The 144,179-nt window shown below is 30.2% G+C and overlaps 1 protein-coding gene and 1 long non-coding RNA gene across 23 annotated transcripts; both read left to right on the plus strand.

Annotated features, from left to right (window-relative positions):
- The first annotated feature begins 4,684 nt into the window (after positions 1–4,684).
- LOC147806775 (uncharacterized) lies at positions 4,685–28,758 on the plus strand. Of its 14 annotated transcripts, none has more exons than XR_015435176.1 (8): positions 4,685–4,870; positions 7,781–7,894; positions 10,552–10,740; positions 11,197–11,509; positions 12,256–12,435; positions 12,529–12,647; positions 16,819–16,926; positions 20,289–21,659. It is a non-coding gene; the product is annotated as an uncharacterized LOC147806775 (long non-coding RNA). The 14 variants fall into 14 exon arrangements; XR_015435174.1 differs by lacking the exons at positions 4,685–4,870; positions 7,781–7,894 and adding an exon at positions 9,107–9,345 and having other exon boundaries at positions 11,197–11,251; positions 11,369–11,509; positions 20,289–21,610; XR_015435169.1 differs by lacking the exons at positions 4,685–4,870; positions 7,781–7,894; positions 20,289–21,659 and adding exons at positions 9,095–9,345; positions 28,398–28,758.
- An 8,569-nt stretch (positions 28,759–37,327) lies between these two features.
- Positions 37,328–102,485, plus strand: LOC147806776 (transcription-associated protein 1-like). Of its 9 annotated transcripts, XM_087167196.1 has the most exons (16): positions 37,329–37,630; positions 41,749–41,879; positions 43,459–43,764; positions 50,475–50,558; positions 53,963–54,081; positions 70,985–71,149; positions 71,739–71,788; positions 74,019–74,118; positions 75,996–76,069; positions 79,795–79,996; positions 80,687–80,787; positions 82,880–83,075; positions 85,181–85,319; positions 86,579–86,686; positions 93,655–93,769; positions 96,910–102,485. In XM_087167196.1, exons 12-13 carry the CDS (start codon positions 82,904–82,906, stop codon positions 85,192–85,194), a joined length of 186 nt encoding a protein of 61 aa, XP_087023322.1. In that variant the 5' UTR covers positions 37,329–37,630; positions 41,749–41,879; positions 43,459–43,764; positions 50,475–50,558; positions 53,963–54,081; positions 70,985–71,149; positions 71,739–71,788; positions 74,019–74,118; positions 75,996–76,069; positions 79,795–79,996; positions 80,687–80,787; positions 82,880–82,903; the 3' UTR covers positions 85,195–85,319; positions 86,579–86,686; positions 93,655–93,769; positions 96,910–102,485. The 9 variants fall into 9 exon arrangements, with proteins under 9 accessions (XP_087023318.1, XP_087023322.1, XP_087023319.1 ...); XM_087167192.1 differs by lacking the exon at positions 80,687–80,787 and having other exon boundaries at positions 37,328–37,630; XM_087167194.1 differs by lacking the exon at positions 80,687–80,787 and having other exon boundaries at positions 37,333–37,630.
- Positions 102,486–144,179: the final 41,694 nt, after the last annotated feature.

A 144,179-nucleotide genomic window follows, 5' to 3' on the forward strand; every position in this document is an offset into this window, starting at 1 on the left:
CATAAGGGGGAAAAAACTGAAATTATTTTGTCATTTAGGGAATTAATTCTATTGTCATTTTAATTTAACTGTCAAAATACTCACGGGTGAAAAAAAAAGAATGCTGATTTTCTATTAAAATCATTTTGCCAAATATATATAAAAAAAAAACTTTGAAATGCAATAAACAAAAAAAGTACGCTACATTAGAAACATGCATAAGTTAAACATTCAGTTAATTTTTTAAATTTCATGAATTTATCTGTAAATCATACCACGTTTAATCTTTTCGAAAGCTTATTTCATCTAAAGCGTGACGTCAATAAACTACTACGAAAATATGCATATAGTAAGGTTCCTTATAGTTATGTAGTTTTTTCCCCTCCCGATTTTAAAATGGTAATTGTGTTCTCCCTAATAGCCTGTAATGTTACGTAATTTATCCTCAGTGGTAGATGGATCATGGGTTGGAGTCAGGCTAACCATGGGACGTTTTCGTGGTTTTCCTCCCCCTGTAACGCAGATGCGGGGTAGTTTTATCAAAAAGATCTCCACGAAAGCAAATTTCTCCCATTACTGTATTCAGGAGTTTCCTTGTCTTCTGGATTGAGTTCTAAATTGCAAGGCTAAGGAGTTGAACATTGGTAGCCGTAAAATCAAATTTGGGTCTGCTGTTCAACGACGGCTATAAAGTATAAAATAACCTGCAATGAGCTTTGGGGGCTCAAGGGATAGAGTATTCGCCTTTCAATGAGGGTGAACTGGGTGCGAATATCAGAGATGGCTGGTGGATACGAATACCGCACCCGGTTCGCACCGACCACAATGCTGATGTAAAATATCCTTAGTGGTAGACGTATCATAGGTTTGAGTTCCCTTGCTGTCAGGCAAACCGTGGTCAGACACCACTTGTACAATACATCTGAGCAGTCTTAAGAATCTCTATAAGTTGGTGTTGCTAAGTCTCGAATGTTGGAGCTCCAGTCAATATGTCATCCATGTATAGGTCATTACACAAAACTTATGCGGCCAATGCAAAATTTTTACCCTCGTGGATGGAAATTCGTTTATGACTTCCCATTGCTAAATATGGAGCATTAACAGTTCCGTATGAGACGGTGTTTAGCTGCTACACCTTAACGGGTTTGTCAATCTCCTCTTTCCCCAAATTTCTTTTTTATTTTCTGTGATTGTCAATGATTGTGTCAATGTCAATAAGGCGGTGCATACGACGAATGTCTGCCGTGAACGCACATCTGTGCTTTCTAAATCTCACTAGCGACGAAAAAAGATCTCATCCTGAATAACTCCACTATTATATCGAGTGGAGCTAAGAGAATTTCGATCAGGTAGTTAAGGTCGATGCATTATATACCATTCGTAGTTTTGTTGTGCTCTTTTGAGCCTTATAAATGTCATAATGGGGCATATAATATGAAACTTTGGGTTCATTACTCTGGCTTACTTCAGTCATATGTCCTCATTCTTCATATTCATTCAAAAAGTCTAAATACAATTTTAGGTAGTTTTGTGGTCACGAGACAAACGAATCCACAGCGATTCAAGTCTCTTAAGAGCTATGTACCTCGAATCTCACAAAAACTGACCAATGCTTCCGAAATGGTATGGAAGCTATATATTTTTTCGTCTTATCTCTCTTACGCGTTAACACGTAATGTTCTTCGCATGTAGAATTTTCCTTACTTTTAAGTAATTCATTTCAAATCTCATCGATCTTCCAAAATTTTTTCAAATTCGAATTTAATTCATCTGACCCTTATATTAGAACGCTATAACTAGAATTAAGTTAATAGAATCTGGAGACACTATATGTAAACTAACACAGAGTTTATAATAGTTTTTTTTTTCACTTTCAGCTTTTATTTTCGCTGGTTTTATCACGTCATTAAAATACTCTGATGAAAAGAATAATGTCGACTGTTCCTGGGATATTGAAATTAGGATCCGCAAGATTAAATGACTCTGGAATTCGCAAACGCGTATCCATAATTTTTTTTGGAACTAAATCCACTATTTTTTGTACTACTAACATGGAAATACGCCTGGTAAACTTTTATTTTTATTCACAAGAGTCCGGGCGCGTAGCCAGATTTTTCAACAAAAAATAAGCACTTTTTAAACTATATATTCGGGGTAGCAACGTGTGAGTCGTGGTGTGGTTGTTAGCTCCATGGGTAAAGAATTTTGTAGACCCGATGGTCAGGGGTTCGGTGCTGGTCACGGGTTAATTTTTAATTTTTTTCCTATTTATTTTATTTTATTTTTTTGAAACTTATTTTTCGACATTTCAGCATGAATAAAGTGTTCTATATATAAAAAGAACTATACTTTTTTGGGAAGGAGAGAATAATAGCTACAAACGGAAAAATTTCGTCTCCGGAACTGCGCACACGACTCACTTCGTAACTTCCTTTAATATTAACTTATAATTTTCAAACTTTGCCAGAAATTAGAGTTTTATATACCAAGCAATCGTACCAAAGGGAATCTTTATAGACTAATAAGGGAGCACATAATGAGCCATCATAGATTTTGTTAATTAACCGGAAGGAAGTTCTTTAGGCTATATATTCGTAGAAGCAACGCGTGAGCCGTGGTGTGGTTGTTAGCGCCGCCGGTGAAGAAGTTTGTTGACCCGGTGGTCAGGGGTTCGGTCCTGGTCTCGGATTATTTTTTTATTTTTTTTTCTATTTCTTTATTTTATTTTTTTGAAACTTATTTTTCGACATTTCAGCATGAATAAAGTGTTCTATATGTAAAAATAATTATTTTTCTTTGGGAAAGAGGGAATATTAGCTGAAAAACGGATAAATTTCGACTCCGGAGCTACGCACACGACTCACTCTGTAACTCCTTTTAATATTAACTTATAATTTTCAAACTCTGCCAGAAATTAGACTTTTATATACCAAACAATCGAGCCAAAGGGAATTTTTATACACTGATTAGGGGGCACGTAATGGGCAAAAATAGATTTTTTTAATTAACCGGAAGGAAGCTCTTTAAGCTATATATTCGTGGAAGCAACGTGTGAGTCGAGGTGTGGTTGTTAGCGCCACCGGTGAAGAAGATTGTTGACCCGGTGGTCAGGGGTTCGGTCCTGGTCTCGGATTATTATTTTTTTTTTCTATATCTTTATTTTACTTTTTTGAAACTTATTTTTCGACATTTCAGCATGAATAAAGTGTTCTATATGTAAAAATAATTATTTTTCTTTGGGAAAGAGGGAATATTAGCTGAAAAACGGATAAATTTCGACTCCGGAGCTACGCACACGACTCACTCTGTAACTCCTTTTAATATTAACTTATAATTTTCAAACTCTGCCAGAAATTAGACTTTTATATACCAAACAATCGAGCCAAAGGGAATTTTTATACACTGATTAGGGGGCACGTAATGGGCCAAAATAGATTTTTTTAATTAACCGGAAGGAAGCTCTTTAAGCTATATATTCGTGGAAGCAACGTGTGAGTCGAGGTGCGGTTGTTAGAGCCATGGGTAAAGAAGATTGTAGACTCGGTGGTCAGGGGTTCGGTTCTGGGCACTGCTTAAATTTTAATTTTTTTTTCTATTTATTTTATTTTATTTTTTAAATTTATTTTTCGACATTTCAACATGAATAACGTCTTCTAAAAATAAAAATAACTATTCTTCTTTTGGGAAAGAGCGAATAATAGCCAAAAATCGGATGCATTTCGACTCCGGAGCTACGCACACGACTCACTCCGTAACTTTCTTTAATATTAACTTATAATTTTTGAACTCTGCCAGAAATTAGAGTTTTATATACCAAACTATCGTAGCAAAGGGAATTTTTATACACTGATTAGGGAACACATAATGAGCCAAAATAGATTTTGTTAATTAACCGAAAGGAAGTTCTTTAGGCTATATATTCGTAGAAGCAACGCGTGAGCCGTGGTGTGGTTGTTAGCGCCGCCGGTGAAGAAGTTTGTTGACCCGGTGGTCAGGGGTTCGGTGCTGGTCACGGATTAATTTTTTATTTTTTTTTTCTATTTCTTTATTTTACTTTTTTGAAACTTATTTTTCGACATTTCAGCATGAATAAAGTGTTCTATATGTAAAAATAATTATTTTTCTTTGGGAAAGAGGGAATATTAGCTTCAAAACGGATAAATTTCGACTCCGGAGCTACGCACACGACTCACTCCGTAACTTTCTTTAATATTAACTTATAATTTTTGAACTCTGCCAGAAATTAGAGTTTTATATACCAAACTATCGTACCAAAGGGAATTTTTATACACTGGTTAGGGAACACATAATGAGCCAAAATAGATTTTGTTAATTAACCGGAAGGAAGTTCTTTAGGCTATATATTCGTAGAAGCAACGCGTGAGCCGTGGTGTGGTTGTTAGCGCCGCCGGTGAAGAAGTTTGTTGACTCGGTGGTCAGGGGTTCGGTGCTGGTCTCGGATTAATTTTTTTTTCTATTTATTTTATTTATTTTTTTGAAACCTTTTTTTTTTGTTGACATTTCAGCATGAATAAAGTGTTCTATATATAAAAATAACTATTCTTTTTGGGAAAGAGGGAATATTATCTTCAGAACGGATAAATTTCGACTCAAATTTTCAGATTTTTGAAATATAGAATTCGGAAAATCAATCTTAAATTTAATTTCTGATAAAAATATTAACTCAGCACTATTTTAAACTTTGTCCCTAGTGTTTCGCGTCATTCCCTCACAACAATGTTCTTATCACCTGCTATCTTCTTAGAATAAAAATATTTTAATAAAAACTTTAGCAGTTAACAACTGGCATCATAGAACAAAATTGCAGTATGTTTCCATCTTCAACTTAAAGAAGCTTTGCTGTGGAATAAATTTGAATGAATCAAACCAGGTAAAATTTTTTACATTTGTCATTCCCTCATGTCGTTTTTTAGAGTAAAATAAAATACAACTTCATCGAGAAAGTGGATAATTATAGGTTGCTTTCTTGTATCAATATAACGGTATGTGATTGATTTCAGAAATTAATTAGCCCTAACTGTTATTTTTAAATTTTATTAAATTTGTCATTCCCTCACTAGTGTATAAAGTGAGGGAATGATGCTGAAGTGAGGGAATGATTCAAGATGAGTATATTATTAAAAAAAAATTTTGTTCAATCGTGCCAGCCAATTTTATTTCCCAAACCTTTAAAAACTATTAAGTATATAAAACTAAATTATAATAAATGTTAGATATACTTAGTATGTTATCATTTTCCAACTTGAGGTAGCTGTAACTTAGAGAAAAACATGTATTAAAATAAAATATCATTAAACAGTAAAATTAAACAGTGAAATTAAACTTTTTAAACAGTGAAATTAATTAATTTATTTAAACATTAAGTATAATTTTTAGGATATATACTTTCTTTATAACGCCATTACATATTTCTATTAATATAAAAAGTTTCAGAGCTTTTTATTCACTTTACTTTATTGGGATTTTATGAACTGAAAAATGTAAGTTTTCGTGAGAATGACCCATATATTAACCGCTTCTCCTACCAATATTTGTTGAAACAAATGCATAAAATAGCCATATTTTTTATTTTATTAATAAATGCAAGGAACTGAAACAAAACATAATAAACAAGTTTTAAGTTAAAATTTTATTTTTTTTATTTGTAAAAAAATATTTAATTCACTATTAGTTTGCTATCCCGTGTTATCTCGGGCAAATGAAGAAAATTAAACAGTCTTTGTATGATTGTTTATAAAAGTGATAACACAAATTGATATTTTACACCAGCCAGTGAAGTGATGTCCCATTTGTTTTACGCTTTTTTTTTCCATCTTCAGCAACCATCATATAAACAATTGCACAAAACACGTTTGCAGTCCCACAATCTAAAAGCAAAACTTCTGATCACAGCAGATTTTTTTTTCTTTTTTTTTTGCTTTCGGCCGAGTAAAAACGTAAGAAAACCTGGCACACCCGCTTCGGTAGCCCGACGACCTGCACGCGACGTCGAGCACTTTACGATAGAACAGTTTAACGAAGAACCATACCGCCCACCCTCGGTTCCTACGCAGGCTGATCCAAGTGGTCACCCGCCCGCACACTGACCGTAGCCAGTGATGCTTGACATCGGTGATCTGCTGGGAACCGTGTCTTAACGATCATTCCACTGAGGGACTGCAATACATGGATACGGAAGCTGCAAATCACCTGAATGACGGCTATTTTTAAAAGTAACGATTTAAAAGAAAAAAAAGCAAATAAATTTAACTTTTTGCACTCGAGGTCCTTTCATCTGTTAAACACAATTCACACGCAAAACTGAGGAGGATATTATTGAATTAATTTAAATAATTATTAAAAATTATTTTTTATGTTGAATTATCTTCGGATAAAGGAATTTTATAATCGTGTGCATAAATTTTACGATTTGCTTAAAAAGTTTTTAAGTAATAGCGAAATACGCACAAAGTGACTAACAATTAGGGTCCCAAACTTTCAATCGCTCACCTGCCTAAATATTTGGAACCCGTGTTTTATAGATTACGGGCAACAACCTTCCATGTTTTTATGATAAGGAATCGAAATCCTTCGGGAAAAAATTGCATTTACTTCAAGGAAAATACGGGTTTGTGCTTGAGTTTAGTTGAGTTATATTTTATAAAAACTGTGAAAAATATAAAGAAATAAAAACTGAGGAGGATAAAAAAAAGAATTAAATGTATAAAATGAGAAACTAAGTAAAATATTTAAATTACGGCTGCAAAAATTCTTCTGATTACTTATTAATTGTTTAAAAAGTGACTTTCGCCCTCTCCCTTCCCTTCCCTTCTGATCCATTTGTGTTTTTCAATCTTTTCTTTTTAAGAGAAAAGATCTCTTTTTAAGAGAGGAATTCTAATTTTTTTTTGCATGGTTACCATATTTAAACCATTATCTTTTTTATAGCTTCCTTTCAAACTTGCTAATTCAATAAAAAAAAATTTAATTTTTAATTAAATAATTTTTATAACTAGTTTTTGTACTGTTTATATATTTTTCATCAAAATAAGTACACATGTTATTATGCTTACAAATGTCATTACAAGCATGCAGTTAAAATTTAAAAATAAAATGTGATATGCGATGCGCGTTTTGTTTCTAAAATTGTTAATATGTTTATGTATTGTAGCGTGAATGCCTTTTTTAATATATTAAGTTTTAACGGAGCGTTTAAAATAACTCATTTCCTAACTAAAATGCTTGCACATAATGCTAACTAACATGCATGTTTCTGTTTGTCCCAACGAATAACGTGTGATAAATAACAATCAACTAGTCAAAAAATAACATGCTAATTGTTTTTCTTTCTCGATAATTAAACGTAATTGTTTTTCCTGTGACATGTGTATTACTTTAGAATATTATCCTTCCGAGGTGTTATTCCGTATATAAATAGTATTTTTATTTTGAATATGAATAACAAAAATCAAATAATGTTGAATTATATTTAAACTAATGTAAAATAAATGTAAAAGAAATATTTTAAAAAAAGAAACTTTTTTATTGCTCTGCTCAAAAAATAAATATTAGGTATAACTTGTAAGAATCGAGTTGAGTCTCCCTTAATTTTTCTGATATTATGTTTATTTTATAGAAAAGTTTATCTTAAAATGTGGCGGAAAGAATTTCTTTTTAAAAAATGTTTTTAAAGAAAGCAGATGAAAAGAATATGGTAAATTTGATGTTATTTTATTTCATAACCACCGTTGAACGGGTAACACTTTTCTGAGTTTACACATATCAATGTTCAATTCTGTAGCCTTAAAATCTGAACCCAACCCAGAAAACAAGGAAACTCCTGGGACAAGCATTGCGAAAATCTATCCTTCGTGCAGGACTTTTTGAAGAAACTAATCACACTTACGATAAGTAGGTATGTATATACCCTTTCCTTTTGGATATAAATAGTAGAAATGCATGACAAATTAGTAGTACAATGTGTATGTTTGAGTAGTTTGAAAGTTATGGTAGTGATTTTTTTTATATTTTATTACCGTCTTTGAACAGCCGACCCACTTTTGTGTTTACGACTACTAATGTTCAACTCCTTAGACTTGTAATTTTGAACCAATCGAGAAGACAAGGTAACTCCTGGATCAGTACCCTCAGCGGTATGATTTGTTATGGGAACATGAGGGATTCTGTGACTAGACAGATTTAACGTGCATCAGTCACCATTTGCTACACGGGGAGTCTTTGGCCGGCGGGGTTCGAACCCGTGTCCTCTCGGACATGGGCATAGTCAGGCTATCACAGCACTTCTGTAGTGATTTGTGTTAAATAATTTAACTTATTATTATAGTCAATTAGCTAACTAGAGAAAAATAAACAAGCCTATTTTTTATATTATCGCATTAACCTAAATAAATAGAGAATTTAATGCTACAAAATATAGGTTGTTCCGTAAGAACTGCCTCGATGTACATTTTTAGTACCCATGTAAAAAATAGAAATCATAAAAGTATGTGTAGTGGGAGTCGTAAATTTAATAGAGAGGAAAGGAAAACGCTATCAATCGCCTCCTGGGGGGGTCGGTCTGAAAACATCAAAACTTGGTTCACTGACGGAGGAAATATGGAGAGTTATAAGCAATTATTAGAAATATCAAGTTTAATACCGATTTGAGACTTCTAATGGTGATATATATATATATTTTTTTTTAAAGGATTCTGAAAGTTTACAATAAAAACTTTTTTACGAAACACACTGCATGTTCTGGATGTTTTAAATCCTCGGATTTCGAATTCATAACAAACTTAAAATAATAATAATAAATCTAGCTCGACCTCTTCGTATTTCACTCAAGGAAAAAAGAAAAAGTAGAATCCTTGAATATTAATAAATAAAGTTTTTAATGTTATTTTAAATCATATAAGAAATGTTTTCAACTCGAAAAATTAACATATTTTAGTCTGTTTTTTTATTCGTTTTTATGCGATAAGGTAAAATGAAATTTAATTCATCGCCGTTAAAACCAGCATACAAACATTTTTTTTCCCCACTACCATATAAAAAAAAATTTCAAGTATTTCTCTTTATTTCAAAAGAAGAATACATCGCAAAAAAACACTCTTATTATGGCACATCATATAATCATATCTTGAAAAATGGGTTTTCAAAACAAAAAGATTAAAATCAAAGTCGTTAACTAGAATTTTTAAAAAGATACTATGATCATCATCGTCGTAACCCTCTAAGTTCTGAGGTGCAAATTTCTACGCGCATCGTTAAATTTGATTGGTTAAAGAATCCAAGCGCTGTTATTGGAAATATTAAATTTGTAGTCGCTCTGTCTGTACATCTGCCTTTATTTCAGTATTCCAGGTAGATATATTATAATTTTATATTTGTAAATAAAGTAGAACATCACTTCCGTTATTTTAAATTGATTAATTCCCAGGAGTACTTATTGACAATTTTATGCATTTACAATTAGTATTTCTCAGTTTCTACTGCCATAAAGAAATAATTCATGAAATCTTTAAGTTAAAAAGCTCTCTTTTTATTGCTTTTTATATAGATTTGACCATTATATGAGTAACAAATTGACTTTTTGTTATTTGATGACGTTAGTTCTTTGGCATAACTTAGCAAATCTACTGTTTGAAATATTTCTTGTTTCTTGTGTTTTATTTATTTTCCTACTATAATGGTCTAAATTGAGTTTTACAACTGTTTATATTTTAAAATTTATTAATCTTATTTTAATATTATTTTACGACACTCAAATTGACAAATTAAAAAGGATACTTTTATAGTTTAACTGCTTAGAATTGACCATTTAATTGGAGTAACAAATAAGCATTTTATTAGTTGTTTTGATTTTACATAGCATATCTGCAATTTGTAATTTTTGTTACTTCTTTAGTTTTTTATTCTTCCTATCTACTAATTTGCTGACCCCTGGCCTAAATTAAGTTTCAATATGGGTTACATTGTGAAATATATTAAAATGCAATGGGTACTTCATGATTTAATTTTAAGGTTATTTATTTTTGAGCTCAGTTTAACTGTTTATTATATAGTAAATATTCTATACATTTCTATATTGATTTCTTAAAAGATAAAATGTAATAATTTTTATTTTTAAATTTTTCTAAAATGTAGGTGTAATATCAGTATATTATATTTAAAATTTGGTTTAAGTATTCATACTTAACATTATATGAATATAAAAATTCCTATGCTATTAGTAGTTGTGAATTAAATTTGTGATTTGTAGTTGTGTACCTGTTATATTTAGTTGTATATTAATTAAAATTCATTATATTTTAATAATTCTTTACATCATAATTGTTTTTCAAAAAAAGGTTTTATATTACTTGTTTATGTAAAATATTGAAGGATTACAGCTGTTTTAAACCCTTAAATTTGTTAAATTTATTTTTCTTGCTTATTGTTTTTTAGTTATCACATGTTTGAAAAAGATTTATTATAGCTTGAAAATCTTTATTACAATATATATTATCAATTAGATTGTAATTATAAAATGCTTTAAAAAAGTTATTTGAATGTTTGATATTTCTCCAGGAAAAAGTTTTACTCGGGAGAAGAAAAAAAACATATATATTCTTGGGCAATGAGAAGATTTCCCTATCATGATCTGTGACTGAATAATCTCCAAATATTTGCAACTTCCGGGCAGTGGTTTACAAGGTACTGGACACATTACAGACGAGGACCAACTTGAAGAATATATATATCATAACCACCAATCAAGTCTGTATATCTTTTTTTTTTAAATTGAGATTTTAAAATCCATAAATGCCTTGGTGATTGCAGTTTGCACGACAGGTTCTTGTGATATGGAAAAATTCCTGGAGAGGTTTCATTTACTATCCAGGGTTTTACTTTTTGCATCAAAAGCTGGTTTTGACACGAAACGTCAGAAACCTGTCGAAAAGTATAATAAACTGTTTGTCGAAATGTGGCAAAAACCAGTGACAAGTTTCTTTTTTGTCATTGAAGATATTTTATTAAACATCCATCTACATAATTATTTCAATCATGTATAATATTGCATTGTAATTACTAATATAATTATTATTCATATTATACATCATATATTAAAAATGTGTCTAAAATAATTTATTCCCTTTCTTAATGACTAATGTACTATTTATATTTTAAGGTTATTATGTTTAATATATTATAACTATTAAGTTTATATTACAGATAATTACTATTGTTCTAATTGTTGAGTTGGTAGTTCTCCATCTGAATATTGATGGTACAATTTAAGCATATTTCTTAGCTTTATTAAAACTAAAGTTGTCACTAGTAATTTTCTAATCTCAACCTGTGAAATTTTTTTTTAATTCACAATATTTTTTGTTCATGCTCATAGTGTGCAGTGTGAAAGAAATAAACAGACCACACAGGTTGATTTTTGATCTAATGATCGGATCTTCACATTCTGACTCAGTCCTAATGGCTCGAAAGGGTAACCTCAAATATGGCAATCAATTAATGCAGATGACATTTTAAGGTACAAAATCAGACGGATTAAGATATGTCTCTATATGTCTAATTTAGTAATATGTCTAATTTAGTAATAGTTCAACTAAGAATTTTAACAAGAAGCACTTTGCTAAGCATAAGATAAAACTAAATCTGTCCATTGCTTGTATGCAAAATAATTTAAAAATGAGTGTATAATATTTGGTAGCTTCAGCATAACGTAATATTAAAATATTGTATTCACACAAATTTAATCAAATAGATTATTTACAATAAATTTTGGTTATCATATAGGTAATTCAAATGAAATATACTACTAATAAACTGCAATAGATTTGAAGTGAAAATTGAAAAATTTAACTGTAGCAACTGTTACATCTGTTAAACTCTGACTTATTTTATTAGATCTGGGGCGAAGAAACAAAATTTACTTATATTTTTTTTAAATTTCATAACTTCATTTATTAGACTTTGTTTTTTTTCAGTGACTGCACTCTGTGCTGAAAAAAAAATCATAATTTTTCTAGTTGTAAATTAGATAAATTTCAATTTTACAAATTCTTAGTCATAATTATTCAATATTTATTATTGATAATCAATCATTCTCTTCACCAAAACTTATGATTTTCGACAGTGATTGTCAAAACTAAAAGGGGGTTAATGTCAGAACGATTGAACATTCTAGTTGGTCACTTGTTATTTTCTATGTATATTTATTTATAATTACTTCACATTTATATTAGCTAATAATTATTTAATTATCTAAAATTTTAGGTATCTGATATGACTGTTAAAAACTATGGTTAAATCTGGATAAAACAGTCAATTGTCAAATGTGTGCCAACTTTGACTTTAGTGGTTTGTCAGTTTTCTCCACTGTGAATAAACCTTGTCCTCTTTTCTTCAATTTTGATTTTTTTTCCCAGGCATGAAAATTTACTTCATTTCGATGAAGTAAGTTGTCATGCCTTTACTCGAAAACATTGTTAAATACTCTTCTATGGATATTTAGTTGAAATTTCATAAAATTTTTCTATTCTCTTTCAGAGCATATTCTCAGTTAAATAGTTTGAAATGACTTTTTTCCAAGTACACTGGATGATGAACACAGGTTCTGGATGTATTTATCCTAGTGGTATCGGTGCAAAAGAGGGTTCGAAAACAAGGTATTTTTCAGTTAGCTTGGCACAATAAATTTAATTACATATTTTACTTAATTTTTATGTGTTTTTATAAGTTGGAGGTCTACATTTTTCACCAAAAATATTTGTTTATGCAGGTGTAATTATTTATCTTTTTTTGCTGTTTACTTATGTTTTGAGGCTTTTTTTTAAATGTGATATTTACTTTGTAAGAGGAAGATATAATAATTTGAATTTATTAAACATTTCTATGTTTAAAATTTTTGTTTTTCTTTTAAATTGTAGTTTTTGACTATGTATTGTAAAATAATAGACATTTCATTCAAAATATTTGTTGATAAAATTATTTTATTTAAAGTCTATTTATTTTTACAGATTAGTTTTTAGTTTTCACATACAATTTATTTAATGTTTCTTTTGCCTTTGTTACATTGCTTCAGCTAAAAAATTTTAAATTTTTGCAAAAATTAATGATTAATTTAATAATTTATGCTCGCCATTTTAGAGTTTTTATAATATTTTTCTCAATGTTTTCTGCCCATTAAGTAAATAATTCTATTGTGCATTAAGTGCAAAATTTTCATGAAATACGAAATATTTTCAAGTCAAAATCTACCATCCTTTTTTTTAAACTCTTAATTATTAAAGATTGTTACTAATTGAAGATAATCTTAATTCACATTTCAATTTTATAGCTGATTTCTTTTATAGCCAAGCATGAGATTAATCTGACTTGTCTCTGGACAAAATTTCAAACTTTTTAAACTTTAGAAAAAAATTCTTGAATTAAAAAAAAATTCTCTAATATCTATTTTTCTTAATATTTCTTTTTCTACATTATTTTGTTTTACTTTACTATGTAATCCTATTTAATCATGATAATCTTTAGTTTGTTAGACTGTTAATGTGCACAAATTAAAGATAACTTTAAATAAATATGTAAATAACGAAAATTAGTTTTACATTTTTTAAAATAATTTTTTCACGAGTAGATATGTGTATTTTAGCTTTTTTTTATTCTTTTCCCACTCTTATAACAAGCCTAGTTAGTGACTATAATAAGCTATCTGATTGGAGGAAATAGTCACCCCTGGGTCGGGGAAGCCTGTTTCAGATACTTCAGACTTTTCTGTTGTCTAGTAGAACTTGGTCAGGCATAAATTATAGTGTTGTAAGTTTTTAGTGTCACACCAAACGAGAAAAATTTAGTAGACCAATGGGACTACTATTCTTTTAGTCTTCCGAAAACTTAATGTGGCTGGAGGGAAAAAATAGAACTTTTCATTTGCATAATTCATGTTATGGTACACATGCTATGAAATAAGAGACAGTTGCGTAGAATAAAAAAAACAGAAATTGGGACGCATATAATAATGAAACTTCACTAGAATTTATTTGCATGAATAAATATTATTTAAAAATTGAATTTAAAGTTCTCTGTGTTTTGTTTCATTGACTTCTATCGACATAGAAAATTAAAACCATACACATCAATAGCATTGCACTGCAATGCATTTTATACATAAATCGGAATTTCAGTTTTTATTTTTTATTTTGTTAACAAATACATTGTCTAAAATAGTAAATATCATGTAAAGTAATTTTTATCAACAACATTAAGAATAATTATTATTAACATTAAGTATGCTTTTACCAGTGTTATAATATAAGCTATGTAAAATGATTTTTCCTCAATATCCTGTTCTTCACTATCTATAACACTTAAAAGCTATTACCCCATAAAGATTTAGGAGTACTATTTATCAAAAATTCCGTAAAAAAAAGCAATAACATTTGTAAATAAATTCAACATACTGAGTGAAATGTTGAGTTTAGATAATAAGGAAAACTTGTGAAATTAACAAAATATATTAAAAATTATTTATCTAAAAAATCCTAAATAAAATTCTCAAAGCCCAAAAGATATTTCTTTTAGCTGGTGGGCAAATCAGTCCACAGAAAGCACATAAATTTAAAATTTCAACATTTAGATTTAAAATGCTTCATCTCATGGGGGAAAGGGGAGTGGATGGAGAAACCTCTCAAGTGTAGCCGTTTTCCGGAAAAATTAAAAAGCTGTTTGCAATTGTCATCCAAAAATATTTGTAAATTTATGTTACAGCTGACAAATTGCATTCCTAAAATGTTCCTAAAATTAAAGCCTTAATTGGCCCTTCTTTTAAAATTTTTCCAGACTGTGGCCACCCTGCAACTCATGGAAGAACTTCTGTACTTATTTATTTCTATAATATTCGTTACAGAAGCCTTCAGTTTAGAATAATAAATTTCGAACAATTTTTTTAAACGCATGGAATTCAGTATAAAAAAATTTTTTTCATTACTATTTTCTTAATTTCAAACATTTCGACAAATTTGGCACCCATGCATATCATTTGGGTGACACTTGTAGAACATTTAACGAAGATTGTTGCTATATTGGCATAAACCTTATAAATCAAGTTCGTTGCAGTATCTAGTTCTTATGATGCCGACCTATTTAACCAATCCAAAAAGTTAGAAATTTCAAACTGTTAATAATTTCCTACAACATGTATCTCTAATATATTTTATTTTATTTTTAGGATTAAATGAGCATGGTCTTAATAGACTTCATCCTAATGGCTGCGATAACACATCTTTTTCTTTTTTAAGTTCTGTTTAATGTGTAGTAATTTGTTTAATATGTTTTATTAGTATTCATTTATAGAAGTTTTCATTATACGTACAAAACTTTTTGTTGCTTAAGGAGTCACAGTACTCTTGCAACATTTTTTTTAAAAATAGAAGTATTATCATTCCTTTTGTGGATGCTTTACATGCTCATTTAACTTATAATCAATAATTTATCTTCAAAAAATAGTTAAACTGTTTAATTTTTTTTAAATTTAAAAGAAAAAATTGCATTTATAAATCCTTAAAGCTTTTATGTTAACATATTTTCCCTTTTTTTTTTTTTTTAGTTCTTACAATATTTATCTTAACAGTTTTATGCATTCATTTGTTGATATATCAATTAAAACATTTTTTACACATTATTTTGTAAAAAAGTAGAAAAAAAGATTAAAAATTTCTGATAGGTATATATAACATGCTGTAAAAATTGTAATACCTCATAAAATGCTTATCCCACACGCAGTTTAAATAAGTGTTTTACACTTAAAATAAAAAAGTTTATTTCAAAGCTTCATCTTAAATAGAAAAAATTAGCTAGGGATTTAATTAAGATTAAAACACAAAATTGTCATCTATGAGATAAAGCACTTTAAAGTCTGTCTGCTGATCAAGTTTCTGTTTTAGGGCAATCTTTTCTTTTTCCTTCATAAAAACAGTTGTGTTTTTATTTTTTATTTTTATTTTAAACGAAAGGTTAAATAGTATTTAATATCTAAATGTTATTTTAGTAATGTGTGAATAGGTATGCACATTGTGACGAATTTTAATATAAAGGAGAATGAGATATTTAAGAAAATGCTTTTTTTTCAATTATAAGATGTATTTATAAAGCTATATTTAATAACAGAATGATGAAAAGAAATAAAATTGATAAATGTGTTGCATAAATATACGCACACATATAATAATTAATTTAGGTTGGGAAAAACAAAAAACTATTTACTTTTAGGTCTTTTATTTTATCATAATTTAGCTTTAAATATAATGTTCTTATTGACATAGTGCAAAATTAAGAAACATTTGCTTAAAAAATATTTTAAATGTATTTTACAATAATTAATGTAAAGCATAAAATTCAAATGTGTATACAATTCAAATTTGCTTATCTAAGTAGCAGAAAACAAATCTGAAATTGAACTGAAAAAATAAAATTTCGAAAAGCACTTTTTTCATGAAGAGAAATGGGACAAATGATTGTTAAGTGATTAAGAGTTTTCATTGAAAAACTGTGATAATTTTAATTTCCAAACAATGAATCTTGGGCATTGTTTGATAAACATAGTCTTCAGACATTTGCTTAAAAATTTATAAAATAGTTGATATCTAACGAAGTCCAAAATTAAATTAAGGAAATGAAAATACTAATGTATAAAATAACTTTTTTACTCTATGAATTATTCTTAATTATTTCTTTTAAATTAAATTTAGTAATATTAAGCTTTATTTGTAAAAAAAATAAAAAACTTCATTCTTTTTGTAATGTCTTTAATTGGATCTCATTTTATCAATTTTTCACTTTTAGCCTGAGCAAGTCAAAAAGTGTCCTGTAGTAACAGCTCATCAAATAAAGTCTTGGCCAAGTGCTCAATTGGTGTTATTTCTTGACAAGATTGGAAATTAAAAACAATGAGTATGTTCATTTTAATTATGTCATAAATTTGTTGTATTATTTTAATATACAATTTTTCAAATGTAGTCTTAAACAAAATCCCTTTATTGAATTACACTTGTTTCAGATTTGATAAAATAGAATAATTATGAGTGTAATTTAAATAATTTGGTTTTAAAGCTCTAAAGGTTTTTGAAATTTTTTTTGAAGTTATACAGTTGTATACTGTCTATTATATTTAATAACTGTTATACAATTATCTTTGCTATTCATCTAGTTTTAACTTCTAATTGATCTTGCTTTTTTGAACAGTAAATAGAAAAAAAGACTTTTATAATTTATGGTCAACAGAGAAACAGGTTTAAGTTACAGCTTGTTAAAGAAAATGATACATGAAATAAATATTTTTGTTTCTATTTTGAAAGTGATGATATCCAATATTTCTGCGATAGTCAATCAAATGTCTAAGTAGGCCAGACCCACTATAGCCCTTTGAATAAATGTACTACATGTTTAAATTCCTTTTTGTGTGTAAATAAGAGCAAGAATTTACACTTATGATTTTTATCTTCATGTATTTTATCCTTACTACATACTCCATAAAGCATTTATTAGTTTTATTGATCTTTCTTTTCATGATAATTCCTCAAAATACGCTAATACAAAATGCTTTTTAATAAAGTAGTGTTTTGGCAGTAAAAGTATTATTTTTTCAAACATTTATTATTGTATGAAATGAAGCTTCAATGGTCATACTAACCTATAGGTTGTAAAACTGAAACATATTAGATTTTGATGAAATTTAAAGGAAATGGAAATTTTGCAAACTTATATGAAAATGACTTAAAGAATTGTGATAATATCAATCTTAAGCTCAAAATTTATTTTTGTAAATCAGAAAATTAACATTGATAGAAAATATTAGTACAAAAAAAAGTAAGAAGTTGTAAAATATCTTTTTGTAATTTTTTATAAAAATATTATTTTTAGATAATTTCTATTTATACCCATTTTTGTATTGCCAACAAAGTTTATCTAAAAAATTTGTATTGCAGGTTGCATGATGTAAAAGAAAAATAAATTATGTTTTTTTACTTTGTGAATAATTTATTCTTCATTGGGATTTTTTTTTTGTTGCTGCCAGAAATAGAAAATTTTATACTAAAACTATGATACATAGATGAGTTTCTGTTCACTGTCATATATGTGACTTATTACAGATATCCACGAGATATCTGAGGGACTTCTTTTATATATCAATTGTATGTATTACCTGGATATCTCAGAGATATTCTTATTGGATATTCGAGCGATATCTGAATCGTTCAAAAACTTGATTCTATTAAATTTAATGATCTTATATAACTAGTAAATTTAAGTTTTATGTTCCATAATTTTAGGAGTAAAACTGATGTTAGATCATTTAATTTTGCAGAATAAGTTCACTAAATTTAAAGTTTTGCAAATTATTCATGATTTTTAAATAATAAAGGTGTGGGTGAGATGTGTAAAATAAAAAGTGTTTGCGATGAAAATTTTTTTAGTCTATTGTGAAAACTATTGCATATAAAGAAAGCATCAAAGTAGTAATTTTTTTTTATTTACGGAGAAATGTTTTATCATAAAATCAAACAAAATTATGTAAGCAATTCAGGACTGTTTATTCATGATCATAATAGTTTTATTTATTGTATTACAAATTTATAATTGCAATATCTTTTTTTATAATGAATGACTATAAAGCATTAGGAATAGATTGTAAATCTGTATCTTTTTAACATTTGACTTTGTGAGTTTGGTAACAGAAATTTTTTTTCCAGATAAATCTGTTACAGCGAATTCTGTTATATGAAATTGTATCTTCAACAAGATAAAATACATTTTAATTGAATAATATTTATAGTAACTTAGCACTAATATTTTAAATAGAAGTACAGACTGAATAAGATTTTCCGTACAAGTGCAACAAAGTAATTAAAGTCTATAATTCTTAAACTAGATGAGAGAAGTTAATGATGATACTTTTTCATTCAAGAAAATTCTTAATTTTAATCTAAATACTTTAAAATTATCTGAATCCATTTGTTTTTACTTTGTTTTGGCAATTTTGTAAATGAACAAATTTCAATTATATTTCCATTCTTAATTATTATTAGGTAATCATTTGTAATAAATCTTTTTTAATTCTAAAATTCATTTAAATGGACTATGAAAATCATAATGTGTTTTAACCACCAATATTATGGTATAAGTGTTTTTCATCTAATTTAGACTATTACAATTGTTGCAATCGTGTCCAATTTAAGATGCTTAATTTTAACACTTACCTGTTTCATAAATCTGAAAGAAGAAAAAAACGTAAAATAAAATATACTTATCTTTTTCATGGGTGGAGCATAAAACAAAATATTATTGATGCCAGGGATACTTTTTCAATGGTGTTATTAGTTTGCTACAGGTTTTGTGTTAATAGACACTGTTATAAAAGGTACCCAAGTTACTCTTATAGAGACCTGATGTAGCTAATGTTTTAATATACTTCTTGTATTATGTGTAAAAGCATAAAAGATCAAAAATGCTTTTAAAAAAGAATTGACCCAATAAATATTTAGTGTTTAAATTTTTTTTATCCATACTTTATATACTGCTGTAGTAATAGGCTGCAAATTAATTATATAATTAGCAATTTTTTTTACATATTATATAAATCACAATCTTGTAAACAGAGCAAGATTAGTTCTGTTGATATTATATTTAATGTTTCTTTGTTCTAATTGTTTTTATATTTCGAATGTTTTAATGTTTTTAAATTTAAAAAAAAAAAAATCATTCCTTATGGGCCAGTGTGGAGTGTTTTTACATTCCAGTGAATGATGTACACATCAAGTGCTGCTGCTAGAAATAATAAAAAAATGTTTAAAATTTCGGGTTAGTTTTACTATATAGTTATATAATTAGTTTTACTTTACAATTATATAATTAGTTTTACTTCACAATTATGTAGTTAATTTTACTTAACAGTAGTATGAAATAAATAAAAACCAAAATGTTTACAATTTTTTTAATATTTTATTTTGCCACATTGTCTTTTACCACAGGATTGTCATTTGACACAGGACATTTTATTTTAATTTTTTTTATGAATTTAATGTTTCAAAACTTGTTTTTCTTTTTCATTGATAAGTTAAAACAAACTTAATGTTTCTAAATTTAAAAGGAAATATCTTTTTTTTATTTAAGTTATTTATAGTGTATCCATTTTTTTTGTAATATCCCTTTGTCATTATTCGCTACAAAATATGAAATTTTGAATATGTTTTTGGTTTTCATATAACCCCTAGTTTTTCTACTTAAAATTTGAATAAATATTCAAATTTTTGCAGCTGAAAGATGGATCCTACTTGCCATGGTTTAGACTGCCCGAAGTATGAACGATTTGTTTAAAATAAAGAAAACTAAGTTTTCTGTTTGGGAACATTTCAGTCAACTAGCCAATGAAAAAGGCCAGTTAGTGTCAACCAACATTGCTATTTGTATTATGTGCAAGGCTACCGTTTCTTCAAAAGGTGGAAGTACAACAAAATTAACCGTACTCCTTAAGGTTAACCATCCAATTATTTTTTTCACAAACTTCTCTTGATAATCAATGCATGCAGGTTGCAGTAATTGCTGAAGAGGAATATGATGGTCTTGTACCCGTTATTTCTGACTGAAAATGACCTCAAAGTCTGGTCATATTGGTGAATTGCCCCTGAAAAAGAAGCATAAAACGACACATGATTTTTAACCACTTGATAGAAAATCTGTAAAAGAGTGCACTGAATCTGTAGAACAATGCATTGTTGGCAGCTTGCAACCATATAACATTGTTCAATATCAGTCATTCATAAATATGATTAAAACGTTGAATCCACGGCATAATATTCCTAGCCGAATTTTTTTTTCACTAATTGTTTGACATCAGTTGCCGATGCCCCTTATATTGCTATCGCTGCACATATGATTAAACATGTGTCATAGGCCATGTTTTACTCATACAATGAATATAGGAATCAATGAAGCTAAGTTAAATAAGCTGTGGAAAGACTAAGAAAGCTCAACAGCACATAGCTGTGGCAAGGGATTTTAAAGAAGCCTAAGAGTTTCTTCAAATGTAAGTCGTTTCTTTGCCCAGCTCATGCATAACTAGGTGGTGGAGCATTATGAAGCTTTGTAGATTTTTGGATGACCAATTTGCCACCATGCAAGCTCCTTCAAACTCATTCAGATAAAAAGCATCTAATGCTTAATAATAAGGAAGCTAAAACTACAGAAAGTCGTCAACAGCAAATCTACCATAGGCGTTACAACCTTTCTAGCGAACACTACCCTACCGTGTCATCGATTCTTCTCTTCCTCTTTAAATACATAAAATTTAACCTATCACACAATTTATTTAACATTTTCTTTTTTTTAAGTGTAGCTAAATTAGCATTAATAAAATTACGAAATGAGCTTTTGCTATTTAGATAATATTTTTTACTTTAATTTTTTTTTATTTAAAATAATGTTTTCTTGCTTTCATTAGACTAAAAAAATAGTCATTGTGAATACTTTAGACTAATATTTAATCTATTATATACATATATATTTATATAGACATACTTTTTTTGCATTGAAAATTTTCATTATACAATAATAAAACCCTTTTTTCAATAATAAATGTTTCTGAAAAATTGTTTTTATTATTATTATAATTATTTTTTTAAAAGTTCAAATTTTAAATACTGCCTTTATTTTAATGAAGTCAAATGCAAAATTCTGTACCTGTACTGCATATGATTTTAGTTACTACTTTATTTATAACTTAGTTTTATTTGTTACATTATTAAAGTGACTGTTTTTACTGATAGTTAAATAAATATGTTCGCATGAAATAACATTAATTTACAGATCTATGTAAAAAAAAATTCTTGTGATTTGTAAAATCATTATACGCATAAAATACTCATAAAAGTATAAATATTAAAAAAAATTCTTGTGATTTGTAAAATCATTATAAGCATAAAATACCTATAAAAGTATAAATATTAAAAAAAATTCTTGTGATTTGTAAAATCATTATACGCATAAAATACTTATAAAAGTATAGTTCAATGAGCTACTTTCACAGCTTTTATATTATGCATCTTAATGGAAGAATGAGAATAAAAATTTTTAAAATTAGGAAAAAAAGAAATAAATATTTATTTCCTAAATAGTTTTCGAAACCACTTTATTTTTATCATTTTTCTTGTCATTGTTACTCGCATCTTCGGGGAATATATCGTGTAACCAGTGGTGTAACTAGCCTATTGAGCCCTTAAAAAAAATAATACCGCCCTTTATATATTATTAATATTATCCTCTCGTAGGTTGTCAATATTTAGAATCTATGTATTTATAGTTTCATTTTATTATATAAGTGAGAAAGGAAAACAAGCACTCGTTACCAAAATCAGACAAATCAATCTCGAGAACCATCTAAGCGTAGGTTCCAGTAAGATAATTAAACCTAATTAATTGGACTGATTAAACTCGAAATGACCGCCACCATTTAATTTTTTCCAACAAATAAACTGGTTTTGACTATCTAAATTTTGCATTTACGATTGCTGACTTCTTTTATGGTTTGAAAGATTTTGATAACTTCGTTGTTTTTTTTCCCTCCCTCAATCATTAGTTTGCAATCTATAAAATATTTTTTTTACGAAGATTATTTAGATTAGAGTGCGTGAAATAAAAAAAGGAGAGAGCTGTAAGTACTGTAACAATACAATATTTATGGTTCGAGAATCTAACTTCAAATATGTTAAGTGGGAGCCGCTCAGGGAATAGAGCGTTCACCTTCCAATGGGGTGAACCGGGGTTTGATCCCATCGATGGCTGGTCGATACGAATGCCGGCTTGCACTGACCACAGAGTTGACGTGAAATATCCTCAGTGGTAGATGGATCATGGGTTAGATTTCCCTTGCCATCAGGCTAACCGTTGGAGGTTCTCGTGGTCTTCCTCTCCATGTAACGCAAGTGAGGGTTAGCTGCATCAAAAAAAGTCCTCCGCGAAGGCAAATTTTTCCCAATACTTGAACAAGGAGTTCCCTTGCCTTCTGGATTGGGTTCAAAATGACAAGGCTACGGAGTTGAATATTAGTAGTCGTAAACCCATAAAATTGGGTTGGCTGTTCAACGACGGTTATATTATAAAATAAAACTATTAAGTGGTGGCTCAGGGGATAGAGTTCTACCCTAAAGATGAGATGACCCAGGCTGTAAAAAAGTATGGGAGTAACCACGATCTGGAAAATATAATCCCAGAAATTAATCTGGTGCGTGGTTGATCCAATTTTCAAGACTATAATCGAGTAGTTCTACTTAAAGAAGAAGATCACAGCTGATCGTTCATAAGCAAAATGGTGGGTTAAAGTCAAGTTTCTCTTCATAAGTTAGAATTTTAATTAACGTGCTATAAATGTTTTGTTTCATTAGTAGGTGTGAACGAAAAAATACTTATAGAGTTAGCTGAGAAATAACGAAATATAAATTATACTTATTATATGATTATTGTTAGAGATAAGATTATGTGATAAGAATAACGGGAAAAGTAATTAGAATAAAATGGTTTCGAAAAATATATGTGAAAAATATATTTATTTCCTTTACTAATTTAAAATTTTTTTAAATCTTATTCATCCATTAATATCTATAATATGATTTCACGATCAAGCATAGAGCAGCGTAGCGTTGGATTCACCAGCGTAGCTCACCAATTTGTCGCTGCAAGCGTTGATGACCGTTTCCGATTGTTTCTTACAATTCAGATTTCGTTTATTACAGTAAATGGCCTTTACTCGATATTCCTTGCACTCAAATTTTTCTTAATCAATTAATGGAGAGCACCAGCCACAGTGTTGACTTAAAATATCCTCAATATTAGACTGATGATGGATCAGAGTCCCCTTCCCGTCAGGCTAACCATGAGATGTTTTCGTTGCTTTCCTCACCATGAAACGCGAATACGGGTTTGTTCCATCGAAAACATCTCCAAAGCGCTAATTTAATTTCTCCAATAATTGATTCAGGAACTTCGTTGTTTTCTGGATTGGGTTCAAAATTACAAGACTACGGAGTTGAACAATGGTAGTCGAAGACTTAATTAGGGTCGGCTGCTCAGCGATAGTCATAAAATCTATTCATGGATAGAAATTCGTAACCACCACTAAGCGAAAAAAAATGTTCAAAATTCTCAAATGGAAAATAAATTATGTCTGTTGCGACGGACTTAGGGAAAATGCAGATATGCATTCCCTAGCTTATTTCAAATATATATATATATAAATAAATTTAAAAAAAAAAACAGATACAAAGAAACAGAAGTTGTGATCGCCTTTTTATGATCACTGGATACCCATGGGTCAAATCCTTTTTTCTTTCTGTATTGACTCCGTTAAACATTTCAAATCATGGGTTGCTGTCATCAATTGATGTTTGTCATCGGATTGGTTTTCATATCCTGCCCATGCACGTGTTCATCACAAAATACTTTTCCTTCTTCAGCATACATATTTATATTGGAATCACCGTCAAGACAGTAACTATAAGTTAATAACAAAAAGAATATAAAAATACTTTTAATTATTATTATGTATAAATACATTAAAAATGCCGGTAGAAATATATTAGAGGGTGCCTCCTTGACGAAATTGGCAATTCTTTTTTTATTTAGCGCCATTCCTGTTTACGTGGAACACCGTGCAAACAGAAATGACGGCAAAAACATAATGAAATTTCATTAAAACATTTTATTTTATTTTGTAACCGTCGTTGAACAGCCGACCCAATTTAATGGATTTATAACTACCAATGTTCAACTCCGTAGCCTTGCAATTTTGAACCCAATCCAGAAGACAAGGGAACTCCTGTATCGAGTATTGGGAAAATTTGCCTTCGTGGAGGACTTTTTGATGGAGCTAACTCGCAGTTGCTTTACATGGAGAGGAAGACCACGAGAACCTCCCACGGTTAGTCTACCCGCAAGGGGACTCTAACCAGGGCCGCCTCGAAAGAAGGAGGAGTTACAGTTCAGGGGGCCACGGCACTCGTTTTATGACATCACGCATTACGATCCAAATACGTTTCTTCACTTTCTCTTTAGTAGTTTGAATGTTGTCAAAAAGAGATAGCTTTATTCATAAAATTTCTATAAGTTATCAGTTAAGTTGACTTAAAACGAATTTCAAGTAATTTTAAAAAATTTCTCTTCTGCCTAAATTACGTGACATTATTTGGAATTTTATTTATTCTAATTAAACATAATATATTTTATACATGTATTCCAGCTTCTCTTGCATCTTAAATTACCAAACTTTTAACCTCATAAAATTTAGTGCAAATGAAATTATCATCCATAAGAAAAGTTGAATCTGAATGTATAGAGAGATAACTAGTCAATTTAATAAATGTTATGAGTTCCGTTAAAACATTTTAGTTACAGATGGTAAATATTTCTTCTCCAAATTACCTTTTTTTCAAATTCAACAAAATAAAAATGTGATTTAGCTATGATGTTGCTTAACAATTATTTATTGCAAATTATATTTTAAATCCACATAAGTTGAACAACCAACAACACTTTTTATGATTCAACTAAATCCTATTCAATCTATTGATATTTACTAGTAAGAAGTTTTGAGCCAAATAGTTGGAATACTTTCAGATAGGAGACTAGTCACATAAAAAAAAAATTTATAAGAATTAATTCTTATATTGTAAAAATATTTCGTGTTGAACTTTTAACAAAACAGGACTATTAAAATAGTGTTTAAAATGCATAAGATTCATATTTTATAAGATACTAAAGAATGAATTTAAGAGGATAAAAAAATGTATATAACGAAATTAAAACTTCAAAAAAATTTTTTTTAATTAATATAGGAAAAAAAGCAGACAAATTTCGTCAAATGTGTAGGTGAATTTAAATGAGTTATATAAACTTTGCAGGTACAGAATACCATAAAAAAAATTTATTCATTCTTTATACAAGCAATACTTTTGCATGAATAACATTAATATAATTATTTTTACATTTACATTATGTATCAAGATATAAATACAAGAGATTGTCACCTTAATCTAAGTTATAGAAATGTAGAGGGGAAATGTTAACATTGTTACTAAAATCTAAAATTGTTTTCTTAATGCAATCATACAAAAAATAAATAAATAAAAATACAGACAAGATATTAAAAATCAAAATAACTAGCGGTGAAGCATTTGTTCTTACAAATACTATCTTGCAATAATCTTTGTTTAACTAGCAAAACAAAAGAAACTCTTCAAAAGAAAACTTAAACCAGTCATGGTTAAAAACAAATATATAGAATAACAAAAGAAAAGTATTAGAAACATATTTTAAGTATTGTACTATTAATAAAATGTGCAAAATTATTATGTACTAGTATTATGTAACCAATTTCATGGGTAACTACAATATATAAAAATATTTTTTTCTCCCCTAATTGTATAAAAAATACATTGAATTCTCCTACCAAAAGTTGAAAAACTATTTACCAATAGCATTGCATTTTTGACAATTTTGTACAATTTGCATTATACAAAAAAATAAATAGATAAATAAAAATTACCTTTTGAAATGTGTTTCACTAAAATAGTCAAACAGAAGAAATCATTCAAAAGGAAGTTTTTAAGCCTGACAGTGTTGTTAGATGCTTTAACCAAGTAAAACAAAATATAATTTGTTTTTTCATCACCATTCGTAAAATAACAAATTTTAAATAAGCCTTAGAAGAAATTCCTTAGAATTTTAATGAAAATGCTTAAAATTCCAAAAGCTAATATTTCTTTAATGCAATCATATAACAAAGAATAAGAACAAAACACGGACAATTAAAATAATAACTAGTAGTGCATTCATTATTTTCTAAGAAAAGACACGAAAAAAAAACAATTTTGTTATGTAATCAACACAGCATGCAACACAAACCAGCTGAAACATGGATCGTGATGCATGACGTCAGAGCTGAAGATCATTTTCAGTACCGAGGCCCCGTATTCAACTGTAACTCCTCCTTCTTTCGAGGCGGCCCTGCTCTAACCCATGATCCGGATGTGGAACGCTCTATCCCCTTAGTGAAGCATCGGGATAGCCGGGTTGGTAGGTCACTGGGCCCATGTCCAAGAGATCGTGGATTCGATCCCCGCCCGCCGAAGACTCCCCGTGTAGTAAATGGTGACTGATGCATGTTAAATCTGACGAGACACAAAGTCTTCCATATTTGGTACTGATACAGAAGTTCCCCTGTCTTCTGTATTTCTTCAAAATTACAAGGCTACGGATTTGAACATTAGTCGTCGTAAACCCAAAAACTGGGTCGGCTGTTCAACGACAGATATAAGAAACAAAACATCGGGAGCCGCGATGGCTCAGGAGAGCGTTCGCCTTCCAATGAGTGCTGACGTGAAATATCTTCATTGGTGGATGGATCACGGGTTAGAGTCCTCTTGCCGTCAGGCTATTCGAGGGAGGTTCTCGTGGTCTTCCTCTCCATGCAACGCAAATGCTGGTTTGTTTCATCAAGTCTTCTGGATTGGTTTCAAAATGACAAGGCTACGGAGTTGAACATTTGTAGTCATAAACCCATGAAAATGGAGGACTGTTCAAAAATAAAATAAAACTATAGCTAAAACTTAATAAAATTGCAATGAACACAATGTAAGCGAAATTAATAGACCCAATAAAATGCATTTCGAATCGAAATAAGAATTAATGGAGTAAACACAGATAAAAAAAGGAAAAAAACTCGACTCACTTTATTTAGCTTGAATATCCTTATTTTCTGGTACACATTTAATTCCGGACCTGAAGCAAAATTTACCTTACCTGTCACATCCAACGTAGAACCAGTGACCTCTGAAATTACATATACCGTTGACAAAACCAATCAGAATCACGAAGCTTGAATCGACGATCTTGGCTAAATTTCAATTTCTTGACGTGATGACGTGGCTCTCGATATAAGAACGTGGATGCGACCAAATAGTCTTCTTTTGTCCTTGTGTTAAGCTGGATGATGGTGGATCATATGTAATCAATAGTTTTATTTTAAAGTAAAATAGTTTCAACAATTGGTTGCTATTAGCAACCACTAATTGAATGATTAATAAAAGTTCGTTTAGCTTCGGGATTGGGCATCTCTATAAGTTGTGAACATTTGATAAGAGTACATTTGGATAACTACAAAACAATATTTGATTGTAACCGTTAACGGGAATAACATCAGTTCTTAATCCAGTCCATCCTCGAAAATTTTTTTTGCAAATTCCCTCACTCAAAATTCAGTAATTTAACAAGCAGGAAATAAATTTTAACACGATTTTTTTTCTCTTTTCTATCCGCTGAGTTGAATTTAATTTATTTTTAATTCAATTCTTATTTTTCGATCTTTGAAATGTCAGATCCCTTTGATGAATATCCAGATCCTGGTCAAAATCCAAAGAAACCTGAAAAATTTCCTGAAAGAAAAGATCCTCCTATTCCTGGTCAAGATCCTAATAAACCTGAAAAGCCTCAAGGAAAACCTGGTGAGAAACCACTGTAAATAAAGAGTAAAAATTTCAATATCGATTTTAACAAAAATGTAGAAAATTGCTTTCCTTTATTCAAATAATAATTCAAAAGATGTAGAATATTTATGAAGACTAGTTGCTGATATAGAAGCATTTGGCTGAAACCATATCTATCTATTCGAAATAATTCATTATGCATTGGAATTCGAAATCTTTATTTGACTTTAATTGTGTAATGTAGGTGAATTAAAAAAAGATCTAATAAATATAAAAGTAACATTTTAAATTATTATTTTAAAAAAAATATTTATGTTTCGTCAACGTTATTTTAATGATCATTTGCATTCTTAGATATTTCATTTGGCGAAAATACTGAATGCTATATACGAGGGTTGCTATTTATATTTCTGGCCTTGGCAACACTAAGTGTTGCTAGGCGACCGCAGAAGATTGTAATCGAAAGTTTGATATTTTTAAACATAAATTCTGCAGACGATTTACCATTATAGCTTCATTTGTGTTGTTGACAGTAAATTGAAAAGTTCTTCTCTTTCAAAAAGTGGAATTGAATCGTGAACATTTTCGGGCCATTATTTTTCATAACTTTCGACGTGGATTGTCAAGACAAGAGTGCTTCGATTAACTTAATTCTTTATTCAGCGATAAAGCGCCATCCTACAGCGCCGTAAAAAATTGGTATAACGAATTTATACCAATAACGAATAACGAATTAACGTCGATGTTCCATCTAGGACGAATCCCGTACAGGTCGTCCAAAATCCGTTGTTGTGCCAGAAGAGATCGATGCTGTGCGTGAACTGATAAAGCAAGATCGTCATGTGACATACCGTGAGATAGAGGCGTCTTTAGACATTAGTATGACTAGCATCAATAAAATATTACATGAACATTTGAGAGTAAAAAAAATTTGTTCGCGTTGGATCTCGCATAATCTGACAGAGCAACGCAGGACGGTCAGTTCTGAATGGTACACGACCATTTGTTTGCCAGAAGTCATCGGAGAAATTCTAAAAAAGCAGAAGAACAGGCGAATCATTCTTCATCATGACAATGCGAGCTCTCACACATCGACTCAAACTAAGGCATTTCTGACGGAGCGAAAAATCGAACTGATGGGTCATCCGCCATACAGATCCGATTTGGCACCCAATGACTTCTTCTTATTCCCACACATCAAAAATAAATTACGTGGAGAACGATTTTCAACCCCCAAAGAAGCGGTTGATGCATTCAAAACGCATGTTTTGGAGTTACCTCAATCGGACTGGAAAAAGTGCTTTGAAAATTGGTTCAAACGCATGCAAAAGTGTATTGATCATCATGGAGAATATTTTGAAAACCAATAAAACCAATTTCGATCCTACATATTTGTTTTTTCATTATTAGGCCAGAAATATAAATAGCAACCCTCGTATGAGGCGAAAATACTGAACACTGTATATTTAACGAAAAACAGAACACTAATACTAATCAGAAAGATAAGTCATGAAACACTAGAATCACTGTTATAATCAGGTATATGGCGATGAATTTTAAATTGCTCAGGTGGATAGAGCGCTCGCCTCCCAATGAGGTGAACTGGATTTGAATCCCAACGATGGCCAGTCAATGCGAATTCCACACCCGGCTCGAACCGACCACAGTGCTCACGTACAATATTCTCAATGGTAGACTGATTGTGGTTTGGAGTCAGGCTAACCGTGGAAGGTTTTCCTCTCCATGTAACGCAAATGTGGGTTAGTTCCATCAAAACATCCTCCACGAAGGCTAGTTTGTCCCTATGCCTGTTCCAGGATTTCCCTTGTCTTCAAGATTGGGTTTCAAAATTACAAGGCTGCGGAGTTGAGCATTGGTAGTCGTAAACCTAAAACGACGGTTATAAAATAAAATGAATTTTGCATGCAGCAAACAGATTTGGCATACGCTGAAGTTCAGGCAGTATTTAAATTTTCAGACTATATCGTAATTAATAAAACATACATGAATAAATAAATAAATTTCCGGTGGATACAAAATGGTTGTTGTTGTTGTTAATTTACGTCGCACTAGAGCTGCACAATGGGCTATTGGCGACGGTCTGGGAAACATCCCGGAGGATGATCCGAAGACATGCCATCACAATTTTGATCCTCTGCGGAGGGGATGGCACCCCCGCTTCGGTAGCCCGACGACCTGCGCGCGAAGTCGAGCACTTTACGGTAGCACAGTTTAACGAGGACCCATACCGCACACCCTCGGTCCCTACGCAGACTGATCCAAGTGGTCACCCACCCACACACTGACCGTAGCCAGTGATGCTTGACTTCGGTGATCTGCTGGGAACCGTGTCTTAACGATCAATCCACTGCGGGACGGATACAAAATGGAATAACGCTATAATGATGGTATTTTTTGATCAGTCAGACGCACGTGAGTTTAACTATGTATTATTACTTTTTTTATTTTTATAACATAAAAGAAAATGGCCGTCACGACCGCTATTTATTTATTTCTTTTTTTAAGTATTTCATGAACTTCATTGGATTTACGTGGCGCTAGATATTTAATTTTGCGAAATTATTTGTGTTTTGTTGAAAATCAAAAAAGGTAAATACTACAACAATAAGTAGAATTGTAGGGATAATTACCTTCATAAAATTAACATCTCTGTAGTAAATCGATTTGCTAGTACTGAATTTTCTCGTAGCATTCAAATTTGTCAAAAATCACAATATGAAAGAAATTTGAAATATGAAAGAAATTTCAAACGAATACATATTACAATAAAGGTCTAAATAATAATTAAAGAAGTATTTTTCTTTAAATATTTTTTAATCTTAAATTCGCCAATTATGACATCAGTAGTAAAATGGGAACGAGATTCCAGGGACAACAAGGTTTTAAATTAGCGATTCCCAAAAGGTGTTCTGCAAAATTCCAGAGTTCCGTTGAAGGATCACCGTGGTTCCGAGAGTTAAGCATTCTTTAAAATCATTAACAAATTTGAAGTCCGTAATTATATTTATATCAAATTATTTATTATTTTTTATTTAATATCTCGGTTAATAAAGCAAAATGGCAGTTAGAAATATTTCAGTTTTCAAAAAATAACAATATAATTGCACTAGAATTTTCCATCAAACTTTTTTAATACAAAGGAAATAATCATATTCAATTGTAAAGAAATGTGTCTTTCTGATAGCCATTTTAAATGTTGGTAACAGTTCAGTTTCATTTCAATAAAACCATAGTTTAACTTATTTTATTCAGTTCAGTACAGTTTATGCCTACAGTAAATATAAATTCGCAACTAGACAAGAAACCTGGGAATTCAACTATTTGAAATACTTTTATCGTTAACCGTTTACAGTGCAGTGTTGCCATTCTGGCAACACTTGTTCAAAAAAAAAAAATTTATTAATAAAATAACAACAAAAAAATACTATAAGCCACTAAAAATTTAAAACTATTTGCTTCTAAACGTCCGCCGTTTTTTAGCAACCAATTTTTTTTAAACAGGATCAAGCTTAAATATGTTTCTTTACTTAAAAATCACTGTTGCTACCGATTTAAGATTTTAACTCAAAATCTGCTGTGCTGAAAAGGTTAAAACGATGGGAAAAAAATTTTTTAATTCCTCACCTCATATAGTTTCAATATTATTGGTAGTCTTTCTTCGGCAAATACGTTTACAATTGGGTACTTGCACTTCGAGAAGAAGATGATCAAACATACCCACACTAGAGCCCCTGAATTAGACAGGCCGACTTATCATTTATTTTTGGAGCAAAGAGCTAACATAAGCACATAACATAACTAATACTAACATAACGTTAACTTGCTAACTTGTTTGCTCCAATATTGCTTGATAGGTCAGCTCTGATAGTATAGGAGCCTTATACTAGACTAGTGTGGAATATGACGTCAGCTCCAGCCGATTGCCATTTAACAAAATGGCGTGACAAAGTTGAGCTAAGTTTTTTCACGTAAGTTAGAATGTTAATTAACAATAAGTTAATTACACACAGAACCGTATCGCACATCGAATTAGTTGAAATATAATTCTTTTTCGTCTACCTCTTTAACTTAACTTAGATTTATTATCTGTTTATGTATTTTATTGTAACTGTGATATATTTTTTGTTTTGTGGCAACTTCGATGCATAATTAGTTTGTTTATGCTCCACGTGCCTGTCTTTGTGTTAAGTCTCTGTGTAAATATAGAGTGAACGAATTGAAATCCTTGAGAAAGAATATTTGCGAAAAAATTTAGACAGTGTCGATTAAGAGAATTGATCCTTGTCAGGCTTGGCTTACTCGGAATAGAAGGAGAAGAGCAGTTGCTAACGTAAACAAATGCCACATTTAAACAAACAATCAGGATCGAGGCACCTACACTACGTCATTTGCCGGTATTGCTAAAGAACTTTTAAAAAAAGGTCAATCATTTAGGGTTCCGTAGACGGAAAAAAATTGAGAACCGCTGTTCTCAATAATAATTAAATAATAATTTTTTTAAAAAAATATTACGTTAACGTTATTCTAATGAAAGTGGCGTTACTTTAAAAAAAAACTGTGAAGCGAAATAGTGTTCCTCAATTGAAATTTTCAAAAGTTTAACAAATTAGTTGTGTTGCTTTTTACTTAATAGGTATGTGAGTATACCTTTCATACTCAAAAAAGAAGAAAGTACAAGAACAAAGTTAAGAAGATGTTGGTTGTGAAGAAAACATTCTGTTCATTATTGCTGTCTACGTAATACATAGTTTAATAAAAATTTATTAAATGTGTTAGTCAACTTTTTCTTATTTGCCTAACATTATCCAAGTTTTAAATTTTTTTTAATTTGCCAAAGATTTTAATTTTATGGCTAAAATAGATGTTAAGCGTGTGGTTTTAAGTTTTCGTGACATTATAAGGACATGGCATTTTATTAAAGATTCCACTTGCCAATTCCAGAAACTGCTGTCCACTAATCAGAGGTACGGATTAATTGAGCGGTAACTTTTTGTTGATACATACTGATATTCGTTAGAAAGAGCACAAATTTATAATTTAAATACATCAAAACTGATCAGAAATGTAGACAAAGACATAAGGCCAGGATAGCCTGGCTGGTCGGGCCCTGGACCCATGTTCAAGAGGTCGTGATTTCGATCTCCACAGGGCATCTCGCGGTGACTCCCCGCGTAGTAAATGGTGACTGGTGCATGTTAAATCTGTCTAGTCACAAAGTCCTCCATGTTCCGATAACAAATCAAACCTCTGGGGGTACTGATCCAGGAGTTTCCTTGTCCTCTGGATTGGGTTCAAAATAACAAGGCTACGGTGTTGAACGTCAGTAGCCGTAACCCCAAAACTGGGTCTGATGTTTGACGACGGTTATGAAATAAAAAACAAACACATAGTTCATTCGCATTCATAAGAAATCAAAAGATCAGAATTTCATTAGAAAATCCATCAGATGTAATACTTTTCACTAAACTAATTATGCGACGCAAACAATATTGCACTTTGACTTAAAATAACTCATTTTATGTTATATACGTTAGCTACGTTTAATACTCGTTGTCGATAGCGAACCCTCAGAAGTGCTTTTCAGATAGTTTTGCTATCTGAGCTTGCTCATTGCACCTGTCCTGAAATTAAAATAGCATTCCACTTGCCTAAAAATTCAAACTATAGTATTTGGAAACCAAATTCATATTGATAAAGCGTTTATTTTCGATTTTTTTTCTATTATTCCCTTTTTTTTTAATTTTTTTTTCTCCCTTAATTGCATTAATTTTTTATAAATAATAGTGGAAATCAACCTGAATATGGGTGTAGTTGATGGGAAAAATGGCAAATATAAATAAATAAAAAACATTGATGAACTCCTACATTTTCGTGAAAATTTACTCCCTTAATTCTAATAATCTATTGTGCATATGTTACAATTAAAGTAATAAATCAGGTTATTATTAATACTAACAGGTCAATTTTAATAATAACCGCTTTTTTGGTCAAAGTGAGAAATATCTCAAATTATTCACTTTAATCGGTTATTAACAATAATAACCAGTGAAATTTGGTCAATGTTATTAAACGGTTTATATTGCATTAGGCCTCATTGTATATGTGTTACGGCTAAAGTGGTAGATACGGTTAATATTAATACTAACCGGTCAATATTAAAAATTGCTTCTTTTGGTCAAAGGGAAAAATAGAAAGGAGAGATTTCCGTATCGTGATCTACTGTAGAATAATCGCCAAGTCTTGCCATCTTCTGGGCAGCAGCCAGCGAGAAACTAAAAAAAAAAAATTTAAAAAAACACAGGAAGAGACCAAATCGACGGGAATAACTCGTGGCTATCCCCGGCAAATATCTACATGCTTTTTTTCCCTTCTTTTTATAAAAAAAAAAAATCAATTTGACACTGTGGAGATTGTAGTTGGCCTGGCAGATCACGACACGGAAGTATCCCCAATAAAAACGGCAGATCTCAAGGCCTGACGGACACTGAAAAATACTTGTAATACTTCTCTAAAGATCAACAAGCAAATACTTAAATTAAAGCAATCCCTCCTTCACCCCCCCCCCCCCAAAAAAAAAAACTAGCCTTATGTAGATATGAGCCCTGACAGTTGGAGAGAAGACAGTAGATTTTCAACATAAAACTAATTCAACTTTTACTCTTTCTTAGTGGTTTTTTACTTAAAATTTGTTTTATATTAAATATAATGTATTCTTCTATATGTATTATAATTTAATTCAGCAAATGCTTATTAGCATTTTGTTTTTGTTGACATTAAATTTGAAGTGGAATTTACCTCTATGAATCCCTTACACGCTGTTCAATTGTAAGCGCGAAACACAATGAGTGTGAGCGGTTTTGAAGGCGGAACCGGTGACTTTCGGGGCCTCCCTGGCCTAGCGGTATTGCCCGCCGAAAGCAGTGTGAAGCGTGGAGGTGGCGGGTCCGAATCCCACCATAACCCTGGATGTATTCTTTGTGATGTCCTTCTCTGTATTGTGCTATCTGTCTTTCTACTTGACATTGGTTTAGAAGCCTAAATTAAGAAAACAAGCCTGCAAATATGTGTAATTTCAATAAAGTAATAAAACCGGTGACTTTCTTTCTCATTTATACCTCCAAGTAGTGGACTGATCGTTAAGACACGGTTCCCAGCAGATTACCGAAGTCAAGCATCACTGGCTGCGGTCAGTGTGCGGGTGGGTGACCACTTGGATCAGACTGTGCAGGGACCGAGGGTGTGCGGTATGTTTCCTCGTTAAACTGTTCTACCGTAAAGTGCTCGACTTTGCCTGCAGGTCGTCGGGCTACCGATTCGGGGATGCCATCCCCTCTGCAGAGGATCAAAATTGTGAAGGCATGTCTTCGGATCATCCTCAGGGATGTTTCCCAGACCGTCGCCAATAGCCCATTGTGCAGCTCTAGTGCGACGTAAATGAACTACAACAATATCTCCAAGTACTTTTTTTGGGGTTTTTTATTTACGTCGCTCTAGAGCTGCACAATGGGGCACGGTCTGGGAAACATCCCTGAGGATGATCCAACACACACTTTTTTTGGTCAATGGCTGGCACTTGGATCTATTTCCCAATGGCCTCAGAAATGCCAGAATTGCTACTCTCTTATCGTTACCCTGTGAGCACCTATGGCTAAGCCACGGCGTTGGAGTAGCGTCGCCCACGTCATACAACCACAAACCCGTTTATAGGGCGGGCTACAATCACACAGAAGAAAGGACATAAAACACAGAGAGAAAGAAACATCCATGCCCTGAGCGGGATTCAAATTCGCAACTATCGGCTCCGCAGTCAGGCACGCTAACTAGTCGGCAGATGATCCAAACATATAGCATTGCAATTTTTGATCCATTGCAGAGGTGACCGCTCCCCTGCTTTGGAAGCACGAAATCGAGCACTTTACTGTAGAACAGTTTAACGAGGACCGATACCGTGCTCCATGGTCCCTACGCAGGATGATCAAAGTGGTCACCCACCCGCTTACTGACCGAGATCCATCAGTGATGCTTGACTTCGGTGATCTGCTGGAAACCGTAGTCCTTACGATCATTTCACTGCGGGACCCAAGTTGCGACAGAGAATGCTGTTGGTTTAAATTGCTCATCACGAAGAACCTTAGTTACAAACTAATATCCTATAAATCATGTAAAGAATAAAGTAATATGTAAATTATATAGTGCTTATGAAAGTTTGTCTACTACAAAACACTTAAGCGTGGAATTTTGTAGGTTCGATTCCAATCGTAACCATGTTACATTAGGTTTTCATGTCCACCTGCATTTTGAATAACTTTACTTTCGAAATTAGAGGCACATTGCCCGTTCTTTGATTTAATTGTACTAGCCTATTAATTTATCTATGATTGATTTTTCTTCAGTTATACTTTATTCCATATTCAGTTATTCAAATATTTGAGTCCCGCAGTGGATTGTTCGTAAAGACACGGTTCCCAGGAGAAGTCAAGCATCACTGACTGCGATCAGTAAGCGGGTGGGTGACCACTTTGATCAATACTCGTAGGGCCGAAGATGCGAGATATCGGTCCCCGTTAAACTACTGCCGTACAGAGAGTGCTCGACTTGGCACGATGGTTATAGGGCCACCAAAGCGAGAGTGCCATCGGCAGAGAATCAAAATGGTGATGGCATGACCTCGGATCATCCTCAGAGATGTTTCAAAGACAGTTGTTAATAACGCATGGTGGAGCTCTAGTGTGACGTAAATAATGCACTTACCTACCACATCATCAACTCAACTAAACTGTGGCAGAAAATAATCGTTATCTACATTAAGGGATATAAAATAAGAGGCACGGCCGGTATCGAATGAGCTCTTCCTGTCTCCGAACTGTAAGGGCCGTACGCCCAGTTCCACTACAACGACCGAAAGTCTCCGAACTGTGTCATTTGTAAATTGTAGTCTTGTGGGTTTAGTCTAATTATTAATACTAAGATGGATACCTTTATCCCTGAAATTTTCTTCAAGGCCTTCATCCAAAGACTTAGTTTCGTTCTAAAGATCTTCAAGCGATAAGTTTATTACCAATATGCTCGTTTATATATGACTTTTCTCTTGATGTTTTTTTAAAGTAAGTTTTTCTAATTTTTATACTTTTTGCATTTAAGTTTTTCGTGATTATTAGTGGTACGCTTTAATTCTCCATAATTTGTGATTACTTTTTCAAAAAGATTAGTATGCCTGTTTTAATAATTGACTCACTTGGATAATTTTAAAAAATATTTTTCTTAGTATTTTTTGAGCATGATTAAAATAAAACTAACAAATACTAAGCGAAAATTTTAAAATTTTGTGTTCTCCAATATTGAATTTTCGAAGCTCGTTTTTGTTTAAAACTGTAATTCCCTCTCAATATTAAGAAATATCGTATATTTATAAATTTGTATACGTATGTATATTTCATACAACGGTATTAACTCGCTATGTTAAACTGAGTTGCATAACTTTTTTTTTTACTCTAAATATTTTTAATCCCACTAATTTGAACTATTTATGATTAACAGTTTAATAAAGATTAATGTATACCAACATTTCTTAAACGAATTTAACTTGCATAAGCTTTAGTTTGGTAAAAGAAAATGTCTTTTGCAATCAAGTTAGGTTTTTAGGTCTCTCATATTTTATATTTCACAACTCCCATACTACTTAGTGTCTTTTGACCACTTCTGTTCTTTTCTTTGACCAGGTAACACAGTTTAATTTAGTTATTCAGTTAATTAGTTTGCTTGCTGCAGTTGAGGAAATGGTTTCAACTTTTAGCCGGCGGTGTTTTTGCTTCAAACTGTTGTCCGGTACACCAGCTAAAATGTAAAGATGTAATATTGAAAATGATTTTTTTTTGAGAGTGTCAGTTTATAATTTGAAATCAAAATTAAATTCCGGGAATTAAACTAAAACGCTTAGCGTTCGCTTCTCAGACAAACCATATTTAGATCAATAGAACTTAATATCAAATTTTATTTTGGTATTTTCCTAATTAAATATTCGTTAAGTCTTCACCAATTTTCGGATGCGTGATTGTTATCTCAATATTTGAGAATCTGTTTAAGTAAATGTGCTAGTTTCAAAATATAGTCTACGATTAAAATGCACTTTTACATAAATACATAAAAGTTTAGGCCAAACCTTAAAACAAATGATCCAATAAAATTTATATCTAATTTATAAAATTTTTGCTCATATCTCAATTTTGTCTGCTATTATTAAAATTTACTAAATAAAGTCTTGAACTTGTTTTATTGTAAAATTCAAGCGTGCAATGAAATACAATTTATTGAATTCACATTCTTTAAAATTAGAAGACTATTTCAGGTATCTAGATGTCTGGAAACCAAAAACTAGAACATAAAATATGGCATATTTAGTGTTATTTAAATAAAACACATGGTATTAATAAAATAACAGTTTTTAATAAATCCCGCCTCGTCAGTAATGTACTGTTATTTCAGAACAAATTTTAATATTTAAGGTAACGCATTCTGTTCCAAATTAAAATTTTTATCAGACAACTCAGAATCTGTCTGTAATTACCGCTTACATTATTTAAAACCCTTAAAGCTTAAGACTCGCTGTCACGTGACATAGCACAGCATTTTTTAAGTTTTATTTTCCCCTTCCAGTCAACCTAAATAGAAAACATTTAATTGCACAGAATTTTTATTGTTTCATAACCCTTGTAAATCTTGGTATCTTTCCTCCCCTTCTGTTTTCCAGACTTTGGACCAGATAACACCGTTTAATTTCGTTATTCAGCTAAGTAGTTTGTTTGTAGTTGTGCAAATGATCTCAACTTTCAGCAATAAATTCAAATGAATGTCTCTTAATTGAAAGTAAATCAATACGAAATGCAGGATTGCTGTAAAATAAGTTTTTCCTTTAATTATTATTTTGTCGGAAAACTTCGTTCCTAATTCAATTGTGCAATTCCTGAGGTGAATAACTAATATATTTGTTGAGAGATTCTAACTGTAGTAACTTTCTTTGAAATTTATGAAAATTAGAAAGTTGATCTATTAGTATAGAAAACGTTAAAGGGTTGCGCAACTTTCAGATTAAAAATCTCTTTATAAGGAGATTCTACTCTATTTTAATAGAGCATTTACCCCAAGGCATTGAAATCTAAAAACTATTTGTTAATTTCGGTTAAATATGTTAAATATCATCACACTGAAACATAAAATCAGATTGTTGTATATAATTTACTGGATGTGTACTAAAGGTTTTGCAATCATTGTTGGCTAATTTTAATTTCATTTGTTTTTCGTGATATTTAAATGCGTACAGCATTGCAAATTTGTAAAAGGTATTTCTAATCGGGAGGTTATAGCTTACTTCAAGTTTCCATCGCAGCCCAATTTAGCTAAGCTGCGAACACCAATATGGAATTGTGTTCGATAACTATCTGTATCAAGCCATTTTTCAGGATTTCTGTAGTATACTGATTTAAAATTCTAAACAGTGAACAGAAAATTTGAACTAAAGTGAGAATTGTCTTAAAATGAACAAAAATATTAAGTCTTTAAATTCTTTCTTTTCAGAACTTGAGTTTAATATTAGTGATACACTAGTCATAAGTATGCAGTATTAAGCAGCAAATTTAAAATAATTAATTAAAATATTTCTATTTGTTTTAGTTAGGATTGTTCTTATGTTTTCTACAAATCGAAAATTTAAATATCTGATGTTCATTGTACTGGAACATTTGTTTAAAAGTTCACGATGGCTTTTGCTTAGGCGCATCGATATTGACCTAATTATAATCATTGGTTTAACTTTTATAATTAAAAGTTTAATTTTTTTAGGGGAAATTTACATATTTGGTTTATAAAAACTTTAATATTCAACTTCAGGTTTTGATATAAATGTTGCTATAATTTTGGGATAGTCATGTGTTATATTAAGTTAATGTTTTGTAGGGATCATATTTTGATTGGTCATTTAATCATACCAACAAGCCTCTCAGTGAAAGGTTAGTGCGAAATGTTTGATAAATGGTAAACTTACGAATACGAAGTGTCTGCAGCTTGAAAATGTCTGCAGATTTACAGTACGGTACATTATTTACGTTGCACTAGAGCTGCACAATGGGCAATTAGCTACGGTCTGAGAAACATCCCTGAGGATGATCCGAAGACATGCAATCGCAATTTTGATCCTCTGCTGAGGGGATGACTCTCTTGCTTTGGTAGCCAGACGACCACCACGCGAAGTCTAGCACTTTACGGTAGAACAGCTGAACTGGGACCCATACCGCACATCCCCGGTCCCTACAAAGGCTTTTCAAAGTGGTCACCCACCCGCTTACTGACAGCAGCTAGTGATCCTTGACTTCGGTTTTTCTACTGGAAACCATGTTATTACGATCAAACCACTGCGTGGGACTGGTCAAATTTTGCAAAGAAATGAAACATTACTTCATTAACTTTACTTCAGGTACAATTTTTTGTTTTCAACAAATGTTTTGTATGCCCAAAACGTTTAGAGTGGCCCTTGGGTATAAAACCAAGGACATCCACTCTACCACCAAGGCTACCAAAACCTAAACTAACAGCTACTATATTTAATGGGCACAGGTTTTTTTGAGGAAAATATTCGGTCAAAAATAGTGTTATTCAAACAAAACTTAGCTATAAGTTTTAGGTCATTTTAAATTTATGAAATTTAAAAATATTACACTAAGTTATAATTAAACAATATATTTGCATTTAAGAAAAGGTAGATTTAAATTATTACCTGTTTTTTTTTTTTTTTTTTTTTTTAGTGCGATACCTTTTCAGGGGGGTTAAAATAGTTTTGCCGTTGTTCTTACGACTCTGTGCGCACAGCATTATTAACACTAGAGAAACTGAAACTTAGTATATACCTACATTGCCCAAAAGCAGTCTGGTTATTCTTGCACAATGCAGTCATTTAATGTGTAAAGAAATTTGTTTTAAAATTAATTTTTATTATTTCTATACTATTTACAGTTGTATAACAAGTTATAAGTAAATATGAACAAGAAGAGAAAAATTATGTTGTACTAAAAGTTACAAAATTCTAAGAAATTGTGTGATCATTGTTTTTCTAATTGAAATTAAAAAGCAGTCAAAATGACTTCCTTGGGCAATTTAGATTAGTTAAATATTTGACTAATAAAACATAACCATATTAAACGGTTATATTTTAATTAAATTGTCTTTGTTGCAGAATCCAAGAAGCTACCGTGATTTCCTTGAAATTGATGTTTGATACTCTAACAGAGGAAGTAAATTATGCTAGTTTGAAAGAATATACCCTAGAGCAGAATATTGATTATTTACCTGGAAGTTTAGTGATTGGTAAGAATTATTTTGATCTGATCGAGTAATTGTTTAATATAAAATTTATTTAATGTATTTAAACTCAAATACAGCATTTGATTAGAAATTGAATTATAAAATATTTTACACATTGAACTATTTCAAAAATCAAATTACTCGGGTATCAAACTGGATAAAAAGGAGAAATTTCGACGAAAATTTTAATTTTTCATTAATGTTTGAACATGGTTTAATTGGCCAAAACATAACTTTTTGTCAGATTCTTAGAATTAAGTTATAGTAGTTTTTTCGTGTGCTGACAAATGGAGTCGGAAGTAGATTCTTAAAAACGAAACTTTATTTGTAACGTTTAGAGTATTTTAACCTTTCCATTTCATTAAATTATATTTTAGATTTATTCAGAGGACGAAAATGAATTTTATGAACGTTAAAGTACTCATTTTCTAAGCGTCTATATTAAGATTTTTTATCAGTTTATTATAGAATTTGAGATTATTTGTAGATTTGTATGTTGTCAATTATTTGCACTAAAAGCTAGGGTTTGAGTGAATTTCTTAGTGTATTCAAAATTTTTCTTGAAGATTCAATATTCCTAAATATTTTTTTAAAGATTTCAGTTCAAAACACACGTAATTACACTAATCTAGAGAAATTATATTGAATTTTATGAATTATAATTTGTTGTCGAGGATTTAGTATGGCAAGGAAAATTTGGTTTTTGAACTAATTTGTTTTGAAATATACTTTTTAATTTTCGGATTCTTGCTAACAAATTAAATTTAGCCTTTGTAAAAATATGTTGAAACTAGTCTCATACCTTAAGGGAATTTCATTTTTATGAAAACTTGGCTTCCTCTAATTAGTTAAGAATGTTTTGGGGTTTCTCGTATATGTTACCAAGGTGAAGAGAGAGGGGTGTGGACTGGACAGTGTGTAAGCATCGTTGAGGTAAGCATCATTTTAAATAAACTAGGTAAGTTTTTCAAATGTATTAATTTTTTAACTCGTTAGGACAGAAGTTAATTGCGTTAACATTGTTCCTTACGTTTAAAGCTTATTTCACCTTTTTAGTTTCTTAGTGGGGGGGGGTAGGATTTTAACGTCTACTGATTTAATCTATTGGGAGGCTAATGAATTCGGCCCAATGTCATTCACCAAATAATTTCAACTCTAATTACCTTTCAAATGCAATATTCCCCATGCATACATGAAAGCTGTTTCACTTACTTTCGTGGTGATTTTAAAATTTTTAGTAATTTAAAATTTCGACTGCACCGTTAGACTCGGGGATTTTCATTTTAACTTAGTCTGCGTTTGTTAATAAATGCTTGTGTTTTTACTCCAGTGATTTGGAAAGTACGCACATAGTGCAGAGGACTTGTGAGTAGGAATTGAATGTTTGTACTAATGTGATCATTATGGCCATTTCACAAAAATATCAATTTCAAAAGCTTACAAACGAAGGGGTTGGAACGAATCATTAGCTTGGTAAATGATTATAAAACTTGATTCGACGCACTGATATCGAACACTCTTACTATAAGACTTGTCTAATTTTACCGTGAAAGTAAGGACATTTTTATTTTTTTTTAACTAGGCTTTGTACTGGATACCTCAACGACGTATAGTAACTCTTAAGGACCCTATTTGCCGAGATCTCCATTTCGGACCTAGTTGCCATAGGAAACATGTGTGCCAAGATGCCCTCGATTACTTAGTGTGATAACTATGTGTGCCAAGATGACCTCAATTACTGACCTAGTTGTCATGAGAACAATGTGTACCAAGAGCAGCTTGATTACCGACCTAGTTACCATGATAAACATGTGTGCCAAAATGAATGACTTTTGTTGCCATGACCGAACTGAAGAGTTAAACCTACCTTATTTCCTCGACTCAAAAGGTTTATTTTTTATATTCTCTAATATGGAAATTCCACACTTGTATTATATGAATATTTAAATATAATTTTTTTAATAAGAATTAAGCTACATATTGTCTTTTGCGAAATCTAAATCCATATTTTCAATTCCGTGCATGCAATTTAAGAGTACTCAGTAATAAAGTAAATTTATTTCTAAGAATTTTCTTAAATATAATTATTCGAATTGATTTAAAGTTTATTATATCCAAAATTTTGTTCATGAATTATTTTAATAGTAAATTGTTTATCCATTAAATATCATAAATTAAATTTAAAGTCTTAGAGAATGTGCGTCGAATTTGCGGACACTAAGTATTTCATTTATCCTGCGAAGTGTATGTATACGTACACTTAAGTATCAAAACGTTTTAAGACAAGCTTATTGTTAGCTAGTGCTCTTAATAAATTATGACTTAATGTCTTAAAAATAAACCTAGAATATTTATGAGAATTAACTTTCAACGAATAAAATTTAATTTCGATTTATTTGTTTTTTCTTCAAACTGTTGTCCAGTACAAGAGCTAAAATGTAAAGTTGTAATTTTAAAAATTGATTCCTTGAGAGTGCCAGTTTAAATTTGAAATGAAAATTAAATTACGGCAATTAAACTAAATTACTTGGCTTTCGATTCTCAAACAAAACATATTTAAAATTAAGAAAGCTTAATATAAAATTTTATTATGGTATAATACTAATTATATATTTTTCAATAAATCTCCACCAAATTTTCAGATGCGTGATTGTTATCGCATTATTTGAGAATCAGTTGAAGTAAATATACTAATTTTAAAATGATATCTACGACTTAGAATACACGTAATATAAGAGTTTAGGCCAAACTTTTAAACAAATGATTTAATAAAATTTATATCTAATCTATAAAATTGATCGCTCAACTGGCGGCTATTAAAATATACTAAATAAACTCTTAAACTTATTTCAATGTAAAATTCAAGAGTACAAGGAAAAACCGGAATAGTTTATTAAATACACAATCTTTAAAATTAGAAAGCTGAAAAGTATTTGAGGTATCGAGATGCTTGGAAACCAAAGAACTAGAACATACAATATCGCATATTTAGGCTCACCTAAATAAAACGCATTGTATTAATAAAATACTTTTTAATAAATCCCGTCTCGTCAGTAGTGTACTGTTACTCAGTCCAAATTTTAATACTTGAGGTAACACATTCTGTTCCAAATAGAAACAAATTTATCTGACAATTCAGAATCTGTTTGTGTAATTACCGCTTACATTATTTAAAACACTTAAAGCTCACGGCTAGCTATCACGTGTCATAGCACTACATTTTAACGTTTCTTTTCGCCTTATAGTGAACTTTAATAAAAACATTAAATGCTGTATATTTGACATGTTAATACTTCACAATTTAGTCTGTCGTCGTATTTTTATGTACGTATTTATAAATATAAATTCCTCTAAACAAAGAAATTAGTAATTTGTCAAGCATTTATGTAGTATATATGGGCAATAACAATTATACGTATTCTATTAAAAAAATTAATGTACTCTATATCAAATAGAAGTCTAAGAACGAAACTGTTAAAAAAAATTTAAAAATAAAAAACTAAACAATAAAGTTATTGTTCAGAAGTATACATTTCGGCAAAAAAACTTTCGCATTTCGTAACTCTTGGGGGAAAAACTGCTAGATTTTGGTAGAGCTGAAATTTTTTGAATATCTATAGTTAAAATCTGATGTTTTCTCACCTAATATGAATTGAGGAAGAAATTTGGTAGGAACAAATATTTCAACTTCGTCAGGTAATTCTTTAAGATAAACTGGAATTATATTTCTAATTAAATACGTTCGATATATTTTTATAAATAGACTTGTGGGTTTATGCAAAACTAGTTTCGTTTTTAATCTTATTTCTCAGCAGAGTCTTATTTTGTATAACGAAATTCCTTAAATAGATATGCCTCGATTTGCTTTTCATCTAAATATTTATAGTGGTATTCATTCAGTGTTCAAAAGTAACTCGAGTAAAATCTGTTCGATTAGAAGTTTCAACACTAAATAATATTTATTTACGGATGATTTGGTCAATTTAGTTATGCCTAGCCAGCTATAAACACCGCGCGTGATAAAATGATGTTTTAAATTTTTGAAAAGCTTCAATGCTGAAGCTCTATATCTAGTCGTAGTTTCAAAAAGTAAACAAATTTGGAAGATTAAAATTGAAATTTAGTTCCCTTTTTTTAATGCAATTATGCCTGGATGAGCAAATTTAAAGCAGTTTATGTTTAAGGAATTTCGTTATGCATTCATATTGTTCACTTCATTCATATTCACGTTCACGTCATTCATATTATTCATTCATCACGTTATTTCATTATTTCACTTAATTCTAGCTAATTACTAACATACGACTAACTATAACATATATTTTAACCATAAAACATTAATTCATGGACTCTGCTGCTAAGTAAGTTTAAATAACGGGGCATAATTACGCAGTATAAGTTATTGAAGTTTTTCTTAATTACGAGATAGCATTTCGTACAACTGAAGTTGTGCAATAGTAAAATGATGCAGAAAATATGTAGAGATTTTTAAAAGAAAGTGTAAATTTTACTAAAATCCTGTCTTGTTTCAATGCATAAAATTTTTGAAATTTGCATAAATTAAACAAATTATTTGTAAACGGGACATTATTAGAGAAATCGACAGAGGAGTTTTAAAAACGTGTATCTATTTTAAATTGAGTGAAAATAGTACTTTTTAAACTAAAAACAAATTAAATCTGTAGACATTCTACAATAACTAGTGAATTTTACTAAGACTGAAATGCCTGTACCAGTTATTCTAAAGGAAACTGAAATTAAAAAAATACAAAAACTTATAAAAATTAAACTTGCCAGCTTTGTTTTTGTAGGTCTCTCCTATTAAACAAACCCACAGAAAGTGGGTATAATTGAAGCGAATGGTTCCGTAACGTCCGGTCAAGTATGAAACCCTGCGAGGAGGTGGTAGACTGCCTTTCTGCTTTTTGTTTCACATTCGTTCTGCCGTTTCGGAACTCCTCGGGTCACTTGTACGCATTGCTGTAAGAAAATATTCTTATATTGCGTATTAAGCCTCTGCCCATTTAATTTCTGACTTTTACTGTTCGGTTACTACCGCTGCTGAACTTAACGATGTAAATTGGTAAACTTCGGGTTAGTTACGGAGAATACTCATTTTAGCAAATTACAGTCTAATTTTAATTCTCGCTATGACAACCACTATGTATATACGGCTTATTTTTGTCATAAATGTTTATAGAAAATCCTAAATTTCTTTAATGCAGTCCAGCTAATCATAGGGGATATTAATTCTCGCGATTATAAAAGCAAGATTGTTCTTAATTCCAACCCGTATTTGAAACTAGTTTCATTATAAATTCGTTTCGACTAAATATGAATCAAAATTGTAGGTTAGCGACGTTTTACATGTGGAGTCATCTATCCGCATCATAAATCGTTGTTCGCCCAGGTTTTAAACATCGTGGAAAGTACTCGGATCTTTTTTAACTTGTATAGCTATTAAAGGATAATGCACGATAGCTGCTAGGCATTAAGCAATGAGGAATTTCATAAAAAAATAGTACATATCCAATAGAGAATTGACTTAAGCTACTCTAAAATTGGGAAAGTGGGTATTGATTGGAAAAAAAATAGTTTTCGAAGTAAGCATGGTGGAGCTTAATTGAAAAATAAATTAACAATCATTACAGAACAGATATCCCTTAATCTGATAATAAAAAATAGTTTTCATAATTTCGAAAATAGGTACATAATTCATAACGTCCTTCGAGATCCAAATCAAATTTTAGAATTTACTTTATGACAAATTTAAAATAAAAGTTAGACAACAAAATTTGAACATTTTAATATCGCATCAAAAGTCTAAATCTGTTCGAAAATGTGAAAGAATGTGCCAAGAGATTTATCCAACTTATCCGAATTTAAAAATTAACTATGTTAAAATATGTTAAGAAATAAAATAAATCTTTCAACGTGTATATGCTTCTAATAAAATGCAAAAGATATTTTGTATATGTGTATTTACCTACGTGTCTTAAACATTATAACCAACGTATTTAGTAGAATTTTTAAATGTTAAAGATTTCAAAAATCTGATTTTGATGCAGTGTAAAGTGAATATGTAATGAATCAAGTTATTATTTCAAAATCTCTCGAACGCATATTTTTTAAACTAAGCTAGTTATTGCAAATAAATCGATTTGATAAAAAAAACTAATTACTGTGCGATAGAATACTAAAAATATAGGTTCTTCGTCAGAGAAAGAAAGTTTCCGCTATAGACATGAATCGACAATTTGAAGAAAAAATCCACGAGGTAAAGTATAAACTAATTTTCTAAATCTATTCATTTTTAAATCCTTTTTACAGTAAAATTTTGAAAAATTTTCTTATTCTCGTGGTATGTTTATGCGTTTAATACTTCTATAAGAATAAATGACACAGATAACAATAAGCTTGTCAAAGAGTTAAAACGTGTAAATTGAATGCAGATTTGCAAATTCCTAAAATTTCATCTCAAAATTTTTATTCATTTACGTTTCAACCTAAGCTAAACATTGTTATAAGGCTAGAAATTTTTACACCAATTTAAAATTCAATCATGTTAGAACACCAGGGTTATATTTTACAAAATGTTACCTTTCGGAATCTGAACTGTTTTCAAGTCTAACTTTCTAAAAAGTAAAATTTATATGAAATTCTCATCTACTTTTAGGTATTAAACTTTAAAAAATAGTACCACTTAACTCAACACAAACAAACATGGTAACGCCATTGTTAGTAGAGTGCCATAAAAAATTTGATACACCAAAATAAATCTTGAAATACTATATCGAAATTGCAACTGTATCATTTTTATAATTGCAGAGAACCAAATTTAAACCTGATAGCACGTAAATATTAAGACATCGATTATAAGACAGCTGAATGAAGTGCAGCCTATTAAGCGCGGTTTATAGTTGATGATATAGTAGGTCGACGCAATTTGGGGACATCGATCTGCAGCATAACTGTGAATCGGTATGTTCTAGACTAGAGCCCCTGAATTAGACAGGCTGACTTATTTATTTTTGGAGCAAAGAGCTAACATAAGCACATAACATAACTAATACTAACATAACGTTAACTTGCTAACTTGTTTGCTCCAATATTGCTTGATAGGTCAGCTCTGATAGTATAGGAGCCTTATTCTAGACTAGTGTGGAATATGACGTGAAAGTGGTAGACGGCCGCTCTGCTTTCTCGTCATGCTTCACACTCGTCTAGCCGTTTCGGAACTTCTCTATTCACACATGCACTCTTTAATAGTGGATCAGTATCCTCGTGCTGTGAAGAGACCTTAAATCTTTAACGGAAGTATCTATTGATTAAAGAACATGAAACTAGTTAATTTTTAATATGTACTCAGTTTTTACTCTTAATATGATACTGCAATGACTTTTGCGAAAGCGAGAGTTCCCAGCTTTCTTCAATCGTTATATTGATCATATGTTCAACAAAAAATTAGATAAGTAGCACTAAGCCCTCGGGAGTTTAATAAACGCCAGCCGAAAGGGAAAAATTCCGTTCTTAAAAAAAAGTCTAAATTTTTGGAAATATTTTTTCTCTAACTATGCCATTTCTTGAAATTGGTAATTTAAGAGCTGGGAAAAATTTAAACTGATAACTTGGAACCTCAAGCGAAAGTAGTGTCTGTTTTATCTAAAAATGCAGTCTAGAAATTAAACTAAATGCGCAAATCTGCTTTTCATATATAAAAGTTTAAACATTTTTTTAAATTTATCAAACTAATGGAATAGTTTTAGTTGAAGGAGAAAATTTGAAGTAAAATCATTAGTGTTAACTTTCTGATTTCTTTTGCGTAATATACTATTTAGAAAGAAATAAAATTAATGTAAATTAAAAATTTAAATGTATATAGGTTAATTTTTGTGATGAATGATACATATTTTTGATTTGAGAATTTTCAATAAAGGATCATAAATATTTTTGACTCTGTATTGTGTAACTAAATGGCAAAGTTAACTCACTGCTCATTTCTTACTTAAAGTCCATGTCAATATAAATGTTTTGTTGTAAATGAGTAAGTTGTGTAAAATTTTTCTATTTATGAAAAATGTTCTGTAAATAGGACAAAAGCTTAATGTAGTTCATGTAAATTTTTAATGAGACTTCATTGTAAATGTTATTAGAGCTCCATGTAAATTAAGGAAGATGTTGTTTGAAACTAATTTGTAAGATAGAGTAACATGTAATGTCCAGAGGCAGTCTTAAATAAAGATGTGTATTATAAAATGTTCTTTTGAATAAAAATATTTGATAGACAAAGTGGTTTTAATTTTTTATGTATATAAATTCTAGTTTATTTCTCACCGAAATAAGTTATTCAGTTTTAAATTACCCCTTTACAGATAATGAAGATACATTTATCGTGATTTTTATTTAAAATTCGCAATAAGGAATTATTAGGATGTTAGTTGGACTTTTCTGTAAATAATTGTGCTTTACGGATGGTTATTAAAGTGAATGTCGTCAGAACTAAATTCAGTTTAACATTAAGTCACTAGTTTTAAAAGAATTTGATGCATTTTTATACCAGTCAGTATCTGCTCTTTTTAAAAGGAATGTTTTTTCTAGTTAAAGTGGAGAATCTAATTCAAGCAAGTAAATATCGAAAGTAAAATTATCCTCTCCAGCAAGAATGAAAGAGCTTTTTAACAGGTACGAAAATATTTTTAGAGTATTGTTTTCTAAATATCTGAGGAAAATTAAGTGTGGAGAATTATCCTAAATTTCTTAATATGGCTTACCTCTTCCGTAACCCGTTTAACCTCAAAAGTGTTAACTCTTTGACGCATTATTTTTATTAAATATTTTGTACTTTTCAATATATTGTATAAAAGTCAAAATAAAACAAAATATTTAGCTTATTTATTAGTTGTGCCATCTATTATTTCATAACCATACCAGTTTTTTTTCCTGATAAATTAAAATTCTAACGCGGCTCACTTCTAAACAATTTACACTTATTTGCAGTTAATCAGATCGAAATAGTTATTCATCATAGAAATTTCATCAATTTACAAAATCAATAACCAAGTTTCTGACTATAAAAAAGAACTATTTGGATTATATATTTCAGTATAGATTTCAGATAATTTAACAGACTTTTAGTAACTATAAGATTGCTTTCATGATTAAATGTACCAAACATATTTTTACTTGTAATTAAAGTGTCAAAAATGTGAAAGGGAAATTGTCTAATCTGCATCAAAGGTTAGGGTTATCATTATAGATTAGTAGGTTAACAAACTAAATTCCGTTATTTTATCTAATTCTTTTTATTCATTGAAAGCTCTTTTGTACTTAGTTACCAAAGTTAAAAAGTTTTGTATTTACTGGATAAACTACAAGTTTCTTAAATTTTAAGGCATTTTTAAAACTTACGAATTCAAAAACTTCAAAACTTTTTTGTAAAATTCTGTGACTAGGTTCAATAGACCAAATTTAATTAACCTGGACAAATAGTTTCTAGTTTCTTCAGAATTTTCTAAATGCTGAAGAGCAGGGAAAAGACCTTTTCAAAATCATTAAATCTCAATCTTACTTTTCCATTATTGCACGAACGTAATATTCCATTCTCCAGATTGATAATCTCGACAGAGAAAATTTTCTTCTGGCGAAAGTGCGCATACTTCAGATGAAGTTTTCTCAACTGTTTTTCATCTTCATAATACAAGATGGTTTTATTACAACAGCAAATACTTTCCGTTGCGCCTGAGTTTTTTATTAGCTTTCAAAGTCTTTTATTATTCGAAAAAAGTCTGATCCATATAAAAGTACAAATTCCTTATTCAAATTCGCATTTCCTTAAAGCTATCAAAAAAATTCATAAAATGTAACTGAAAATATCCTACCAATTTATACGAAGATGTTATAACTCTACACTTCTGCTACCAGAGCTTTAAATAACAGTAAATTCAATTTTTACATAGAAATATATAACGATGAAACTCCAAGACATTTGAGTTTAATTTATATAGATCATATTTAAAGAACACTTATTAGCTAATCTGATAAGGCAGGATAAAAAATGAAGACTCCAAAAATTTTGTAGAACAGAGCTGCTCCGTCCCTTGAAATTGGAGCATTGAATAGTACCTGTTACGTTAAACAAGTGGTTCCCAAACTTTTTTTTGATCCCTTTTTATAGTCAAAACTTGCCCACGAATCCCCAGTGCATATATGAACGGCATAAAAATTACAAATTAAAAAAAAAACATTTTGTTGAAAAACTATTTATTGAAATCATTTATCTTTTATTACTATTTATTATCTTTTGGTTAAAATAAAAATTAAAGACTTGGATGAATGTGATGAGATTTGATTATGTCCAACTCAATGTTTGTGAGCACTAATTTCTAATCGTTTATATATTTATTTTTTTATGATGAGGTTCCCTACGGCACTGAAACTAAGAGAACAATATTTTCTTCCCAAGTTTTGTTTATACAGAAAAAGTTTTGCAACAAGCGCAGTTTTACGATTTTAGTTTTGATTAAATTTAATTATTCATCTTGTAGTTTCAAATTACTTTCGCTAAGTTTGGCAAATGTACTGAAAATACATTCGCTGCAGCTTGTTTTAAGTTAACCAGAAAACCTTGGTATCTTCGTACCATTGCCGGAGCACCAGCAGTAGCTACAGAAATGATATTAGTCAAGGGTGTATCTTTTAATTCAATCAATAGCGTTTCACCTTTCGTATAGCTTTCCAAACATTCAGCAAGTAACAATTCTTGGTAAAATTTTCATTCTTTTACAAATCTTACATAAGCTAAAAGTAAGAGCTTCGTTTCCTGGATAAGTAGATTCGTCAAGCTGTATAGAAATTCAGATATTTTTAAGTACTCGCGTAAAGAATTTTCTACGCACTGAGATATATTATCAATCTTTCATTGCACATTATTATTACTCCGTGGAATTATTTTTACAATGTTAAAAGCTGGTTTGTGCAACCCGGTGAGTATTACCTCACTTACAGCTAGTAAAATAAGTTCTTCAATAGTGTGGAGGCTTTCCGAACTTTGCAATCATGTAATATATAGAAAAATGCGAAACTATGAGAAGCATGCAATCCATCGTCACCTCTCTTAGATGTTGTTGCAGTGACGGTGTTTTCAGATATTTTTCTTTGTTTGAATAATAGTTAAATCTTTATCTTTTTTATCACTATGGACTTTTATCAATTATTCGTTAAGCTTGGAATGTTTCATTGAATCACTTGTTATAGTTTTATTACATAGGAGGCACTTAAGTAAAGTACAATTTCCTGGTGAAGAAATAAAGACATATTTTAAATACTCAACATTGTATTTTCGGCGTTTTTTCTTCGACTCATTCATACTGTTATCTCTTAAAAAGGGAGCAAAAGATATAAGAAAATTTGTAAATCAACTGTTTAATTTGTAACAAACCACTGCTAATAATTATAAGCACCCACCTTTATTTATACTTTACTTAGGATGTAAAAATCGCTACGATTTTATTTATCTCAATTTCCTTCGTAATAAAAACCAATAACAATTTTATTATTTTATATTAAACCTCACGCAGACTCCCTGACGTTGTTCAGGGACCCCTAGACCAGTTTTTATTTATCATGGACCCCTGGTGGTCCATATGGACCACTTTGGGAAACACTATGTTAAACCATCCCTACAAAGTTCAACGAAGAATGTGAGGAAGTTTCCTCATTTCTAATCGGAATTTTTTTTTAATTACCTAAAAAAATACTAGATTGGTAACTAAGATATCAGCTTTTTTTTTTTTTAATTAAACGAATCATGTGTTTTTCTAAAAATGCCTTCATTTCCAGCCACGTCGATGGTCTATCCCTTAAACTATTCCAAGCATATCCTGTTTTTTTCCCTCCAACTTGAGCTATCTGCTCCTTAAATTAACAAAGGGTTATTAAGCTGTACTTTGAGCTCACAAAGCCTGCATACATATAATAAAGATATTTAACAGCTTCAGCCAAGTAAATTTGTCAGACGATATGTCTGGTCCTGAGTGGATACTCCCCCCTCTATACCATACTAACGAGAGGATTTTCATCCATGACAGATTTAACGTGCATCATGTTGGGCGACTGTGAAGATGAACGCCAGTATCGAACCCTGAACCGATGCTCTCGACTAGCTATGTTAGAACCGACTGCACCACCAGGGAGTTTACATCTAAAGGTTTGTGGTTTCTAAATCCTTGTCAAAAATAAGGTAGGCACTTTATTAAAGTCGCCAATAGCACGATGAGCTATTGGCGACGGTCCCGAAAACATCCCATAGGATTATCCGAAGACATGCTATCGCAATTTTAATCCTCTGCAGAGGAGATGGCACCACTGCTTAGGTAGCCCAACGATCTGCACCCAAAGTCGAGCACTTTACGGTAGAACAGTTTAACGAGAACTGATACCGCGCGCCCTCGGTCGCTATGCAGGCTGATCAAATTTGTCACCCACCCGCTTACTGACTGCAGCCAGTGATGCTTGACTTCGGTGTTCTACTGCGAACCATGTCTTTACGGTACACAGCTGGACTTTTCAAAGTTAAAGAACGGGTATTACGAGCTACAAACGTGATTTATGTTTTTAAAAAAATGAAGAAAAAAATATAGTTTCCAAAGAGCAAAACCGTTAAGAATTTTTTTATTTTTTTAAAATTTATATTGAATCAGTGGGCATGATCTATAGCACGAATGTGGAAGGGGTCTCTAGTTTCGAATTTAAGATTTCTCGTGCTTTTTTTTAAAATTATTTTTATGTACTGCGGAAAAAATTATTTTAGGCCACCCTCCCTTTTAGATGATTTTTAAGATGCTTGTAATAATTAGCATGTAAATAACAGTATGTAGTAGGAAATTATATTTCGAGTTCAAAATATCTCAATATGCGAAAAATTCATTTAGGTTCGAAAATTAGGTTCATTTTTTCCCATCAGAATTTTTTTTTTTTTAAATTATAACAAAGACTACCTACATCAGAATGGTGAATTTGGGCATTTGAATGTTTTTTTTTACTTATTATTTTCAAATTATTTAAAAGAGTGATTTATTTCCTATAATTTGCATGAAAAACAAATTTTCTCATAATAGCCTCAAATTTTGACCTATTTACGTATGATAAAAGGGGTTTTTTTTGAGGGAGGGAGAGGGACGACTAACGTTTTATTTATTTTAGAAATTAGTTTATTCCAACTTTGATGGTATATCATACATTATATGATGTATATTTATTTATATTAAGAGAAGTAAATGCAACATAATTTATAATTTAACCATGAAATTTTTAGATTGAATGATTTATAAGATGACTTTAAAATCAAAAATTATAAAATTTTTATTATGTGTAACAGTATGCCACTTTTTGATATTTTGCACATTTGGGAATCCAGTATAATTTCGAACACGTTCGCTAGAAACATACCGAAATATGTTATATTTAAAATTAATTAGTAATTAAAAAAAGATTTTTTGTAAGAAAAAGAATTTATTGGTTTTTAATCACAAGATTATTATATGAAGCTATTTAACAAAACTTCTACCCAAAACATTTATGTTTTAAGTCAATCAGAATATAAATTTTGAATAGTTTTAACACAATGTTAAGTTTCTTTGCTGCTATGAAACGAAAATGAATTAAAACGATTCTAGAAAACTTTTAACACTCAGGAAAAGTATCGTCACAGATTATTACACTGTGATTATATTGAAGATAATTTTAAAAAATTATATTGTGCTTAAATAAAACCAAATAAACTACTAACTATGATTTTAAACTTACAATGATAATACTTTTGCTTCATTGAAATCGTTGATTTCGAATTTAAATAAAATTAATAAAAATTAAATGGTTTTAAAAATATCACTTACATCATAGAGAGAAATTATTTTGTTACATTATATTTTATTTTATAACCGTTGTTGAACTACCGAAACAATTTTTGGGTTTACTACTGCTAATGTTCAACCACGTAGCCTTGTCATTTTGAACCAAACCCAGAAGACAAGGTAACTTCCGGATCAAGTATTAAGAGAAATGCGCCTTCATGGAGGATTTTTGATAGAACTAACCAGCATTTGCGTTACATGGAGAGGAAGACCACTAGAACCACCCTCGGTTAGCCTGACGGCAAGAGGACTCTAACCCGTGATCCATCCACCAATGAGGATATTTCACGTCAGCACTCATTGGAAGGCGGACGCTCTCCTGAGCCATCGCGGCTCCCGATGTTTTATTTCTCATATCTGACGTTGAACAGCCGACCCAGTTTTTGGGTTTACGACGACTAAGGTTCAAATTCGTATCCTTGTCATTTTGAAGAAATACAGAAGACAAGGGAACTCCTGTATCAGTACTCCCCAGAGGCATAATTTGTTATGCAAATATGGAGGACTTTGTGTCTCGTCAAATTTAACATGCATCAGTCACCATTTACTACACGGGTAGTCTTCGGTGGGCGGGGATCGAATCCACGATCTCTTGGACATGGTCCCATTGACCTACCAATCCGGCTATCCCGATGTTTCACTGAGGGGATAGAGCGTTCGCCTTCCAGTGAGGCGAACTGAGTTCGAATCCCAGTCGATGCGAATTCCCGCCCCACCAGGATTTCCCTTTGGTACGATTGTTTAGTAGTTGTTTGGTAGTTGTTAAGAGAATAATAAAAAAAATTCTTAAATGTCTTAAGGTAATTTCTAAAAGTAAAAACCAAGTGATGGCAGATTTGCCTAGTGCAAGCAGGGCTAAAGAGACAATAGAAGGGCTAGGTCACTCATTTGAAGAGACTCGTGCCGCTGCGAGCTTCTGATTTCAATCAGTGACGTCACGGCGCACAGCATCTCTCTTTAAAAATAATTTGCTTCCCATATAACTAGCATTTTTTTGAAACTTATTTCAATGCATTCATTGTTTTCTATAGTTTTTGTTTAATTTGAGGTGATTTTCTTCTCATCTGATTGCAAAAACTTTACAGTAGTTGTCAAATATGAGCTTGCGCGATAGCAACCGGCAAGAATTGTTTATGAAACACAAAATGAGTAAACGCGATTTTCCATGTCTTATTTCAGAAAATATAAAGGTGACGTCAAAAGAATAATAAAATGTGCTGGAAGAATTTATAATGCGGTGAATTAAAGCATTATGTTTCGTGTTTTTTGTTGAGACGCTTAAGAACTTTTAATTTTGTCATTGAAATCGATACCGCCTTGTAGCTTTAAGCAGAAAAGAAAAAAAATGTACAAGGCCGAAAAAAAAGAAAAAAAGAAATGAAGTTCTGAACTTCAGAAGTAAAAGTTATTAATGCTTAAAAATTCGTCCAATTTAATAATATATTTTTTAATGTCATTATTCAAAATATTTATGTTTTAATTATAACGCCTTAACCTTAAGTATTTATGATTGAGTGTAATATTTCCATTATTATATGCTCGAAGATTAATTTTTTAGTAATTAGCATTTAAGATTTTTGTTTCCTAGTGATAATATATACAAAAAAAATTACTATTACAATTATAAATAAGAAACTATATTAAAATTAGACATTCCAATTAATAAAATAGAAGGACACTTTTATAGTTCAGATTAATATTGGACAAAATGATACTATAAACGTTTTCTTATATGCTTTCATTTATTTAACAGTAAAAGTTGAAAACTAAAATTAGAAAATGATGACGGCAACCATTGAGATATTTTTCTAACTTTAAAATATTTAAAAAAAAAACTATAAGGAATACCCAGAAAATATATGAATACTATATTTTTGAACAGAAATAATTTGTTAGCAGAGTAAAGTTTGATAGCTATTATCAGAAAAGGGTCGAACATTCAACTCATTTCTTCAACAGATTATTTAAATCGTCTGCAGACTAGACCTAAATGGAGTAAGGGAAGCGAAGAGTTTAAAGAAAATGAAGTGGTTTTAGTGAAAGGTGAGGATATTTCAAGGGTACTGAATTGGGTACTGAATTCAAGGGTATTGAAATCTTGCTAAAATAATTAAGGTTCACCCAGGCGATGATAATATAATTAGAGTGGTGACATCAAAAACAAATAAAGGTATCGATAAAAGACCTGTAAATTGTGAAATTATACATTTAATTCTAACCAACTTTAAGTGATTTTTGTATTATATATTGCACTGTAGTTTATGTCTGTCGTTTGTATCTGTTGAATATTGTTTATTTTTGTGAAATTGTCAAGGCGGGTGGCATGTTGTGCCTAGCCACTGTAAAAGCGGCGCTGTAATCGCAAGAAAGAAAGTAAGAGAGACCGAGAGTGTTAATTGTGGAGGAGAGAGTGAAATAAAAATGTGAAAGAAATTCAGTCCATCTGTGGTTTCACAATTTGAGATGTATTTAAAGATTGAGAGCTATCGAGAGACAAAACACCGAGGTTGTTAAATTTTTATGATCTGCTGGACAAATTGTTTGTCACCGCGTGATTCATTTGGTTTCATAAGAAGGAATAGACACCCCCTTTTTATGAAAAACAACTCGGTCTGCAATAAATTGTTGTTTTAAAGGCGAAACGATGATAAATTCTGCTTGCTAGCATTATCAACAGGAAAGGATTTCTTGTAAATATTTATGTCTCTTTGCTAGTCCTAAATAGTTTGAATGCAAAATTCTATCCTCGAAGACAGGAAAATGAATTAATAGTAACGAAGACAATTATAGGTTATTTTATATTATTGCCCATTGTTGAACTGCCGACCCAATTTTTGTCTTTACGACTACCGTGTTCAACTCCGTAGCCTTATAATTTTATCCCGAGCATCTCTTTGGGAGGCGAATGTTCTATTCCCTTAGCCACCATTGCTCTAACTACAGATTATTTTTATTTTATAACCGTCGTTGAACAGCCGGCACAATTTTTGGGTTTACGACTACTAATGTTCAACTTCGCAGCCTTGTAATTTTGATTCTAATCCGGAAGACAAGGGAACTCTTCGATCAAATATTGGGAGAAATTTGCCTTCGTGGAGGACTTTTTGATGAAACCAACCCGCATTTGCGTTACATGGTGAGAAAAACCTCCCACGGTTAGCCTGACAGTAGGGGGACTCTAACCTCTGATCCGTCTACCACTGTCTATTGTCAGCCCTATGGTCGGTGCGAACAGGGTGCGGAATTTGCTCCCGGTTCACTTCATTGGAAGGTGAACGTTCTCTTCCCTGAGCCACCACGACTCATTGCATGTTATTTTACTTTATAGCCGTTGGTGAACAGTCGATCTGAAGATACGGCTACTAATCTTCAATTTCGTAATTTGAAATTTAGAGCTCAACCTAGAAGACAAGGAAACTCCTGGATCTAGCATTAGGAGAAATTTGGTTTCGAAGAGGACTTTTTGATGCAACTAACCGCATTTGCGTTGCATGCAGAGGAAACCTTCCCATAGTTAGCCTGACGGTAAGAGGACTCTACGCCATTATCCATCTACCACTGAGGATAAATTAAGTAACAATACAGGTTATTAGGGAGTTACCATTATAAAATCGGGAGGGGGAAAAACCTTACTATATAGTTATTTTTATGGTAGTTAACGTGCAGATTTTTTTAAGGATTATTTTTCTTAGCTTTCACATTGTTATTTTCAATTTTCGATTACATTCGAGTGTGAAAAATTATAGCAGCATAAAATACAAAGCCTCTCGAATTATCGGGAGTGTGCACAGTTTGGCCTGTTTAGCGCACTCGAATTAACACGAGCGGACAAGTTAAGGGGTTGATTGACGACCCGTTTTACATGAAATAAGCTTTCTAAAACGATTTATTGATAAATTCATGAAATTCAACAGAATGCATGTTTCTAATGTAGCGTACTTGCATTTAAAGTTTTAGCTTACCACGCGGAATAATGCATTGTTATTCCATTACCCATCAGTATTTTGACAGTCCTAAAAGACAAAATAATTTTCGTATCCCTCCCCCCTTATGATAGACCAGTCAGATTGCCAAACTAAGTTTGGTTCATCCGTTGATAGTCTAGATAACTTCAGTTTAAAATTTAATGATATTAAATGAATTTTAAAACTAATATATTTTTAAAATTACCACATTATAAATTTAATCTTTAAGTGTTTTTTGTAATTCAAAATTCATAAATGGCATGCGTTGGAATTTCATACTTTTAATGGTTCAGGGTCTCCCTAACTTTTGAATACTTTAAATCTTATTGCTAAGTATGAGAAATCGCATGAACTAAACAATAATTAAATATTCTATTAAGTATTTCTTAAGGAATTAAGGAAATGCCGGAAAGCGTCACTTTTATTTTGTTAGGGTTAATGTATATGGCCCATAATAATTTCTATTGAACCATAGCTTTTCCTCGGTCAAGAGTTATGTTATAACATACCACATACACAACTTGTTCTAAATCAGACTGTCAGATACGACTGGTAGGGTTAAGTGGTGCGAAGCCACAAACTGCTAGTTCCGTGGGTCCTGAGTTCACAATTAAAAAACTATATTTAGTAAAAAAAAAATTGTGTATTTATTTTTATGAATTGAAACGTATACCTAAAAGTATTATTTTTTCTTTTTCTAACTGTATTAATTACAAAAAACGTTAAAATAAAGATATTGTTGCTTAGATACTATATATATATATATATATATATATATATATATATATATATATATATATATATATATATATATATATATATATATATATATATGGTTCTATATCTTCCCTTACGATTATTTTGCAATTTTCAAACAAGGTCAAGTGTTAAATTATAATATAGCATACCAAAGGAAATAATTACAAACCAATTGGGGGGGGGGGCAGAATATGGGGTAATATGTAAGAATGTATGTGTACATTTCTTAATGCATCAAATGGAAAAATTGTTGCTCATACATTGTATATATATAATGCCTTAAATCTCCCCTTAATATTAACCTAGAACTGGGTGTTATATAACAATAGACCATAGATTATCAACCTTTTTAACGTTGTCACCTCCTTAAGGAGGAAAAGTCTTTTCAACACCCTCCTTTGTGAAAATCCAGTCTTTTAAGGTTTAAATTTGTTTAGTTTTCTTTTTTTTTTAAATTAATGTGTACGTTAACTCGATACTTTCATCCCGGAGGGTAATCGCAGTCTATTTGTCAAAATCAAAATAAATACGGTAACGGAAATTAAATTTAATAGTAATTTACTCTTAATGAAATAATTAAAAAAGCACCCAAAAATAATTTTTTACGTTAAAAAGTAGTATCAACGAAACAATCAAGTAACTATATCAGTATAATGTTCGGTTCGATATTTTTAGTGAGGTGAAGACGCAAGTCCCTTAAAAAGGTAGAAATAGCTGATTTTGTAGGGACGTGTTTGACGTGTCGCCCTTGACCATTAGCGCAGGTGTCACTAAAATCGATAATGACGCAAATATGATATGAGAAGGGTTTGGAATATTCTTTTTGGCCTACTTTTTAAGTGTTCCGCAGTGGACTGATCGTTACGACACGGTTCCCAGCAGATCACCGAAGTCAAGCATTACTGGCTGAGGTCAGTGTGCGGGTGGGAGACCACTTGGATCAGTCTGCGTAGGGACCGAGGGTGTGTGGTATTGGTCCTCGTTAAACTGTTCCACCGTAAAGTGCTCGAATTCGCGTGCAAATCGTCGGGCTGCCGAAGCGAGGGTGCCATCCCCTCTGCAGAGGATCGAAATTGTGATGGCATGTCTTGGGATCGTACTCAGGGATGTTTCCCTGACAGTCGCCAATAGCCCATTGGGCATCTCTAGTGTGACGTAAATGAACTACTTTTTACAACTACAGCAACTACTTTTTAAATACACTATTGTCTATTTGAGATAGAGACATTTTTCTCCCTTGCTTTCTAATTAATATCAAATACTGCATTTTAGGGGTCATTTGGCGGACACTTTAATGATTTTTTATATTTTTTTGGTACTCATGAGAACTTTCGTATTAGTTTTAAATCGTTGCATATGTGCCAAAATTTCTAATAATATATACATATGCTGAAGAATGTATATTAAACATCTTTAAAAAAAGTTTTATTTTGTCCGCGTCAGCCTAGATTATTAGCACAGGTGTCGCTAAAATCTATTCTTAATCTATCTTGTTAATTAATCTACATTGTTCTATTTTTATGTTATATACGTCGGCTGTTTTGCAAATAATTGCAGTGTTTATGTTTATAATATTTCCATTTGGAATTTATATGTATATCATGTGATTCTGAATAAATTCTTTAGAACCTATTTTAAAGTAGCTGATTTGATTTGATTTGTTCATTTACGTCGCACTAGAGCTGCACAATGGGCTATTTATTTTATTTTACTTTATAACCGTCGTTGAACAGCCGACCCAATTTAATGGGTTTACGACTACTAATGTTCAACTCCGTAGCCTTGTAATTTTGAACCAATCCAGAAGACAAGGAAACTCCTGGATCAGTACCCCCAGAGGTTTTGATTTGTTATGGGAACATGGAGGACTTTGAGACTCGACAGATTTAACGTGCATCAGTCACCATTTACTACACGGGGAGTCTTCGGCCGGCGAGGATCGAACCCACGACCTCTTGGACTTGGACCCAGCGCCCTACCGACCAGGCTATCCCGGCCTACAATGGGCTATTGGCGACAGTCTAGGAAACATCCCTGAGGATGATCCGAAGACATGCCATCACAATTTTGATCCTCTGCAGAGGGGGTGGCACTCCCGCTCCGGTAGCCCGACGACGTACACGCGAAGTCGAGCACTTTACGGTAGAACAGCTTAACGAGGACCAATACCGCACACCCTCTGTCCCTACGCAGACAGATCCAAATGGTCACCCACCCGCATATTTTTTTTTTAAAGTAGCAGTTTTATAAATAGACCAATAGAATTATAATTTCTTTATTTGCATCTTTTTGCCATGATAAAACATATTTTTATTTGTCTCGTATTCCCTTCCGTATTAAAATGTATCATACATTACTGCTTAAATGTCGTCGGGAAAACCCTGAAAAGAAATATAATATTACATTATTAAAAAAAATCCAGCTTTTTTATTTAATTTTTATTTGTTATTTTTTTTGTAGATGAGAATAAATTAAAGACGAAAATGTGTTCTTTTTACTTGCACATTACCACCAACTTCCTGTTCTCTTTTCCTCAGAAAATTCTGAGAGACAAGTCTTTCGTTTGTTTTCATATAGAAAGTTATCCAACTTCCCTGAGAGATGGGGGGAGACAAGAAGACTGTCCTAGCTCCTACCCCATCATATCAACACCTACTAGAAAGCTATTCTAGGTGATTATGATCGTATTCATGTTGCCACACTTTTTCAGACTGACTATAATAATGCATGCACTTTCTCCGCATTCAATAAAAAAAAAGTATTTTGTTAAGCGTCACACCGTTTAATGTAAAGAATTTTATTTTTAAATTACTTGGAAGTAGTGAAGAACTAAGTTTGATCTGTCAATCTTTTTTCTTTTTTTAATTTGCTCTTAAATAGCGTATATACTTATATATGCTAATAAAGTCAATTATAATAGCTCATATACGAATTAAAATATTAAAATGGACTTGTAATATCTACCAAGTTGTCTTATGAACTTCAATAAGGAGGACCTCATTCATTCTGCAGTTAAAGCGCAAGTGCTATTTCCATCAGAAATAGTTTTTCTAATCATGAAAAGACACAATTTTTTTTTTAATATAATAAAGAAAATTAGGATCAACAAAATGGACATACAAATCAGGACTTTAATCTCTGCTCTCGTCCGAAACGTTCGTCTTCCTGTCGAGGAAATTTTTTTAAAAAAACGCGACAAAAATAAGAATTTATTCTATTACGCCGAATTTTATTTACTTGTTAGTTTTTTTGTATCGTTATAGACGCCGCTATCTCCAAAATTGTGCGATGGAGGAATGGCAAAACTGCACAGCAACTTCTTTAATCGACATATAGCGCGTTTACATTATAACGAAATTTATAATACTGCATATTCAATTTTCTGTTGTTTTTTACAACTTAAATAATAAATGTTCTAGAGCCGATATGGCTTCTTTGATAATTGATTCCTACTGATGAGACTTGGGTTCGAATTCCCATGTTAATTCATATACTGTTTTTGGTTTGCACAGTTCCGACATACAATACTTGCATTAGTAAAGATAATAATCTTGCCCTCGAGCTAACCATTTTCATGTTTTTTTTTTCTTTTCTTTCTTCAAATGTAAAGCAAATGTGAGCTTCTTTCAATTCTGATGTCCTCCATGAAAGTGAATTTGTCGTAAAACTTTACAAAAAGTTCTCTTGTACTCTAAGTTTGGTTCAAAATAGCAAAACTGCTGGTTTTAGTGTTAAGAGCAAAATTCATATGTATGAATTAACACCAGTACTAAAATAAAAGTTAACACCTTAAATCTTGCAATAAATTAATCTTAATCAATTTTTTTTTGTTAATATTTATTCACTTATTTTTGGTAAAAGTTAATTCTTTTTTATTTATTTAACAAGAATTTTGTATGAAATGAAAAATATTCTCATTTAATCATTTAGAATTAACTTATTTTTGTTTTGTAAATGTACATACATTGCATTCCCCTTCCCTTCCTTTTTCATTAGTAGTCAATAATACACATTAAATTTAATATGTTTTAAAATTTAAAAAAAAACAGTTAAAAAATTCTTAATTTAAATAAAATATAAATATAGTAACTTTTTTCTTGGAAATTTTTAGCAACATATATCAAAACTAGTTTAGTATAATTTTAATACACTTTCCATTGGTACAAATATTTATTCTTTAAACCAAAATTTCCTTTCGTATTTTTGCAAATTAAAGTACAGTGAAAGTTTGATATTTTTTTATTTCCAATGAGCTCCACAATCGGTCTTGCCGATGAGCAGACCTAGTGTGTTCTCCAGGGGTGGCATCCACTCTTTCAGGACCACCACAATGGGTGAGATACCGTTGGTCATGGTAATTTGGACGTCTAGTTTCTGCCACACTAGATGGCAGCACCGAGACTCTATTTGGATGCTAAAGTGCACTAGGAATTTAATTTTGCCGGAAATGCCAAGAGCCAATAAGGCACTCCAGGGATCTTTTACATACCGCATAATCATACGACTTGGCCGCTGAGGATTTTCTGCATCCCGAAAATCCGGTGTCTGGGCCGGGGATCGAACCCGCAGATTTGGGCTCAGAAGGCCGGCGGCACCCATCCACTGAAAGTTTGATATATCGAGATTCATATTGCGAGATGTCCGATATTACGATACCTTCAAAACATTAATATTTAAGGTACAGAAATTCTTTGTTTATAACGAGTTTAAAAAAAATTAGCTTTCCGCAATAGCGGCTTTGGGGAAAATGCATTTTTCTTTTATTAAAATTAACGAAAAATGACAAAATAGAAGACGCTTTTATTTACTTATTTCCGATATTAATATAGAAAGTGAACATCATTTAACATTATTTTCCTCTTCCAATCATAATCCTTAAAGTTTTCAAAGCATATATATATGAGGATAACCACCAGCTAAATTACCTTTCTATATAAAAATGAAAAAATCTTTTACTATTATCAGCAATATTGACATATACTTCAAATAAATCTACAGTGCGCAAAAATTAAATGAACCCACTGGAATAACTTTTGATCTAAAGTTCGGATCTTCATGTTCTAGGACTCGTTCTTAATGGTTCGAGAGGGTGACGTCAAATATACTAATTAATTTGTGCAAACGATATTTTAAGCTAGGAAATAAGGCATAAGGACGTACTTGTACTTTCTCTGATTAAACATACCTTTTTTCGACGAACTAGGATTTCTGGCCCTTAAAATATAGTAGCTTCAATCAGGAAATATTGTTTTAACAGTTTTTTCAGGAGCGCGTTTGAAAGTTTGGACCCTTTAATGTTAACTTTAGTTTTTTCGTAGTTCATTATATTTCCAATTTTTTTTAAGCGAATTGAAAAAGTTTTACATTAAATTCCAATCACATCAACCAATTCCAATTCGTTTTTCTAAAGTTAATTTCATGTAAAAATATAACTTTTAGTAAACGTTTATTATTATTTTATTTAATGAAAGTCGAAAAACTTTAGAAATGCAAGGTATAAAATTTATTCATCATTTGAAAGAATGCAGTTTTAAATGTCAAAATACAAAATTTAAGCAAAATCGGTCAAATAAATCCTGAGAAATAAAATAAAAACTCATACTTTTCGAAATTTGGTCTCCTAACTCATTAATTATTATTATTATTTTGTCTATTTTTGCGACTTAAAATTCTGAACTATAAAAGCAAAAGCAAATTTAAATGGTAGAAGAAAAAGGTGTTTCTCATTGATATGTGGTAAACAATAATTAATTAATTGTGTGAAAGGTTATTCGGTGCAGGCGTATGCCAATATGTAATAAGCTTCTACAGGGCGAAACGGAAATTTTGGTGAAAAGTCTGCTTTCAGCTCTGCAGAGAAACGAAAACATAGGCAGACAAACAGCAGCCATATGTGGCATTTATTTTTAAAATGTAAGTTAGTTAATATTCGTTTCTCGGACTCAAATTTAAAATTTGTGAATTGAAAAATCATTACAAATTTCAACTATATTTGTTTGAATTTTATTTTTTAAGCCGATGGAACTCACTCTTTTTCTCAAATGGAGAAATTAGCATTTTACCAAACATAGATGTTCACTTTGAAAGCATCTTCGAAGCGAAATGGGAATCATAAGGATAAATTTTAAAACTCTCTTTGTATTTATTTGCAATATATATTAACATAAAGTCCCCTGATTAGAATAGTCCTTTTATTGTTCCTAAAATTATATTCTGTAACAATTTAAAAAAATTCGAATTTTACAATTTAGCGGGCATAACCATTTCGAAGTTCTCGCAAAGCGGGGCATCATATCCTTAGATAGAATACGTGGATGCAAAAAATGTACTTATAACTTTATTTTCAAAACATTTAAATGATTCAAAACCCAATCGATGCATATAAAAATAACATTTTCATATCAAAATGTTCCTTAAATGCTTTGTTAAATGTGCATGAAAGTCCATTTTTTTATTATCGAATAATTTTTACTTTATGAGAGTCAAAAACGTGGAAATTGTTTGAAATGACGGTGACTGCTGCAACTATTTTTCTTTATCGCAGAAGTAATTTTTAAGCTTACAATGTGTGGTAAATTGCACCATACAGTACAAAATACATCGATAACAGAAAAAAATGCGATTTAAATTGACATTAAAATGAATCTGCGCATAATGGTATCAATATTAGTGATTTTAGATTCTTAGAAACACATTTGAAAAATATGTGAGAAAAAAATGTAAAGTATAAAATTCGTTTTAATTTAAATATTTTGAATTAATTTGTTTGCGGCCCCCTTTCGGAGGGAGGGGGGCTTGACCCCTTGTTGGACCTTCTACGACAGACGACTACAAACGAATACTGGTCATTCTTTACGAAAGAGCCATTCATTTCCATTAACCTTCCCTCACTTGGCGATTATCATGGCTCATACTGAACTGCCAATCTAGTCTATGGTTTGGTCGATAGTATGGTGACGTCCATAAGAAGGGGGAATCAGAGGGATTTGGGGAAACGACCCTGACACGTAAATTAATAACCAATAATTATTAAAAATTGAATTTTTTTTCGTGGAATTATCTTAGCAAAAGCGAATTTTACGATTGTATGTGAAAAAATTTTGATTCGTTAAAAAAAAGTTTTTCTGATAGGGAGAAATACGCAAAAGCAAAGTTAACATTAATCCAAGCTTTCGGTAGCTCTCCTGGCATATTTTCCAGATTGCTACTATACGGTATAGTCTAACTATACCGTATAGTAGCATATAGTATATATATTACGGTATAGTATAACAACTAAAATCAAGTCTTACCATGTGAAAATTCAATCATTGAATCAAAAGTTATTCTTGGTGTTCCGTTTTTTCTTTTCTTTTATAGCGCAATGTACATATAATGTACATGTGTATGTATAGCGTGTTTGTACATAGCGCAGAAAAAGCAAATGCTTTGAATAATTCAAATTGCAATCGTGGTATTATTTAAACATCGCATATACATTTCAATCAAATTTTGTATTTTCTTTTCCGAAATAACATTTTATAATGATGTGAAAATCCATATACATGATGTATAATGCATGATATGTAATACCGAATGTTATAATATCGGTATATAATAAAATGCTCTTCCTCCTTCATCCTTAATTTTCTCACATCGCGGGAAGTTAGGAAGTTAAAATTTAGGGTAAACAGAAAAATTTTAAAAGTTTAAATTCGATATTTTGTATTTAAGGGGTGATTATGAGACAGAGGAAAAAATATAATATACACAAGTTGGTAATTGGTATTAATTATTATTTTTATGAGTTATCAAAATTATGACTAATGCGAAATAAATACTCAAATTTGGACCACGTGTTCTTTATGGGAGAATAAGAAAAGCTAAAAGAAGGTTACTTTCAGGTTTTTATAATTATCCCAATTACCCCATTAATGCTAAATAACACGTTTTTACCAAGATAGATATAGATTATGTGCTTCTTATGAGACAAAGGGAAAAAAATAAAAAAGGTACAATTTTGATATTTTATAACCATCAGGGTAATTAAACTGTTCAACAGTTATGCTAGATAACATGTTTCTTCAAATTATACCCTTGTACTTAGCGCAGCATAGCCATTTCCGGCTTTTATTCCATTAAACCGTAAAGAGGTGATTCATGGTAGTGGACGACTATGTAGAACCTTGAATCGATGAGTTTCGTTTGGCAGATGAACTCGCCATCGCAAGCAGGTCTGAAAAAAATTTTAACCCTTCGACTTGAATTTAAAATTCTAGTGCTGAGAATTCAAAGGAAGCGTTGAACTATGATGCAAAGCTGGTCACCGCAGATGGCTCTAAAATTTGGACCATTCACATATTCGAATTTTTCGTATTTAGTGTGAATAATCTTTCGCAGCAATGCTGCCGAAAGCAACCCGAACCAACAAGGAGTCAAGAAGCTGTAAGTTCCTGCAGATAAATGGTGAGGAACAATGTGGAACCGCGAAGCTCGGAGTTCGTGTAGGTAGGTCAGTGTTTTCCAAACTTATGACTTTTGTGTACCCTTTCTAAATTTTTCGTAACGCTGTGTACCACTAATACAAAAATGAATGCATTTTTTACTATAAAAAAATTTCACAAAAGTTAAAAAGCACAACTGGCAGTTGATACCACTAATTATTAACTGTCAACTCTGTTTGATTGATTTGATTTGTTCATTTACGTCGCACTAGAGCTGCACAATGGGCTATTGGCGACGGTCTGGGAAACATCCCTGAGGATTATCCGAAGACATGCCATCACAATTCTGATCCGCTGCAGAGGGGATGGCACCCCCGCTTCGGTAGCCCGACGACCTGCACGCGAAGTCGAGCACTTTACGGTAGCACAGTTTAACGAGGACCAATACCGCACACCCTCGGTCCCTACACAGACTGATCCAAGTGGTCACCCACCCGCACACTGACCGCAGTCAGTGATGCTTGACTTCGGTGATCTGCTGGGAACCGTGTCTTAACGATCAGTCCACTGCGGGACCTGTCAACTATGCAAAAATAGCCATTAGAAAAATACGTAATCGTAAATTTTCATGGCTAGTTTTATTTTTAGATAAATTTTTTTAAAATTTTCGTTTGTTGCAAGATATTTCGCATAAGAACGCGTACCCCAGCTAAACCGTTCCCGTAGTCCTGGGAGTACGCGTACCACACTTTGGGAAACACTGGTGTAGGTGGTCCAGTTGTTCGCCGAATCAGACTTTCTTTTTCATATTGGTGAAAATTATGAGCGAATATACACTAGTGAAGAACAGTTGCTTTATCTTCATAATTATACAAGTTCAATGAGCCTAAGTTGCTGTAATGACCGATCTTTTTAATACCTTTCCCCTGTAAAGGGGAAAGGTATTGCTGTAAAGACCGTTTTTCTATAATCTTTTTAATTCCCTTTTCTCTCCCTTTTTAAAATTGGTTAAACGCAACGCATTGGTTTTTCGCAACCCTATTAAACTTTTATTACTTCAATCACTTATTGCAGTAAGTTTATTATACCTTACTGTAGCTCATTATGGGAAGATTTCTGTATCCTGATCTATAGCTAAATAAGTTTTCAGGCAGTGGCCCTCTAAAAAAAATAACATAAAAGGGGGCCTACTGAAAGGATATTACTCATAGCCATCCTCAGACAAACTTCTACTTGTCTTATTTATTTATTTTAGTTTGCAAATTTGAAATAAATTTATAACTTTGATGATTATACGAACTAAGGTAGACAACGTTAAAGAGCACAAAACTATTATTTAAAGCAGACAGCTGTTTCGGATGCTCAAAGGGCAACCTTCATCAGTGCAACAGTCTGTTGCACTGAACTGTATTTTTTTTTTTCACTACAGCGCGAGAACGCGAGAATCTCGCTTATTTTTTTCTTTTCTCGCATTAAAAAATTATTAACGCGAGAAGATCGCACACTCTATTAATCAATTTCAAAGCACTCAAAACCGAATTAAGACAAAGTATCTTATACAAATGACTGATAAACATTTGAGCAACTTAATGAGAAAAGCTGATGAAAAAGTAGATATAAAACGTTTTCCATATGATGATGCAGCAAAAATATTCAATGCTTTAAAAATTAGAAGATGTTAAAAGTGTATTATAATTAAAGAAAAAAAAAATTTCCAAGTCTATTCGCGTTTTTTTTAATTTTTAGAAATCTCACTTAACTTTTTGAGATCTCACCCTGTTTTTGAGAAAGGGTGAGAAATTCTCTCTCATTTTTTTTCTGTAATGAAAACACTGATATTTTATACCATATAACTCAGCTAGAGACTGAAGCTTTAAGTGGTGTTAAGTGAAAACTCTAATATAACATTTCTTGTTCTTATAAAACAGAATAATGTCTGTTTTTTTTTAAATTTCTAATACATGGTCACTGATTTTGCCTGTGAATAATTGCAGTCCTTACAATTTATGCAAATTCTTAAAAATATTTATTTATTATTATTTTTTTTATAGAATTGTTAAAATTGGAGGTGAGTTTTATCATTGAATAGCTTTTTCTGGAGTCCTTACGCATGGCAGGGATATCCGTAATGAGTGTATCAGCACCCATTAATGATCATGTTGCCGTTATGAATTCTTACAGCTCATATGTATCAATGCTCCAAGATCCTGTTGCAAGTAAGTTTAATACCTAATTAGTCATTGGGAATTGAAAAATCAGAATTTATTTTCACTTAAAAATTTCTCATTGCAATTTAGTAATAGAGATTACCTAGATATATTTAGCACTGAAGATGTACTTAATGAATAACTATATATTTATGGCTCATGTTTTTTTTTTATTTTGATAATGTTTACAATTCTCATTCATTGATATTCATAAAAATAAAATAACCTAAGTAATATACTTATCAGTAAATCTTGCTTATCTGCATCAAATACAAAATTATTCTTCAATATTTTTTTGTCTCTTTTTAAACATAACTATATACCAATAAATAAATCATTGTATTTATCTGCACTTGATCAAAAAGCATACTTAAATATTCTTACTTCTCATTTTTAATTTAATCCTATCCACATTTCTTTTTAAAGCAAAACCTTGATCAAATATATTTTATGTATCTATTGTAGTAACCTGCAATTATAGCTTATTTTTTATTTATTTATCTATCATTAATTCACTTAAGTTTATTTATCTATCATTAATTGCTATTGATTTTTATATTGCAAAACTTTAATTTTCTCTTTTTCTTTTCTATTATAGAGGATGAAAGTAAATTGAAAGCTTTGCAAGAATTAAGTGGAGAGGTTGAAGTAAGGTTTTAATTTAATATAGTAAAATGCTGTATTCATAATGTCATTTTATCGGGTATTCTAAATTAATTTTTTCAGTTTCAGATATGACAGTTTATTTTTCGTAATTTCACAAGTTATATATGCCACAATTGAAGTCATTGTGCCATTAAGTCCAGCATTCAATTCAATTTTGACTATGGAATTACAGGAACCTTTTAAACCCCACCCCATTTTCTAGTTATTGAAATTGGCCTCATATTTTTTGGTTTAATTTTTCACTTTTTTGCCAATTTTTTTTTTCTTTTACATTAAATGTAATTGGCAGTTTAGTTTACCAATAAACGTATTTATTAAAAAATTAACGTTTTAGTACCAATTGTATCAAGGTCATTGAATTTAATTGAATGGCAAATAAGAATTTAAATTTTAAGAATTAAGAAGCATTAAAGTGATATGTTTAGCTCAAAAGCTTTTTAAAAACTGTTTCAGCAAGCTGAGACATAAAATCACTATTTATCTTCCCTCCAATGTTAGTATTAATAGACTATTAATGGTAAACATGTTATTAGTTTCATTACTCTAATGAAGGAAAAAAAAATATTTATTTTAATACATCACAGTTTGAATTTGATAGTTAAAGACTAGAGGCACACCATTGAAATAAAGCATACTATGTTTATAAAATTATATATATATATTTTTTGAAATAACAAATAAAAATAAAAGAATTTGAATAGATGTTTGACTAACAATAATAAAAAGAATAATATTTAAATAAAATATTTATGTTATAATTTTGTAATTAATGTATCCTTTTATATTTTCAGACTATTGTTAGCAATCCACAATATCCTTCGATTTTATTTTTGATCATGCTATAATATAGTCATATATAATATAGTCATATATATATATATATATATATATATATATATATATATATATATATATATATATATATATATATATATATATATATATATATATATATATATATATATATATATATATATATATATATATATATATATATATATATATCCTTTATTAATTTTTATTAACATAGCCAATCCAAATTTCTTTTCCTTTACTCTTTTATATTTTTTTATCTATACATTATCAATTATTAGTTAGCATAACTAATAATGAACACAATTAATAGTCATTGATATGGGTTTAAGATACCAAAATTTGAACAGTATTTAAAAAAGTAATCCCTTCGTTACAAATGTTTGTAGGTTACGTTATGTGTGTATGAAATCAAACTCATTTTAATATCTTGACAGAACAATCAGGTTTTCTCTATTTACGCTTGATCTCAGTTTGTTTTTATACTCAAGACTGCTGTTTTTAAAAATTAGATTAAATCACTGTTAGTAATTGTCCTGATAATCTTGATGTTTCTGATAAAAAGTATTTTATCTGTATTTGTCCTGAATTTTATGTGTGTATAGAATATTCAATTTTCCAGGAATAAAAATGCAGATTTTTGAAAAAGTAGATTTAAAGAATGGAAAAATTTTGATCCAATATCTTTTTTTTTTTTAATGCTTGTCAAAGTCACAATATTTGATAGTTCCAATATAGGGACTGTCTATTGATTACTTACATGGCTTAGATATTTAGGCCTTACCCAGAGGATTCATTGTTTCAACCTCGTTGGGAATTAAGTCATTCAATGAAAAGGAAAATTGATAAGCAATTTTGCAACATCAAATTTTTATGATGTCGATTTCAAGGGTGATATGCTTACTTATTATTTTCACCAAATACATTAGAAAATCTTGTAAGATTTCCCAGTTTTGTCTAAATTTTGATTGTTTTCTTTCATGTGATTTCAGTTAACAAGCAGTCATAAAACTTTTAAATGATGGGTTGGAGGATTGCTTACAAAAATTAGTGTTGTACGTAAACATTAAGCAACATATTCATTGCATTTTAGTTTTGAGATTATTGAAACCCTACTTTAATTAGATTAAAGAAATCTTCAACTCAATTACGCATTTGAATTATGTATTGGTATGAGTAAAATATTGACGAATTAATGCTGTTCATTTTTTTTTAATGCTACAGTCCCATCAAATTTTCCATGTTTTGATTTGGAACTATTATTTGTTTTTCTGTATTGATAAAATTATTCTGGAAACTGTTAAAACGTTTTGCTATGAACAAGTAATTTTTTTGCTGTGAAATTTTATTTTGTTACTATTAAGTAGAGTAAATTATACTTTTTAATTAACTGTTCCAGAAAATGCTCTGCTGTTCCAATTTTATCCTGTTTTTATTGATGTCCTGATTTTTTCTTTGGCCTGCTACAAAGGCTGCTTAATGTCTTCAGCTTGGGCAATGTTTGTATTTTATTTAATAATAATGCATAAAGACTTTTTTTTAAATTTAAAGGTATTGCAGTTTTTTGTCTATTCAAGTTTTTAGAGATTTATTAAATGTTTTTAAATTTACTAGCAAATAGGATATTCCATATTTTCATCATATAATTTCAAAATTAAATTTGAGAACTCTACTTCTTGTTATATAATATTTTGAGCATGAAAATTTGTCTGTTGTCTAATATTTTATTGACAATTTATTAAAAATATAACATATCAGACCTAATTAGAATTTTAATATTATGATAAATTGTCATGAAACATACATATTTCACTGTGTATTACAATATTTTTCAAATTTAATTATTGACTTTGGTCAAGTTTTTGTTAACCAAACAAAATATAAAATTATCATTGTTGAAAATTATCATATACTCAATATGTATTCAAATTTACTCAATATAAATCAAATATTGTTATCACAATGGTTAAGAATGAATGTTTTGTTGCTCAACTAATATGATTCTTGTTGTTTTGAAAATATTTTTTAAAAATTATTATTTAATTATATATGTTAATTTGCTTTTTTATTACGATTTCCTTAAAAAATATTTCCACTGAATTGTATTATTTTTTTCAACAACTTTGTGAGACAATTTCAGAAATAATTCACTTTCTCCCTACGAATAATCATTTGCTACCTCATAGCAAACCAACCTTGTCTTTAATGTTCAAATTATTAGAAGTAAGTGACAACTATCTTCTGAATATATATATTTAAAAAAAACTTCTTTTATTAATAAGTCGTTTGTAAATCAGCCAGCAGTTATGTATAATTTCAAATAGTAACAATTATCGATCAATTTAATTTCCCTAACAGTATAGTCAGAACAAGAACTTACAGTATATTTTTGTTCTGCATGCATTGTTATTTGTTGAGTATAATTGAAATACATGAAAATAAAGAGCATGGATCTAGAAAAGTTTAAACTTCTAGTAATTCATTTTTATAAGCCATACTGTGTGATTAAAAAAGTGCTCTATTTTACTGAAATATTGGGTACAAGCTGAAATACTAGTACAAAAATTGTGCAAAGTAAAGTTTATTTGATCAAAATTTTGAATAGCTGAAAATATTTTTTGAAAACTAAAAATTTTCTTCTCTAGCATTATTAATTTACTTCTCTACATTTTATAATAATAAATAGAAGATTAAGAGTTTGTATTTCCTTAAAATTGTGGGAAAAGAGTGGGGCTTTTTATTACAGAATTTAAAGTGAAAATAAAATTTGACTTACTGTGCTTCATCTCAAAACCGAATTCACTTTAGAGAACAACTTATTTTATTTATTTCGTGTATTTTATATCGTATTCATAATTTTTATCCGATTTCATTCCTACCCTTTAATGTGATTTTATTCATACCTTTTATCTGATTCTATATACAAACTTATTCCATTTACAAACTTATACAATTTTATCAGTTATAATGGTATGACAAATAAAGTGGTGCCTGTACTTTGTCTATTGAACTGTTTTACCGTATTGTTTGGCGCAGCATGTCCTCTTTTAGACTTTGTGCCACTAAACCATACATTCAATTCAATTCTCAAAACCGAATTTTTTATTTTAAATACTTGATAATTTTTTTTTAATTTTTTCAGAAATTACCTTACTACAAAAGATTGATGTTTACATCTGAACAGATTAGCTAATAAAATGTTGCTATTTATAATTTTGTTGCTTTTATAAGAACTTGAAGAGAAATTATGCAGATTCCTTTCTCAACATATATTTCCTCTATATGTTCAATGTTAGAATTTTGTGACTTCTTCTATACTGATTTTATTGCTGTTTTATTATTATTCAAGTATTCATATCAAATATTCATATTTCAGTTGGAAAATGAGGAAAACATTAGTAGTTTTTAGAATAATCATAGAATTTCATAAGGCCACCATGCAATGTGGAGGTAAGAATGTGTTATTTATATGATTTATCATTTTCAATGAATTTGCTTTTGTATTAATATATTTCACTGTACAAATTCATTGTATTAATATATTTATGTGTACAGATTCATTGAAAACTATTTTATTATTCAACTTTTGTAAATTTTTGCATTATATTGAGTGGAAGGTTTTTCTATAGGTTTACTAACTTGCATTTGCATGGGGAAAAGAATATTGACTTGAGCAGATGTCATTTAATAGCATACATAATACTACAAGTTATTTATCATTTTACATTACTCTAGCTTCTATTTTTTTTATTAATGCATCTTAAACTAAATCTTAAAATAAAATTAATTTTTTTTTTAGATTTTTCATTTGTTTGATTAATTAGTTATTTAGCACTTAAAAGTTCAAATGTCGACTTCCATTACATTGATAAATGCTTCTGTGAATAATTCTTGATAAAATGAGGGAAGGAAAGAATAGAGGAAAGAGAGGAAGATAATTCTGCAATGATTCAATTTATAAATAAACAGAGGATATAGAAACGTTGCAGAGGATTAGTTCTGCAATGAATCAATTTTTAAATAAAGTTTATTGGCCTATAATTTGCAATATAAATGTTAATGATCACAAGGAGTGAACTCATTTTAAATTCTCTGTACAGAAATTTCTTGGCAAATTGTTCCTAAAATTTTTTTGTTTTAATTTCTCAAGATTTTTAATAGACATTGCTTAAAAGAATTCCATATTTTTTTGCTTTTACTAAATGAAAAATTCTGAGGAATATTGTTTTTCCAATCCAAATCGCTCTGATCCTTAAATATATATATATATTTTTAATTAAAACGAGTCTTAATCATAAATTTATTTTTTAAATATCATAAAATATTTTTTTTGCACTAAATTTAAATGAAAGTCATAATGAAAAAAAAAAAATATTGTGGGCTCTTTTTAACTTTGGTGTGAATAACTCAAAATATTAGGGGATGTGAAATATCAATGATTCCCCCACAACACAACAGGACGATTTTATTAATACTTTGAATTATTTAAACTTTTTTGACTATTTTAAAGTCCAATGTGAAAGAAACCTTTAAAATTTTCATGATTTATTAAGTAGAGAAAAATAAATTAAAAAAACAATTATGGAGAAATATAGAAATACTCTCAATTCAGTGTTTATAAGTTTCTCAATTCATTGGTAATTTGTTCTAAATAAATCTCTTTAATGTAATTAAAACCTCTTTTTTTTACTTCCATGGGTTAAATACTTCTGTTATTCACTTATTTTATATTGTTCATTTTGGTATTCTTCACCATCCTGTTAAACCACAATATACCAAAACATCAAGCATATTAAAATAAAACTTAACTGAGTGAGAAATCTAAGGGTTGCATGCAGTGATGTGAAAATAATGATATATTTAAAAAATTTAGCTATTACTAACACCTCTTCAACTTACAACAAATAAAAAAAATTCGTGAAGAATAGCATAATCATCGTGTGACTTCAAAGCAAAAGAAAGCATGTAAAATATTAATTATGATATGGTTGTGTCGCTTGAAAATAGGGTTCAACAAATTTAAATCTATGTATTAAAATAAAGTAGATTTCATCATAAATTTAATAGCTTACAAATATTTTAACTGAATGCAATTTTCTGCTGTATTTTTTTTTAAAGAAACTATATTCTTTTTAATTTTCTTGTTGAAATTTTACGAAACATTTATGTGTTTTTTACTTCTAAAATTTTAATTAAAAATGATTGACTGTGGATGCCTTTTTTTGTTGTGTGTGTTATTTATTTAATCAGAATTGGTTTATGACAAACTCTTTATTGAAGAAGAAAAAATATGGTGTATAAATATTTAATTCTCTGCATTGTTCAATATGAATACATTTTTGTGATTATAAAACAAGCTCCACCTTTATTGTGATAACATATGAAATTATAATAATTATATGATGTGTTTACCATATCATATAATTATCATATCATATAGCATCATGATATTAATTATGATTATATGTATAAAAGGCAAAATATTTGAAAGAGCAATAGTATGATGTACACTACCGGTCAAAAGTTTGCGAAAATTTTGAAATCTACAAAAAAAAGGTCTAAATTCAAATGTTCATAGAACTGCGAAAAATCATTCAAATTGTATGAAAATTTTATATGCTCTAAAGTGAACCCTCTACTGTTAGTTACATATGATCAAATTGCAATACTTTGTTTCTTGCGAACTGAATCCAGCTTTTCCTCATGGGTTGTTTCTATGGTGAAAGAAGTTGTTAAGTTTGAACACTTGCCAAACTTGCAAAAAAAAATTTTTGTATTTTCTGCTAATAGAAAATAGTTATTTGAACCATTCTATGCAAGCCCTCAAAATTTCAGATCGATTTGATTTTGTTTGACGAAGTTATAGAATTTTGAAAAACTTGTGTACTTTTCTCAATTTTTGATCATTCCACATATGCGGTCTTTTGGTCTATACATCTTCTACCAAAGAACTTTTTAATTTTAATGTTTTCTATATTTTCAAATAATTAATATTGATTATAAAACAAATATTCTTATTCATTATTGCAATTATTGTTATTACAAAGAATTTTTTATGAATATAATTAAAACATTATCTCATAGATGTCACATTTCATCGAAAATTTGTTTGTTCTTGCAAACGATGCTCTGATATTTCGAATCGAAATCAGTTATGGGACATTTTACAACAGGAATGGAACTTTTTATCACTTGAAGTGATAAATGGTTTGTTAGAACGAATGCCACGCATATGTAAGGCTAAAATAAAAGCAAAAGGTGGATGGTTCGAGGAATCAAAGACTTAAATGTTAATTTATTTAATTACAAAATACGAATAAGAATATGTTAAATATTTGACCTGTTGTAAATAAAATAGTTTAGTAAAAATGCAAATTTTTTATACTATTGTTATTATTTTTTTAGAATTATTTATGTAATTATTGCCATAACTTTTTATTTTAATTTAATGTAAAGTAAAAATATCCCAACAAAACTAATACATATAAGCAATAAATATAAACAATAATAATTACAATAATGAATAAGAGTATTTGTTTTATATTAAATATTTATTATTTGAAAATATAGGAAACATTAAAATTAAAAAGCTCTTTGGTAGAAGATGTATAGACCAAAAGACTGCATATGTGGAATGCTCAAAAATCGAGAAACGTACACATGTTTTTCAAAATTCTAAAACTTCGTCAAAAAAAATCGAATCGATCTGAAATTTAGGGGGCTTACATATAACGGTTCAAATGACTATTTTCCATTAACAGAAAGTACAAAAAAAGTTTTTTGCAAGTTTGGGAAGTGTTCAAACTTAGCAAATTTTTTCACCATAAAAACAATCCATGAGGAAAAGCTGGATTCAGTTCGCAAGAAACAAAGTATTGCAATTTGATCATATGTAACTAACAGTAGAGGGTTTACTTTAGAACATATCAAATTTTCATGCAATTTGAATGATTTTTCGCAGTTTTATGATCATTTGAATTTAGACCTTTTCTTTGTAGATTTCAAAATTTTCGCAAACTTTTGACCGGTAGTGTATGATTATTATTAGTATGATTCTTAACAGCATCATGAAATCGATTGGTTACATTATCATGCTACATACTGATTGCGTGAAGAAAATATATTCTAAATTGTAAAAAATGATTAAGCTGTTGTGATTTTCCAATTATTTTTAGACACAGATGTTTCTGCTTTATGTAAAGAATACTTACAAAGAACTGCCTAATTACTTGCATGGTATATTTGAAACACGGCCTACTCGAAAAGTAAAGGATTTATCGGCAGCTTCGTTGGAACCTTCATTGAAAGAAACATTTACCATAACACCGATTCAAATTCAGACAAGTGAAAAAAGGCCCAGATTCAACTACTGAGATGGTGAGTAAGAATAATTTTAGAGTCTGTGTATCAGTTTTTTTTTTAGTTATTAAAATAATTATTAGTTCATATGATATGAAAATTTCAAGTCTAAAGTTTCAAGTTTTGAAAGCCTTTTTAAATGCATGTAGATTAGATTATTGTATTTTTTCTCTTTCATTTCCTGAGTAAGCAATAAAAATAGTTATTTGGCTAAACCATTGTAAAATTTAAACTATTTGACGTAGCTTTGGTAATATTTAAAAATTAGCTTATTCACAAGTATAAAAGGGTTTCCATTCCTAAAAAAGCCTTAAATTTAAATATGGTTTTAGGAGCCCATTAAAAGGTCTTTTTTTTTCTTTCTAAACCTTCTTAAAGCTCATTCATATTTTAATTTTGAGGACTTCAATTTCAATTTATAATTGTTTTCATTATTATTCTTAGTGCTATTAAATTTCAAAAATTATATTCAAGTAAGATAAAAAAAGTTATGAAGTAACTTCATTTAAAAATTTAATGTGAGGAGCATTTTTTTCGTAATTTAATTCTAAAACATGCTTGGAATCTTTTTTCTTGCTTAGCTAATTCGAACTTCAGGTCAATTTTTAGTGGTATTTACTTTAACATCGCTTAAAAAAATCATATATGCATGCTTTCAATCTGTATAAGCTTTCAAAGTTAAGAAAAATTTTACTATTATTATAATAGGTGCACTACCTTTTGACCTGAGAGGCCACATGCACATCAGATTGACCTATGAAGGGTTGCATGCCCAAGAATTTAGACAGGCATGTTGACAGCAATTATAGGTAGTAATTGTTTTATAAACATCATTGTTCTAGGCACTAAATTCTTTTTATCAGTTAACCTTGTAATATATTTGCAATAAATTAAATACTTTTAAATGTTTAAAATTAAAAACTGATTACCCAGGGGAAAAAAACACAATCAGAATCAATTTATGAGAAAAGAACAGATAATTAGAAATAAATATTAAAAAAAGGAAAAATTCATGTTTTTTTTATTACATTACATAATGCAAAAGTCCATTTAAACATACATTTTAACATTAAAAAATTTTAACTTTCATAGAATTAAATTTTTAAAAAAATAAATATTCTACTTTATAAAATAAATGCCAGTAAAATTCTTTTATCAATGGAAAGTTTGTAGGGATAAAAATTATTAAAATTAGAACAAAACCCTTTCAGTGCAAAATAAGATTCAGCATTTAGTAGGGAATATACTCCAACTTTAAAACATTAATTTTAAATAAATTACAAGAGAATAGGCTGGAAGAGAAAAGAAAACATTAATTTTGATCTTAAGAATCTATTTTTTAATTATTATTAATTAGTATCAATTTAATCTATGGATTTATCAACTTAATTACATGAACTTACAGAGCTACCTATGATTGTAATTATACTAACTTGTAATTATACTATTTTAGAATAATTAGATACAGTACAAACCTTAGAAATCAAACTTTTTAAAATTTTTATTTAAAAGTTTTAATCTTTTGTTCAATGTCCTATCCCACAGTTTTGAATTACATATACTTATTTAGCTTTTTTTGTTGCATTTTTAATACAAAGTTTTTAAGAGTAAACTTTATCTAAATTAAGCTGAAGATATTTTAATTTAAATGATAACAATATTATAATAATATTTTAATTTTTATGAAAATTAAAATATTGTTTAGAAAGTCAGGCATTGTTAATCTTTCACAGTATAAATGTTAAATTTAATAAATGTGAAAGATTTACATACAATTTCTTTTGACTACAGATTGCATAAAAACATACATTGTGTGGTTTTTACATTTATGATATTTTATAATTTTTTTTTAAAACATGCAGCTGACTTAACTGTCTTTAATTACATATTCAAGCTAAAAAAAAAAGGAGTTAAATTTAGAATTTGGAAATTTACTTTTCAAGCTAAATTTTATTATGTTTCAATTTGAAAGACTTACAAAAATTGAAAAATAACCTTGTTAAGTCATTGAAAAGACACTGTATTAGTGTAATATTTATTTAACTTTCAGCATTACCTGTGTCCTTTTACATTGGGTTAGTTCTCTGCCTTGGAGATTTTGGAACTTGCTCTTAGGTATTCTAGCTATATAATTCAAAAACAGATTTTTTTTTATTTGCTTTAATTTTGAGATAAAGAGTAGAGTTATTAAATTTTTTTTTTATTAACAAACAATTTTGTATTGAATTAAAATATTTTAAAAATAAACTAATTTTTTATGCAAGTATTTCCAATGGTACACAGACAGTTTTTTATTTTATCCTTTTCAAGAAAATTAAAATTCATATGAAACTCAGAAATTGAAAATTTGATTGATGCATTTTAAACAGAAGGATCAATCAGTAAGAATGTTCCTTAGGTTTCCAAAAATCGTGATTTGTATTTCATTATTTTTTAAAATTTTGACTGTTTTTTTTTGTTGTTTGTTTTTCTTGATAGAATTGTTTAAAATATTGTTAAAAAAATTATTAGATTAAGAAAAATGATGTCATGTGAAAAATATGTACTGGATCATTGAAAAACTCAACTTTCAAATTATTGTTTACTTTTCAGAAACCGAAAGGACTTAGAGCAAGCTCCAAAAGCTCCCTGTCCCTGAACTCACCCATCCTTTTATAAATGTCATACTTTGTTGCTTATAATACATAATGAAGGCATAACAATTTATTGTATCTATAAAGTTAAACTGATAGCTCTCTTAACCAAATTAATAGCATGGTTCTTCAGTTTTATGTGTGTTTAAAGAAAAATGTTATACTAAAAATTACAAAATTACTTTTTTCTATACTTCCTAGCATTAAAAATTGTTACTTTGTGATTTTTCTTTTTTTATATTGTTTATATATTTGATTTCTTTTACAGGTTTATTTAATCCCAATAGCTACTATGTCCCTAAAGGCACTGACAGAGCTACCTGTAATTGTTGTCTTGATGTACCAGCTATATAAAATGAGTGTTCATAAAGATGTCGAAGAATTTGTGCCATTGATAGTGACAACTAATACTTTACAACCCACAGCTCAACAGAGGAAGCAGTTTTCAGTTGATAATGATCATAGTCAGTATTTACATAACTTTTGATTTATCTAGCATTGACTCTCATATTTGCTACAATAGTATTTGTTTTATTCAAATTTTCTAGTACCTAAATAAAAACTAATTTAAATTTAGCAATGTGAAATATCACTAAAATATATAATTTTGATTAATTTCAGAACAATCATGAAAAATAATTTCTAATTTTATAGAAAAACTCATACATCCCATAAAGTTTCAATTAATTCGCAACGATAAAGTATTCTCTTTGATAAAATGCATCTCAATGTGGATATATAATTTTCTAATTCTTATTCTGTTTGGATCAAATCATCTAAACTTAGAATATAATTTTTTTTAAATATCTTACAACCAGCTCATAATTTAGTTACAAAATAGTTAGCCTGAGAAATATTTGTCAATATCACAAAAAATTTGACATTTTGTAATCTTTTTCAAAAATAAAAGCTTGTTAATCTTTTTTTAATTAAAACAAATGTTGTATCCAAATGAAATCAGATTTATTTTATTCGTCTCAGTTTTTATTCTTATCCTTGATTGAAGCTGGAATGTCTTTTCTTTTTCTTTGAAAAGGTTTGCAGCAAAAATATTGCAAAGTGTGAGTAAGTTTTTTTCTAAATATCTTAAAACGATGTCATATATTCAACTACAAAAATAGTCTAAGGAATATTGATGATATCGTGTATATCATATTTTATTACTTTGTTACACTAATTAAAAATAAAGCTTTCTTAATTGAAACAAACATTTTACTATGGAGTTCAATGTAACTTATTAAGTTGATCAGCCCACTAGATATACCAAGACTATAATTAACACCACTCTTGTATCACCTTTTAATATACTGACCACTTCTCAAACTAGGTACAAAAATTGGTACATTACAAATGGTCAACTTGCATGATTTTTGCTGTAAAATCTATTTTATTGATTTTGATCTATGTTTTATCTTTGACACCCTTGTCATTTTAATTTTATTTTTATAATGTTTACAGTCAAAATGTAGCTGAAAATATAGAGAGAAACTTTTTAAATTAACTACTTGCATGTAGGATATACCTTAAATGTCTTTCTTTTTGACTCATTTTATATTTCATACCAAATGATCAAGTCAGAGTGGTTTTATGCAATAAAACTCTTCAGTATTGTTTTTTACTTATTCAATTGTATTCTGTGAAGGAATTTTATGTTCAATGACTCTGTGGGACAAAGTTAAACATAAAATTTTATACATTTAATTTGTTCTTTGGGAAATATGCAGACAAAATGCAGAATGTTTACAGAAATTTTATTTTTAAATACAGAAAAATGTGACAACATTTTGTAAAGCTTTTGTTTAAAACAATGAAGAACGTTGCTTTTTCTTGTTTGAATGATTAGAATTTTCTATATTCTCAAGTTCTGAATACATATAAATAATAAATTTTTATCTGTTCTCTATGAACAAAGTTATTGGTGTTGATTGCATTTTGTGTTGAAATTGAAGGGCAAAAGTTTAAAAAATTAGGAAAAAGGGAGTCTAAAGGAATCCAAAAGAAAACTGTTTATGTACTAAAAAAAATTGTAAAATGCCTATCATTCAATGTCATGGATCCTCAATCATTCAAAAAGGTAAATCAAACTTCAATGGATTTCAGAAGAACTCTTGATTTCTTAAAATGAACTTTACAAAAAAGAAAAGGATATTTAATGTTATAGAAACTCTTACATGCTTTCAAACTATGGTGAATCTTTAATTTGAAATTTCACTTATCAAATATAATATTTTAAAACCCTCCTAAGTTAAAAAATGTAGTTCATGTTAATGTCAAATGTAGTTTTTGTTTTGATAAAACAAAGATGTAGTAATCAATTTAGTTTTTAATCAACTTAATTTAGTTTAAAATTCAACTTCGAAATGATTTTTTCCTACATTTTGGTTTTTAAAATTTGTTGCTTTTTAAAATCGAGTGTTCTCAAAACGGATGTAATTTTAATACACAGCATGCACTGTATTTATATTTATCTGAGTAATATTATCCTAAATTAGTTGCAAATTTAATTTTAATTCAAATTTTGATAATAATTTAACCCAGCTGTGATTTTAATTTGATTATTTCTTTGTAGTATGTTGTGAATGAACATTCCTCATAGTTTGCTAAAGGAATGATAGGATTGTTGTGTCTATGTCCTCAAGAAGTGGCCCACTTGTGCAAAGAATTGCTCGTTGCAGCCCGTCATACTTTAGTCACAGAGCTAAGAGATAGTAAATGCTTTTTTTTATTGCTTAAATATGTCTTGTTTTTTTTCCTTTATTCTGAAACATGATTTTTTCTCTCTTTATTTTTAAATAAATGACTCATTTTTTTAAAAAAATGTTTACTTTAGATACCATTTGAAAAATATTTCTGTTTAAAATGCTCTCTGTGTGTACGAGTTCTCCTTATTTTTGAGAAATTCTTTAAGTTTTGTGCCATTTTCAGAATTGTGCATATCTCACTAATTATATCTAAAAATTAATGACTCTAAGAAAAGAAAATTTAATAAAGATGTAATAGCAGGATTTTTTTAAAAAAGAATAGCCAAATTATATTTTAAAACAGTCTTTCTCAGTCTTAAATAATTTATAATACTATAATTATAATTTATAAAATACTTTTCATAACTATGAACGAACAATTAAAAAAAGTTCAACAAAATTTACATCTTCACTGTCTCTAATATGTCCAGTGTTACCCAGTTAAATTTTATTTAAGATAATTCAAAGCATTGCTCTTGGCCTGCTTGTGTGATTTTAATATAAATGTGGCATTGTGTTCATGATAATCAAATGTGGAAATGAAATCACTAGTTTTTCTCTCTTTTTGTTTCTCTGAACTGATTTTCTTTCCTTTTTTCACTGCCATGTTTAAATGTGTGATTTCTATGGTAGTCATCAGTATCATTATTAGATTAGAAACCTAACTGGAAAATATAAAAAAAAAATCTATTTTTATTACTATAAAAGTCCCTAAAATTCCTTACGTGTAAAATATTTAGTACATTATGCAAAAATTATCATGAAATTTATAATATTTCATGAAATCTACTGGAATTTTTCCTATGCTGATGGGTAAAAAACTAATTTTTTGATGATATACAGTCAAATCACTTATGTCACCGAAAGGAAAAATGAGAACTATACAAATTTCTTACCATTTTATTTTTTGAAACTTACTGCCATGAAATAATAATAAAAACAAGTTTGTTAAAGCTGGGGGCTTGTTTAAAGTCTGTCATCTGGGAGCAAATCTATCTACAAATTTAAATTTTATGTATATTTTTTCCTTAAAACTCCTTTTTGGAAATAGTGTTTTTAAAATTAAAGCTCTTGTTTTTTTTTCCATTTAACATTTTGTACTCAACATTTATTTTAACATTTTGTCCTTAATAAAGTAATAAAAGTTTCAAAATTTAAAATAAATGTTGTGATTGTCCAGTTTTGTATTACATATTGAATTTTTTAATTTTATTTAATGATTTTAGAATACAAAATGTTCCGTGTGTGATGGTTGCATCTTTCGAAGATTTTCTTTATATCTATGAACTGAACCTTGAAATGGGAGGAGATCGTATTAAAATAAAACAGCACAGGTAGAAAATATTTGCTTCTTAAAAATAATAATAATAAACATGAATTGTGTATTATTCTCTTCAGAGTTTGGAATTTTTTGGCTGGTAAAACTTCCCATAAAAACTGTGGTTGGTTAGATTTAAAAACATCAAAACTATCTCAAAATTTTTTTGTTCATAGTTAGACTTTTTTAATATATATATTCGTCATTGAACAATCTACCCAATTTTGGGTTTACGACTACTGCTAATGTTCAACTCCGTAGCCTTGTAATGTTGAAATAATCCAGAAGACAATGAAACTCCTGTATCAGTACTCCCAGAGGTATGATTTGTTATCGGAACATGGAGGACTTTGTGACTCGACAGATTTAACGTGCACCAGTCACCATTTACTAAACCAGGAGTCTTCGGCCGGCGCAGATCGAACCCACGAACTCTTAGTGCTTCAGTGCCCTACCAACCAGGCTATCCCAGCCTCATAGTTAGACTTTGTAAAAGTTAAGCATTACATAATTATTGAGTAGCAATAAACTGTAACTCAAAATTAACTATGCATTATTTAAATTATTATTAAATGCTGATCAAAGTGTTTAAAAATAGTTAGTTTTTTCCTTTCTCATTTAGTTAGTCTAAAAACTAGACATTGCAAGGTAGTTTTGTGTTAAACAACTGAGACAATGGCGTTTCATCAAGCTGTAATTTCTAGAGTTTTCTTTTTTAAGATATATTTAAAAGAAATAGCTGCTTTTACAAATGACTCAAAACTGTTATGAGATTTAAGGATAAAGTTATTAGGGGTCTGCCTAGGTTTTTTTTAGAGGTACCTATTTTGTGAAAATTTAGGCATAATTTGTGAAAATTAAAAGTTGCATCAAAAAATCAACACAAAAATATGGTAAAATAAGAAATTATTTTCAAAAATTGTCACTACAAATAAAAATCATTTATTATTAGTAAATTTTTGTCCATGTACAGTAGAGCGCCGATTATCCGAACTGCTCGGGACCGAATGCGGTTCGGATAATGAAAAGTTCGGAAATCTAGTTTAAATAATTATTATTTATGCACTAGCTTCCCTTCACACTTTTTCTAGGGTTAGGACTGGCAGTACTATCTAAAACAGCTCTGACGTGTTTAAAACTTTATTTTTTTTTTTTAATTTTTAAATATTTGTTTGTATTACTTTTTCTTCAATTTAAATTATTTTTATCATATTTCTGCTTTTTTATAATTTTTTTGTCAATTACTGATTTTTACCACATTTTTCTTCATTTTCCATTGCAAAAGTATCCAGCAAAAACTTTTGTTTCAAAGAAGATGCTCTTTTTGTGCAGCCATATCCTTTATTCTTTTTAAATTAATCAACTGAACTGGATCAACATCATTTTGACATTCTAACCAATTCATTACAATATCTAATAAATTGCATGCTGCTATATGAGAAAGTCCACTATCTTGAACTTGATCACCTACTTCTTCCTCTTAGTCTGTGGAGTTTTGATTTTCATTCAAAATTTCAACAACAATTTCATCATCAATTAAAATTTTAAATCCTGAGTCATTTTCATTGTCTCGACACCAGTCTTCTATTTCTTCTGCTGTATAAACCTGGCACCTTTTCACCCAAAAGAAACTTCATTCAGAAACTTCAGTTTCGTTTGTTTTTCTGTTAAGAATTTTATTCCAAGATTTAAGATTCCAAGCACTGTTATTACTAATCATTAACCATAAGTGACAACTACCCATCCTTCAATTGTAGAACTTCAGCACTTGTCTATTCATAAACACCTTCCTCGTTCCAACCATTGTAGATTGTCAAAATGAAGCTTGCATTCTTTTAAGATAATTTTCAATTGAAGAGGGCTAAAGGGGTATGTAGGTTAAACTGCTGAAAAAGGCTGTAAATTAAATATGGTCTTCAGATGTAGTGGATATTTTTCATTCTTCTAAATTTAGAAAAATTGTCGATAAGTTAAAAAGAATTCTAAACTTAAAAAAAAAAAAGGCGAATTCGGATGTAGTTCGGATAATTGGACGTTTGGATAATAAGGGTTCGGATAATTGGCGTCTTACTGTATTAAAAAATAATTTCGCTATTGTTACATTTCGGGCTTAAAATTGTTTCCAAATTTAAAAATCCATTGTTCACAGTTAAATTTCAACTTGCATTTAACAGTACTAGAAATAAGTTATTTTCATTATGAGAAACTTTTCGACTAGGTCATACAAAAAAAATGTTTCACAGAGAAAAAAACGCTTCATACAAAAATAAAGATCTGTTAGAATAAATTTACAATAATGTTGAGGATAATATTCAAATGTTTAGAATGATGTTTGAATTTTGTCTTCCTTTAAAGTTTATAGAGAGAGAATCTCATTGCTTCATTTTAAAAAACTCTAGGATTTATAGTTTCTTTATGGGGATACAGAAACAAAATTTTAAGAGGTGGAGAATCTTTGAACTTACTTATTTTAAAGTATTTTGTTAAACTACCGTTTTTTCAAAAGTTGGTTTTGTGGAGGTACCGCTAAACGGTAGTAAATTTACCCTGGACAGACTACTGGTTATTCTTTGAGTTTATGCAATTCATTTTCTATATACTCATGCATTTTAAAACTTATTTAAATAATCTTAAAATTTCAGGATTTCAATTGGTCTGTTAAGCAAATATTTTAAATTAAATGTGAGTGAAAAGTATAGTTAGATATTCATTTATTTAGTTTTTAAAATTTTTTGAGTGCAATAAATGTTTTTAATGTTTAATCTATTACAATTCTAATGCTCATTCATACTAGTTGTTAAAGATTAAATTTTTTGTTATAAAAATGAATGCAACGTGTTCATTATTTTATTTTATAATATATTTAATTGTTTAGATTAATAAGTGGCCATTATTTTAAACTTTATTTTAAATCAGTTTTACTTGTAAAACCAGTTTGTACTCGTTATGAACATTGGTTAATATGTTAAGCATAGGTATAGTTTGTCTATGATATGAACTCTGCCCACCACAAAGTCTGTAGCCGTCTGCTGCTATGGAACCAAGAATAGCGCATTTCAGGGAGGGTAGCTTCTCTTCATTATAGAGCGAAGAGAAGGATTCCCTTTCTTTCGTCGACTCGAGCCAAAACCTGTTCTAAACAACGACCCCACTTGAAATAGTTATACTTCGTTACCCCATATAGATGGCAGCACTTTTTAAAACTTTTTACTCATTTAATGTTTTTCTGTTTTATTTTTTCAGGATTTTCAAAAAGGGGTCAGCACTTGACTTATTTCTAGAGTTTTCTTAATGATTTGGCAATTTATATTTTTCTTATATGTGGGCATCTTTTTATTAGATCTTAGTCTGTGTACTTTTAAATCATTACTTAGACTTACGCTGTGAACTTTTAAATTGGGACTGTTTGTCATTAATTTTTCTTTGCATTTACATTTCAATTTTTTTAATTGCTTTTTCTTATTTAATTTTCCATTATGAGGCCTTGGGGACGCAGTCAGTTTTTGATTTCACCACTGACAACTGAAAGGCTCCTGTGTGTTGGCCGGCAGTGTGTCCCCTGATGAAGTACTGTCCTGCCAGAATTGTATTTCTGACTTTATAAATTAAAATAAAACAAATTTGGATTCAGTTGCTTTTCGATTTTAATTTATTATTTTAAATATTACTTACTTATTTTGTCTTTTTCTGAATTTGTCAATTAGTTTTATTCTTTGATTACCATAGTCACCTCCACAGGCCCAGACAAATGGTTAGGGGAATTCTTACTTTAGACAAACTATATAAAGCAATGTTTTTGCGGTTAATATAGGATGGTGGCTTTTAAATGTCTAAGTGTTTAATATTTTGGTGTGACGCATCTTATTTAATTTATGAGCTGAGACATTCATTGATGTCTTGTGGCCAAAATGAGGCAGTGAGTGAGTCATTCATTAATGTTAATTTTTTAATAAAATTTTCTAAAAATTTTAAATTTTTTATTTATTTTTATTTAACATATATTTTTGGAATAATTTCTAACATGGATAGACGGTTGGATAGTTGAATAAAGACCTATGTGATTTAAACCAAACAGTTTTTTTTTTAAACTATTTTATATAGTTAAATTTTATGTTCTTCATATAAATTCATTCAGTTTAATTGTAACAAAATAAAAAAAAAGGATATTTTCTTCCAATTTTGAACTTAATTTCTAATGGGAATCTGTATTATTTCAAATAAACATAGAAAAAATTTTAAACAAAAATATCTATCTAAACATTGTTGGCATTTCAGCCTGGAAAAAACATACAGGGTATCTGCTCACCTGGAAAATCATGAAAATTCATGAATTTCGGTATTGAACCAAATTTGTCATGATTTTAATTATATTTTCAAAGAAATCATGGGAAGTCATGGATTTAGTTTGCTGAAAAATCTAATTTTTTTAATTGAATTCTTCCCCCTCTCCCAATTTCATGGTGTTCCAAATATCTAAATTTCTAACAAAATCCCCAGTCACAGTCATATTTTATTAAAGTATAAAATGTTTTTATTGTGTTCTTTAAAAATTATGGTTTTCTATCAAAAAATGAAAGAACGTCATTTCTACAGCGAATTATCTTTTATACTTCTGTGATTTCAGAAATTTTGTTTTTATTTATTTTTTTATTTATTTTATAAATTTAAAATTCTAGCTAAAGCAAGCCAGTCAATGGCGAATTTTTTTATTCCGAAATGAGAACAGAAAAATCAGGAATATCTTTCCTTTCAGATGAACAAGAAAAGTCTCTTTAGAATATAATTTTGCAGGAGAAAGGGGAAAAAAATTATTTTATTTTTATTTTTTTCAGCTATTTTATTGCTTCAACTTTTTCTTTACTCTGTTTTTTAAATTTAAAATCTGTAAATATGAAGATGCAGAGTATAACAGTTTTGGTTATACCTATCATTTCAATTAATGTTATTACAATGCTTTTTTAAATTTATGGTTGTTTTTATCAAAGAAAATAGTAACTTCTTTAAGTCATGAAAATTTCTTGGAATTAGTCATGGATTTGAAAATCTAAAATGTAGCAGATACACTGAACATATTTCTTCCAGAACAGTGGAAGAAACTGAATAAAACAAAAAAAAAGAGGGCGAACTGGAAAAGAATTAAAAATGACAAATACAATTGTTTAACAATAGGTATTATATAACTCGTATGTAAGCAAATTAAATTCAGTATAGTTACAAAAAGTTTGTCACATTAACTTAAAAAAAAAAGAAGAAATATTTGTTAGTTTTAAAGAGAATTTTAAAATCTATTTATCATATTATTCAGGAGTTGGTTTGGGTAATCATACTTAACATTATTTGATAATGAAAATTATTATGCTATTTGTAATTAATTGTGTGAATTCAATATATGATTTTAGTGGTATCTATGTTTAATATGTGATTTGTTTATTTAGTGGTATTGATAAATTGATTATGCTCTTTTAAGTAATATAAAATAAAGTTGTCCATAAACTATTGAAAACATAACCTAAATTCTTTTATATAAAATATTAATAAATATCACTTATTTTAATTTTTTAAGAAATTCATAATTTTTTTCTTCTTGTTTTCACTTATTTGAGAATGACATTAAATAGCTCTAAAACTAATGTTATTATTTAAACTAGATTGCTTTTTTAAACTGTTTAGATATCTGATATTTCTTTTTGAAAAAGGGTTTATTCCACTTGAGTTGAAAATTTTAGAAATTGGAAATTTAAATTTAATTTGTAAGAAATTGGAATTGGATTATTTAAATTTAGCTTAGATTGATTGAGTTGATATTTAATTAACCAATTTTTTAATTACAGGCTTTAAAAAATTTCACAACAAAAGATGTTGGGACTTTTTGGAAATCTTTAGTCAACAACAAAACTGTCCCTTATTGATTTTTTTTTTTAAATGATTGAAATTTTTAATTCTTTTCCTCTCAAGTAAAATATGTAACAAACATCTCATATTTTAACATTTATAACTCAGTTTGCAAATTCAGGTTGCTCAGTTTATTAATCTTAAGATTTATTTTTTGAAACCTATTAATATTTGTTCGTTAACCTTATTTATGACTTTAATTTGGAATTTTTTAATTATTTTCATAAATAAACTGAAGTCAGTCTTGAAAGAAAATCAGTAGGTAAAATTAAATTAATATCACTTTTCAATTTGTTTTTAATATTAAAATTTATGTATTTCCTTAAAAATGTAAAAATTTTTTGCTGTTAAGGAAAAATAAAAGTTACATTTTAATGTAAACATTGGTAATTTTTATAATTACTGTGAAATGATCAAGTAATGATGTAGCAAAGAATGAGATGGAACTTCAACGCTTACCTGCTTAAACAAAATTTGTACTATTAGTGTATCTAAAGCGTTTTTTAATGCTGGCCCAAGTTAAATTGAGATTATTATTTAAAAAAAAAATTATGGAGATGGAACAAAAAATAAATAATGATGAAGTGAAAAAATAAATAGAGATATGTATACCTTAGAACATTTTTTTTGTTTATTATTCAGTGGTTGATGTGAAAAGATGTACAAGGTTAGCTGTTATTTTTATCTTGTTTGCTGTAAAAAATAAATTAATATAAAGAATGAAAAAAATCTTTATAATTAACTTAATATATAAGTCCTTATTATAGAAAGGTACATTCTGAAGTCGGTGAACTATAAATGTCTGAAAATTCTAGTAAATAATTCTAGATTGTGCTCATTTATCAAAAAAATAAGTTCTGTCTTGAAATATTTTTAGAGTGGGCACCCATGGTGACCACTTATTCCTCAAACCTAATGTGTCAACAACCGATATCGATTGGTCACCGACTCGCGTGGAATTAACTTTTTATATCTTTTCATTTAATACTCAATTTTTGTAAGCGTTTTTTTGCTTGGATTAACCTATATATATATATATATATTTAAAAATCCTTAAATGCTTGAAGAATAACAAAATGTTTATGATTTTAGGTTAGAAGGACCACTTAGACCTACTACAAAGAATTCAAGTCGTGCTTTGTCCAAATTTGAACCTCATTCAATGAGTCATCCTGTTGAGTCTGTGGAAAATTCCTGTGGAATTGAAGTAATTCCTTCTTATTGTTGATGTTTTCTACTGAGCCTTTTCAACCCAATTCTTTGGTTCCATCTTTATTTGATTCATTTCTTTTTAAAATAGAAAATTTAAGCATATTGAATCTTTAAAAGTTTTTCTTCTGCTTTTAAAAACTATGTAAGTGGTTAAATATGATTTAATTTCAATTAATCACATATTATTGTATAATACAGTCAAACCTCGCTATAGTGAACCTTCAAGGGGCAGAAATTTCAGTTCACTATAACTTGGAGTTCATTATATCCATACTGCAAACAATTTTAATTAATTATTCCAAACTGCTCCCTTTTATTACACATTATTTAAATAAATGACCAATGAAAAGAAATACAAAAATGATTAAAAAACAATATGTAGTAACAAAAAATGTGTTCACTTATATTTTTTATTACTCATCGTCTTGCGTGCAAAAAATTTAGGGATGAAAAACTGAGATAAAAGAAGCAAATAAGAAAAAATGCTTCTGGCTACATTTCACTCAATAAGAGGTCTTAAAAATTGGTATTTTATGTAGGAATTTCGAAATTACCGACAAATGAAGGAAAAAATCACTCAAGGGCAGAAAAAAGTTCAGAATATCCAATTTCCTCTCATCTTTTGGTTCGCTATATCCACAAAAAATGATATTATATGTGTATGGCCAGGCACGTGAGCGTGCATTTCGTTCACAATGTCCGGGAGTTCAGCAGAGTTTAACTGTATTTTATTAATTCAGGGTGATGTATTTTTTTTAGTGTGACTTAGTTGTTAAAAAGTTAATCTTTTATTTTATTGATTAATAAGTTCTTCCTTTATTTTTCATTTTCCAACAGCATTGCTTCGTATTTTAAGATAATTTACTTATTTATTTTTAATTAAATATTATATTTTTTTCTTTTATTTATTTATTTTTAATTAAATATTATATTTTTTTTATTTATTTATTTATTTTTAATGAAATATTATATTTTTTTCATTTATTTATTTATTTTGCTTAATTCAAAGCATTACTTTTTGGTTATTTATACTATTTGATTTGACTTAATAAATATGGAATAACTTTAGCCATCTATGGATTATTTATATGTTTGTTAGTTTCTTTTTTGAATGGTTTGATATTGTTGTTAAAAATGTTTTTTTGTCTTCAGTTATGTTCTTTTTAAATAAGTATCATTTGAATAAGTTTAACAATTTTTTTTATGTTTTATTTCACTCTTAAAAAAATACTTTCTACCAACCCAATAATAATAACATGGTGCATTTTTAAAAAGTGCTTAAAGGTGCTTTTTTTCTTTTTTAAAAAGCCCTGAAAGATGCTATTTTCATTGAGTGTTTTTAAAAAGTGTGTAATTTTCCATTTTAGAAAATTAGATTTTTTTCTCTACCATGTTGATTTTCAACACAGCATAGTATGCAAAAGCGTGCTTTACACATTGTTCTATTCAGCATTTCCACAATTCATCCAACCACAGGCTACTTCGGCCCATCTTTGGTCTATAGAGTATGAAAGCGCCAATCTTTTTGCATGTTTAGTGAAATACTTGTGAGTTAGCATGCGCGTCCACTGAGCTGGGATAAGTGAGATTCTTGCACTCTCATGTGCAAATCATGATTTAAATCAAATTATTTTTTTTTAAAAATCATTGATTTAAATCAACAGATTTTTTTTTTATATATTGATTTGAAAAGTTAAAAAACAGTGTTTAAAATTATTGATACTTTTATTATTTTCTTTTCTTAGTTTTAAAATTTATTTTAAATGAAGTGCTGCATTAATTAATTTTAGTTAACGAAATTACTTTCATTCTTGGTGTGTGATAAATTCCAACACATTAGAAATTACATTTTTAAAAATCTTTTAATGCTTGAAATTGAAAGTACAGATTAATGAAAACATTCAGGGCTGTCTTAATATGGACTTGCATAGCTGTAGAAAGTAATTAATAAACATGAATTTTTTTCACAAAAAAAAAAATACAAATAATGTTAATTTAAATTCTACCTTATGATTGAATAAGCATGGAGGTAAAATCTTCATTATATTTTATTGGTGGAAAATGTATATTTCTAAAGCTTGAGGTTATATTAAAAAAAAATTGCCCTAATTTGCCAAAAATAGAATAAAAATGCTGATTGATTCAGATATTTTTTTCTGATATAGTGTCATTCTTCCCCTTTAAACTCTATTTAAAGCAGTAGGGTTATTAACTGGTAACAGTGTGCATGTTTACAGTGTACATCTTTGACATTATCAGAAAGAAATTTCCTGGAAAAAAAATTTTCCAATGAGTACATAGATAGATTTTTTAATTTTTTTTTTTTTAGCTTAACTTATCTATTTTGATTTGGAATTAAGAATGAATATTTTGCTATAAAAATTTGTAGATTAAATATTTGTTTATTTTTTGATGAATGACTACATTTATAAACACAGTCTGTTACATTTATTTTGTCATTTTAAATTAAAATTATGGTTTGCTAATTGAAACTTTGGTTTAATAGTTTAAGTATTCTTTAAATTCTCTATTTCATCTAGTCTTTAAATTTCAATCTTGCATTTGTTTCGAAATGGTTGCTATGCATTCAAAGATATGTATTATAATGAAAAATTGTTTTAGGTAGTTAAATCTTCTAAAATATTGTTATAATATAGTTTAATATTAATTTCATATAAAGTTTTTTTTAATTATAAATCCAAGTTCTTACAATATATTTGAATAAAAATCAAAAAAATCCGATTTAAGTAAAAAAAAATCTGATTTCTTTTTTGTTCTTTCAAAGAAAAAAAAATCAAAAAAATTACAAACCCTGCTCGTGTGCTGAAAGATATTCTGCTGCATTTTGCAAGATATTCTCAATTTCAAACTTCATTTTCCACCCTCTGATATCGAGCTGAAAAATCTCTCCAGTGTTTTATAATGGCTGATATAATCAAGAAAAGAGTTCTTTGTCAGAAACTAGTTATTTTATCATGATCATGTAGTCTTTGAAAATTATTTTGCATTTTGTTAATGTATATAGTGCTTAAAAATATTTTTTAATTGCTTAAAAAGTACTTATTTTTTGTTTAAAGATTTGGCTATACACCCTGAATAAGATTTTAAATTAATTGTTCTGGTTTATTTCCAAAGATATCAAGTCCAGTCCTGTCCATAATCTGAAACTAGGCTATACCTGGCCTGAAGTTGAACTGAATCCTCCTTACCTTGGCCTGAAATTGAATGAAAAATATATTGAATCCTAACATTACATCCTAATTTAGGTGTAAGCAACGGAAATCACTTGTGTACTGTTGATGTTCCTGTTAGATATGAAATATCTTTTTGTGATACGGAACAGACATTCTCATCTGTTGCATGAAATATGTATATTTTTCATCAGATATCATATATGTATCAGCTCATCATTTGTGTACAACAAATGTAATCGTATAAAAATTTCAAGGCTGTAAAAAGTTTTCATTGACAATGTAATAGTTGTTATGTAATAGTTGTCAATGTATTCAAAAAATTAGCCTTATTGAAAAAAGTATTTTGATTTTGTTCAATTGGCCTAAAATTTTATTTATTATTATGTGAAAAAGTTTTTTTAAATTTTTTATTTAGGTGAAAAAGTTTGGTTAAAATAGGAATGCACAACATGCGGCCCGCCAAATGTTGTTGTGCAGCCCGCAGGAGATTCTGATTGTATAAAAAATTTCCTTTTAATTTCGTTTTTTTTAAATTTTATAAATTTTAATGTTCATTTAGTTAAAGTATTTCATTCAAATTTATATTACTCTATAAAATATGTATATTTTTAGCACTTTCATTCTGTAAGAATTTATATCTCTCCTATATATATTGGTAAATAAACTAATTATTGAGAAAAATGGAAAAAGTTTTTTTAAAAGAAAGTATTGGTTGTTTTAGTTTTAAATAAATTCAAATAATTAAAAATATTTAATTTTCTGAAGTATGTTATTAAGTTTTCTGACAGAAATATTTAATGCTTAGAACATTAATGTTTTTATAAAAATTATCATATTTGCCGCGGACATGACTAAATATGCGTGCGACCCTTTGTTAATCTACCTGCTGTGCAAGTGGCCCTTCACTTAAAAAGCTTGTGCACCCCTAGTTTAAAATTTTAATTTTTTTTTTCAAAACAAAAGCATGATACAAATTTTAGTTTTTAAGTTTAAAAATTTAAGATTTAGAAAGAAAATTACTTTTTTTAAAAAGTTATGTATGGAATTTATTATTTAAGTCACCTGAAATCTGAATTAGAAATAATTGTGTTTCAGGTTTAACTGTATTTTCAATTTTCAACTCCATCTATAGGTTAGGTTACTATGCAGATTCCAAATATTTAAGTATATTACAGAAAGTTTAAATATAATATTTTTACATGAAACTCTTCCTAACTTCCTAAACTTTAATGTAATGAAAGAAAATGCTGTATTGAGTATTTATTTTTCTTAACCGCTTCCCTCTATTTGGAATAGTGAATTTGTAATGAAACTGGGAAGAAGTTCTTCAATAGCAGGTGTTTATGGTCATATAAAAAGAATCATTATGCATAACGTTGTTACATAGCCTAATTATTACCATAAATACTCAGAATAATAAGTTTAAAATATATTAAGTAAAACTTGACTCCATCAAATTTTTTAAATGTTTAATATCAATATTTTCGTCATATGGTCGCCAATTGGCAACTTTTCTCGGAATTGTTCCCATCATTCTCCCAAAAGTGGCGTAATAAAGTCAGGTGACAAAGAGGGAACCAAATGCTAATTCCTGGTAAATGAACAATACATATGCAGTAAAAAAAAACTTCAAATAAATATGTAAATAATTTAAATGGTTACATTTTGAGCAAAATAGTTTCACATGCTTTTTTTTTTCTTTCATGATTTGGGTTGATCAGTATTTTCTAATCTCATGCCCGACTGTTACTGTATGCAGAGATGATTGTGCTCCAGAAAAAATCTGGATTTTTCGCTAACCGCGATCCAGAAATTTCTGGAAATCCAAAGTCCAGAAGTTTCAAGAAATTATTGATCACATTTATAAATAAAAATATTAGAACTAGAATTTATGTTTGACATCTCTTCCATTTGAAACTATTTTTTCTGGTAGAATACTAAATGTGATTGGAAATAAAAATAAACTTATGCATAATTATTAATTTAAATTATGCTGCATGTAATTTATTTAGAATTTCATGTTGTGAAAATATCAATGGTTTAAATTTAAAAAAGACGGTAATTGTTTGAAACGTGTCATTAATGATTTTACTCAAGAAATGTTCAGGACTTTTCAGTTGGGATCACAATCACCCCTGTGTACATTTGTTAACTTAAAAACTAATATTTGTATTATGATTTGAAGAGAAATTTTTTAAAAAATTGAAAAATTTTTTAATGTATGTTTTTGAGCTTAAAAAAGAGCTTAACTTTAGGCTCATTCTAAAAGACCTAAATATTTTTGGAGAGTATGTAACTACAGCGAAAACTTTTTATGCTCTCAAAATTTTGAATATCGAAAAAAATTGTTTTTCATGATACACTCTTATGTCTATGTTTTTTTCTTTTTTAATTGAGAGTTGTAATAATTGCAGATTGTTTTCATTCACTGTATTCTCTGTCACCCAATGCTTAGACTATAAGCCATTTGTTCTTTCATTACTTATTTGTTTGTTTGTTTTTTCTGATTATTTAATTATTATTTAAGGTCTGGGATTTTATATTCAGAACACAGATATTTTGGATGAACTTAAAATATTAACAACTGAGCATAGTATGCAATGATAGAAGGGAAATTTATTTTAATGTCAAATAACGATGAAATTTATAACTATTTTTTTTAAATAACAAAATGAATTATATCTACAGCCCCTGGACAAATTATTAGACACACTATAAGATTCTATGTAAAATCTTAATTATCAGGTGATACTCTATACAGTGTGTCTAATAATTTGGCTAGATATGATATATTGTTAAACTATATCATGCAAAATTATATTCTTTAGTATCAAAATATGAGTTGGTTTTAGTTGTTTAAAATGCTTCTGTTTTTTGTTTAGTTAGTAGTCTCAGATGCCCAGAATCTATAAAATTGTAATTTCTATTAAAAAAAAATTTTTTTTTCTTCATAAATGTGTTATATTTTTGTAGTTGTGGTGGTTGTTCACATTTTCAATAAATCTGAATCTCTTGAATCTCAATTCTTATTAATAATTGAACTTTTTAAAACAGATTGCAATGCTTTCTTTTCAATAATGTGTTGTCTCTAACCCAAGTTGCAAAATGAAATCTGTTCAAAATTAATTGTTATTTTTATAGGCTCATATTTCATTTTCAATTGACTATTTCATCAAAGCAACATTTATCATTGGTTGAAATTCAACAGGATTCCCACGGTCCTCAGAAACTTAATTTTTTTTTTAAAATGAGGGTCTTTAAATGTACTTAATTTTGGTGCAAGGCTTTTAAAAGTCCTTAATTTTTCAGTATCACTATACATGGGTGCCACTTTTCAGTCCCAGGGACTGAAATCAGTCTTGAGAAAAATCAATAAAAATCAAATTCTATCAATTAAAAAAAATTTTCTTTTTTTTTCATTAGAAATTTCGTAATTTTTTTTTTGTCGAAATAAAAAAATATTGTATCTTAATGATAACATATGATATGGTATTGATGTCAGGACTTTAATTTATCTTCTTTTTGTCAGCTTCACTAAATCTCATTCTTTCAAGTCTTGACAAATAGGATTGCCTGAACTTTATCTACTTGTATAATTAAATTTTGTACTATTAATGAATCTAAGTCTGCTCTAATTTGCTTCCTCCACCATAACCTATCGTCATGCTGGTCAAAGTTAAATCAAGATTATTTTTTTAAAAAAGAAAGAAATTATAGTGCTAGAGCAAAAAATAAGTAATGGTGAAGTGAAAAACAGGGATATGAATGGTTTCAGGTTGTTAAGAAATATGCAAGGTTGGCTGTTATTTTCGTTTTGTTTGTTAAAAAAACATAAAATAAAAAATTAGAAAAAATAATCAAATTATTGATTTAATAGGCTAATAACAAGGAAAGGTAAATTTTGGTGTCAGTGTGCTATAAATTTCTAAAAGTTTGGTAAACAATGCTAGACAGTATTATTTGGTCAAAAAATGAGTTCAGTCTTGAAATTTTTTAGAGTGGCACCCCTGCACTATAGTCAGAGATGATTGTGCTCCGGAAAACATCTGGATTTTTCGCTAACCAGGACTTCGCTATATCTGTTCCGCAAACAGTTTTAACTAATGGTTCCAAAATCCTCCCTTTTATGACACATCATTTAAATAAATGATCAATAAAATGAAATACAAAAATGACTGAAAAATAATACGTAATAACAAAAATGTGTTAACTTTTATTTCTTATTACTCTTCGTCTTACGTGCAAATTTTTTTTTAATAATTTCTAGCTGATGAGCAATCCTCAGCATCAAAAAGGGAAACACTTCCTGACTCTCCGATAATTTTTCCTGAATTTATGTTATTCCGCTTTTTTTAAACCTGTCTATCCAGCCATTCAAACACATAAAAGTAGTCTCACAAAATCACTTAGCGAATTCATCGGCTTTAACTTGAAGCCTTTGTCCAGATACTAGAAGATGGTGGCTTCATTGAATGCTGAACGAATTCAATAATGAAGCAAACAAAAAAAATGCTTATCGCTACATTTCATGCTGTAAATAGTTTTAAAAATCGGTATATGTATTTATTTTGAAGTAGAAATTTCAAAATATGAAGAAAATAAATCAGTCGAAGACAGAAAAAAGTTTATAATATCCAACTATCTCTCTTTTTTTGTTTCCCTATATCTACAAAAAATAACATTATATGTGTGTAGCAAGGCACGGGAGCGAACATTTTGTTCACTATATTCGGGAGTTCACTATAAACCGTGTTCACTATAGCGGGGTTTGACTATATATCGAAACTAATGATCTCAGATTCCTTAGTATTTTGCATATTTTTATTAATATATACGATTTGCCTTTTGCAAAATAAATCTTAATTAACAAAGATTAATTTTCAAAATTTTTCTTTTATATGATTGTTTTTCAATTTTAAGTTTCTGACACCTTTTTTTATGATCTACTTCTATTAGAGGAAAAACATTATATGAAATTTTTTTTTTATATATATTTTAACTTAGAAGCATGAGTAGATCTGAAATATGTCATTAAAAAATACACAATTTTCGAATCTATCTTAACAAATAAAAAAAAAACAAATTATACAGCGAAAAGGTTCTGCTTTTTATTTATATTTCAAATAAATTTACTGTATCAAAAATTAGTAATTTTTCCTCACCAATTTATATGGATTATTATATGAAATATTTCAATTATTATTTGTATTAATTTTCATTAATTAATTACATGAATTGTTATTTTTATAATTAATTATTCAATGAATAATTCAAAAGTAAATAATTCAAGCCACTTGGTAGAGCGATTGAAATCCATGCATATTTTATGTTGGAACTGTTTTTTTTCGATGCTATCTATTTTTATTTGCAAAGGTGCTAATGTGATTAGAATATATAATTTCTTTTTCAATTTGTTTTATCTGATTGTGTTGCTATTCTGTTTATTCCCTGATTATTTTTTTTTTCAATTTTGTAAAACATTTTGTGCCCAAATAAAGGATGAAATTTTTAACTACATCTTGCATTTTAATTTTTTTTGCTTTTCATCACTTTTTTTCAGCTTTTTTACTATTGAATCCTGCATCAAAAATCCGCTTGAACTGAGAAAATTTTTTTTTTATCAAAATTGTCAAATTATAATGTATATATAAGAATTTTTTTAAAAAAATATCTGTGAATGATAATGAGCCTTTTTTGTAATGTAGATAGAATATAAAAATGAAGCAATGTAAGTTCCATCAAAAGGTCCATGAAGGCAAATTTCTCGCAATAGTTCGTCTAGGGTTTTTCCTTGTCTTCTGGTTTGGGTTCAAAGTTACAAGTCTACGGAGTTGAACTTTAGCAGTCGTAAACCCAAAATTGGGTTAACTGTTCAACGACGGTTATAAAGTAACTTATACTAAAGGATCTCTGAGAAAGCTGGAAACGGTTCAGCAATAGAAACTATTTTGAATTAATAAATGTACAGTGCCCAAAATAAAAAACCCAAATAACTTTTGATAATCGGATTTTCACGCTCTAGGACTCGATGGTTCGAGGAGGTGACTTCAAATTTGCTAATTAATTAGTGCACACAATATTTTAAGATGCGAAATCAGATGCAAAAACGTATTTTTACTCAATAATAGTCTTTTTTTTTTCTTCAGATACGGATTTCAGACAAAAGACACGGCGTTAGCGACAATCTCGTACAAATTCTGCCAATAGTTTGGTCAGGACAGCTGTTCAAAGTTTGGACCCCTTAATGTTAATTTTATTTTCTGGGTATTTCGCCATAACTCAAATTTTTTTTAAACTGACGAATCACGCACACAAATGTAAAATTCATTTTATCAATCAAAGATAATTCCATGCGAAGAATAACTTTTATTCTATATTTTTTATTTAAGACTGGTCAAGAAAATTTTGTTTTAAAATTAATAAATTTTTTTAATTAGTTAAAAAAAATCAAATTTTTTTTTAAACTAACTGACAAATGTTTTGCACACAAATGTAAAATTCATTATATCAATCAAAGATAATTCCATGCGAAAAATAATTTTTAATTAGCCTTTAAAAATTTTCTTCCGCAGCCATGTATGGACCATAGACCCCTACTTAGGGTCCGAGTTTGAAAATTATACCTTGATATTAAAGGGAGCTAGGGGGTCTCGAAATTTGAACCTTACTCGCGCCATTTTATATTTTTATTCTTTTTTTTTATTATTCCATTACGCTTTCTTTGCTGGATTTCATACACAGAAAACACCCCATGCATGCTAAAATATTCAAAATGTTACAAAAGAAGTCGAAAAAGAGCAAATAAATTGATTTTCCTGGATTTTTCCAGCTTTTTCACATTTTCCTAATAAAAAAAATTATTTCCTACATGCAGGACCCACCAGAATATCGACAAACACATTAAAAAAATAATATTAATTAAAATAAACAGAAAAAAAGAACATTTTTTGAAAATTTGTCCGTCCCTGGGATTCGAACCCCCTCCAGCAGCGGGCAACGGCTCCTGGTCAGTAAACAAAATTTATTTTGGCAGATTGTGGGCCCACTAATTGGTATATAAAAAAATCCTTCAGTACAATTGTTCGATACATTAAATTCTAATTTCGGGCGGAGTTTGAAATTTATAGGTTAATATTAGAGGGAGTTACGGGGTGTGATGTGTGCGTGCCTCCTGATATGACTTCTGTCCCTTTTTCAGCCATTATTCGCTCTTTAACAAAGAAAAATATTTCTTTCCACATATAGAACACTTCATTTGCTTTAAAATATTGAAAAGAAGTTAAAAAAATAATATAAATTGAAATAAATAAATAAGTAAAAATTATCCGAAATTTATCTGTTTATTAGCTATTTTTCGCTACTTCGCCCCTACAAAAAATTGTTTTTTTTTTTTTTGTTTTTTTTTTGTATACAGAACACTTGATTCAAGTTAAAATATCAAAAAATATATTTAAAAAAATAATATTAAAGAAAGGAAAAATTTGAATGTCGACCGTCACAGGGTTTCGAACCCATGGCCCCCGGAACAACAAATCTAACTTGCCTCACAGCTTTACCAATAGCGCCATGCTTCACATGCCTACTCCGCGAATATTTAGCTTAAAACACCTTATCCCAGTTAGTAAACAAAATTTATTTTGGCCCATTGTGGGCCCACTAAGAGGTCTATAAAAAAATCCTTCGGTACAATTGCTTGATACATTAAATTCTAATTTTGGGCGGAGTTTGAAATGTATAGGTTAATATTATAGGGATTTACGGGGTGTGATGTGTGCGTGCCTCCTGATATGACTTCCGTCCCTTTTTCAGCCATTATTCGCTCTTTAACAAAGAAAAATATTTCTTTTGACAAATTTGACACTTTATTCGCTTTAAAATATTGAAAAGAAGTTAAAACAATGATATAAATTAAAATAAATAAATAAATAAAAATTATCCGATTATTAACTATTATTCGCTATTTCCCTAAGAAAAAATAGTTTTTTTTTATATACAGAACACTTGATTCAGGTTAAAATATAAAAAAATATATTAAAAAAAATAATATAAAGAAAAGAAAAAACTCGCATGTCCACCCTCGCAGGGATTCGAACCCATGGCCCCCGGGACAACAAATCTAACTTGCCACACAGCTTTACCAACTGCGCCATGATTCATATGCCTGTCCCGAAAATATTTAGCTTAAAACACCTCCTCCCGGTCAGTAAACAAAACTTATTTTGGCAGATTGTGGGCCCACTAATCGGTATATAAAAGCATTCTTCAGTACAATTGTTCGATACATTAAATTCTAATTTTGGGCGGAGTTTGAAATTTATAGATTAATATTATAGGGAGTTACAGGCACTGTGTGTGCGAGCCTCCAGATATGACTTCTGTCCCTTTTTCAGCCATTATTCGCTCTTTAACAAAGAAAAATATTTCTTTTCACATATAGAACACTTTATTCACTTAAAAATATTGAAAAGAAGTTAAAAAAATAATATAAATTGAAATAAATAAATAAGTAAAAATTATCCGAAATTTATGCGTTTATTAGCTATTTTTCGCTATTTCCCAAAGAAAAAATAGTTTTTTTTGTATACAGAACACTTGATTCACGTTAAAATATCAAAAAATTTATTAAATAAAATAATATTAAAAAAGAGAAAAAATTTGAATGTCGACCGTCGCTGAGTTTCGAACCCATGGCCCCCGGAACAACAAATCTAACTTGCTTCACAGCTTTACCAACAGCGCCATGCTTCACATGCCTACTCCACGAATATTTAGCTTAAAACTCCTCCACCCGGATAGTAAACAAAACTTATTTTGGCCCACTGTGGGCCCACTAATTGGTATATAAAAAAATCCTTCGGTACAAGTGGTCGATACATTATATTCTAATTTTGGGCGGAGTTTGAAATTTATAGGTTATTATTATAGGCAGTTATGGGGTGTGATGTGTGCGTGCCTCCTGATATGACTTCTGTCCCTTTTTCAGCCATTATTCATTCTTTAGCAAATAAAAATATTTCTTTTAAAATATAGAACACATTATTCGCTTTAAAATATTGAAAAGAAGTTAAAAAAATGATATAAATTAAAATAAATAAATAAATAAAAATTATCCGAAATTTATCCGTTTATAAGCTATTTTTCGCTATTTCCCAAAGAACAAATAGCTTTTTTTTGTATACAGAACACTTGATTCACGTTAAAATATCAAAAAATATATTTAAAAAAATTAAAATAAAAATAAAAATTTGAATGTCGACCGTCGCAGGTATTCGAACCCATGGCCCCCGGGACAACAAATCTAACTTGCCACTCAGCTTTACCAACTGCGCCATGATTCACATGCCTGCCTGCGAATATTTAGCTTAAAACGTCATCTCCCGGTTAGTAAACAAAACTTATTTTGGCCCATTGTGGGCCCACTAATTAGTATGTAAAAAAATCCTTCGGTTCAAGTGGTCGATACATTATATTCTAATTTTGGGAGGAGTTTGAAATTTATAGGTTAATATTATAGGGAGTTATGGGGTGTGATGTGTGCGTGCCTCCTGATATGACTTCTGTCCCTTTTTCAGCCATTATTCATTCTTTAGCAAAGAAAAATATTTCTTTTTACATATAGAACACTTTATTCGCTTTAAAATATTGAAAAGAAGTTAAAAAAATAATATAAATTAAAATAAATAAATAAATTAAATTTATCCGATTGTTGGCTATTATTCGCTACTTTCCAAAGAAAAAATAGTTTTTTTTTTATATACAGAGCATTTGATTCACGTTAAAATATCAAAAAATATATTAAAAAAAATAATATATTAAAAAAGAAAAAATTTTGAATATCGAACGTCTCAGGGTTTCGATCCCATAGTCCCCGGGACAACAAATCTAACTTGCCACACAGCTTTACCAACTGCGCCATGCTTCACATGCCTACACGCGAATATTTAACTTAAAACACCTTCTCCCAGTTAGTAAACAAAACTTATTTTGGCCCATTGTGGGCCCACTAATAGGTATATAAAAAAATCCTTCGGTACAAGTGGTCGATACATTATATTCTAATTTTGGGCGGAGTTTGAAATTTAAAGGTTAATATTATAGGGAGTTATGGGGTGTGATGTGTGCGTGCCTCCTGATATGACTTCTGTCCCTTTTTCAGCCATTATTCATTCTTCAGCAAAGAAAAATATTTCTTTTCACATATAGAACACTTTATTCGCTTTAAAATATTGAAAGGAAGTTAAAAAAATGATGTAAATTAAAATAAATAAATAAATAAAAATTATCCGAAATTTATCCATTTATTAGCTATTTCTCGCTATTTCCCAAAGAACAAATAGCTTTTTTTTGTATACAGAACACTTGATTCACGTTAAAATATCAAAAAATATATTTAAAAAAATTAGAAAAAAAAAATATTTGAATGTCGACCATCTCAGGTATTCGAACCCATGGCCCCCGGGACAACAAATCTAACTTGCCACTCAGCTTTACCAACTGCGCCATGATTCACATGCTTGCCCTTGAATATTTAGCTTAAAACGCCATCTCCCGGTTAGTAAACAAAACTTATTTTGGCCCATTGTGGGCCCACTAATTAGTATGTAAAAAAATCCTTCGGTACAAGTGGTCGATACATTATATTCTAATTTTGGGAGGAGTTTGAAATTTATAGGTTAATATTATAGGGAGTTATGGGGTGTGATGTGTGCGTACCTCCTGATATGACTTCTGCCCTTTTTCAGCCATTATTCATTCTTTAGCAAAGAAAAATATTTATTTTCACATATAGAACACTTTATTGGCATTAAAATATTGAAAGGAAGTTAAAATGATTTAAGTTAAAATAAATAAATAAATAAAAATTATCCGAAATTTATTCGTTTATTAGCTATCTTTCGCTATTTCCCAAAGAAAAAATAGCTTTTTTTGTATACAGAACTCTTGATTCACGTTAAAATATCAAAAAATATATTTAAAAAAATTGTATTAAAAAAAAAGATAAAATTTGATTGTTGACCTTCGCAGGTATTCGAACCCATGGCCCCCGGGACACCAAATCTAATTTGCCACACAGCTTTACCAACTGCGCCATGCTTCACATGCCTACCCCGCGAATATTTAACTTAAAACACCTCCTCCCGGATAGTAAACAAAAGTTATTTTGACCCACTGTGGGCCCACTAATAGGTATATAAAAAAATCCTTCGGTACAAGTGGTCGATACATTATATTCAAAATTTGGGCGGAGTTTGAAATTTATAGGTTAATATTATAGGGAGTTACGGGGTGTGATGTGTGCGTGACTCCTGATATGACTTCTGTGTCTTTTTCAGCCATTATTCACTCTTAAGCAAAGAAAAATATTTCTTCTCACATATAGAACACTTTATTCGCTTTAAAATATTTAAAAGAAGTTTAAAAAAATAATATAAATTAAAATAAATAAATAAATAAAAATTATCCGAAATTTATCCGTTTATTAGCTATTTTTCGCTGTTTCTCATAGATAAAATAGTTTTTTTTGTAAACAGAGCACTTGATTCACGTAAAAATATCAAAAAATATATTAAAAAAATTTAATAAAAAAAAATAAAATTTGAATGTCGACCGTTGCAGGTATTCGAACCCATTGCCCCCGGGACAACAAATCTAACTTGCCACACAGCTTTACCAACTGCGCCATGCTTCACATGCCTACCCCGCGAATATTTAACTTAAAACTCCTCCACCCGGATAGTAAACAAAGCTTATTTTGGCCCACTGAGGGCCCACTAATTGGTATATAAAAAAATCCTTCGGTACAAGTGGTCGATACATTATATTCTAATTTTGGGCGGAGTTTGAAATTTATATTTTAATATTAAAGGGAGTTATGGGGTGTGATGTGTGCGTGCCTCCTGATATGACTTCTGTCCCTTTTTCAGCCATTATTCATTCTTCAGCAAAGAAAAATATTTCTTTTCACATATAGAACACTTTATTCGCTTTAAAATATTGAAAGGAAGTTAAAAAAATGATGTAAATTAAAATAAATAAATAAATAAAAATTATCCGAAATTTATCCATTTATTAGCTATTTCTCGCTATTTCCCAAAGAACAAATAGCTTTTTTTTGTATACAGAACACTTGATTCACGTTAAAATATCAAAAAATATATTTAAAAAAATTAGAAAAAAAAAATATTTGAATGTCGACCATCTCAGGTATTCGAACCCATGGCCCCCGGGACAACAAATCTAACTTGCCACTCAGCTTTACCAACTGCGCCATGATTCACATGCTTGCCCGCGAATATTTAGCTTAAAACGCCATCTCCCGGTTAGTAAACAAAACTTATTTTGGCCCATTGTGGGCCCACTAATTAGTATGTAAAAAAATCCTTCGGTACAAGTGGTCGATACATTATATTCTAATTTTGGGAGGAGTTTGAAATTTATAGGTTAATATTATAGGGAGTTATGGGGTGTGATGTGTGCGTACCTCCTGATATGACTTCTGCCCTTTTTCAGCCATTATTCATTCTTTAGCAAAGAAAAATATTTATTTTCACATATAGAACACTTTATTGGCATTAAAATATTGAAAGGAAGTTAAAATGATTTAAGTTAAAATAAATAAATAAATAAAAATTATCCGAAATTTATTCGTTTATTAGCTATCTTTCGCTATTTCCCAAAGAAAAAATAGCTTTTTTTGTATACAGAACTCTTGATTCACGTTAAAATATCAAAAAATATATTTAAAAAAATTGTATTAAAAAAAAAGATAAAATTTGATTGTTGACCTTCGCAGGTATTCGAACCCATGGCCCCCGGGACACCAAATCTAATTTGCCACACAGCTTTACCAACTGCGCCATGCTTCACATGCCTACCCCGCGAATATTTAACTTAAAACACCTCCTCCCGGATAGTAAACAAAAGTTATTTTGACCCACTGTGGGCCCACTAATAGGTATATAAAAAAATCCTTCGGTACAAGTGGTCGATACATTATATTCAAAATTTGGGCGGAGTTTGAAATTTATAGGTTAATATTATAGGGAGTTACGGGGTGTGATGTGTGCGTGACTCCTGATATGACTTCTGTGTCTTTTTCAGCCATTATTCACTCTTAAGCAAAGAAAAATATTTCTTCTCACATATAGAACACTTTATTCGCTTTAAAATATTTAAAAGAAGTTTAAAAAAATAATATAAATTAAAATAAATAAATAAATAAAAATTATCCGAAATTTATCCGTTTATTAGCTATTTTTCGCTGTTTCTCATAGATAAAATAGTTTTTTTTGTAAACAGAGCACTTGATTCACGTAAAAATATCAAAAAATATATTAAAAAAATTTAATAAAAAAAAATAAAATTTGAATGTCGACCGTTGCAGGTATTCGAACCCATTGCCCCCGGGACAACAAATCTAACTTGCCACACAGCTTTACCAACTGCGCCATGCTTCACATGCCTACCCCGCGAATATTTAACTTAAAACTCCTCCACCCGGATAGTAAACAAAGCTTATTTTGGCCCACTGAGGGCCCACTAATTGGTATATAAAAAAATCCTTCGGTACAAGTGGTCGATACATTATATTCTAATTTTGGGCGGAGTTTGAAATTTATATTTTAATATTAAAGGGAGTTATGGGGTGTGATGTGTGCGTGCCTCCTGATATGACTTCTGTCCCTTTTTCAGCCATTATTCATTCTTCAGCAAAGAAAAATATTTCTTTTCACATATAGAACACTTTATTCGCTTTAAAATATTGAAAGGAAGTTAAAAAAATGATGTAAATTAAAATAAATAAATAAATAAAAATTATCCGAAATTTATCCATTTATTAGCTATTTCTCGCTATTTCCCAAAGAACAAATAGCTTTTTTTTGTATACAGAACACTTGATTCACGTTAAAATATCAAAAAATATATTTAAAAAAATTAGAAAAAAAAAATATTTGAATGTCGACCATCTCAGGTATTCGAACCCATGGCCCCCGGGACAACAAATCTAACTTGCCACTCAGCTTTACCAACTGCGCCATGATTCACATGCTTGCCCGCGAATATTTAGCTTAAAACGCCATCTCCCGGTTAGTAAACAAAACTTATTTTGGCCCATTGTGGGCCCACTAATTAGTATGTAAAAAAATCCTTCGGTACAAGTGGTCGATACATTATATTCTAATTTTGGGAGGAGTTTGAAATTTATAGGTTAATATTATAGGGAGTTATGGGGTGTGATGTGTGCGTACCTCCTGATATGACTTCTGCCCTTTTTCAGCCATTATTCATTCTTTAGCAAAGAAAAATATTTATTTTCACATATAGAACACTTTATTGGCATTAAAATATTGAAAGGAAGTTAAAATGATTTAAGTTAAAATAAATAAATAAATAAAAATTATCCGAAATTTATTCGTTTATTAGCTATCTTTCGCTATTTCCCAAAGAAAAAATAGCTTTTTTTGTATACAGAACTCTTGATTCACGTTAAAATATCAAAAAATATATTTAAAAAAATTGTATTAAAAAAAAAGATAAAATTTGATTGTTGACCTTCGCAGGTATTCGAACCCATGGCCCCCGGGACACCAAATCTAATTTGCCACACAGCTTTACCAACTGCGCCATGCTTCACATGCCTACCCCGCGAATATTTAACTTAAAACACCTCCTCCCGGATAGTAAACAAAAGTTATTTTGACCCACTGTGGGCCCACTAATAGGTATATAAAAAAATCCTTCGGTACAAGTGGTCGATACATTATATTCAAAATTTGGGCGGAGTTTGAAATTTATAGGTTAATATTATAGGGAGTTACGGGGTGTGATGTGTGCGTGACTCCTGATATGACTTCTGTGTCTTTTTCAGCCATTATTCACTCTTAAGCAAAGAAAAATATTTCTTCTCACATATAGAACACTTTATTCGCTTTAAAATATTTAAAAGAAGTTTAAAAAAATAATATAAATTAAAATAAATAAATAAATAAAAATTATCCGAAATTTATCCGTTTATTAGCTATTTTTCGCTGTTTCTCATAGATAAAATAGTTTTTTTTGTAAACAGAGCACTTGATTCACGTAAAAATATCAAAAAATATATTAAAAAAATTTAATAAAAAAAAATAAAATTTGAATGTCGACCGTTGCAGGTATTCGAACCCATTGCCCCCGGGACAACAAATCTAACTTGCCACACAGCTTTACCAACTGCGCCATGCTTCACATGCCTACCCCGCGAATATTTAACTTAAAACTCCTCCACCCGGATAGTAAACAAAGCTTATTTTGGCCCACTGAGGGCCCACTAATTGGTATATAAAAAAATCCTTCGGTACAAGTGGTCGATACATTATATTCTAATTTTGGGCGGAGTTTGAAATTTATATTTTAATATTAAAGGGAGTTATGGGGTGTGATGTGTGCGTGCCTCCTGATATGACTTCTGTCCCTTTTTCAGCCATTATTCATTCTTCAGCAAAGAAAAATATTTCTTTTCACATATAGAACACTTTATTCGCTTTAAAATATTGAAAGGAAGTAAAAAAAATGATGTAAATTAAAATAAATAAATAAATAAAAATTATCCGAAATTTATCCGTTTATTAGCTATTTTTCGCTATTTCCCAAAGAACAAATAGCTTTTTTTTGTATACAGAACACTTGATTCACGTTAAAATATCAAAAAATATATTTAAAAAAATTAGAAAAAAAAAAATTTGAATGTCGACCGTCGCAGGTATTCGAAGCCATGGCCCCCGGGACAACAAATCTAACTTGCCACTCAGCTTTACCAACTGCGCCATGATTCACATGCCTGCCCGCGAATATTTAGCTTAAAACGTCATCTCCCGGTTAGTAAACAAAACTTATTTTGGCCCATTGTGGGCCCACTAATTAGTATGTAAAAAAATCCTTCGGTACAAGTGGTCGATACATTATATTCTAATTTTGGGAGGAGTTTGAAATTTATAGGTTAATATTATAGGGAGTTATGGGGTGTGATGTGTGCGTGCCTCCTGATATGACTTCTGTCCCTTTTTCAGCCATTATTCATTCTTTAGCAAAGAAAAATATTTCTTTTTACATATAGAACACTTTATTCGCTTTAAAATATTGAAAAGAAGTTAAAAAAATAATATAAATTAAAATAAATAAATAAATTAAATTTATCCGATTGTTGGCTATTATTCGCTACTTTCCAAAGAAAAAATAGTTTTTTTTTTTATATACAGAGCACTTGATTCACGTTAAAATATCAAAAAATATATTTAAAAAAATAATATATTAAAAAAGAAAAAAATTTGAATATCGAACGTCTCAGGGTTTCGATCCCATAGTCCCCGGGACAACAAATCTAACTTGCCACACAGCTTTACCAACTGCGCCATGCTTCACATGCCTACACGCGAATATTTAGCTTAAAAGACCTTCTCCCGGTTAGTAAACAAAACTTATTTTGGCCCATTGTGGGCCCACTAACAGGTATATAAAAAAATCCATCGGTACAAGTGGTCGATACATTATATTCTAATTTTGGGCGGAGTTTGAAATTTAAAGGGTAATATTATAGGGAGTTATGGGGTGTGATGTGTGCGTGCCTCCTGATATGACTTCTGTCCCTTTTTCAGCCATTATTCATTCTTTAGCAAAGAAAAATATTTCCTTTCACATATAGAACACTTTATTCGCTTTAAAATATTGAAAAGAAGTTAAAAAAATGATATAAATTAAAATAAATAAATAAATAAAAATTATCCGAAATTTATCCGTTTATTAGCTATTATTCGCTATTTCCCAAAGAAAAAATAGCTTTTTTTTTGTATACAGAACACTTGATTCACGTTAAAATATCAAAAAATATATTTAAAAAAATTATATAAAAAAAAGAAAAAATTTCATTGTTGACCGTCTCAGGGTTTCGATCCCATAGCCCCCGGTACAACAAATTTAACTTGCCACAAAGCTTTACCAACTGCGCCATGCTTCACATGCAAACCCCGCGAATATTTAACTTAAAACACCTTCTCCCGGTTAGTAAACAAAACTTATTTTGGCCCATTGTGGGCCCACTAATAGGTATATAAAAAAATCCTTCGGTACAAGTGGTCGATACATTATATTCTAATTTTGGGCGGAGTTTGAAATTTAAAGGTTAATATTACAGGGAGTTATGGGGTGTGATGTGTGCGTGCCTCCTGATATGACTTCTGTCCCTTTTTCAGCCATTATTCATTCTTCAGCAAAGAAAAATATTTCTTTTCACATATAGAACACTTTATTCGCTTTAAAATATTGAAAGGAAGTTAAAAAAATGATGTAAATTAAAATAAATAAATAAATAAAAATTATCCGAAATTTATCCATTTATTAGCTATTTCTCGCTATTTCCCAAAGAACAAATAGCTTTTTTTGTATACAGAACACTTGATTCACGTTAAAATATCAAAAAATATATTTAAAAAAATTAGAAAAAAAAAATATTTGAATGTCGACCATCTCAGGTATTCGAACCCATGGCCCCCGGGACAACAAATCTAACTTGCCACTCAGCTTTACCAACTGCGCCATGATTCACATGCTTGCCCGCGAATATTTAGCTTAAAACGCCATCTCCCGGTTAGTAAACAAAACTTATTTTGGCCCATTGTGGGCCCACTAATTAGTATGTAAAAAAATCCTTCGGTACAAGTGGTCGATACATTATATTCTAATTTTGGGAGGAGTTTGAAATTTATAGGTTAATATTATAGGGAGTTATGGGGTGTGATGTGTGCGTACCTCCTGATATGACTTCTGCCCTTTTTCAGCCATTATTCATTCTTTAGCAAAGAAAAATATTTATTTTCACATATAGAACACTTTATTGGCATTAAAATATTGAAAGGAAGTTAAAATGATTTAAGTTAAAATAAATAAATAAATAAAAATTATCCGAAATTTATTCGTTTATTAGCTATCTTTCGCTATTTCCCAAAGAAAAAATAGCTTTTTTTGTATACAGAACTCTTGATTCACGTTAAAATATCAAAAAATATATTTAAAAAAATTGTATTAAAAAAAAAGATAAAATTTGATTGTTGACCTTCGCAGGTATTCGAACCCATGGCCCCCGGGACACCAAATCTAATTTGCCACACAGCTTTACCAACTGCGCCATGCTTCACATGCCTACCCCGCGAATATTTAACTTAAAACACCTCCTCCCGGATAGTAAACAAAAGTTATTTTGACCCACTGTGGGCCCACTAATAGGTATATAAAAAAATCCTTCGGTACAAGTGGTCGATACATTATATTCAAAATTTGGGCGGAGTTTGAAATTTATAGGTTAATATTATAGGGAGTTACGGGGTGTGATGTGTGCGTGACTCCTGATATGACTTCTGTGTCTTTTTCAGCCATTATTCACTCTTAAGCAAAGAAAAATATTTCTTCTCACATATAGAACACTTTATTCGCTTTAAAATATTTAAAAGAAGTTTAAAAAAATAATATAAATTAAAATAAATAAATAAATAAAAATTATCCGAAATTTATCCGTTTATTAGCTATTTTTCGCTGTTTCTCATAGATAAAATAGTTTTTTTTGTAAACAGAGCACTTGATTCACGTAAAAATATCAAAAAATATATTAAAAAAATTTAATAAAAAAAAATAAAATTTGAATGTCGACCGTTGCAGGTATTCGAACCCATTGCCCCCGGGACAACAAATCTAACTTGCCACACAGCTTTACCAACTGCGCCATGCTTCACATGCCTACCCCGCGAATATTTAACTTAAAACTCCTCCACCCGGATAGTAAACAAAGCTTATTTTGGCCCACTGAGGGCCCACTAATTGGTATATAAAAAAATCCTTCGGTACAAGTGGTCGATACATTATATTCTAATTTTGGGCGGAGTTTGAAATTTATATTTTAATATTAAAGGGAGTTATGGGGTGTGATGTGTGCGTGCCTCCTGATATGACTTCTGTCCCTTTTTCAGCCATTATTCATTCTTCAGCAAAGAAAAATATTTCTTTTCACATATAGAACACTTTATTCGCTTTAAAATATTGAAAGGAAGTAAAAAAAATGATGTAAATTAAAATAAATAAATAAATAAAAATTATCCGAAATTTATCCGTTTATTAGCTATTTTTCGCTATTTCCCAAAGAACAAATAGCTTTTTTTTGTATACAGAACACTTGATTCACGTTAAAATATCAAAAAATATATTTAAAAAAATTAGAAAAAAAAAAAATTTGAATGTCGACCGTCGCAGGTCTTCGAAGCCATGGCCCCCGGGACAACAAATCTAACTTGCCACTCAGCTTTACCAACTGCGCCATGATTCACATGCCTGCCCGCGAATATTTAGCTTAAAACGTCATCTCCCGGTTAGTAAACAAAACTTATTTTGGCCCATTGTGGGCCCACTAATTAGTATGTAAAAAAATCCTTCGGTACAAGTGGTCGATACATTATATTCTAATTTTGGGAGGAGTTTGAAATTTATAGGTTAATATTATAGGGAGTTATGGGGTGTGATGTGTGCGTGCCTCCTGATATGACTTCTGTCCCTTTTTCAGCCATTATTCATTCTTTAGCAAAGAAAAATATTTCTTTTTACATATAGAACACTTTATTCGCTTTAAAATATTGAAAAGAAGTTAAAAAAATAATATAAATTAAAATAAATAAATAAATTAAATTTATCCGATTGTTGGCTATTATTCGCTACTTTCCAAAGAAAAAATAGTTTTTTTTTTTATATACAGAGCACTTGATTCACGTTAAAATATCAAAAAATATATTTAAAAAAATAATATATTAAAAAAGAAAAAAATTTGAATATCGAACGTCTCAGGGTTTCGATCCCATAGTCCCCGGGACAACAAATCTAACTTGCCACACAGCTTTACCAACTGCGCCATGCTTCACATGCCTACACGCGAATATTTAGCTTAAAAGACCTTCTCCCGGTTAGTAAACAAAACTTATTTTGGCCCATTGTGGGCCCACTAACAGGTATATAAAAAAATCCATCGGTACAAGTGGTCGATACATTATATTCTAATTTTGGGCGGAGTTTGAAATTTAAAGGGTAATATTATAGGGAGTTATGGGGTGTGATGTGTGCGTGCCTCCTGATATGACTTCTGTCCCTTTTTCAGCCATTATTCATTCTTTAGCAAAGAAAAATATTTCCTTTCACATATAGAACACTTTATTCGCTTTAAAATATTGAAAAGAAGTTAAAAAAATGATATAAATTAAAATAAATAAATAAATAAAAATTATCCGAAATTTATCCGTTTATTAGCTATTATTCGCTATTTCCCAAAGAAAAAATAGCTTTTTTTTTGTATACAGAACACTTGATTCACGTTAAAATATCAAAAAATATATTTAAAAAAATTATATAAAAAAAAGAAAAAATTTCATTGTTGACCGTCTCAGGGTTTCGATCCCATAGCCCCCGGTACAACAAATTTAACTTGCCACAAAGCTTTACCAACTGCGCCATGCTTCACATGCAAACCCCGCGAATATTTAACTTAAAACACCTTCTCCCGGTTAGTAAACAAAACTTATTTTGGCCCATTGTGGGCCCACTAATAGGTATATAAAAAAATCCTTCGGTACAAGTGGTCGATACATTATATTCTAATTTTGGGCGGAGTTTGAAATTTAAAGGTTAATATTACAGGGAGTTATGGGGTGTGATGTGTGCGTGCCTCCTGATATGACTTCTGTCCCTTTTTCAGCCATTATTCATTCTTCAGCAAAGAAAAATATTTCTTTTCACATATAGAACACTTTATTCGCTTTAAAATATTGAAAGGAAGTTAAAAAAATGATGTAAATTAAAATAAATAAATAAATAAAAATTATCCGAAATTTATCCATTTATTAGCTATTTCTCGCTATTTCCCAAAGAACAAATAGCTTTTTTTGTATACAGAACACTTGATTCACGTTAAAATATCAAAAAATATATTTAAAAAAATTAGAAAAAAAAAATATTTGAATGTCGACCATCTCAGGTATTCGAACCCATGGCCCCCGGGACAACAAATCTAACTTGCCACTCAGCTTTACCAACTGCGCCATGATTCACATGCTTGCCCGCGAATATTTAGCTTAAAACGCCATCTCCCGGTTAGTAAACAAAACTTATTTTGGCCCATTGTGGGCCCACTAATTAGTATGTAAAAAAATCCTTCGGTACAAGTGGTCGATACATTATATTCTAATTTTGGGCGGAGTTTGAAATTTAAAGGGTAATATTATAGGGAGTTATGGGGTGTGATGTGTGCGTGCCTCGTGATATGACTTCTGTCCCTTTTTCAGCCATTATTCATTCTTTAGCAAAGAAAAATATTTCCTTTCACATATAGAACACTTTATTCGCTTTAAAATATTGAAAAGAAGTTAAAAAAATGATATAAATTAAAATAAATAAATAAATAAAAATTATCCGAAATTTATCCGTTTATTAGCTATTATTCGCTATTTCCCTAAGAAAAAATAGTTTTTTTTTTATATACAGAGCACTTGATTCACATTAAAATATCAAAAAATATATTAAAGAAAATAATATTAAAAAAAGAAAAAATTTGAATGTCGACCGTCGCAGGGTTACGAACCCATGGCCCCCGGGACAACAAATCTAACTTGCCACTCAGCTTTACCAACTGCGCCATGATTCACATGCCTGTCCGCGAATATTTAGCTTAAAACGCCATCTCCCGGTTAGTAAACAAAACTTATTTTGGCCCATTGTGGGCCCACTAATTAGTATGTAAAAAAATCCTTCGGTACAAGTGGTCGATACATTATATTCTAATTTTCGGCGGAATTTGAAATTTATAGGTTAATATTATAGGGAGTTATGGGGTGTGATGTGTGCGTGCCTCCTGATATGACTTCTGTCCCTTTTTCAGCCATTATTCATTCTTTATCAAAGAAAAATATTTCTTTTCACATATAGAACACTTTATTCGCATTAAAATATTGAAAGGAAGTTAAAAAAATGATATAAATTAAAATAAATAAATAAAAAAAAATTATCCGAAATTTATCCGTTTATTAGCTATTTTTCGCTATTTCCCAAAAAAAAATATCTTTTTTTTTGTATACAGAGCACTTGATTCACATTAAAATATCAAAAAATATATATAAAAGAAAATAATATTAAAAAAAGAAAAAATTTGAATGTCGACCGTCGCAGGGTTACGAACCCATGGCCCCCGGGACAACAAATCTAACTTGCCACCCAGCTTTACCAACTGCGCCATGCTTCACATGCCTACCCCGCGAATATTTAACTTAAAACACCTCCTCCCGGACAGTAAACAAAACTTATTTTGGCCCTCTGTGGGCCCACTAATTGGTATATAAAAAAATCCTTCGGTACAAGTGGTCGATACATTATATTCTAATTTTGGGCGGAGTTTGAAATTTATAGGTTAATATTATAGGGAGTTATGGGGTGTGATGTGTGCGCGCCTCCTGATATGACTTCTGTCCCTTTTTCAGCCATTATTCATTCTTTAGCAAAGAAAAATGTTTCTTTTTACATATAGAACACTTTATTCGCTTTAAAATATTGAAAAGAAGTTAAAAAAATAATATAAATTAAAATAAATAAATAAATTAAATTTATCCGATTGTTGGCTATTATTCGCTACTTTCCAAAGAAAAAATAGTTTTTTTTTTCATATACAGAGCACTTGATTCACGTTAAAATATCAAAAAATATATTAAAAAAATAACATATTAAAAAAGAAAAAAATTTGAATATCGAACGTCTCAGGGTTTCGATCCCATAGCCCCCGGTACAACAAATCTAACTTGCAACACAGCATTACCAACTGCGCCATGCTTCACATGCCAACCCCGCGAATATTTAACTTAAAACACCTCCTCCCGGATAGTAAACAAAACTTATTTTGGCCCACTGTGGGCCCACTAATTGGTATATAAAAAAATCCCTCGGTACAAGTGGTCGATACATTATATTCTAATTTTGGGCGGAGTTTGAAATTTATACTTTAATATTATAGGGAGTTATGGGGTGTGATGTGTGCGTGCCTCCTGTTATGACTTCTGTCCCTTTTTCAGCCATTATTCATTCTTTAGCAAAGAAAAATATTTTCTTTCACATACAGAACACTTTATTCGCTTTAAAATATTGAAAAGAAGTTAAAAAAATAATATAAATTAAATTAAATAAATAAATTAAATTTATCCGATTGTTGGCTATTATTCGCTACTTTCCAAAGAAAAAATAGTTTTTTTTTCATATACAGAGCACTTGATTCACGTTAAAATATCAAAAAATATATTTAAAAAAATTAGAAAAAAAAAAATTTTAATGTCAACCGTCGCAGGTATTCGAACCCTTGGCCCCCGGGACAACAAATCTAACTTGCCACTCAGCTTTACCAACCTCGCCATGATTCACATGTCTGCCCGCGAATATTTAGCTTAAAACGCCATCTCCCGGTTAGTAAACAAAACTTATTTTGGCCCATTGTGGGCCCACTAATTAGTATGTAAAAAAATCCTTCGGTACAAATGGTCGATACATTATATTCTAATTTTGGGAGGAGTTTGAAATTTATAGGTTAATATTACAGGGAGTTATGGGGTGTGATGTGAGCGCGCCTCCTGATATGACTTCTCTCCCTTTTTCAGCCATTATTCATTCTTTAGCAAAGAAAAATATTTCTTTTCACATACAGAACACTTTATTGGCATTTAAATATTGAAAGGAAGTTAAAATGATTTAAATTAAAATAAATAAATAAATAAAAATTATCCGAAATTTATCCGTTTATTAGCTATTTTTCGCTATTTCCCAAAGAAAAGGTAGCTTTTTTTTTGTATACAGAACACTTGATTCACGTTAAAATATCAAAAAATATATTTAAAAAAATTATATAAAAAAAAAGAAAAAATTCCATTGTTGACCGTCGCAGATATTCGAACCCATTGCCCCTGGGACAACTCATTGCCCGTCGCAGGTATTCGAACCCATGGCCCCCGGGACAACAAATCTAACTTGCCACTCAGCTTTACCAACTGCGCCATGATTCACATGCCTGCCCGCGAATATTTAGCTTAAAACGCCATCTCCCGGTTAGTAAACAAAACCTATTTTGGCCCATTGTGGGCCCACTAATTAGTATGTAAAAAAATCCTTCGGTTCAAGTGGTCGATACATTATATTCTAATTTTGGGCGGAGTTTGAAATTTATAGGTTAATATTATAGGGAGTTATGGGGTGTGATGTGTGCGTGCCTCCTGATATGACTTCTGTCCTTTTTTCAGCCATTATTCATTCTTTAGCAAAGAAAAATATTTCTTTTTACATATAGAACACTTTATTCGCTTTAAAATATTGAAAAGAAGTTAAAAAAATATTATAAATTAAAATAAAAAAATAAATTAAATTTATCCGATTGTTGGCTATTATTCGCTACTTTCCAAAGAAAAAATAGTTTTTTTTTCATATACAGAGCACTTGATTCACGTTAAAATATCAAAAAATATATAAAAAAAAATAACATATTAAAAAAGAAAAAAATTTGAATATAGAACGTCTCAGGGTTTCGATCCCATAGCCCCCGGTACAACAAATTTAACTTGCCACAAAGCTTTACCAACTGCGCCATGCTTCACATGCAAACCCCGCGAATATTTAACTTAAAACACCTCCTCCCGGATAGTAAACAAAACTTATTTTGGCCCACTGTGGGCCCACTAATTGGTATATAAAAAAATCCTTCGGTACAAGTGGTCGATCCATTATATTCTAATTTTGGGCGGAGTTTGAAATTTATATTTTAATATTATAGGGAGTTATGGGGAGTGATGTGTGCGTTCCTCCTGATATGACTTCTGTCCCTTTTTCAGCCATTATTCATTCTTTAGCAAAGAAAAATATTTCCTTTCACATATAGAACACTTTATTCGCTTTAAAATATTGAAAAGAAGTTAAAAAAATGATATAAATTAAAATAAATAAATAAATAAAAATTATCCGAAATTTATCCGTTTATTAGCTATTATTCGCTATTTCCCAAAGAAAATATAGCTTTTTTTTTGTATACAGAACACTTGATTCACGTTAAAATATCAAAAAATATATTTAAAAAAATTATATAAAAAAAAGAAAAAATTTCATTGTTTACCGTCGCAGGTATTCGAATCCATTGCCCCTGGGACAACAAATCTAACTTGCCACACAGCTTTACCAACTGCGCCATGCTTCACATGCCTACCCCGCGAATATTTAACTTAAAACACCTCCTCCCGGATAGTAAACAAAACTTATTTTGGCCCACTGTGGGCCCACTAATTGGTATATAAAAAAATCCTTCGGTACAAGTGGTCGATACATAATATTCTAATTTTGGGCGGAGTTTGAAATTTATAGGTTAATATTACAGGGAGTTATGGGGTGTGATGTGTGCGCGCCTCCTGATATGACTTCTGTCCCTTTTTCAGCCATTATTCATTCTTTAGCAAAGAAAAATGTTTCTTTTTACATATAGAACACTTTATTCGCTTTAAAATATAGAAAAGAAGTTAAAAAAATAATATAAATTAAATTAAATAAATAAATTAAATTTATCCGATTGTTGGCTATTATTCGCTACTTTCCAAAGAAAAAATAGTTTTTTTTTCATATACAGAGCACTTGATTCACGTTAAAATATCAAAAAATATATTTAAAAAAATTAGAAAAAAAAAAAAACATTTTAATGTCGACCGTCGCAGGTATTCGAACCCATGGCCCCCGGGACAACAAATCTAACTTGCCACTCAGCTTTACCAACTGCGCCATGATTCACATGCCTGCCCGCGAATATTTAGCTTAAAACCCCATCTCCCGGTTAGTAAACAAAACTTATTTTGGCCCATTGTGGGCCCACTAATTAGTATGTAAAAAAATCCTTCGGTACAAATGGTCGATACATTATATTCTAATTTTGGGAGGAGTTTGAAATTTATAGGTTAATATTACAGGGAGTTATGGGGTGTGATGTGTGCGCGCCTCCTGATATGACTTCTGTCCCTTTTTCAGCCATTATTCATTCTTTAGCAAAGAAAAATATTTCTTTTCACATACAGAACACTTTATTGGCATTAAAATATTGAAAGGAAGTTAAAATGATTTAAATTAAAATAAATAAATAAATAAAAATTATCCGAAATTTATCCGTTTATTAGCTATTTTTCGCTATTTCCCAAAAAAAAATATCTTTTTTTTTGTATACAGAGCACTTGATTCACATTAAAATATCAAAAAATATATATAAAAGAAAATAATATTAAAAAAAGAAAAAATTTGAATGTCGACCGTCGCAGGGTTACGAACCCATGGCCCCCGGGACAACAAATCTAACTTGCCACCCAGCTTTACCAACTGCGCCATGCTTCACATGCCTGCCCGCGAATATTTAGCTTAAAACACCTCCTCCCGGATAGTAAACAAAACTTATTTTGGCCCACTGTGGGCCCACTAATTGGTATATAAAAAAATCCCTCGGTACAAGTGGTCGATACATTATATTCTAATTTTGGGCGGAGTTTGAAATTTATACTTTAATATTATAGGGAGTTATGGGGTGTGATGTGTGCGTGCCTCCTGTTATGACTTCTGTCCCTTTTTCAGCCATTATTCATTCTTTAGCAAAGAAAAATATTTTCTTTCACATACAGAACACTTTATTCGCTTTAAAATATTGAAAAGAAGTTAAAAAAATATTATAAATTAAATTAAATAAATAAATTAAATTTATCCGATTGTTGGCTATTATTCGCTACTTTCCAAAGAAAAAATAGTTTTTTTTTCATATACAGAGCACTTGATTCACGTTAAAATATCAAAAAATATATTTAAAAAAATTAGAAAAAAAAAAAATTTTAATGTAGACCGTCGCAGGTATTCGAACCCTTGGCCCCCGGGACAACAAATCTAACTTGCCACTCAGCTTTACCAACCTCGCCATGATTCACATGCCTGCCCGCGAATATTTAGCTTAAAACGCCATCTCCCGGTTAGTAAACAAAACTTATTTTGGCCCATTGTGGGCCCACTAATTAGTATGTAAAAAAATCCTTCGGTACAAATGGTCGATACATTATATTCTAATTTTGGGAGGAGTTTGAAATTTATAGGTTAATATTACAGGGAGTTATGGGGTGTGATGTGTGCGCGCCTCCTGATATGACTTCTGTCCCTTTTTCAGCCATTATTCATTCTTTAGCAAAGAAAAATATTTCTTTTCACATACAGAACACTTTATTGGCATTTAAATATTGAAAGGAAGTTAAAATGATTTAAATTAAAATAAATAAATAAATAAAAATTATCCGAAATTTATCCGTTTATTAGCTATTTTTCGCTATTTCCCAAAGAAAAGGTAGCTTTTTTTTTGTATACAGAACACTTGATTCACGTTAAAATATCAAAAAATATATTTAAAAAAAAAGAAAAAATTCCATTGTTGACAGTCGCAGGTATTCGAACCCATTGCCCCTGGGACAACAAATCTAACTTGCAACACAGCCTTACCAACTGCGCCATGCTTCACATGCCTACCCCGCGATTATTTAATTAAAAACACCTCCTCCCGGATAGCAAACAAAACTTATTTTGGCCCATTGTGGGCCCACTAATTGGTATATAAAAAAATCCTTCGGTTCAAGTGGTCGATACATTATATTCTAATTTTGGGCGGAGTTTGAAATTTAAAGGTTTATATTATAGGGAGTTACTTGGTGTGATGTGTGCGTGTCTCCTGATATGACTTCTGTCCCTTTTTCAGCCATTATTCAATTTTTATCAAAGAAAAATATTTCTTTTCACATATAGAACACTTTATTCGCTTTAAAATATTGAAAAGAAGTTAAAAAAATAATATAAATTATAATAAATAAATAAATAAAATTTATCCGATTATTAGCTATTATTCGCTGTTTCCCAAAGAAAAAATATTTTTTTTTGTATACAGAGGTCTTGATTCACGTTAAAATATTAAAAAATATATTTAAAATATAATATATAAGAAAAGAAAAAAATTTGAACGTCGACCGTCGCAGGGTTTCGATCCCATAGCCTCCGGGACAACAAATCTAATTTGCCACACAGCTTTACCAACTGTGCCATGATTCACATGCCGGCCCGCGAATATTTAGCTTAAAACACCACCTCCCGGTCAGTAAACAAAACTTATTTTGGCCCATTGTGGGCCCACTAATTAGTATGTAAAAAAATCCTTCGGTAAAAGTGGTCGATACATTATATTCTAATTTTGGGCGGAGTTTGAAATTTATAGGTTAATATTATAGGGAGTTATGGGGTGTGATGTGTGCGTGCCTCCTGATATGACTTCTGTCCTTTTTTCAGCCATTATTCATTCTTTAGCAAAGAAAAATATTTCTTTTTACATATAGAACACTTTATTCGCTTTAAAATATTGAAAAGAAGTTAAAAAAATAATATAAATTAAAATAAATAAATAAATAAAATTTATCCGATTGTTGGCTATTATTCGCTACTTTCCAAAGAAATAATAGTTTTTTTTTCATATACAGATCACTTGATTCACGTTAAAATATCAAAAAATATTTTAAAAAAAATAACATATTAAAAAAGAAAAAAATTTGAATATCGAACGTCTCAGGGTTTCGATCCCATAGCCCCCGGTACAACAAATCTAACTTGCCACACAGCTTTACCAACTGCGCCATGCTTCACATGCCAACCCCGCGAATATTTAACTTAAAACACCTCCTCCCGGATAGTAAACAAAACTTATTTTGGCCCACTGTGGGCCCACTAATTGGTATATAAAAAAATCCTTCGGTACAAGTGGTCGATACATTATATTCTAATTTTGGGCGGAGTTTGAAATTTATATTTTAATATTAAAGGGAGTTATGGGGTGCGATTTGTGCGTGCCTCCTGATATGACTTCCGTCCCTTTTTCAGCCATTATTCATTCTTTAGCAAAGAAAAATATTTCCTTTCACATATAGAACACTTTATTCGCTTTAAAATATTGAAAAGAAGTAAAAAAATGATATAAATTAAAATAAATAAATAAATAAAAATTATCCGAAATTTATCCGTTTATTAGCTATTATTCGCTATTTCCCAAAGAAAAAATAGTTTTTTTTTTATATACAGAGCACTTGATTCACATTAAAATATCAAAAAATATATCAAAGAAAATAATATTAAAAAAAGAAAAAATTTGAATGGCGACCGTCGCAGGGTTACGAGCCCATGGCCCCCGGGACAACAAATCTAACTTGCCACTCAGCTTTACCAACTGCGCCATGATTCACATGCCTGTCCGCGAATATTTAGCTTAAAACGCCATCTCCCGGTTAGTAAACAAAACATATTTTGGCCCATTGTGGGCCCACTAATTAGTATGTAAAAAAATCCTTCGATACAAGTGGTCGATACATCATATTCTAATTTTGGGCGGAGTTTGAAATTCATAGGGTAATATTATAGGGATTTATGGGGTGTCATGTGTGCGCGCCTCCTGATATGATTTCTGTCCCTTTTTCAGCCATTATTCATTCTTTAGCAAAGAAAAATGTTTCTTTTTACATATAGAACACTTTATTCGCTTTAAAATATTGAAAAGAAGTTAAAAAAATAATATAAATTAAAATAAATAAATTAATTAAATTTATCCGATTGTTGGCTATTATTCGCTACTTTCCAAAGAAAAAATAGTTTTTTTTTATATACAGAGCACTTGATTCACGTTAAAATATCAAAAAATATATTTAAAAAAATAATATATTAAAAAAGAAAAAAATTTGAATATCGAACGTCTCAGGGTTTCGATCCCATAGTCCCCGGGGCAACAAATCTAACTTGCCACACAGCTTTACCAACTGCGCCATGCTTCACATGCCTACACGCGAATATTTAGCTTAAAACACCTTCTCCCGGTTAGTAAACAAAACTTATTTTGGCCCATTGTGGGCCCACTAATATGTATATAAAAAAATCCTTCGGTACAAGTGGTCGATACATTATATTCTAATTTTGGGCGGAGTTTGAAATTTAAAGGTTAATATTATAGGGAGTTATGGGGTGTGATGTGTGCGTGCCTCCTGATATGACTTCTGTCCCTTTTTCAGCCATTATTCATTCTTTAGCAAAGAAAAATATTTCTTTTCACATATAGAACACTTTATTCGCTTTAAAATATTGAAAGGAAGTTAAAAAAATGATATAAATTAAAATAAATAAATAAATAAAAATTATCCGAAATTTATCCGTTTATTAGCTATTTCTCGCTATTTCCCAAGGAACAAATAGCTTTTTTTTGTATACAGAACGCTTGATTCACGTTAAAATATCAAAAAATATATTTAAAAAAATTAGAAAAAAAAAATTTGAATGTCGACCGTCGCAGGTATTCGAACCCATGGCCCCCGGGACAACAAATCTAACTTGCCACTCAGCTTTACCAACTGCGCCATGATTCACATGCCTGCCCGCGAATATTTAGCTTAAAACGCCATCTCCCGGTTAGTAAACAAAACCTATTTTGGCCCATTGTGGGCCCACTAATTAGTATGTAAAAAAATCCTTCGGTTCAAGTGGTCGATACATTATATTCTAATTTTGGGCGGAGTTTGAAATTTATAGGTTAATATTATAGGGAGTTATGGGGTGTGATGTGTGCGTGCCTCCTGATATGACTTCTGTCCTTTTTTCAGCCATTATTCATTCTTTAGCAAAGAAAAATATTTCTTTTTACATATAGAACACTTTATTCGCTTTAAAATATTGAAAAGAAGTTAAAAAAATATTATAAATTAAAATAAAAAAATAAATTAAATTTATCCGATTGTTGGCTATTATTCGCTACTTTCCAAAGAAAAAATAGTTTTTTTTTCATATACAGAGCACTTGATTCACGTTAAAATATCAAAAAATATATAAAAAAAAATAACATATTAAAAAAGAAAAAAATTTGAATATAGAACGTCTCAGGGTTTCGATCCCATAGCCCCCGGTACAACAAATTTAACTTGCCACAAAGCTTTACCAACTGCGCCATGCTTCACATGCAAACCCCGCGAATATTTAACTTAAAACACCTCCTCCCGGATAGTAAACAAAACTTATTTTGGCCCACTGTGGGCCCACTAATTGGTATATAAAAAAATCCTTCGGTACAAGTGGTCGATCCATTATATTCTAATTTTGGGCGGAGTTTGAAATTTATATTTTAATATTATAGGGAGTTATGGGGAGTGATGTGTGCGTTCCTCCTGATATGACTTCTGTCCCTTTTTCAGCCATTATTCATTCTTTAGCAAAGAAAAATATTTCCTTTCACATATAGAACACTTTATTCGCTTTAAAATATTGAAAAGAAGTTAAAAAAATGATATAAATTAAAATAAATAAATAAATAAAAATTATCCGAAATTTATCCGTTTATTAGCTATTATTCGCTATTTCCCAAAGAAAAAATAGCTTTTTTTTTGTATACAGAACACTTGATTCACGTTAAAATATCAAAAAATATATTTAAAAAAATTATATAAAAAAAAGAAAAAATTTCATTGTTGACCGTCGCAGGTATTCGAACCCATTGCCCCTGGGACAACAAATCTAACTTGCCACACAGCTTTACCAACTGCGCCATGCTTCACATGCCTACCCCGCGAATATTTAACTTAAAACACCTCCTCCCGGATAGTAAACAAAACTTATTTTGGCCCACTGTGGGCCCACTAATTGGTATATAAAAAAATCCTTCGGTACAAGTGGTCGATACATAATATTCTAATTTTGGGCGGAGTTTGAAATTTATAGGTTAATATTACAGGGAGTTATGGGGTGTGATGTGTGCGCGCCTCCTGATATGACTTCTGTCCCTTTTTCAGCCATTATTCATTCTTTAGCAAAGAAAAATGTTTCTTTTTACATATAGAACACTTTATTCGCTTTAAAATATAGAAAAGAAGTTAAAAAAATAATATAAATTAAATTAAATAAATAAATTAAATTTATTCGATTGTTGGCTATTATTCGCTACTTTCCAAAGAAAAAATAGTTTTTTTTTCATATACAGAGCACTTGATTCACGTTAAAATATCAAAAAATATATTTAAAAAAATTAGAAAGAAAAAAAAATTTTTAATGTCGACCGTCGCAGGTATTCGAACCCATGGCCCCCGGGACAACAAATCTAACTTGCCACTCAGCTTTACCAACTGCGCCATGATTCACATGCCTGCCCGCGAATATTTAGCTTAAAACGCCATCTCCCGGTTAGTAAACAAAACTTATTTTGGCCCATTGTGGGCCCTCTAATTAGTATGTAAAAAATCCTTCGGTACAAGTGGTTGATACATTATATTCTAATTTTGGGTGGAGTTTGAAATTTATAGGTTAATATTACAGGGAGTTTTGGGGTGTGATGTGTGCGCGCCTCCTGATATGACTTCTGTCCCTTTTTCAGCCATTATTCATTCTTTAGCAAAGAAAAATATTTCTTTTCACATACAGAACACTTTATTGGCATTAAAATATTGAAAGGAAGTTAAAATTATTTAAATTAAAATAAATAAATAAATAAAAATTATCCGAAATTTATCCGTTTATTAGCTATTTTTCGCTATTTCCCAAAGAAAAAATAGCTTTTTTTTGTATACAGAATACTTGATTCACGTTAAAATATCAAAAAATATATTTAAAAAAATTATATAAAAAAAAAGAAAAAATTTCATTGTTGACCGTTGCAGGTATTCGAACCCATTGCCCCTGGGACAACAAATCTAACTTGCCACACAGCTTTACCAACTGAGCCATGCTTCACATGCCTACACCGCGAATATTTAACTTAAAACACCTCCTCCCGGATAGCAAACAAAACTTATTTTGGCCCATTGTGGGCCCACTAATTAGTATATAAAAAAATCCTTCGGTTCAAGTGGTCGATACATTATATTCTAATTTTGGGCGGAGTTTGAAATTTAAAGGTTAATATTATAGGGAGTTACTTGGTGTGATGTTTGCGTGCCTCCTGATATGACTTCTGTCCCTTTTTCAGCCATTATTCAATTTTTTTCAAAGAAAAATATTTCTTTCCACATATAGAACACTTTATTCGCTTTAAAATATTGAAAAGAAGTTAAAAAAATAATATAAATTATAATAAATAAATAAATAAAATTTATCCAATTATTAGCTATTATTCTCTGTTTCCCAAAGAAAAAATAGTTTTTTTTTTTTATATACAGAGCACTTGATTCACATTAAAATATCAAAAAATATATTACAGAAAATAATATTAAAAAAAGAAAAAATTTGAATGTCGACCGTCGTAGGGTTACGAGCCCATGGCCCCCGGGACAACAAATCTAACTTGCCACTCAGCTTTACCAACTGCGCCATGATTCACATGCCTGTCCGCGAATATTTAGCTTAAAACGCCATCTCCCGGTTAGTAAACAAAACTTATTTTGGCCCATTGTGGGCCCACTAATTAGTATGTAAAAAAATCCTTCGGTACAAGTGGTCGATACATTATATTCTAATTTTGGGCGGAGTTTGAAATTCATAGGTTGATATTATAGGGAGTTATGGAGTGTGATGTGTGCGTGCCTCCTGATATGACTTCTGTCCTTTTTTCAGCCATTATTCATTCTTTAGCAAAGAAAAATATTTCTTTTTACACATAGAACACTTTATTCGCTTTAAAATATTGAAAAGAAGTTAAAAAAATAATATAAATTAAAATAAATAAATTAATTAAATTTATCCGATTGTTGGCTATTATTCGCTACTTTCCAAAGAAAAAATAGTTTTTTTTTCATATACAGAGCACTTGATTCACGTTAAAATATCAAAAAATATATTAAAAAAAATAACATATTAAAAAAGAAAAAAATTTGAATATCGAACGTCTCAGGGTTTTGATCCCATAGCCCCCGGTACAACAAATCTAACTTGCCACACAGCTTTTCCAACTGCGCCATTCTTCACATGCCAACCCCGCGAATATTTAACTTAAAACACCTCCTCCCGGATAGTAAACAAAACTTATTTTGGCCAACTGTGGGCCCACTAATTGGTATATAAAAAAATCCTTCGGTACAAGTGGTCGATACATTATATTCTAATTTTGGGCGGAGTTTGAAATTTATAGGTTAATATTATAGGGAGTTATGGGGTGTGATGTGTGCGTGCCTCCTGAAATGACTTCAGTCCCTTTTTCAGCCATTATTCATTCTTTAGCAAAGAAAAATATTTCTTTACACATATAGAACACTTTATTCGCATTAAAATATTGAAAGGAAGTTAAAAAAATGATATAAATTAAAATAAATAAATAAAAAAAAATTATCCGAAATTTATCCGTTTATTAGCTATTTTTAGCTATTTCCCAAAGAAAAAATAGCTTTTTTTTGTATACAGAGCACTTGATTCACATTAAAATATCAAAAAATCTATTAAAAAAATAATATTAAAAAAAGAAAAAATTTGAATGGCGACCATCGCAGGGATACGAACCCATGGCCCCCGGGACAACAAATCTAACTTGCCACTCAGCTTTACCAACTGTGCCATGCTTCACATGCCTACCCCGCGAATATTTAACTTAAAACACCTCCTCCCGGATAGTAAACAAAACTTATTTTGGCCAACTGTGGGCCCACTAATTGGTATATAAAAAAATCCTTCGGTACAAATGGTCGATACATTATATTCTAATTTTGGGCGGACTTTGAAATTTATATTTTAATATTATAGGGAGTTATGGGGTGTGATGTGTGCGTGCTACCTGATATGACTTCTGTCCTTTTTTCATCCATTATTCATTCTTTAGCAAAGAAAAATATTTCCTTTCACATATAGAACACTTTATTCGCTCTAAAATATTGAAAAGAAGTTAAAAAAATGATATAAATTAAAATAAATAAATAAATAAAAATTATCCGAAATTTATCCGTTTATTAGCTATTTCTCGCTATTTCGCAAAGAACAAATAGCTTTTTTTTGTATACAGAACTCTTGATTCACGTTAAAATATCAAAAACTATATTTAAAAAAATTGTATTAAAAAAAAGATAAAATTTGATTGTTGACCTTCGCAGGTATTCGAACCCATGGCCCCCGGGACAACATATCTAACTTGCCACACAGCTTTACCAACTGCGCCATGCTTCACATGCCTACACGCGAATATTTAGCTTAAAAGACCTTCTCCCGGTTAGTAAACAAAACTTATTTTGGCCCATTGTGGGCCCTCTAAATTGTATATAAAAAGTGGTCGATACATTATATTCTAATTTTGGGCGGAGTTTGAAATTTAAAGGTTAATATCATAGGGAGTTATGGGGTGTGATGTGTGCGTGCCTCCTGATATGACTTCTGTCCGTTTTTCAGCCATTATTCATTCTTTAGCAAAGAAAAATATTTCTTTTCACATATAGAACACTTTATTCGCTTTAAAATATTGAAAGGAAGTTAAAAAAATGATATAAATTAAAATAAATAAACAAATAAAAATTATCCGAAATTTATCCGTTTATTAGCTATTTCTCGCTATTTCCCAAAGAAAAAATAGCTTTTTTTTTGTATACAGTATACTTGATTCACGTTAAAATATCAAAAAATATATTTAAAAAAATTAGATTAAAAAAAAAAAATTTGAATGTCGACCGTCGCAGGTATTCGAACCCATGGCCCCCGGGGCAACAAATCTAACTTGCCACTCAGCTTTACCAACTGCGCCATGATTCACATGCCTGTCCGCGAATATTTAGCTTAAAACGCCATCTCCCGGTTAGTAAACAAAACTTATTTTGGCCCATTTTTAGCCTAATTAGTATGTAAAAAAATCCTTCGGTACAAGTGGTCGATACATTATATTCTAATTTTGGGCGGAGTTTGAAATTCATAGGTTAATATTATAGGGAGTTATGGAGTGTGATGTGTGCGTGCCTCCTGATATGACTTCTGTCCTTTTTTCAGCCATTATACATTCTTTAGCAAAGAAAAATATTTCTTTTTACATATAGAACACTTTATTCGCTTTAAAATATTGAAAAGAAGTTAAAAAAATAATATAAATTAAAATAAATAAATAAATTAAATTTATCCGATTGTTGGCTATTATTCGCTACTTTCCAAAGAAAAAATAGTTTTTTTTTCATATACAGAGCACTTGATTCACGTTAAAATATCAAAAAATATATTAAAAAAAAATAACATATTAAAAAAGAAAAAAATTTGAATATCGAACGTCTCAGGGTTTTGATCCCATAGCCCCCGGTACAACAAATCTAACTTGCCACACAGCTTTACCAACTGCGCCATGTTTCACATGCCAACCCCGCGAATATTTAGCTTAAAACGCCATCTCCCGGTTAGTAAACAAAACATATTTTGGCCCATTGTGGGCCCACTAATTAGTATGTAAAAAAATCCTTCTTTACAAGTGGTCGATACATCATATTCTAATTTTGGGCGGAGTTTGAAATTCATAGGGTAATATTATAGGGATTTATGGGGTGTCATGTGTGCGCGCCTCCTGATATGATTTCTGTCCCTTTTTCAGCCATTATTCATTCTTTAGCAAAGGAAAATATTTCTTTTCACATATAGAACACTTTATTCGCATTAAAATATTGAAAGGAAGTTAAAAAAATGATATAAATTAAAATAAATAAATTAAAAAAAATTATCCGAAATTTATCCGTTTATTAGCTATTTTTCGCTATTTCCCAAAGAAAAAATAGCTTATTTTGTATACAGAGCACTTAATTCACATTAAAATATCAAAAAATATATTAAAGAAAATAATATTAAAAAAAGAAAAAATTTGAATGTCGACCGTCGCAGAGTTACGAACCCATGGCCCCCGGGACAACAAATCCATCTCGCCACACAGCTTTACCAACTGCGCCATGCTTCACATTCCTGCACGCGAATATTTAACTTAAAACACCCCCTCCCGGTTAGTAGACAAAACTTATTTTGGCCCATTGTGGGCCCACTATAAGGTATATAAAAAAATCCTTCGGTACAAGTGGTCGATACATTATATTCTAATTTTGGGCGGACTTTGAAATTTATATTTTAATATTATAGGGAGTTATGGGGTGTGATGTGTGCGTGCTACCTGATATGACTTCTGTCCTTTTTTCATCCATTATTCATTCTTTAGCAAAGAAAAATATTTCCTTTCACATATAGAACACTTTATTCGCTCTAAAATATTGAAAAGAAGTTAAAAAAATGATATAAATTAAAATAAATAAATAAATAAAAATTATCCGAAATTTATCCGTTTATTAGCTATTTCTCGCTATTTCGCAAAGAACAAATAGCTTTTTTTTGTATACAGAACTCTTGATTCACGTTAAAATATCAAAAACTATATTTAAAAAAATTGTATTAAAAAAAAGATAAAATTTGATTGTTGACCTTCGCAGGTATTCGAACCCATGGCCCCCGGGACAACATATCTAACTTGCCACACAGCTTTACCAACTGCGCCATGCTTCACATGCCTACACGCGAATATTTAGCTTAAAAGACCTTCTCCCGGTTAGTAAACAAAACTTATTTTGGCCCATTGTGGGCCCTCTAAATTGTATATAAAAAGTGGTCGATACATTATATTCTAATTTTGGGCGGAGTTTGAAATTTAAAGGTTAATATCATAGGGAGTTATGGGGTGTGATGTGTGCGTGCCTCCTGATATGACTTCTGTCCGTTTTTCAGCCATTATTCATTCTTTAGCAAAGAAAAATATTTCTTTTCACATATAGAACACTTTATTCGCTTTAAAATATTGAAAGGAAGTTAAAAAAATGATATAAATTAAAATAAATAAACAAATAAAAATTATCCGAAATTTATCCGTTTATTAGCTATTTCTCGCTATTTCCCAAAGAAAAAATAGCTTTTTTTTTGTATACAGTATACTTGATTCACGTTAAAATATCAAAAAATATATTTAAAAAAATTAGATTAAAAAAAAAAAATTTGAATGTCGACCGTCGCAGGTATTCGAACCCATGGCCCCCGGGGCAACAAATCTAACTTGCCACTCAGCTTTACCAACTGCGCCATGATTCACATGCCTGTCCGCGAATATTTAGCTTAAAACGCCATCTCCCGGTTAGTAAACAAAACTTATTTTGGCCCATTTTTAGCCTAATTAGTATGTAAAAAAATCCTTCGGTACAAGTGGTCGATACATTATATTCTAATTTTGGGCGGAGTTTGAAATTCATAGGTTAATATTATAGGGAGTTATGGAGTGTGATGTGTGCGTGCCTCCTGATATGACTTCTGTCCTTTTTTCAGCCATTATACATTCTTTAGCAAAGAAAAATATTTCTTTTTACATATAGAACACTTTATTCGCTTTAAAATATTGAAAAGAAGTTAAAAAAATAATATAAATTAAAATAAATAAATAAATTAAATTTATCCGATTGTTGGCTATTATTCGCTACTTTCCAAAGAAAAAATAGTTTTTTTTTCATATACAGAGCACTTGATTCACGTTAAAATATCAAAAAATATATTAAAAAAAAATAACATATTAAAAAAGAAAAAAATTTGAATATCGAACGTCTCAGGGTTTTGATCCCATAGCCCCCGGTACAACAAATCTAACTTGCCACACAGCTTTACCAACTGCGCCATGTTTCACATGCCAACCCCGCGAATATTTAGCTTAAAACGCCATCTCCCGGTTAGTAAACAAAACATATTTTGGCCCATTGTGGGCCCACTAATTAGTATGTAAAAAAATCCTTCTTTACAAGTGGTCGATACATCATATTCTAATTTTGGGCGGAGTTTGAAATTCATAGGGTAATATTATAGGGATTTATGGGGTGTCATGTGTGCGCGCCTCCTGATATGATTTCTGTCCCTTTTTCAGCCATTATTCATTCTTTAGCAAAGGAAAATATTTCTTTTCACATATAGAACACTTTATTCGCATTAAAATATTGAAAGGAAGTTAAAAAAATGATATAAATTAAAATAAATAAATTAAAAAAAATTATCCGAAATTTATCCGTTTATTAGCTATTTTTCGCTATTTCCCAAAGAAAAAATAGCTTATTTTGTATACAGAGCACTTAATTCACATTAAAATATCAAAAAATATATTAAAGAAAATAATATTAAAAAAAGAAAAAATTTGAATGTCGACCGTCGCAGAGTTACGAACCCATGGCCCCCGGGACAACAAATCCATCTCGCCACACAGCTTTACCAACTGCGCCATGCTTCACATTCCTGCACGCGAATATTTAACTTAAAACACCCCCTCCCGGTTAGTAGACAAAACTTATTTTGGCCCATTGTGGGCCCACTATAAGGTATATAAAAAAATCCTTCGGTACAAGTGGTCGATACATTATATTCTAATTTTGGGCGGAGTTCAAAATTTAAAGGTTAATATTATAGGGAGTTATGGGGTGTGATGTGTGCGTGCCTCCTGATATGACTTCTGTCCCTTTTTCAGCCATTATTCATTCTTTTGCAAAGAAAAATATTTCCTTTCACATATAGAACACTTTATTCGCTTTAAAATATTGAAAAGAAGTTTAAAAAAATCATATAAATTAAAATAAATAAATAAATAAAAATTATCCGAAATTTATCCGTTTATTAGCTACTATTCGCTATTTCCCAAAGAAAAAATAGTTTTTTTTTATATACAGAGCACTTGATTCACGTTAAAATATCAAAAAATATATGAAAAAAAATTATATTAAAAAAAGAAAAAATTTGAATGTCGACCGTCGCAGGGTTATGAACCCATGGCCCCGGAACAACAAACCTAACTTGCCACACAGCTTTACCAACTGCGCCATACTTCACATGCCTACCCCGCGAATATTTTGCTTAAAACACCTCCTCCCGGTTAGCAAACAAAACTTATTTTCGCCCATAGTGGGCCCACTAATTGGTATATAAAAGAATCCTTCAGTTCAATTGTTCGATACATTAAATTCTAATTTAGGACGGAGATTGAAATTTATAGGTTTATATTACAGGGAGTTACGGGGTGTGATGTGTTCGTTCCTCCTGATATGACTTCTGTCCCTTTTCCAGCCATTGTTCGAGCTTTAACAAAGAAAAATATTTCCTTTCACATATAGAACACTTTATTCGATTTAAAATATTGAAAAGAAGTTTTAAAAAAATGATATAAATTAAAATTAAAAAATAAATAAAATTTATCCGAAATTTATCGGATTATTAGCTATTATTCGCTATTTCCCAAAGAAAAAATAGTTTTTTTTATATACAGAGCACTTGATTCACGTTAAAATATCAAAAAATATATAAAAAAAATGATATATTAAAAAAGAAAAAAATTTGAATATCGAACGTCGCAGGGTTTCGATCCCATAGCCCCCGGGACAACAAATCTAACTTGCCACACAGCTTTACCAACTGCGCCATGCTTCACATGCCGACACGCGAATATTTAGCTTAAAACACCTTCTCCCGGTTAGTAAACAAAACTTATTTGGGCCGATTGTGGGCCCACTAATTAGTATGTTAAAAAAATCCTTCGGTACAAGTGGTCTTACATCATATTCTAATTTTGGGCGGAGTTTGAAATTTATAGGTTAATATTATAGGGAGTTATGGGGTGTGATGTGTGCGTGCCTCCTGATATGACTACTGTCCTTTTTTCAGCCATTATTCAATCTTTAGCAAAGAAAAATATTTCTTTTTACATATAGAACACTTTATTCGCTTTAAAATATAGAAAAGAAGTTAAAAAAATAATTTAAATTAAAATAAATAAATAAATAAAATTTATCCGATTATTGGCTATTATTCGGTACTTTCCAAAGAAAAAATAGTTTTTTTTTTTTATATACAGAGCACTTGATTCACGTTAAAATTTAAAAAAATATATTAAAGAAAATAATATATTAAAAAAGAAAAAAATTTGAATATCGAACGTCGCAGGGTTTCGATCCCATAACCCCCGGGACAACAAATCTAACTCGCCACACAGCTTTACCTACTGCGCCATGCTTCACATGCCTACACGCGAATATTTAGCTTAAAACACCTTCTCCCGGTTAGTAAACAAAACTTATTTTGGCCCATTGTGGGCCCACTAATTGGTATATAAAAAGTGGTAGATACATTATATTCTAATTTTGGGCGGAGTTTGAAATTTGAAGGTTAATATCATAGGGAGTTATGGGGTGTGATGTGTGCGTTCCTCCTGATATGACTTCTGTCCCTTTTTCAGCCATTATTCATTCTTTAGCAAAGAAAAATATTTCTTTTAGCATATAGAACACTTTATTCGCTTTAAAATATTGAAAGGAAGTTAAAAAAATGATATAAATTAAAATAAATAAATAAATAAAAATTATCCGAAATTTATCCGTTTATTAGCTATTTCTCGCTATTTCCCAATGAAAAAATAGCTTTTTATTTGTATACAGTACACTTGATTCACGTTAAAATATCAAAAAATATATTTAAAGAAATTAGATTAAAAAGAAAAAAATTTGAATATCGAACGTCTCAGGGTTTTGATCCCATAGCCCCCGGTACAACAAATCTAACTTGCCACACAGCTTTACCAACTGCGCCATGCTTCACATGCCAACCCCGCGAATATTTAGCTTAAAACGCCATCTCCCGGTTAGTAAACAAAACATATTTTGGCCCATTGTGGGCCCACTAATTAGTATGTAAAAAAATCCTTCTTTACAAGTGGTCGATACATCATATTCTAATTTTGGGCGGAGTTTGAAATTCATAGGGTAATATTATAGGGATTTATGGGGTGTCATGTGTGCGCGCCTCCTGATATGATTTCTGTCCCTTTTTCAGCCATTATTCATTCTTTAGCAAAGGAAAATATTTCTTTTCACATATAGAACACTTTATTCGCATTAAAATATTGAAAGGAAGTTAAAAAAATGATATAAATTAAAATAAATAAATTAAAAAAAATTATCCGAAATTTATCCGTTTATTAGCTATTTTTCGCTATTTCCCAAAGAAAAAATAGCTTATTTTGTATACAGAGCACTTGATTCACATTAAAATATCAAAAAATATATTAAAGAAAATAATATTAAAAAAAGAAAAAATTTGAATGTCGACCGTCGCAGAGTTACGAACCCATGGCCCCCGGGACAACAAATCCATCTCGCCACACAGCTTTACCAACTGCGCCATGCTTCACATTCCTGCACGCGAATATTTAACTTAAAACACCCCCTCCCGGTTAGTAGACAAAACTTATTTTGGCCCATTGTGGGCCCACTATAAGGTATATAAAAAAATCCTTCGGTACAAGTGGTCGATACATTATATTCTAATTTTGGGCGGAGTTTGAAATTTAAAGGTTAATATTATAGGGAGTTATGGGGTGTGATGTGTGCGTGCCTCCTGATATGACTTCTGTCCCTTTTTCAGCCATTATTCATTCTTTTGCAAAGAAAAATATTTCCTTTCACATATAGAACACTTTATTCGCTTTAAAATATTGAAAAGAAGTTTAAAAAAATCATATAAATTAAAATAAATAAATAAATAAAAATTATCCGAAATTTATCCGTTTATTAGCTATTATTCGCTATTTCCCAAAGAAAAAATAGTTTTTTTTTATATACAGAGCACTTGATTCACGTTAAAATATCAAAAAATATATGAAAAAAAATTATATTAAAAAAAGAAAAAATTTGAATGTCGACCGTCGCAGGGTTATGAACCCATGGCCCCGGAACAACAAACCTAACATGCCACACAGCTTTACCAACTGCGCCATACTTCACATGCCTACCCCGCGAATATTTTGCTTAAAACACCTCCTCCCGGTTAGCAAACAAAACTTATTTTCGCCCATAGTGGGCCCACTAATTGGTATATAAAAGAATCCTTCAGTTCAATTGTTCGATACATTAAATTCTAATTTAGGACGGAGATTGAAATTTATAGGTTTATATTACAGGGAGTTACGGGGTGTGATGTGTTCGTTCCTCCTGATATGACTTCTGTCCCTTTTCCAGCCATTGTTCGCGCTTTAACAAAGAAAAATATTTCCTTTCACATATAGAACACTTTATTCGATTTAAAATATTGAAAAGAAGTTTTAAAAAAATGATATAAATTAAAATTAAAAAATAAATAAAATTTATCCGAAATTTATCGGATTATTAGCTATTATTCGCTATTTCCCAAAGAAAAAATAGTTTTTTTTATATACAGAGCACTTGATTCACGTTAAAATATCAAAAAATATATAAAAAAAATGATATATTAAAAAAGAAAAAAATTTGAATATCGAACGTCGCAGGGTTTCGATCCCATAGCCCCCGGGACAACAAATCTAACTTGCCACACAGCTTTACCAACTGCGCCATGCTTCACATGCCGACATGCGAATATTTAGCTTAAAACACCTTCTCCCGGTTAGTAAACAAAACTTATTTTGGCCGATTGTGGGCCCACTAATTAGTATGTTAAAAAAATCCTTCGGTACAAGTGGTCTTACATCATATTCTAATTTTGGGCGGAGTTTGAAATTTATAGGTTAATATTATAGGGAGTTATGGGGTGTGATGTGTGCGTGCCTCCTGATATGACTACTGTCCTTTTTTCAGCCATTATTCAATCTTTAGCAAAGAAAAATATTTCTTTTTACATATAGAACACTTTATTCGCTTTAAAATATAGAAAAGAAGTTAAAAAAATAATATAAATTGAAATAAATAAATAAATAAAATTTAACCGATTATTGGCTATTATTCGGTACTTTCCAAAGAAAAAATAGTTTTTTTTTTATATACAGAGCACTTGATTCACGTTAAAATTTAAAAAAATATATTAAAGAAAATAATATATTAAAAAAGAAAAAAATTTGAATATCGAACGTCGCAGGGTTTCGATCCCATAACCCCCGGGACAACAAATCTAACTCGCCACACAGCTTTACCTACTGCGCCATGCTTCACATGCCTACACGCGAATATTTAGCTTAAAACACCTTCTCCCGGTTAGTAAACAAAACTTATTTTGGCCCATTGTGGGCCCACTAATTGGTATATAAAAAGTGGTAGATACATTATATTCTAATTTTGGGCGGAGTTTGAAATTTGAAGGTTAATATCATAGGGAGTTATGGGGTGTGATGTGTGCGTTCCTCCTGATATGACTTCTGTCCCTTTTTCAGCCATTATTCATTCTTTAGCAAAGAAAAATATTTCTTTTAGCATATAGAACACTTTATTCGCTTTAAAATATTGGAAGGAAGTTAAAAAAATGATATAAATTAAAATAAATAAATAAATAAAAATTATCCGAAATTTATCCGTTTATTAGCTATTTCTCGCTATTTCCCAATGAAAAAATAGCTTTTTATTTGTATACAGTACACTTGATTCACGTTAAAATATCAAAAAATATATTTAAAGAAATTAGATTAAAAAGAAAAAAATTTGAATATCGAACGTCTCAGGGTTTTGATCCCATAGCCCCCGGTACAACAAATCTAACTTGCCACACAGCTTTACCAACTGCGCCATGCTTCACATGCCAACCCCGCGAATATTTAGCTTAAAACGCCATCTCCCGGTTAGTAAACAAAACATATTTTGGCCCATTGTGGGCCCACTAATTAGTATGTAAAAAAATCCTTCTTTACAAGTGGTCGATACATCATATTCTAATTTTGGGCGGAGTTTGAAATTCATAGGGTAATATTATAGGGATTTATGGGGTGTCATGTGTGCGCGCCTCCTGATATGATTTCTGTCCCTTTTTCAGCCATTATTCATTCTTTAGCAAAGGAAAATATTTCTTTTCACATATAGAACACTTTATTCGCATTAAAATATTGAAAGGAAGTTAAAAAAATGATATAAATTAAAATAAATAAATTAAAAAAAATTATCCGAAATTTATCCGTTTATTAGCTATTTTTCGCTATTTCCCAAAGAAAAAAAAGCTTATTTTGTATACAGAGCACTTGATTCACATTAAAATATCAAAAAATATATTAAAGAAAATAATATTAAAAAAAGAAAAAATTTGAATGTCGACCGTCGCAGAGTTACGAACCCATGGCCCCCGGGACAACAAATCCATCTCGCCACACAGCTTTACCAACTGCGCCATGCTTCACATTCCTGCACGCGAATATTTAACTTAAAACACCCCCTCCCGGTTAGTAGACAAAACTTATTTTGGCCCATTGTGGGCCCACTATAAGGTATATAAAAAAATCCTTCGGTACAAGTGGTCGATACATTATATTCTAATTTTGGGCGGAGTTTGAAATTTAAAGGTTAATATTATAGGGAGTTATGGGGTGTGATGTGTGCGTGCCTCCTGATATGACTTCTGTCCCTTTTTCAGCCATTATTCATTCTTTTGCAAAGAAAAATATTTCCTTTCACATATAGAACACTTTATTCGCTTTAAAATATTGAAAAGAAGTTTAAAAAAATCATATAAATTAAAATAAATAAATAAATAAAAATTATCCGAAATTTATCCGTTTATTAGCTATTATTCGCTATTTCCCAAAGAAAAAATAGTTTTTTTTTATATACAGAGCACTTGATTCACGTTAAAATATCAAAAAATATATGAAAAAAAATTATATTAAAAAAAGAAAAAATTTGAATGTCGACCGTCGCAGGGTTATGAACCCATGGCCCCGGAACAACAAACCTAACATGCCACACAGCTTTACCAACTGCGCCATACTTCACATGCCTACCCCGCGAATATTTTGCTTAAAACACCTCCTCCCGGTTAGCAAACAAAACTTATTTTCGCCCATAGTGGGCCCACTAATTGGTATATAAAAGAATCCTTCAGTTCAATTGTTCGATACATTAAATTCTAATTTAGGACGGAGATTGAAATTTATAGGTTTATATTACAGGGAGTTACGGGGTGTGATGTGTTCGTTCCTCCTGATATGACTTCTGTCCCTTTTCCAGCCATTGTTCGCGCTTTAACAAAGAAAAATATTTCCTTTCACATATAGAACACTTTATTCGATTTAAAATATTGAAAAGAAGTTTTAAAAAAATGATATAAATTAAAATTAAAAAATAAATAAAATTTATCCGAAATTTATCGGATTATTAGCTATTATTCGCTATTTCCCAAAGAAAAAATAGTTTTTTTTATATACAGAGCACTTGATTCACGTTAAAATATCAAAAAATATATAAAAAAAATGATATATTAAAAAAGAAAAAAATTTGAATATCGAACGTTGCAGGGTTTCGATCCCATAGCCCCCGGGACAACAAATCTAACTTGCCACACAGCTTTACCAACTGCGCCATGCTTCACATGCCGACACGCGAATATTTAGCTTAAAACACCTTCTCCCGGTTAGTAAACAAAACTTATTTTGGCCCATTGTGGGCCCACTAATTAGTATGTTAAAAAAATCCTTCGGTACAAGTGGTCTTACATCATATTCTAATTTTGGGCGGAGTTTGAAATTTATAGGTTAATATTATAGGGAGTTATGGGGTGTGATGTGTGCGTGCCTCCTGATATGACTACTGTCCTTTTTTCAGCCATTATTCAATCTTTAGCAAAGAAAAATATTTCTTTTTACATATAGAACACTTTATTCGCTTTAAAATATAGAAAAGAAGTTAAAAAAATAATATAAATTAAAATAAATAAATAAATAAAATTTATCCGATTATTGGCTATTATTCGGTACTTTCCAAAGAAAAAATAGTTTTTTTTTATATACAGAGCACTTGATTCACGTTAAAATTTAAAAAAATATATTAAAGAAAATAATATATTAAAAAAGAAAAAAATTTGAATATCGAACGTCGCAGGGTTTCGATCCCATAACCCCCGGGACAACAAATCTAACTCGCCACACAGCTTTACCTACTGCGCCATGCTTCACATGCCTACACGCGAATATTTAGCTTAAAACACCTTCTCCCGGTTAGTAAACAAAACTTATTTTGGCCCATTGTGGGCCCACTAATTGGTATATAAAAAGTGGTCGATACATTATATTCTAATTTTGGGCGGAGTTTGAAATTTGAAGGTTAATATCATAGGGAGTTATGGGGTGTGATGTATGCGTTCCTCCTGATATGACTTCTGTCCCTTTTTCAGCCATTATTCATTCTTTAG

The sequence above is a fragment of the Parasteatoda tepidariorum genome, chromosome 7, assembly GCF_982258835.1.
Source record: "Parasteatoda tepidariorum strain Cologne lab strain chromosome 7, Ptep-v5.0, whole genome shotgun sequence".
Classification (NCBI taxonomy): Eukaryota; Metazoa; Arthropoda; class Arachnida; order Araneae; family Theridiidae; genus Parasteatoda; species Parasteatoda tepidariorum.

Coding starts and splice junctions, on each gene's coding strand:
- LOC147806776 (XM_087167190.1), top strand. CDS start 43,590: ATGTGTGCCAAGATGACCTCAATTACTGACCTAGTTGTCATGAGAACA. Junction 43,765..53,962: donor TTATTTCCTCGACTCAAAAG/GTTTATTTTTTA, acceptor CATCCATGACAG/ATTTAACGTGCATCATGTTG.